Source organism: Aquarana catesbeiana, linkage group LG01, assembly GCF_042186555.1.
Source record: "Aquarana catesbeiana isolate 2022-GZ linkage group LG01, ASM4218655v1, whole genome shotgun sequence".
NCBI lineage: Eukaryota > Metazoa > Chordata > Amphibia > Anura > Ranidae > Aquarana > Aquarana catesbeiana.
In genome coordinates, this window is record NC_133324.1 from 651,890,959 (window position 1) to 652,035,137 (window position 144,179).

Consider the following 144,179-nt stretch of genomic DNA (forward strand, 5'->3'; position numbering starts at 1 on the left):
TATGTGTGTAACTGCCACCTGTTCTTTGTGGTCTGAGGTATGGTGGACTACAGATTTGGATGGTTACCTAACCTCCTCAGCCCAGGTTCCCCAACAAGAGAGGAGTCTAGCCCATTGTTTAAGATTGTATAAACTATCACCACAAGGGAAGGGCTATAACCAACTTTTATTAGCTTTGAGAGATGCAAAGAGGGAGGATTTGGGAACCTATGGGCTAGGAATACATATACCCCTAGGAAAAGATGCAGTTTGGACCATATGGATTCAAGTACTCAGGAAAGGACAAGTTGTGCCCTCAGTCACCACTCACCACCATGCCACTAATAAAGCCACGTCCAGACCTGTTCAAAGCTAACTTCACCTATAAAGAGCAGTTAAGTATAGAAACAGGGTTTGGAGATAAAAATGAGTGGCTAGAATGGGTAAGATGGACAACCAAGACCAACAGGCTGGGGAATTATATCTCATAAGCCAACTCACGACCCCAGCTAGCGACTGTTCCTTTCCTAACTGACGAAACAAACCTGACATGTATAATAAAAATGTTCAATGATAATGTCACAAATACTGAATGTGCAAAAGAGCAGAAATTATATTCAACCACCAAGATATGGAGTATACCCCCATCTGTTAGAGTGGTCCCAGGGAATTTCACCTACTTTGTCAGCACCTAGGATAATGGACAGCAGGTAGGAAACTTACCCACGACTTACTGCATACAAAATATATCAACTAGTGAGCCACCATACTAGCAGGATTGGTTTCAAAACCAAAAGAAACAATTAGCTGATGTGTGGTGGATGTACGGGGATATGAAACTTAGGACCAAACTCCCTCCTAATTGGAAAGGGAGCTGTGCTTTAACCCATTTGGTCCTTCCCTTTTATATGATACCTGTAGGTGATGAGATAAAGTTGACACAGTTGAAGAAACAACACTTCTGAATGAAAAGGAACACACTGCAAGGATCGCTTGACAATTGAGTCTACATTGATTCCATTGGAGTACCACGAGGAGTCCCTAATGAATTCAAAGCACAAGATCAGATATCCGCCGGATTCACCTCCATCTTTTGTGGATTCAACCTAACAAGAATGTCGATTGGATATACTACATCTACTATAACCAGCAAAGGTTTGTGAATTATACCAGAGATGCCCTTAAAGGAGTAGCCAGCCAACTGAATGCAACCTCATTGACAGCCTGGTAGAATCGTTTTGCTCTTGATATGCTATTGGCAGGAAAGGGAGGGGTGTGCAAGATGTTCAGAACCTTTTGTTGCACCTTCATTCATAACAATACAGCCCCCCGATGGTAGCATAACGAAGGCCCTGCAAGGATTGCAGATGCTGTCTGAAGAAAACTCTGGCATGGAAGATCCTCTGGCTGGACTCTTTGAGACATGGTTCGGTAAATGGGGTGAACTGGTGAGAAATATGTTAATCTCAATAGTGATGGCAGCCACAGTACTGACCCTGTGTGGTTGCTGTTGCATTCCCTGTGTCCGAGGACTCCTTTAACGGTTTATTAACACATCCTTGACAAAGACTACGTTTCTCCAAAAAGATCTAAATGAACTCTATTCTGGACTTCATTCTGAAACAGATGAGGACGAGTATAAGAACTTTACTCCTGACTCTCATGTGTGAACTATATGATGGACCTTGGTGAAATCCTGAAACCCGAAGTGCTGAAAGAACTGTCATAAATGAGTATAAACAGGGTAGAGAAATTAGATGTTTATTTTATAATCATTTATGCATTTTTGCAAAAGATTGCTTAGAAGTAGAATAGTTACACAGAGTTGCTTCGAGTCCTTGAAATGCATATAAATCACAGAGATAAGATAGTTCATTTTTAGTTCACTAATGAGAAAAGAAACTTTTGACAGCAGTTGAACTACAGCCTGATAAGATAAGAACATCTTATATAGGTGGTTTAGAAATAATAATGTGGAATATGGGAAAGTTATGTACAGTACATGAATTAAGTTTGACAGGGTCAAACAAAGGTCTGCTTGTGCCCTCATTAAAACTGTTCAAATACATTGAATAAAAAAACACTGATGTGTATGTATGTATATATTAATAATTAGACAATATTGAATAAAGTAGTTTGCTTTGTGTGTATATATATATATATATATATATATATATATATATATATTGTAATGATACAATACCTTTTTGTAGAACCAATATATGAATACATACATATAGGATTATATAGTGAGACATATAAAACATAAGGTGGGGTTATTGAAAGTTCATTCTCCCAAAGCCGTAAATCTGTTATCCTTGAAGTTGGTGAAGTCTTATCAGGACAAGGAGGGTTTGATTTAACATGACTGGGTGCCATATTGTCTCTATACAAGTATTTTAATGAGTAAAGCCATAGACAAAAACAGTTATAAATCATTTTAATAAACATGTAGAAATTCTGGGAAAGAATAAGTTTGTCTGGTTGTATGAAAAGTGTACAATGTCAGATTTATGGTTAGTTACATTAACATAGATCTTAGCAACCAATCATATCAGGAGAGATGGCTAAGATAAGGCTTGTAAAGGTATATAAATGCAAGTTTTACAATTGTTAGACTGACAAGTCAGATAGGAGCCCATAAGGCTGAACTCTATGTATGCTGCCCTATTGCACGGGTCATAGAGATCAGAACCAATGGGCAAATATCTGTCCTTTTGTTGTAACTAGGGATGAGCCGAACACCCCCCAGTTCGGTTCACAGCAGAACATGCAAACAGGCAAAAAATTTGTTCGAACACGCGTGTATTGTCTTTTTTTTTACAATTTTCACACATTTTTTGTGAAATGGTATTTCACACGGGGGGCGGGATCTGGGGGTCCCCTTGTTAGAGGGGGCTTCCAGATTACGATAAGCCCCCCACCTGCAGACTCCCACAATCACCGGGCAAGGATTGTGGGGATGAGCCCCTTCTCCCCATCAACATGGGGACAAGGTGCTTTGGGGGGCTACCCCAAAGCACCCTCCCAATGTTGAGGGCATGTGGCCTTGTACGGTTCAGGAGGGGGGGCACTCTCTCATCCCCCCTCTTTTCCTGCGGCCTGCCAGGTTGCGTGCTCGGATAAGGGTCTGGTATGGAATTTTGGGGGACCCACCCCATTTTTTTTTTTAAATTGTGGTGCGGGGTTCCCCTTAAAATCTTGAGGGTGACCCCCCACGCCATTTTTTTTTAAATTTTGGCACGGGTTCCCTTTAATATCCATACCAGACCTGAAGGGCCTGGTATGGAGTTTGGAATTTGGAATTTGGGGGAATCCCCCCTTTTTATTTTTAAAATTTTGGTTCGGGGTGGGGGGCGTGGCTAGCCAGGGGAGCGGATGGTTGCACACTGAGACAGCTCCGTCGATTCCTGGGCTTACAAGGGGTAAAACAGCGACTACAAGCCTCATTTAAAACCACCGAAGGTAACCAGCAGTGTGGGACATCTCCCCGATTACATCCCGCAAGCGAAAAGGACCCACAAAACCAGGAAAGATGACAGATTTCCTCATTCAGCCACGTCATCTCCAAGTCCCAGATGGCGCCAGCAGACACAGCGGTGATACACAAGGCCCGAACAAGCAGCAGGGCCGTAACCTGAAGCAGTGCAGCGGCCACGACAAAATTGACCTGCGGTGGGAGAAATCCATATACCCTCCACCTCCCTCGGCTTCCTCCAGTCCAGCTAAAAGCAGGCAAAGGACACCATCAACTCCAGCTAATAACAAGGAGGTGAGGTCATAATTCACCTATGGATGACAGTAGGAAGCTACACCCTGCATGCAGACATACTTGCCATAACCCAGCAATTTACATCAGAGGTAACGGCAGTGTCTAACAGGGTCTCCCATATCGGGAATAAAATGGGCGAGTCTGCGAACACTTTTAACGATATGGTAGATGCCTACTATGACAGGAACGATGAGATTCTGAACATTAAAACAAAATTGGCCGATTTGGAAAACAGATCTAGTCGTAACAATGTCAAGATAAGGGGAATTCCAGAATCGGTCAAAACATCAGAATCAAAAGGATATTTTGTTAACCTAATGAAAGCCACACTTCCAGAAGTGCCATTAGAAGAGCTGGTTGTGGACAGGATTCACCGTCTCCCGAGACCCAAAAATATCCCGAATCACCTTCCCAGGGACACCATAGTACGGGTTCATTTCTACCACATAAAAGACACTAGAAGACGTGATGAACTACCTCACGACATGCAGGAGTTATCCTTCTTGCTGATCTCTATGCTTTTACAATGCAGCAACGCAGGCAACTGGCTACAATTACTAAACCACTAAACAACCATCATATCCCATATAGATGGCTGTATCCAGCCAAATTACTGGTCACCAATGATGGCAAATCTCATATGATTGCAACTGTCAAAGAGGGCATTCGACTTATGAAAGCCTGGCAGATTTTGGATCCATACAACAAAGATGGCGACCCATGGCTCTCACCTCCGCTTACCAGGGTCAGCTCAGACACGGAAACAGGTTGAAATCCTACTGTTCTGCTACAACACCGTTAATACCCCAGAGGGCCCAGGAGACAGCCACAAAGAACCTTAATCTTTAACCCCCCAAGATATAGCAGAAGCCTCCACACAGATTCTTGAATGAATCGCTCCTTTTTATATCTTTACTCCCCCCTCCCTTTTTCTCTCTTTTCTTTTCTTTGTTTTATATTGCAGGACCAGAATCTCGGGACATCTAGACTGTGCAGTTCACTTAACCAAGTTCCCCATTTATGTCTCCTAGCTTCATCGTACATCACCCATACCCATGTCAACACCACAGCTTGAGGTCATTGAACTTCACCAATCCGAAAAATAACAACAAAACGGTACGTGCTTTACTCCTCATCATAATGGCATTCATCATATCCTCACTGAATGTGAAAGGCTTGAGCAGCCCACAAAAACGTCAAATAGCCTGGAAAGAAGCTGTTAAGCTTAAGAGTGACATTATTTGCTTCCAGGAAACTCACTTTTCAGCAAGCAATCCGCCTACCTTTAAACATGGCAAGTCCCCTCATGTTTTTAAGGATGTGTAGCAATAGCCGTATGAGATTCCATCCCTTTCAAACATATTGAGACCCATCTAGACAAGAAGATTTGTCATTTTGATATGCGAGATCTCTAAAGTTAAGTACACGCTGGTTAATGTGTACTTTCCTAATACAGGTCAAATAAGGTTCCTAAAGAAAATTTGGAAGAAATTAGAAGCCCTAAAACAGGGTGATGCAGTACTGTGTGGGGACTTCAACGCGGTTCCAAACGAGGATCTAGATGTCTCCAAACCCACACGCCAGGGATCCCATAGGGCAACTCTGGCATGATTTCTTTAATCCTCTAACCTTTTTGATGTGTGGCAGTGCCAGCATGCATCTGAAAAGGACTTCACTTTTTACTCCAGTGTACAACACACATATTCTCGTATTGATTTGTTTCTGGGGGATACATTTTTGCTCCAAAAAATTGTAAAATCTGAAATACATGTAATATCTTGGTCTGACCATGCTCCTATTTCTATGAGTGTGGGGGGTGGTGCTGCCGAGACAAGAGCAAACAGGTGGAGAAATGACATTTTCACCCTCGCTCAACCTGAAAACTTAAAATCAATCAAGAAAGCTCTAAAAGAATTTTTCGAAATTAATGTTCCCTCGGTGGACGACCCCTTCACACTCTGGAACACCCACAAAGTTTTTATCAGAGGATTGCTTATGCAAATGAGTAGTAGACTTAGAAGGCAGAGGACAGAGCAACTCAACGGCCTGTTAACAAAAATACAAAATTTAGAAACTTCCAACAAACAAAACTCCACACAAGAAAACTAGAGATTCACTATTCTACACCAGACAAGAACTACGAGCACTCCTGATCTCCCAGCAGGAGAACCGCTATCGCAAAATGAAAGCAAACAACTACCGATGTGGCAACAAAGCGGGCAAACTGCTGGCGGATCAACTAAAAGAAAAAGTAATGAAACATAAAATCCAACATATGATAAACCCCAAATCGAGAAAAATAGTGTCCAATCCTAAAGAAATAGCCAACGCTTTTAGCGACTATTATGAAGCACTATACAATCTTAAAGATGACCCAGAGACCGTGCAGCCCACTGACAAAATGATATCAGATTTCTTAGACTCAATACAACTACCTAAGGTATCCCAAGACGATTTATCTAAACTCAATATGCCATTTACCATCCCAGAAATTGAGAAGACTATCAGAGGCATGCCCCACAACAAGTCACCAGGACCAAATGGTTACTCCTCTGAGTACTATCAGATGCTTCAGAACAAACTCTCCCCATACTTAAAACAGGTCTTTGACGCTGCAATGTCTAATGCATCATTTCCTAAAGAAATGTTGACAGCTACCATTATAACTCTGCCAAAACCAGGTAAAGAACCAACAGCCCCACAGAACTTTAGACCCATATCCCTATTAAATGTGGATGTAAAGTTGTATGCTAAAGCACTGGCTAGCAGAATGTCCTCCTTATTGCCGAAACTCATGAACCATGATCAGGTGGGATTTGTGAGAGGACGTCAGGCTAACGATGCGACCAGAAGAATGATAGACATTCTCCAGCTAACGGAAAAACATGGAAGGCCTTCTCTGCTTCTCACCTTGGACACAGAGAAGGCCTTCGATAGAGTGCATTGGGGTTATCTGACTAAGGTTCTAGAAAAATTCGGACTGATAGGCCTGATCCGAAGGGCCATACTAGCACCTTACTCAAGCCCTTTGGCCTTTGTGTTTTCAGAGGGTATGTTTTGGTGATGTGTAAATGGAAAACCAGTGACACACCAAGCATAGGAGAACTTATTTCAAAAGTTAACATTATATCAGAATATGAAAAGATATTGGTGTACACAGATGGCTCACAAACCAAGTAAATATCGAATTGGACCAGCTGGAACTCCCTAAACCAAATAAGAAAAATGTATAGTTTTATGTAACGTTACTCGGAAATAGTTCTTTTCCCTCTTTTACCCTTTTTCCCCTCTTCCCTCCCCCTTCCTGCACCCCAACTCAACCCCCTTGGATAAACAAGTTATTGACATAGCATATACATGTGTCATTAGTTGATGTTAAAATTTTACTCATATTAACTACGGTTTGATTTTTGTTGGAAAGGTATAACCAAAAATATCATATAAGTGTCTTAATGTACATTCAAATGTAAATTAACAGTGGTAATAACATGTACTTTACTTTGTGTGTACTCATTAAAAATTACTTATTAAAAAAATTTTGGTTCCGGGTTCCCCTGTGGGGGAATCCCATGCTGTTTTTATCAATTAACTTTTATGTGTATTGCCGGGACCGACAATTCATTATAGCCGCAAGTACTTTTAAATTACTTTTTTTTCCTTTAGAAATGTCATTTTGCTCTTGGACTGTTCTAAACATGGCAAACATGCGCCACTTTACAGGCATACTATAGACACCCTCCAGGTACGAAATTTAAAGGACTATTTCACTTTTATTGTTTCACTTTAAGCATTATTTAAATCACTGCTCCCGAAAAAATTGCCATTTTTTAAACTTTTTTTTGCATTGATACATGTCCCCTGGGACAGGACCCGGGTCCCCAAACACTTTTTATGACAATACCATGCATATAAGCCTTTAAAATTAGCACTTTTGATTTCTCCCATAGACTTTTAAAGGCTGTTCTGCGGCTTTCAAATTTGCTGCGAACACCCCAAATTGTTCGCTATTCGGAGAACAGATGAACACCCGATGTTCAAGTCGAACTTACGTTCGACTTGAACATCGGGCTCATCCCTAGTAACTTATCTCCTCGTAAGAGTCAAATAAAGAAAGCTTCTTAACTTGATCCAGAGTGTGGTCTAAGGTGAATTTCCCTCACACTTTCCCCCTCTGCTCTATCTGGCACCCAAGTCGCGTCAGTGACCTCATCATCCTCTCCATCCTCATCATCACTGGAGCCAACTTGGCAATACGCTGTGGCAAGGGGAACATGACTGCCAATTTGTTGTTTAATGGGGGTTCTCCCCTCTGTAAGCTCATGTTACTCCCTTCCTCAACCTCAGAACCAATATTAGAATCAAGTAATGCCTGTGCATCCTCAAGAAGCACGCGGCTGACGCTGTGTTCAAATAATTCAGTTGACTCCTCCATGCATGATGCTGGGGCTATGACAGGAGTAGCTGTGGTGAACTGCGCACTAGTGTCAGCTTGGGTCATAGAGGAGGAGTAATAAAATAATCTGGCTTCATGTTGTGGAGTGGCATCATCCCTAAATGCAAACTGCACAGATCATCCCCCTAGAGTTGGGACTATATCGGCACTAACCAAGAATAGTAACTATTAGTTAAAAAGTTCTATAATTTATTAAGATAAAAATGACATCTGAAAGTACAGATTTGCTGCATACAGCTTAACCATATTGTAACAAAATCATAACAGTATAAATGTTCGAAACATGATACTTAACATGTTTTGATGACTTCTTCAGGGATGTCTGAGGATGGCAATAATTACTATCAAATCAAATAAGAAGAAAAAATGTGGATGCCAAATATGCCACTACATATAAAACCAGGAATAAATATGCAGATGCTGCCGCCATGCCAATTCCCACCACCAGACCTCAAGGGACACGGGACTGGAAATTAGTCAAAATGTTGTATCGGCGACATTTAAGACGAATGGTCAGTTCAAAATTTCCTTAAAGGTCTGCTAGTGAAAATCGCCCCAGATGAAAAAGGTTGCAGATAGAAAATTGAGAGCAGCTGGGGGTTCGTAGAGCTTAATAGAGGTGGATCACACATGTGTCGCATCTGGAGAGCACCATGCATGTGTGATCCACCCAGGGCTAGACTGGGACAAAAATTTGGCCCTGGACTTCATCCAGACCGGCCCACTTTAATTTTCCAAACACGCACAAAAAGAGTATATGAACTATACGCAATTGCGCAAAAAGAACACAAATAAAAAGTAGAAACATTCCACTGTAAGTATAAACGGCTTTTTGGAGGCGATGCAGGAATCAAGACTTCGTACGTTACTCGGCCGCACTGGGTAAGCAGGAGATGGAGATCCCTGCTCTGTGTAAACCAGCGGTGCTCATCCACCTTCCCTTCAGAGGCAGCCTGGCGTGCACCCGCCCAGGTTCGGCCCAAAAGTGGCCCCAGGGCAGGCGGCCAATAGCCTTGAGTTCCCGACCAACCCCAGACCTTGGGACTCTGGGCTTATAATGGTCATTGGTAATGCGGAGACCCAAAGCTTTTTGGGGGCCCACTCTGGGCCATAGCCGGGGTCAGCCCCCCCTCCTGAATCCATTGCCTACAGGTCATGGCCAGCAGGGCTTACAGGCCATGGCCAGCACAGGACCTGACAGAAAGAGAGTGTTGAGGGCTATTTCCTATTTTGAGGTTACTGGGTGGTGGGCAGGACACTGGGGCAGGGTAAATGGAGTGTATGTGGGGGAGGGGGGAATGGGATGTGGGGGACAGCTGGGGGTGTCAGGGTCTGGGTCTCTCTCTCACCTCTGCAGGTCCTTGCACAGCCTCTTGGGGGGGTGATGACAACTTCCAAGCTGCCTGCCTCCTGTCCAAAGATTCCGGCAGTGTAGTGGAGGGGTAAGCTGCTCGTCTCACTGACTCAAAGTAAGCTGGTGTCCTCGAAACTAGTTGCAGCCACTCAAGCCAGCGCCCAGCCCACAGCCTGAGCCAGTCACACGGCGTTCGTGATGCGTCCCCTGGCGTGCCGCACTCCCTGCCTCTGCCTGCCTCCGAGATTCCTGGGAGCTGTATTTTGCTGCACTGCTCAGTTCCACCCACCACCACCAGGAAATTGAGCGCGGTCCGGACTACAACTCTCAGAATGTAGCGCAGCAGACAGCTAGCTAGTCGGCAGCCGCCGCGGCCTACTTCTACTTTGCAAAAATGAATAAATAGCAGACAGGCAGTGGCAGTTTTGAAGATAAGGTAGGCGGCCTGGGGGGGAAGTTTCCACACTGCCCCTTGACCCAGCCCGCCCCTGGGCAGTACAGCGGTGCTCAAATTAATGGCTGTGTCACTGGGACTGGCCCACTGAGCAATCGGCCCACCGGGAAACTCCCAGAAGTCCCGATGGCCAGTACATGCCTGGATCCACCTCTATTAAGCTCTACAGACCACCAACTGCACTTGATTTTCTATTTGCACAATGCAACCTTTTCTATCTGGGACGATTTTCACTAGCAGACCTTCAAGGAAATTTTAACCGGTTCAATACCGGGCATTTTCACCCCCTTCCTTCCCAGACCAATTTTTAGTTTTCAGCGCTGTCACACTTTAAACGACAATTGCGCGGTCGTGCAATGTTGTACCCAAACAAAATTGACGTCCCTTTTTACCCCACAAATAGAGCTTTCTTTTGGTGGTATTTGATCACCTCTGCGGTTTTTATTTTTTGCGCTATAAACAAAAGGAGAGCGACAATTTTGAAAAAAAAACACAATATTTTTTACTTTTTGCTATAATAAATATCCCAATTTAAAAAAAAAAAAGAAAAAAAAAATTTCCTCAGTTTAGGCCGATACGTATTCTTCTACATATTTTTGGTAAAAAAAATCGCAATAAGCGTATATTGATTGGTTTGCGCAAAAGTTATAGCGTCTATAAAATATGGGATAGATTTATGGCATTTTTAAAAAAAAATTATTTATTTATTTATTTTACTAGTAATAGTGGCGATCAGCGATTTTTTTTCGTGACTGCGAAATTATGGCGGACACATCGGACACTTTTGACACATTTTTGGGACCATTCACATTTATACAGCGATCAATGCTATAAAAGTGCATTGATTACTGTGTAAATGTGACAGGCAGTGAAGGGGTTAACCACTAGGGGGCGGGGAGGGGTTAAATGTGTTTCCTAGGGAATGCTTCTAACTGTAGGGGGAGGGGACGCACAAGGGGAGGAGACCGATCAGTGTTCCGCTGTTCTGGGAACACAGATCGCTCTCCTCTGAACTGACAGGACGTGCATCTGTGTGTTTACACACACAGATCCACGGTCCGGCCTGGTTAACGGGCAATCGCGGGTGCCCGGCGGACATAGCGGCCGCCGGGCACACGCACCGGGTCCCGAGGAACGCGGCGGGCGCGCCCCCTAGGCGGCCAGGAACCAGAGGCCGTCATATGACGTCCACCCAGGATGGGAGATCCCATCTGAGGACATCATATGACTATAGGCGGGTAGGGAAGTGGTTAAACTGACCATTTTCTTAAATACCCCCATACATTTTGACTAATTTACAATTATACTGTTATGCTTTCTGTTAGAATACGTTTATACTGTTTGCCGCAAATCTGTACTTTCAGATGTCATTTTTATCTTTTTGTATTGATAAATGATATAACCTTTTAACTGATAGTTACTATTCTTGGTTGGTGCTGATATAGTCCCAACTCTAGAAGGTTGTTCTGTGCAGGCTGCATAGAGGATGGGTAGAATGAGGATGGTTTAGTAAGCCAGTCCACCTCCTCCTCTGCATGCTGTGTCTGGATAGCACAGGCAACATCACTAAGCAGAGACAAACCTGCCCTGTCTGAGGATGGACCATTTACACCTTTGCCTGTGGACATAGATGCTGCTGGCCCCCTCATAATGGCATGGGAACGTCTGCCTCTCCTTGTTGGCCTCCCAGACATGATGGGGGGCTTATTACCCAATTTTAATAGACACTGGGAAATGTGTGATTAAATGCACTTTATTGAATGAAAAGTGCTGTTTAGTGCACTTTAAACTGAGGACTGCCACTGACAGAAATATAAAAACTATTAAAAAAAGGAAAAAATAAAAAAGGAGAACACCAGCGTCGCAGTCAGAAAAACTGTGGCTGACAAATTAAAAAAGGGGACAACTAAAAAAACAAAACAAAAAATGTAGCAACCAAAAAAAAAAAAAAAAGGGTATACATCACTTTATACAGCACTACATATTATTAATGCTGTGCTAAACACTGCACTACACTAACACATTACACTATACTCACACTCACACTATACTGACACACTATACTCACATTATGCTCACACTACAGTAACACTCTACACTCTGAGTCACAATAACACACTAACTCACTAGTAGCAATACAGAGCCCCGCTCTATCTATCTCCATTCCAACAACATACTACAAAAGGTTGCTGTGGGAAGGAACCTTTTATAGTGTGGGGAGCACTGAGCTGTGATTGGACAAAGTAATTATCACTTCATCCAATCAGGGCTCTGACAGTGCTCTGTGCCCTAGTTGACAAAGCCTTGCATTTGACCATTCAATTGGGTCCCTAGAATGCGCTGTGCAGCATGCAGTGTATTGTGGGGTGCTCGGTGGGGGAACATCCTGCTGAGCGCCCCCCCCAAATTCGGTTGTTCGCCACTCAGCCCAAACTGCTTACCCAACACTACCGATGACCCTACTGTGCTCCAAAGCAGAATGGCTATTTTCAAAGCCAGGAGGACTCTGGTCATTTTCAGGGACAGACATCAGAAATCCAAGTGATAGACATAGCTATAAAATGGTCATGTTACCGTAAGGAAACATCCACAGTGGAGACTTGTGTGCTGGGGGGGGGGGGGGGGGTCGGCATCTCTCGAGATTGCTTGGCATCAAGTTAGTGTCAGGGCTGGGCTCAGTCCTTCCTTCTCTGAGCTGGTCGCTCAGCTGTCGGTTAATTGCCAGCTCCTATCTCTCCACAGTTACTCAGCTGTTGATGATATCCTGCTTGTCCGTCCTGTCTACTTAAGCAGTCCTGTCCAGAGGAGCTCTGCCTTCGGCTTGGTCACATCACAGAAAATATCTCCTGCGATCCTGTTCAAGACTTGCTTTGCTGACATCCTTTCTGGCTCCAGATCCTGCTTGCTGTTCCACTACATTGATCCCTGACTTCAGGCTTGGCTGACTATCCATTCCGGTTACTGAAGTTTGGCTATGTTTTGACTACGTTTGTTCTTTTTACTTTTATTATTAAACAAGTGTGATTTAACTGTACTTCTGTATCGGTCTGATTTCATGATTTCTGACAGTTAGACTGTCAGAAATGACTCAGATACAGTATCTCACAAAAATGAGAACACCCCTCACATTTTTGTAACTATTTTATTATATCTTTTCATGTGACAACACTGAAGAAATGACACTTTGCTACAATGTAAAGGGGTGAGTGTACAGCTTGTATAACAGTGTAAATTTGCTTTCCCCTCAAAATAACTCAACACACAGCCATTATTGTCTAAACCGCTGGCAACACAAGTGAGTACACACCAAGTGAAAATGTCCAAATTGTGCCCAAAGTGTCAATATTTTGTGTGGCCACCATTATTTTCCAGCACTGCCTTAACCCTCTTGGGCATGGAGTTCACCAGAGCTTCACAGGTTGCCACTGGAGTCCTCTTCCACTCCTCCATGACAACATCACAGAGCTGGTGGATTTTAGAGACCTTGTGCTCCTCCACCTTCCGTTTGAGGATGCCCCACAGATGCTCAATAGGGTTTAGGTCTGGAGACATGCTTGGCCAGTCCATCACCTTTATCCTAACCTTCTTTACCAAGGCAGTGGTCGTCTTGGAGGTGTGTTTGGGGTCATTATCATGTTGGAATACAGTCCAATCTCATGTTGGTTGGTGCGGTCCAATCTCCGAAATGAGGGGATCATGCTCTGCTTCAGTATGTCACAGTACACTTTGGCATGCATTATTCCCTCAATGAACCATAGCTCCCCAGTGTCGGCAGCACTCATGCAGCCCCAGACCATGACACCCCAAACACAAAGCTTGACTGTAGGCAAGACACACTTGTCTTTATACTCCTCACATGGTTGCTGCCACACACGCTTGACACCATCTAACCCAAATACGTTTATCCTGGTCTCATCAGACCACAGGACATGGTTCCAGTAATCCATGTCCTTAGTCTGCTTTTCTTCAGCAAACTGTTTGTGGGCTTTCTTGTGCATCATCTTTAGAAGAGGCTTCCTTCTGGGATGACAGCCATGCAGACCAATTTGATGCAGTGTGCGGCATATGGTCTGAGCACTGATAGGCTGACCCCCCACCCCTTCAACCTCTGCAACAATGCTGGCAGCACTCATACGTCTATTTCCCAAAGACAACCTCTGGATATGACGCTGAGCAAGTGTACTCAACTTCTTTGGTCGACCATGGCGAGGCCTGTTCTGAGTGGACACCGTGCTGCAGCTCAGTTTCAGGGTCTTGGCAATCTTTTTATAGCCCAGTCCATCTTTATGTAGAGCAATAATTCTTTTTTTCAGCTCCTCAGAGAGTTCTTTGTCATGAGGTGCCATGTTGAATATCCAGTGACCAGTATGAGAGAGTGAGAGTGATAACATCAAATTTAACACACCTGCTCCCCATTCACAGCCGAGACCTTGCAACACTAACGAGTCACATGACACCGGGGATGGGAAAGGCTAACAGAGGTGTACTCACATTTGTTGCCAGCAGTTTAGACATTAATGGCTGTGTGTTGAGTTATTTTGAGGGGACAGCACATTTACACTGTTATATAAGCTGTACGCTCACTACTTTACATTGTAGCAAAGTGTAATTTCTTCAGTGTTGTCACATGAAAAGATATAATAAAATATTTACAAAAAATGTGAGATACTGTAGCAGAGAGAAGAGAGATCAAATAAGAACCACCCTATGTGCTTTGGATTGAGGCTAGTACACAATATAGAAGGATATTCTTTGTTCATTTTTTTCTCCAGAGGTTTACAACCACTTTAAGTTTTAAACCCCAACTCCAGTGTCCCCCCCCCCTTTTTTTTTTTATTAAAACACACCCTTTCCACGTCTACCACTGACCCTGGGTCACTGCTCCACTTATAGATTGAATAACTCCCAGCATTATGGGGGGGGGGGTACAAAATTTCATTGGGTTTCTGCACTAAAATGTCTGTGCTTGTGCCAGATTCACATATCTGTTAGAAACAGGTACATGAGTCTGTTGAAAGCTGGCACTTGGGTTGGAGAGTCCATACTGGACACTTCTTCAGTGTGCTCCCTCTCTGGCCACTGTGCCCATGACACACACAGACGCATTGGTCGATACATTTTGTAGTGGGTTGGGGAGAGCCTGATTGGGAACTGATAGACTAATTCCCCATCAGGTCCGCCTTACTTTAGTTTATTAGTGCACAGCAGTGGTTGGATTTCATAGCTGGTCCAGAGGTAGTAAGAATTACCTGAAATTGTCACATATATCAGTATTAGTACCAAAATTGGTGCAAATACTTGCCTGAATTAGGTGCAGATAGTTTTAAAGGGAAGTACTGTCAGAAAATTGTTGTAAATGCTTTTTTGTAATTCCTTAGAATGTGTTACAGAGTGGTGTTGCTGGAGGATGCTCAGTCAACTGTAAGTGAGACAATGCAACTGTAAGTGAAACAATGAAAGAAGCTTCTACCTATTTTTTTTTATCCTTGTAGCTGTCTGGCTTCATTCATTTGTTCTTAGCATGATCAAATCCAAGAGTCTTAAACGTTTATTAGTAAAATTTTATTAATTGTGAATAACACAATAATTAGATTATTGAATTGACAAAGGCAGTTTTACAGTTTTACATTGATAAAGAACGTTTAGAAATAACATACTTTATAGCCCAAGATATTTTTTGTGTTTCAAATTTATAGTTTTATTTACTGTATCATTAAAGACAGCTGCTGATAGGGTTTAACCTTAAACAAGTTGTTCTTAAAAAGGTATAGTCATAGTCCATAGGAGTTATCTAACAGCTTCTTGAAGTCCCAGCCCTGCCTAACTTCCATGGCAATTAAAGGGTTCCTTTATGCTTTTTAATAATTGTTTTTTACATTTTCAAAGTGTAGTAAAAGGTGAAAAATTCACCCAGGCTAAAACAAATAAGTTTATCTTATAAAATGTTTGGTAGATACTAGAACCACCCATAAAATTCTCAGCATTACATAGACTTGAAGACTACCGCCCAACTGAACCAAGTCTTTATGTTAACTTTATAGCATTCAGTAAAAATTAATGCTTATATACAGTTGTATAAATTCTACAATATTGCAAATGAAAATGGGTAAGCCTAGCAAAGCAGAAATGTTTTTTTTTTAACTATTAAAAATAGGGAAAGTTAACATAATATTGCTTAGCTATGGTTTTATTTGGTTTTATTTGACATGTGCTTTAACACTGCTGTATGGTGCTGACAAATGACAATAGAGATTATGTGACTGCCCCGAAGAAGATAAAAAAAAAAAAGGTATTTACTGTACACAGAGCTGTTTTACAAACTGTAGGCAGTGTGGGTATGAGGGGGAAAAACATTTTATTTAGACCGTAAGCATATTAGCCGTTACTTCCACTTTAAATGTTCTTGATGTTTTTATAACCATCTAAAAGCATATATTTTTTATGGACACACTGACAATGAAAAAAATACAGATTAAAACCCCTTGGGTAGATCACTTTACCTTTACTCCTCTTATCACACCAGAATTGCCAATGGACAACTATGATGAAAATACAAATAGAAAAATATTTCTATCTTAAAGTGGAACTTCAGTCATTTTTTCATCTTTTCATCTATTAAATCTTCAGCCCTTGTTGTTTTAACTTTGGATGGTAAACATTTTTTTTTCTGGCAGTAAATACCTTACACAGCCCACTTCCTGTTTCTTGTCTGAAAAAAAAGCCTAGGCTTATGAAATCATGCACAGCTCTCTCTCCCTCTCTCACTCTCCTGAGAGTTTGCCAGGAAGGGAGGGAGGATGAGTCATAAGAGGGCCAATGAGAGCTGCAGAGCTGGAGGTGTGACTCTGTGTGTCTGTGTAAATCCAGGAAGTGAACAGGCAGCAGCTTCAGCTGCCCACAGTTAAAATGATTGCAGCCAGACTCAGTGGAGGGAGATTTCTGCAGCATATTTGGTAAGTACAGAATCACAGTATATATAAAATAATATGCAAAGTGGTTGAAGGGAAGCTTCAGAATGGCAAAGATGTTTTTATTAAAAATTATGTGTGCAGACTGCAGTTCCTTTTTAAGTTGTTATGCTATGCAATGCAGACAAAAGCACTTTGTGATCTGCTGTTGAGGTGGTTGGTACTCGCAGCAGATCACACATCCAGTGCAGAAAACACGTACAGAATGCGGGTTTCCCGAACCATGTTCTGGTGTGGCACTTGAACTTTCCAAATACCATCACTCCATATAACACCACCCTGTGCAAGGTGAACAGTTTAGAAATTGAAATATCAATTAACATGGACAAGAACCATGATGAAAGTACCAAAACTACAAAAAATATTGTTACATGTAAATGTTGTTATATAGGTGATATAAAAATACTGAAGACAAAGTACAGACCATTTTTATATGTTAAATCACAATCACGTATAAAATATAGAGGTGGTTAAGCATAATGATTATTACTGAATCTTTTTCATAGTTGAAATCATTCGGAGTTTGTTACCAGACGATCTTTGGATCATACAGCTTCAAAAGGTTAGAATTGTGCGAATACTAGAAAAAGAAAGATAGGATAGGTTAAACATGAATTGTAACTATCATACATTTTATTAGACACTGCCAAGAATCTTAGATAGGGATGAGCCGAACACCCCTTGGTTCGGTTCGCACCAAAACATGCGAACAGGCAAAAAGTTTGAGCGAACATGTGAACCCTATTAAAATCTATGGGACACAAACATAAAAAAAATCAAAAGTGCTCATTTTAAAGGCTTATATGTAAGTTATTGCCATAAAAAAGTGTATGGGATCCCGGGTACTTCCTCAGGGAACATGTATCAGTGCAAAAAAAAGTTTTTAAAAGGACAGTTTTTTCAGGATCAGTGATTTTAATGATGCTTAAATTGAAACAATAAAAATGAAATATTCCTTTAAATATCGTGCCTGGGAGGTCTCCTTAGTATGCCTGTAAAGTGGCACATTTGTGTGATGTGTAGAACAGTGCCACAGCAAAATTACATTTCTAAAGGAAAAAAATGTAATTTAAACTTGTTTACGGCTGTAATGTATTGCCAACTCCTGGCAATATAGATGAAAAATCAAGGAAAAAATTGGCGTGGGGTTCCCCACCCCCCCAGTCTATACCAGGCCCTTCGGGTCTGGTATGGATTTTAAGGGGAACTCGACAAAATTTAAAAAAAAATTGATGTGGGTTCCCTCCCCAAAATCTTTCTCAGACCCTTACCTGAGCATGTAGACTTAGAGACAGGATGGGGGGGGGGGGGCGAGTGAGCGCCCAGATCCCGGAACCCTCCTATGTGAATGGGTATTGGGTACAAAGAAAATTGTCAAAAAGTAAAAACCACAATAGACAGTTTTTGACAATTCCTTTATTAAAAAAGAAGAAAAGTGTCCCACGATGTACATTCCTCTTCAATCACACCACCTGACAGACCTGAAAAATAGAAAAAAAAATGAAAAAACTCCACCTCCATGGGAGGCCTCTCGGCCACTGCTGTCTTTTCGCTTTGCCAGCTGTTATATAGGCAAGGGCAGGGCCGTTGACGTAACCAAGTGACCCCGCCCTCTCTGACATCACATGAAGTCAGGAGGGGGCGGGGTCACTCAGTTACGTCTCCGCGTGGCCCCGCCCTTGCCTATATAACAGCTGTCACAGTCAACAAACAGCAGTCGCTGGGAGGCCTCCCATCGAGGCGGAGCTTTTTTTTTCTATATTTCGATTCCATCAGGCAGCGTGATTGAAAATGGATGGACATCGCGGGACACTTTTATTTTTTAATAAAGGAATTGTCAAGAACTGTCTATTGTGGTTTTTACATTTTGACACTTTTTTTGGTGAATGGGTAGGGGTACAATGTACCCGATACCCATTCACATAGGGGGGAGGACTGGGATCTGGAGGCCCCCTTCCAGATTCCGATAAGCCCCCCACTCGCAGATCCCGACAACCAATGGCCAGTGTTGTTGGAAAGAGGTCCTTGTCCCCATCAACATGGGGACAAGATGCTTTGGGGGGGACCCCAAAGCACCCTCCCCATGTTGAGGGCAAGCGGCCTGGTATGGTTTAGGAGGGGGCAGCGATGCCCGCTCTCCCCCCCCTTTCCTGGCCTGCCAGGCTGCTTGCTTGGATAAGGGTCTGGTATGGATTTTGGTGGGGACCCCAAGCTATTTTTTTTTTTTAATTCGGCGTTGAGTTCCCCTTAAAATCTGTGCCAGACCCAAAGGGCCTGGTATGGATTTTGGTGGGGACCCCAAGCTATTTTTTTTTTTTTTTTCGGCGTTGAGTTCCCCTTAAAAATCTATACCAGACCCAAAAGGGCCTAGTATGGATTTTGGGGGGACCCTATGCCGTTTTTTTCTTAAGTCTGTCATAGGGTTCCCCTTAACCACTTCAATGCACTGTATTATATACTCCGTACTGACTGCACTGTATATATATTTATATACTAGACTGCCTGCACTGTATATATAGTCTACACGTGTGTATATGTATATATATATATATATATATATATATATATATATATATATATATATATATATATATACACATTGCCTGCACTGTATATATATTCTACACTGACTGCACTGTGTGTATATATATATATATATATATATATATATATATATATATATACTAAACTGCCTGCAAGCCACTAACTAACCTGCCTAATCTAGCTCAAGTTCTCTCAATCTCCCCTGAGCCATGATTGGCCAAAGGCACCCTGCCTTTGGCCAATCATGGCTCTCCCAGCAGATCGCGCTGTGATTGGCCAAAACATGCAGGTCAGGTGCATGCTTTGGCCAATCAGCAACCCTCAATGCACTGCGATCTCGCAGTGCATTATGGGGCGCTCCGCGGCACTCAAATTTGCCGTGAACGTCCCAAGTGTTCGTTTCGGTTCAAACACCCGATTTTCGAGTCAAACTTACGTTCGATTCAAACATTGGGACCATCCCTTATCCTAAAGTATTCATTTCGGCTCTTACATCTGTTTACCCCCTATTGAAGTTTAAATAGGAGTGGACCGCGGGAGGAATCACATTTTTAAAGGAACCATAAGGGGTGTTTCCGTCTACTGGTTTCCATCGGCGGTTGTTTCGGCTGTCTCCCGGCCCCCTCTCCATTCCACGGCTATCTTGCCATCTTGCCACCCACTACTGGGGATTTGGTTGAGGCTTCACACCTTTCATTTGGTCCTACATGAGGTTCCCCCCTTCTCAGTGGATTTCCCAGGGACGCATGAGGGTTTTTACCATCGCAGCATTTCTTCACTAAGCCAGCCTACCTCTGACTGCCTCCACAAGGCATTATCGCAAAGGGGAGCAAATTTTACAGTATTTCATTTATGCAAGGAGATTTTAATTGTTTACTCATTTACAACATGGTATCAATAAATTGACACATGATTTTATCCTATTGAATTTACAAAAGAAATAAAGTTTTTTTTGGCATATATTTCATTTTTCTCATAATGTATCAGTAATTTAAAGTTCTTACTGATTTAAAATAAAACAGAGACACCCTAAACCACATATTTTTTTTAACTTTAAACCCTTAAAGATAACAAGATAAAGATACTGTATACAGTATCTCACAAAAGTGAGTACACCACTCACATTTTTGTAAATATTTTATTAGGTTTTTTCATGTGACAACACTGAAGAAATGACACTTTGCTACAATGTAAAGTAGTGAGTGTACAGCTTGTATAACAGTGTAAATTTGCTGTCCCCTCAAAATAAATCAGCACACAGCCATTAATGTCTAAACTGCTGGCAACAAAATTGAGTAAACGCCTAAGTGAAAATGTCCAAATTGGGCCCAAAGTGTCAATATCACTATACCATTATTTTCCTGCACTGCCTTAACCCTCTTGAACATGGAGTTCACCAGAGCTTCACAGGTTGCCACTGGAGTTCTCTTTCACTCCTCCATGATGACATCATGGAGCTGGTGGATGTTAGAGACCTTGCGCTCCTCCACGTTCCGTTTGAGGATGCTCCACAGATGCTCAATAGGGTTTAGGTCTGGGGACATGCTTGGTCAGTCCATCACCTTTACCCTCAGCTTCTTTAGCAAGGCAGTGGTCATCTTGGAGGTGTGATTGGGGTCGTTATTATGTTGGAATACTGCCCTGCGGCGCAGTCTCCGAGGGTAGGGGATCATGCTCTGCTTCAGTATCTCACAGTACATGTTGGCATTCATGGTTCCCTCAACGAACTGCAGCTCCCCAGTGCCAGCAGTACTCATGCAGCCCTAGACCATGACACTCCCACCATCATGCTTGACTGTAGGCAGTTGTCTTTGCACTCCTCACCTGGTTGCAGCCACACATGCTTGACACCATCTGAAACAAATACTTGGTCTCATCAGACCACAGGACATGGTTCCAGTAATCCATGTCCTTACTCTGCTTGTCTTCGGCAAACAGTTTGTGGGTTTTCTTGTGCATCATCTTTAGAAAAGGTTTTCTTCTGGGATGACAGGCATGCAGACCAATTTGATGCAGTGTGCGGCATATGGTCTGAGCACTGACAGGCTGACCCCCACCCCTTCAACCTCTGCAGCAATGCTGGCAGCACTCATACGTCTATTTCCCAAAGACAACTTCTGGATATGGCTCTGAGCACATGCACTCAACTCCTTTGGTCAACTATGATGAGGCCTGTTCTGAGTGGAACCTGTCCTGTTAAACCGCTGTATGGTCTTGGCCACCACGCTGCAGTTCAGTTTCAGGGTCTTGGCAATCTTCTTATAGCCTAGGCCAACTTTATGTAGAGCAACAGTTCTTTTTTTTCAGATCCTCAGAGAGTTCTTTGCCATGTGGTGCCACGCTGAACTTCCAGTGAGCAGTTTGAAAGAGTGAGAGTGATAACACCAAATTTAATACACCTGCTCCCCATTCACACCTGAGACCTTGTAACACTAACGAGTCACATGACACCAGTGTGGGGGAATAGCTAAATGGGTCCAATTTGGACATTTTCACTTTAGGGATGTACTCACTTTTTTGAAAGCGGTTTAGACATTAATGGCTGTGTGTTGAATTATTTTGAGGGGACTGCAAATTTACACTGTTAGGCCCCTTTCACGCTTGTGCAACTTTTCCTGGGACTTTGGACATCAGAGCCGCATGACAAGTCTTACCCCATGATTCACAATGATAACCATTCATATCTTTGCGACTTCAAGTCACACCGACTTCAAAGTAGTCCCCGTTGTACTTTGGTCCGACTTTGATGCAAGTTGAGGTCCATAGACCTCAAGTTTACACAGGCATTCCCTGAAATTGTGGCAAAATCGCAGTAAAATTGTGCAGCAAGCTTTACACTCACTACCTTACATTGTAGCAAAGTGTCATTTCTTCAGTGTTATCACATGAAAAGATATATTAAAATATTTACAAAAATGTGAGGGGTCTACTCACTTTTGTGAGATACTGTATTTACACATGTACATGATATCTATCAATTATTCCACTGCTTTGACTTTTGGCGCATATCACATGGCTTATCGCCATGCTGTTGCTTTTGATGAATTTTATGAAAGGGTGAACTGGGTTATCAACATTATACACTAAAGGATTTGACCCTAATTGATCCACAATGTATAAAATGTGACCTCAAATTGGATGCTGACCAATTCTTTTTTTTTATTACGTGGCCTACCTCTGATCAGGTCTTGTATTTCCTCAATTGATTTTTTTTTCTATATTTTGTGCAAAAATGTAATAAAAAAAGAGTAATCCCCTTCACCACCGTACACCAGCCTGGCCATCATGCTGTTACACAAGAAAAGGGTGCTTAATTTCAATTTATCTGCCTCTTATTGCAGCTTTGCCCCCTTATAACCCTTACCCATTCAACCTGGCCACGCTCCAAATTACCAGACCAACACTAAAGAGTATTTTGTCTGATATCAGCACTGTGGTGCTTCGCATACTTGTAATCCTCAAGCCAGTGGTGTATTTTGGTTTTGTGCTGCCCTAGGCAAGACTAAAATCAGACGCCCCCCCCCCCCCATGTAAATTTACCCCACCCCTTCCTGTTTAATGCATGTGACTCCTTCCAAAATTGAAGGACTGCAAGTTCCAGTATGAACCCCTGAGCTATCACGGGTTCATGTTCAGACCTGTAGTCCTTCACTAATTTTTAGGGGGGGTGATATCCTCAACTCTGAGGGGTTCATGCTGGGACCTGCAGTCCTTCACTTTTGGGGGTCACATCCCTAGATCTTACAGGTTCATGCTGGAACCTGTAGTCCTTCACTAGTTTGGGGGGGAGTGTCGCATCCTCAGCTCTGAGGAGCACATGCTGGGGGGGTCACATCCCCCAAAAGTGGAGAACTACAAGTTCCAACATGAGCTCCTTAGATCTAAGGATGTGTCTCCCTCCAAAATTGAAGGACTACAAGTCCCGGCATGAACCTCTAAGATCTAGAGATGTAACCCTTTAGATCTCACGGGTTCATGCTGGAACCTGTAGTCCTTCATTAGGAGGATGGAATCAGTGGCAGTGCTTGGGGGGGGGGGGGTTGGGTTCCGTATCTTTGCTTGGGGGGTGGGTGAAATGTCAGTGCTTGGGGGGGGTGGATTCAGTAACTCTCACTTGCTGTTACCTGTCAGTCAGTGTCCAATTGATTCCCCCTGCCTGCATGCAAGAGAGGGGAGGAGAGAGAGGGTTAAGGAAGGTGAGAGAAAGAGAGGAGGGTGTGAGAGGGGGTGGGAGAGAGGGTGTGTAGGGGTGTGAGAGAGGGGGGTGGGGGTGGGAGAGAGAGGAGGAGGGTGTGATAGGGGGTGGGAGAGAGAGAGAGGGGGGGTGTGGGGTGGGAGAGAGTGGGGGAGAGAGAGGAGGGTGTGAGAGGGGGTGGGAGAGAAAGAGGGGGTGGGAGAGAGGGGGTGTAGGGGTGTGAGAGAGGGGGTGGGGGTGGGAGAGAGAGGAGGAGGGTGTGATGGGGGTGGGGGTGTGAGAGAGAGAGGGGGGTGTGAGAGAGGGGGGTGTGAGAGAGGGGGGTGGGGAAAAGAGGGGGCGGGTGGGTGGGGGAGAGAGAGGAGGAGGAGGGTGTGAGAGAGAGGGGGGGTGTGAGAAAGAGAGAGGGGGGTGTGAGAAAGTGAGAGGGGGGTGTGAGAAAGAGAGAGGGGGGTGTGAGAAAGAGAGAGGGGGTGTGATAGGGGGTGGGGGGGTGTGATAGGGGGTGGGGGTGGGAGAGAGAGGGGAGGAGGGTGTGAGAGGGGGTGGGAGAGAGGGGGGGCGGGTGTGTGGGAGAGAGAGGAGGAGGGTGTGAGAGGGGGCGGGTGTGAGGGGGTGGGAGAGAGAGGGGGCGGGTGTGAGGGGGCGGGAGAGAGGGGGCGGGAGAGAGGGGGGGGGGCGGGAGAGAGAGGGGGCGGGTGTGTGGGGGTGGGGGAGAGAGAGGAGGAGGGTGTGATAGGGGGTGAGTGTGTGGGGTGAGAGAGAGGGGGGGTGGGAGAGAGAGAGGGGGTGGGAGAGAGAGGAGGAGGGAGAGAGGAGAGGGGGGAGAGAGAGGGGGTGTGAGAGAGGGGGGTGGGGGCGGGTGAATGAATGAATGAGTGTGTGGGGGAGAGAGAGGAGGAGGGTGTGAGAGGGGGTGGGAGAGAGGGGGGGTGTGGGGGCAGGAGAGAGGGGGGGTGTGGGGGCAGGAGAGAGAGAGAGAGAGGGGTGTGAGAGAGGGGGTGTGAGAGAGGGGGGTGTGAGAGAGGGGGGTGGGGGTGGGAGAGAGAGAGGAGGAGGGTGTGAGAGGGGGTGGGAGAGAGAGGGGGTGGGAGAGAGGGGGGGTGGGAGAGAGGGGGGTGTGAGAGAGAGAGGGGGTTGTGAGAGAGAGAGGGGGGTGTGAGAGAGGGGGCGGGTGTATGGGGTGTGAGAAAGAGAGGGGGTGTGAGAGGGGGGTGGGAGAGAGAGGGGGGGTGGGAGAGAGAGGGGGCGGGTGTGTGGGGTGTGAGAGAGGGGGGTGGGGTGTGAGAGAGGGGGGTGGGGGTGGGAGAGAGAGGGGCAGGTGTGTGGGGGTGGGAGGGAGAGAGAGAGAGGGGTGGGTGTAAGAGAGGGGGGAGAAGGTGAGGGTGGTGGGAGAGAGAGACCCCCTAGCCATGCCTGCAGTCCCTACTACTGCCCCCTCCCTGTGACTATCCCAGGCAGCCTGTCTGTGTTGGTAGTCCAGTGTGATGCACCTACCTCATGGTCAGCCTGTCTTCCTGTTCCAGGACAGTCACAGCTGGGAGAGGAGTTGGAGAAGAAGTCGGGGATGCTGATCAAGTCAGGGTGGCGGTGAAGCGTAGTCTTCTCTCACTCCCTCCCGGGCTCTTGGTTGTGGCAAGCTGTCAGCCTCTTCCCAGCTGCCGGGCCCTCCCTCTTGCTTTTTGAAAATGCCGCTGCCCTGCACCCCACCGCCACCGGACCAACGGCGGACTCTCCAGGACCATGCAAAAGGGCGGGGCTCAGCTCAAGGGGCCAGGCAGCTGCTTTGAGCCCCTCCGCGCTGGAGAAGGAGAAAGTTAAGTCCTCCTCTGCTTTGATTGCTGGGCAGGGAGCCGAGGGAGTCGCTGCCGTGATGTTACCAGTGGCCAGGAGTCAGGTGGAGGCGGAGCCGAGCCAGCACTATCGCGGCTCAGTCCGCCCCTGTCCCATGCATTCAGGACTGCTCCCAGTGTCACTTTTATTCCATGCGGGAGTCGGGACTCTGGAGGACGGGTCAGGGAGGGGACTTTTTTGCAGGGGGGGCGGCTTTTTGCCGCCCCCCCGCAGTGTGCCGCCCTAGGCCTGAGCTTTGTTGGCCTAGGCCAAGAGACAGCTCTGCCTCAAGCTACAGAAGTCCAGTCTGTACATCTAGTTTGCCTGGTATCCGTAGAGAAATTAAATGAGCCTTTGTTCCTCTTAAAGCAAGGTTCACATTGAGGGAATTGGTGACATACCTTTTTCCATTTCGCAGGAGTTCAAATCCTTCATTAATCTTCTCGAATGGCATATAGTGTGTTATAAGGGGATCCAAATTAAATTTCTTGTTGAGATAGTCATGTACCAATTTTGGTACATCATCTTTACTCTTCCAGCCTTCAGAAAGAAAAAAAAAAAACAGATGAATACAGGTAAATACCCAGTTTTCCACCTGTTATGTAAACTGGGAACCCCTGAACAACAAATAAATGATTATGACTCAACGTAACAAAATTAATTGTGATGGATTAAACCCTGTTACAGAAAAAAAAATCCAGATTATACATTTTATGTTCAATATACACTAAGCAAAATTATAAACGCAACACTTTTGTGTTTGCCCCTATTTATCATGAGCTAAACTTAAAGCTCTACAACTTTTTCTATGTACAAAAAGGCCTATTTCTCTTTTATATATTTTATAAATACAGTTTGGAGAACCTTTTATATATATATATATATATATATATATATATATATATATACACACACACAGATGTAACACATAACAAATAGGAATTTAAATGCAGGTGTGTATTTTGTTATTATTTTTTATTTTAATTTTTTCAATTTGTTTTCCCATAAAAAATGCAAATGAAATAGCTATATGTCCTTAATAAAAATAAATATATGATGCTTATTGCTGTTATGCCCCTAACTTGCTCTGGGTATTTAGTCTTCAAAGCTCACTTTTGTGGATCTGCTACTAAAAATAGGGAGAGAAGCCTAGTGACAACCATGGTTTCCTCTATAGATACAGTAGAGGATTAACAGTAGCCACCCCAGTGATAGTGTGTATTGAACAAAATTACCAGGTAAAAATAAGAGGGGAGTCTGAAAAAGAAAACTATTGAAGATTGAAGTCACCCATAGCGAGGGACTGATATACGCAACAATATATATATAGTTTTTTTCTTAGGGTGGGGGGGCAGGGGGTAGGGGAGATTTGATAAGCTTTAACTTTTCAAGTACCCTTCATTTTAAATGCTTTGAAAATATTCAGTCCTTCAGAAACCAAGATGCAACCAGGTGTGGCCAGATTTGCTCATTTACAAAAGATTTTTGATGCTGCCATATACATGGCAATTTAGCAACTTCAATTTATTTGAACTAGCTTTTTGGCTGATCGGATCAAAGCATCCAATCAACTTTCCTGAAAAGTGACTATATAAACAGTTTTTGCAGTTGATTAAAACTGGTAGAAAAATTGTCTTCAATGATGCACTTAAGGGTCACTCTAATTGTCACTGCATTGGTTGTCATTGTATGCCAGCAATTGTTTATTGAAAAATATACACTACACTCTACAGTAAATATAGTACAGTGGTTGCAAATTAATCAAATATCATGTAATTCTTGATTGTACATTACCTCCAAAAACAGCTCCAGTCAAGGTGCGCCCAGTTAGAATAAGCAAGGGATCAAATGACATCACAGCAGATGAAGGAGCCAGGCCAACAACGACAGTTTTTCCACAGCCAAAGTGGGAGGATGTAAGGGCAGAGGTCTAATAATTTAGCAAACAATCAGTATTCACTAAGCATAATTGTAAAACAGAAACACCATTCATAAGTACATTAGCCAACACGTATCAAATGTTGACAAACCCACAAAGTAATTTGCTAAAACAAGTTCACCTCCATGGTGTCTGAGTAAGTTGTAAAAAAGTGCATCAGCCCTTGTTGCCCCTTGTGAGGAGCAGCTTTTTATCATTCTTAGGGGTTTTTTTTTAACCTGCCAAATATATGCTAAATATGCTTGTAATTAGGTTGAATGTTTATTAAATGTAGAGTAAATCTGTGAAAAATATTCTATTAAAATTTTTATAAATATGACACAATATGCAATACCTTGGGATTAAACATAATTTACCCACGCCACTTTGTTTAAGCCCTTTATTATACTTTTTTATGCAAAATTGTTTTTTTTTTTATTTTTTAAGTATTAATGTATTTATTACACTTTACTACCAATAGAAAAATTATCAATGTCTTTTGTTGAATTAAATTACATTTAAGCACTATAACATATTTAATATACTGCTTCAAGGATTAATCCATTTAACGTTTAGGGGTTGTGCATAACTATTCAGTTAGGTCGAATTGTCTGTGGAAAAAAAAGTGTAAATAATTAAGTTTTCTTTAATTGGTTTACCCAGCCAGCACTGTCTGAAGTTCTAACACAAAGCTGGCCATACATGTTTCTGTTTTTTTCGTTCAACCAGCAGGCTAAATAAAAAAAGCTGACCACATTTGATGTTGCAATCAAAATCATCCAAGCTCTACGCCTACTCTTCACTGACAAACTCTGCCAAAACATTTTTTTCATATTGTATTTGTAATTAAGGATCAGCATTTTATTAATGTGAGTCTCCATGTGAGATGAAATCCCCCCCCCCCCCCCGCACCAATGGGGACACTGGTAGCAATAAGAAAAAAAGTAAAAAAAAACAAAAACACTTTTTTTTTAAAGAGTAAGGAAGGTTTAGAATATCATTAAAGCTAAACCGTGGGCAAAATCAATTTAATTTACCATCACTCCCCCCCCCCCCCCCCACCCCCTCTAAGCACTCCTTCTAGATGATAAGTTTTCTCTTCCTTGTGAAGTCCATTTGTAAACTTGGACTTAATAAGGTATTACTGTGCTGCCTGTGTTAATTATTTTTGGGGGTAAGTGTATTTTCTGCTGTGTTAGTTGCACAATTTTATTGATGCTGCCCAGCAGAAGTAGTGCTGGCGGATAGATAGGAGTTAAAGGATATCTAAAGGTTCGTCTTTTTTAAACAAACATGTCATACTTACCTTCTCTGTGCAGTTAGTTTTGCACAGAGGGGCCCCGATCCTCCTCTTCTGGGGTCCCTTAGCGGCGCTCCTGGCTCCTCCTCTTCTCGAGTGCCCCATTGGAGAGCCGCTCTTCCTTTGGGGCACTCGTGCAGGCGCGCTCCCATGTCCTGCTGCTGCATCTATTGACACTCACAGCAGGGCTCAGCCCTGCTCCCCAGCTCCCGCATCACTGGATTTGATTGACAGCAGCGGGAGCCAATGGCTGCGTTGCTTTCAATCTATCCAATCGGGACCCGAGATACCGGCTGGTGTGCTCGTCCTCATCGCTGTAAAGACCAGGTTCAGGTAAGTAAAAGGGGGGCTCTGGGGGGCAGCTGCATCACAGGAGGTTTTTCACCTTAATGCATTCTATGCCTAAGGCTCTGTTCACATCTAGACGTTTCCGGGCGTTTTTCTGCTCTAAAACTCAGCTCTAAAAACGCCCAACAAGACAAATCCCATTCTTATTAATGGCCCCTGTTCACATCTGAGCATTCTGTCGCCTAAAGCAAAATGCTGTAGCCCCATAAAAGTACATGGGCTTCTTTTTGGCAGATTACAGGCGTTTTACTGCTTTTACATTGGTGACCTTTAAACCTTGAAAACGCCTGGGGGACTGATATCAAGGCACGGGGTCTCCCATGTACCTAGCCGGAGGTGTCACGGAAGAAGAGAAAAGTCTCATAATGTCATTGGGGGTGAGGTGACATGTGAGGCTGTGCTAGTGGAGTGGGAAGAGGCTCCACGGTACCCACCTGAAAGTACCATATTCATTGGGAGATGTTACAGAGCTTCCAAATGTGAGGTGTGCGCAAACAGGAAGTGCCGCATACACATAGGGTTGACTGCACAAGTAAAGTATGCTTGTTTCTAAGTCAGAGTGCCGCCTTAATGATGATTTCACGGGATAGCGGCCTCTGCCCTTGAGTACAGGCATTAGCGAGTGCTACAAGTAAGCCCCCAATTGAGTGCATTAAGCCCCACCCACAAGTTATTCTCTCACCCAAGACCCAGGATCCTCGCTGACATTGTTTTAACCTGCGTAGACTAGGAAAACTAAACAGGGATTTAGTATTTTTTTAAGCCAGTCATCAGAGAGATAGAGGGGAGATTGGAGGGAAAAGTGGTAGGGGGATTACTTTTATCCTAGAGTATTGGTGAATCAGGGCAAATAAGTTTAAAACTAAAGTTGCTTAATTTTACTTTTACATATTAGGTGCCCAGCACAGAAGACCTACTGCTCTAAATTTTGGTGAGTCAGAAAAAGAAGGTGGGCTGCAAATTATCAAAATCAAACACCATTTTTTTTGTATACAATTAAGTTTGCTTAGCACTAATTTAACCTTAAGGGTGCCTCTACGGTTTTTCTCTATATGTGTCTGTATCTCTTCAACAGCAAGTCTTTAATAGTGTATGCATGTAATAATAGAAAACAACAATTTAACTTATAGCAATCATGTTACTACTCATTATATTTTTATATGTCACTAACCATTACTGAAGTGTTTCCAATGACCTCAAATGCATAATCCACACCATCATCAGTCATCTTTGCCAAGACCTCATGGATGGGAGTGTTGTAGTCCTTTGGATTGATGCATTCAGTGGCTCCACACTCCTTGGCTTTTGCAAATTTATCACTATTTATATCAACTCCAATAATCCTGGAGGCGCCAGCAACTTTACATCCGATTATCACAGAGAGCCCAACACCTCCTAAACCAAACACAGCACACGTGGAGCCAGGCTTAACCTGAAGAACATGAAACATTGCAAATTTATTGTGGAGTAATGGAGGCCCTGCATGGGTGTACAGACATTTTTGCAAATTACCTAGAAAATTGCAGGGATAAGGCTTTTTTTATTCCTAAACACTTTACCCAAACATTTTCATTTACAGTTCAGAGACAGAATTTGAGATCCTTGACCTCTTTAGAATAAATTTCCTTTCCTTGGTTTTTACCGAAGAAAAATGTCCAGACAGCCACAGACATTGTACTTCAAAGGACCACAGTTATAACCTCTATGGCCCTGGTGTTGAGGATACATTTCTACACAGATAGAAACAAAACCAGAAAGCACACAACATCTAACATAAAGAATAACCTCTCAAGCCTACCATAAAGAACTCTGCTTCACCGTTCCTTCACCGCTCCAAAGAAGCTGCTGGCAGGACTTTTTGTGATGCCCTGCCAGCGCACCGCTCCAGTGTGAAAGCCCTGGGGCTTTCACACTGGAGTGAATGGAGCCGCTTTTTTCAGGCGGTATACAGGCGCTATTTTTAGCTCTGTAGCGCCTGAAAAATGCTGGCAGTGTGAAAGGGGTCTTAGTGACAAAGATGCCAGCAGGGTGAATCACAGCACACAGCTTGAAAGCAAGTATTCTCTAAACCAGGGGTCTCAAACTGGCGGCCCTCCAGCTGTTGCGAAACTACAAATCCCATGAGGCATTGCTAGGCTGACAGTTACAAGCATGACTCCCTCAGGCAGAGGCATGATGGGACTTGTAGTTTTGCAATTGCTGGAGGACCGCCAGTTTGAGACCCCTGCTCTAAACATCCAGAAGTGTTTTATACATAATAACTGCCAGAGATCTGCTATGTGGCTAGGGTTGCCACTTTATCTTCAAGCCAAACCCGAACACTTTAGAGGCGCGCAGTACATTTTTTTTGCTTTAGTATACACTATAGGATTGTAACAGACCAGGGACACCTTTGGGCACACCTAAGAGAATAGTAATGTGACGTACATAGTGCCCCCTCATCCTCCTGTCAAGCTCTGTTCCGAGCCACATTCCTGTATGAATAATGTGTCCGGGTTTCAGGTGGACTGAAACCCAGACACACGATTCAAAACCCAGACTGTCCGGGTGAATCCCGGACAGGTGGCAACCCTATATGTGGCAGAGTTTTAAGGTATGGGCCATCACAAAAGCAAGTTTAAATCTGTGTATTTTTCTGGCTTATGGTTAAGTGGGACAGCATAAAGTGCACCTGTGCCCAGTTTTGGAGCATTAATTTTTTTACATATTCCTAGTGATCAGTAAAAGAGCTTTAAAACAAGCCATCCCTGACCTCTCTACCTGCCTATTTATAGGAAGTAATCCTCGGAGATCACAACATAGACTCCAAAGTTTTATTTCAGTCCGTTTCTAACAGCTTAGAAAGAATGACTGTTCACATTAAAAGGCTGAAAGGCTGGCACAATTTTGGTGCAATAGGAAGTATTACAAAAAAATTATTGCCTGTGTTTGCAATTAGGAGCTTGTGGGACGGGTTCCCGATCATATGACTGCTAGGACAACCAATCACAGCAATCACATGATTTGGCAGCTGCCTCCACCTCCCTGAATTAACATTCCCTTAAAGGGTCTCCAGGAGGTAGTGGGCAGGGATCATTGATGGGGCCAAGTAGTGAAAGCCATCACCATCATCTGGCTTTGAACCACACTGGGCTATTCATTATAACATCTACAACATTTTTTCTGATAACTATGGCATCTGTGGAGTTTTACTTTTCTAGATCGAGACAGATAAATAATGCTCAATTGCAGCTTCTATATGTGAATTAGTGGAGGTGTTGTTTTCTAATTCTGTATTTCTTAACCACTTAACCCCCTGAAGATTTTACCCCCTTCCTGACCAGAGTGTTTTTTGCGATTCGGCACTGCGTCGTTTTAACTGACAATTGCGCGGTCGTGCGACGTGGCTCCCAAACAAAATTGACGTTCTTTTTTTCCCACAAATAGAGCTTTCTTTTGGTGGTATTTGATCACCTCTGCGATTTTTATTTTTTGGGCTTTAAACAAAATAAGAGCGACAATTTTGAAACAAACGCATTATTTTTTACATTTTTCTATAATAAATATCCCCCAAAAATATATAAAAAAAACATTTTTTTCCCTCAGTTTAGGCCGATCGTATTCTTCTACATATTTTTGGTAAAAAAAAAATCGCAATAAGCGTTTAATAATTGGTTTGCGCAAACGTTATAGCGTTTACTAAATAGGGGATAGTTTTATGGCATTTTTATTAATAATTTTTTTTACTAGTAATGGCGGCGATCAGCGATTTTTATTGTGACTGCGACGTTATGGCGGACATGTCGGACATTTTTGACACATTTTTGGAACCATTGTCATTTATACAGCGATCAGTGCAATTAAAAATGCACTGATTACTGTGTAAATGGCACTGGCAGTGAAGGGGTTAACCACTAGGGGGCGGGGAGGGGTTAAGTGTGTCCTAGGGAGTGATTACTAACTGTAGGGGGATGGGCTGTATGTGTGACGTCACTGATCTCTGCTCCGATGACAGGGAGCAGAGATCGAGTGACACTTGTCACTAGGCAGAACGGGGAGATGCTGTTTACAACGGCATCTCCCCGTTCGTCCTCTCCGTGAGGCGATCGCGGGTATCCCCGCGGCGATCGAGTCCGCGGGTCCCGCGACCCGACTCACGGAGCTCCCGGACGGCACGCGCGCGCCGCCGGCGGCGCGCACGCAATGGCACGGCGGGCAATTCAAATGGACGTACAGGTACGCCCATTTGCCCAGCTGTGCCATTCTGCCGACGTACATCGGCGTGCGCCGGTCGGGAATCGGTTAAACTATAAATCAGCGTTGTAGTAATGCAAGATTAAATACCCACATTTAAATGACATTCCAACACCTTCCCCAGTGCATCACAATTAACTTTTATTTTAGTGAGTCACAAAGCACAATTGTAAAGTCTATTGCAGTGCATTGGCAGCCCAGTCAAACAAATGAGCTGTCTTATAGCAACAGTGTGTGACCGAATGCACTGTAATCTGTTTATCAGTAATGCAAAGGTATAAATCTGGCCTTAATGCAGTTTTATGCTTCTTTTTTTTTTGTAGAGTGTATGCCGCACAACATGAATCTCTCCCCCGCTCTGGCTACCTAAAACTAAAATTGTTTTCCAAGAACAAGTGCCATAGGGTGTCTGATATTACCTCTCTTCTCCAGAAAGGTTCCCTGTTTGTGATTAGTTTCACTCTACTGTAGAAGCTTTTTTTTTTCTTAACCGCTTGCCGACTAGCCACTGCAGTTGTACTGCGGAAACATGGCTCGGCCGCGCGAATCGGCATTATGTTACATTACTCTGTTACTCTGGTGGCCACTAGGGGCGGCGTGCCGTCCGGGAGCTCCGTGAGTCGGGTCGCGGGACCCTGGAGCCGATGCGAGTACCCGGCGGGCTCCCGCGATCGCTCGGAACACAGAGATCCCGGTTCTCTGAGGGGAGAAGTGACAGCTCGTCTGTTCATACAAAGTATGAACAGTGATCTGTCATCTCCCCTAGTCAGTCCCCTCCCCCCTTCAGTTAGAACACACACTAAGGAACACAATTAACCCCTTGATCGCCCCCTAGTCTTAACCCCTACACTGCCAGTGACATTTTTACAGTAATCAATGCATTTTTATAGCATTGATCACTGTATTAATGCCAATGGTCCCAAAAATATGTCAGAATTGTCCAATGTGTCCATCATAATGTCGCAGTCATGATAAAAATCAAAGATCGCCGCCATTACTAGTAAAAAAAAATAATAATAATAATAAAAATGCTATAAATCTATCCCCTGTTTTGTAGACACTATAACTTTTGTGCAAACCAATCAATATACGCTTGTTGCAAATTTTTTTTTACCAAAAATATGTAAAAGAGTACATATCGGCCTAAACTGAGGGAAAAAATGTTTTTTTTTTATATATTTTTGGGGGATATTTATTATAGCAAAAAGTAAAAAATACTCTATTTGTGGGAAAAAAAGGACTTCAATTTTATTTGAGTGCAACGTTGCAATTGTCAGTTAAAGAGACGCAGTGCCGAATCGCAAAAAGTGCTCTGGTCAGGAACGGGGTAAAATCTTCCGGGGCTGAAGCAGTTAAAATAACAAAATGTTATAGTTAACTGGTCCTTGCAATTGAGTGGCCCAAACCCTCTCTGCTGGGGTCCTTTTGGCTCCTCCTCTTTTGTGTTTGCTCCCATAGCAAGCGCTCAATCTGTGAGCAGACGTGTGGGTCAATAGAAACACAAAGCATGGCTCGGCCCCACTCCTTCCTCACCACATGGATTTGACTGACAGCAGCTGGAGCCAAAGGCACCCACTGCTACCTCTGTGCCTGCGAGGAAAGAGAGATAGCAGCAACACTGCTCTCAGACATAGTGCTGGATTGAAAGAGGAGCTAGGTAAGTATCTGGTGGAGAAGGGATAAGGGACTAAACCTCCCTGCCTTTTAAAGCCAAGGAGACTGCCATCTTAGCCACATTTTGATCTGCAGTTGCCATGGTGCTGCACATGTGACCAGTTATGACACCAGCCATTTGATGGTTTGGTACTTCAGTTGCAAGCACAAGCAACTGTGACAGTTATTATTCACAGCATGCCATGAATATAATGGGTTTGGGAAACTGTTAAATTGATGGGTTTAGTTCCATTTTAATCTTCTTAAAGTTAAACTGAAGGCTTATTTAGAGCAGACTCTGAGCAATCACTGCACCTGTGGAGAAGATGCCACTGCCGGTGACGTACCAGTAGAGCAGTGATTGCGGGGGATCAGTAGGCAAGTAGTAAGTTTAGTTCCACTTTAACTTAAAGTGTAAGCTCCACCCAGCTGCTGGCCTCCTGTCCATTGAGTGTGCCTTTCTCATTAAAAAAGACACAGTGAAGCCTAGTACATATGGGCCGAACGTCAGGCGGCATCAGCAGGTTCAATTGAAACCGGGCGATATTCCGACATTTGGTCCGTGTGTATGGCAGCCAGTCCAACAGAAGCCAGCTGTTCACCCAATTGCTGAAAGCACTGACTGGAGTGTTCTAGCGGGCTGGGCTGAACAAAAAAAAAAAAATAGTAGTGTGTATGAGGATTGAGCCAATAAAAGGGCAGTGCCTAGTGCTGCATGTGGATGAGTCTTATGCCTCAACTCTAGATGTCAAGGCCTCCATAGCAAAGCAAATTTACCCTAGACAAGACGCAGAGGAATATTTTCTGGGTAAGAGAAAAATAAAAGTTACGGGTTTTTGTGTTGTGTCGAACTCAATGGCAGGCTGAAAGCTGCTGTGGCTAGACAGGGGTGTTGTACTCATGTTTAGGGCCCTATCTGTTCAGGGATGAATGTGTGGAGTGCAAGCAATCTATTTTCTAGACATTCATCCCTGAACACATAGGGCCCTAAACATGAGTAACAGCATGCAGCCCCCTCCAGCCGCAATGTATTTAAGCTTGCCATAAACTTGGACAGGCTGCAGGCAGTGGGGTTGGACTCTGCACCTTTGCCTCCAGGACACACTAAATTGTCAGGATTGGATGCCATGGGCTAAATGCCTTGTGTGCAAGTAGCCTTAAAAATCAGACCTTGAAAACATCTTGTGGTATCATTATGCAGTAAAGAATCAAGAATATTTTGACTATTTGATTAGCATAATGGTTTAGTACTTACTTTACCAGTGTTCAAAGCAGAGCCATATCCAGTCGAGAACCCACAGCCAATCAAGCAGACTTTTTCCAGTGGTGCATCCTCATGGATCTTAGCAACAGCTATTTCATCCAGCACAGTGTATTCAGTGAATGTGCTGGTGCTGATAAAGTTGTGAATGGATTTTCCCCTGCAGGTAAATCTACTGGTTTTATCCAACAGCACGCCATCATATTTGCCAATGCTGTTTAGGAAATAAAAGACTTCTATGTAAAGGGAATGTATAGTGTTTTGCCAATTATCTTTATTTTACTCCTAAATAAATAGTTAAAAAAATATTTTTTTTCTTCTTAGGTAACTATGAACCATTGCAAATAAATATTTAAAATGTACCACATGCAGTCATTATACTTTTAGACTGTAAACAGAGTGGGATTTGATTCAGAAAACACACAGCTGAATGATCAGAGGAAAGTCCCCCCTCCCATCCCCTTTCTCTGTATGTAGTTTATCTGTCTCTATATGGATTATTATCTACAGAAAGTCAGTCTTAAGTGGGCCTCTAGTAGTGAGTTTGTCTGAAATGTCATAAAGGAACAAGAAGGAAGCGCCACCTGACTTGATGTGACATGATATTGATAGCGAGTACATCTCTCTCCAGAGAATGGACACAGTATTTTTAGCATTGATGATCACACCAGAAGATTCTCAGTATCATTTAGCATATGATTGCTTTGCCTTTTTTCTGTATGGATATATGTATATATTTAGCGTACCGCCATGCAGTGTGATTACAAGACCATATCTGTGTACACACCACACACGTGTGTGTTTATGTGTATTTTAGAATACCATCACTTGTACGTAACATTTCATTCCGTATGGGCCCCAATAGCTCTTACGCTCTTTGACCCCTGTTCACGTACATACCTTTAATCATGCCTCAAACACCCCCCCCCTTTTTGTTACTATTGGTAGACATCGCATACCTCTCTTCCACACACAGATTTATATGTATAACGATTTTAACTTAAACTATTTTACTTACTGGTTGTTTATACATGTGTGTGTAGATATATTTCTCTTACATATATTTTATACGAATGATGGAGTTTCTAGGTGTTTTACGTATGCATATATTATATTGGATTTTATTATTGTCCACCTTGTGTATATATATATATATATATATATATATATATATATATATATATATATACATATATATATATATATATATATATATATATATATATATATATGTTTTGATGCATTTTACATCTAATACAAGTCCATGCGTTTTATATACAGATGCAGGTACACAGGTGCACCCTTTGGTGAAGATGCATGCGTGTATGCATCTTTCCAATACAATCCCCATTTTTGTTTTAAACATAAGTTTCTATCTTGACATATTGTGTTTTTAGTCTTAACCTCCTTTTTTTTAATATATCCCTTGGTCCTGTTTCTGGCCCCGTCCCCAGTTCCCCCGGTGGTTAGATCATGACATAAACATAAAAATTTAAATTAACACTTCTTTAATATTAATGCCATTTCTCTGATATATTACATCCTTTAGTCATAAATCAACCATAATCCAATTCCTTTGTTTTTAAATATGTTGCTGTTAGTGGGATTATGGTGTGCTGGCGCCTGTTGTCCCACAGGCAGCTTGGCACATAAATAGCTCCTCACTAGTAGTACCCCCATAGGCCTGTAGAAGGAGTAGTAGACTCCGAGCGCGTGTGTTCTCTCCAGATTTTTCTCCCTTGTTGCTTCCCCTGGTTCCGCTTCCGGTGACGTCATCGTCTGCGTTCCACCTTCGTTCCACGTTGGACCTGGCTGTCTTCCTGGTGGCCGCAGGAAAAGACTGTATATCTCGTCTCCCACAATTGCCTCCCTGTAGAATAGGATGGACCAGCGACCGGACTGAACCTTGTGCCCATAGCACAGATGAGCCTGATTTTATTCACCTTACTGTAAGTGCATTAATTGTTGTGTCATTAAAATCCTACTTAACTTATTGCACTTAGGTGGCACTTCCTTCTTGTTCCCTTGTCTTCCTATTGCAGAGCTGGCTTCTCTCTAAGGACAGCTACCACCCACCACCATTTCTTTTAGGATTTGCTATTGTTCAGTTTATCATATGGACTAATGAACTGTGACTGTGTTCTTTTTCAGACATTGTCTGTTGCATGTATAGAGGTACACATATCTCTGCGCTCACAGTTTTCTTTTTTCATTGTCTGAAATGCCATAAGTTATGATTTTTTTGTTTTTTTACCAAAGTTATGCATTTTTTAGTAACCTTGCCAAAAGAAACAAATCTATGCTAACCATGACAACTTCTGTTCTTTTATAGCCCATGACTAGCTTAGTATGAATGTGGCATGTCTCAATAAAATATAGCAAAACGTTGGAAAATAGTTTGCAAAATGGCAAACTAGAAAAAGTCAAGCAAAACTGTAAAACATGCTTTTAGGACAAACAAAAATAAAAAGTAAAGTGACAAAGGTTCAGCAAAAAGTAGTGTTCACATCTGACCCATTAAAAAGAACCATGTCCTTCTGTGATGGCCATTTTGCCACAACAAAGATTCTTTTTCTATTGTTTGGATTTGTATGGTGTTGGGCCAGTTTGGCCTAGTTTGTTATCTTATGTAAATTGCTATATCCTCTGAACATTTAATTATTCACTTACTCATTTTTGTAGCACAGATTACTCTCTGGATTTTTACAACATCTGCATTCTCCACACTGTGGCACAAAGAGCGGGATGACTTTATCTCCTGCGGGAATTAAAAACCATTGTTCAAAATCTGTTCACAAAGTGGAAAGGGATTTAAATATGCTTGTCACATAAATGGTTAAATGAAAGAGTATGACCACCTAAAATTGGCAGGTCAATTCACGTTGAATTAGGGGCATATTTTTAAAGTAGTCAAGTAGGCAAAGTAGTAAATTTGCAAGGTTTTTTAATTTCATGGTCACTTTGCCAATGCATATTTATCAACTGTTCATTACTAAAATATTTCAAACATGCATTTGTAGATTGTTCTACCCAGAGAATTCACACTGTAAATCAGAGCAAGAACAACTAAAAAAGGAAAGGCCCTATGCAGGTTAACGAGAATTGTACTACATAATTGCAGCACCCTGACTATATACTCTTACATTTAAAGTATACTCCCTTATACTCAAATAGATTGTAGGTGTTTACACCCACTGTATCTCTTGCATATACCCTAATAAATTTTAAGCCTTTTATGCCCTAACATATTGTAGTGTCTTCTACCCTCTGTATTATTTTCTTATACCCCAATACAGGAACTCCCCCTTTCGGAGTCACCCCTTTTCTCTGCCACTACCCACCTCCAAGCACCGTTTCTTGGTTGGACCCCTGCCAACCTCCAAGCACTGTTCCTTGGTTCCACCCCTACCCACCTCCAAGCACCGTTTCATAGTTCCACACCTACCCACCTCCGAGCACCGTTCCTTGGTTCCACCCCTACCGTCCTCTGAGCACCGTTCATTGGTTCCACCCCTACCCACCTCCGAGCACCATTACTTGGTTCCACCCCTACCCACCTCCAAGCACCATTCCTTGGTGCCACCCCTACCCACTTCCAAGCACCATTCCTTGGTTCCACACCTAATCACCTCCAAGCACCGTTCCTTGGTTCCACGCCTACCCACCTCTGAGCACCGTTCCTTGGTTCCACCTCCAAGAACCATTCCTTGGTTCCACGCCTACCCACCTCCGAGTTCTGTTCCTTGGTCCCACCCCACCCACCTCCCACTACTGCTCTTTTAGAGAATATAGAACCAAGTATCATTTTGTGGTGCTAATTTGTATGGAATATGGTAATGATAAGAAGAAAAGCAGTAAAATAGATCCCCTGCAGCCAGTAACAATATAGCCCCCCCACCGGCAACAGTAGATCCCTCTAACAACAATGGATGACTCTCAACAAAATTTCCCCCCCAGCAACAGGTGGTCCCCCACCAGCAACAACAGACCACCTCAGCAACAATAGATCCGCTCCTGCTGAAATAAATCCCCCAGCAGTCAGCATCAATAGACCCTGCAGAACACCCAGCACCCCCTGCCATTGCATACAGTCAGTGCTGGAGGTGCCAGAACTGCATTCCCCCACGTTCCCGCTGAAAAAAGCCCTGCCCCAATAGACTCTGGCGCAGCTGTGCATGGTAGCCAATTAGCCAATAATATATATTCTACCCTCTGTATTACTTTCTTAAACCCTAAAAGACTCTGGCGCAGCTGTGCATGGTAGCCAATTAGCTTCTAACTTCAACTTGTTCAATTAGCTTTTAGGCTTGGTTCACACTGGTGCGATGCGGGAAACCCTACGAATCCAGTGCGGGTCCCCAAATGGCTTCTGAATCCCAGGCGGTTCACAAAGCCCTCTGCGAACCACTGTGGGTGTCAATATAAAGTTATTGACACCCCTAGATTGGTTAGCAGATCGCAGTATAAACTGTGAATTCGGACGGGAATCGAATCGCATGGGTGTGAACAAAATAAAAATCATCACATTGATCCGCACAGCAATGCGGTGCGAATCACATGCAATGTCTGGCATCGCACCAGTGTGCATACCTTTATAGACTGCAAACCCTTCCACCTTCTGTATCCTTTCCTTATACCCTAAGGACGCATTCACACCTGAGCGTTTCAAAGTCGCGTGTTTTTAAAGTGGTTTTACAGTGATTTTGTCACGTTTTTGACCGCGTTTTCTGCAATTTTGCTGTGTTTTTGCCGCGATTTTGTTCAGGTCACCAATGTAAAAGGCAGAAAAACGCCTGTAATCTGCCCCAAAGAAGCTCAAGTTCTTTTTTGAGCTTAGGGCATTTTTCAAGCATTTTGCTTCAGGTGACAAAATGCTCAGATGTGAACAAGTGCCATTGAAATGAATAGTAAAGTGACAGTGTAGCGCTACTGAGGGATGTGAAATTAGACACAAAATGAAAGCTCCAAACAAATCTAATAAGTCAAAATATAAATCAGCGAAACTGGATGTGACCCAGTAAATGTGTGTGATATAAAGTCCACAGAGGTGTAGAGTGGTGTATTCTTCCAGTGAGGGTAATCTCAGTCATAGGAAAATAATGTGAGGCTTGTCTGTAGTCATTTTCAGTGACACTCCAGAGGCAAATGAATACTCTTACCAGCTATGATGGACCCCAAATGTTGTACAGCAAAGGGGTCAAAAAGGCTTGGGATCCTATGCAGTATGGCTTAGATGCTGCTCAGGTACTGGACACAGATGAGTGGAACCAATTCGAAGTGATGTCCTCAACTCTCGGTCAGTGGAATCTCCAGGTACTCTCCAGCCAGATAGCCATCTCCCAAACTGTTCCTGAATAGGCTCCAAGAAATGGTCATGTGAAAACAAGGGAAGGAGGAGGACTCCAATGGTGCAGGTCAAACCAGAATGTTTTTTAATGATAAAAGTCAGTGACAGACACTGGTACAATAAAAGTGATCACAAAAAAGGGCTGATAAAAAAATTAAGGCAATGTGGGATACAAGAGATGCTATCCCAACGCGTTTCGACACTAAGAGGTCTTCAAAACCGTTTGCCCCAGTTGAAGACCTCTTAGTGTTGAAACGCATTGGGATAGCATCTCTTGTATCTCACACTGCCTTCATTTTTTTATCAGCCCTTTTTTGTGATCACTTTTATTGTACCAGTGTCTGTTACTGACTTTTTATCATTAAAAACCATTCTGGTTTGACCTGCACTATTGGAGTCCTCCTCCTTCCCTTGTTTTCACATGACCATTTCTTGGAGCCTATGCGGGAACAGTCTGGGAGACGGCTATCTGGCTGGAGAGTACCTGGAGATTCCACCGACCGAGAGTTGAGGACATCACTTCGAATTGGTTCCACTCGTCTGTGTCCAGTACCTGAGCAGCATCTGATCCATACTGCATAGGATCCCAAGCCTTTTTGACCCCTTTGCCGTACGACATTTGGGGTCCATCATAGCTGGTAAGAATATTCATTTACCTCTGGAGTGTCACTGAAAATGACTACAGACAAGCCTCACATTATTTTCCTATGATTGAGATTGCCCTCACTGGAAGAATACACCACTCTACACCTCTGTGGACTTTATATCACACACATTTACTGGGTCACATCCAGTTTCGTTGATTTATATTTTGTCTTATTAGATTTGTTTGGAGCTTTCATTTTGTGTCTAATTTCACATTCCTCAGTAGCGCTACACTGTCACTTTACTATTTATTTGGAACTTTGCATGTTTGAGTGTTGGCAGCTTTCTTTCACTTATTTTACTCATTTATCATTTTAGCGCAGTCTTTTCCCACATAGTCACCATTGAAATGAATGGGATTTTGCTTGTTGGGCTTTTTTCAGGTGTGAATGCAGCCTTAGATCCTCTCTTATATATCAGTAGATTGTAAACTCTTTCACCTTCCCTTATATCTTAATAAATTGTAATTTCTTCAACCTTCTGTATCCTCCCTTATACCTTAATAGATAATAATATAATCTATCTTCTGTATCACTTAAAGCGGAACTTCAGTAATTTTTTTCATCTTTCCATCTTCTGCCCTTGTTGTTTTAACTTTGGATAGTAAAACATTTTTTTCTGCCAGTTAATACCTTATACAGCCCACTTCCTGTTTCTTGTCTGGTAATTAGCCTAGTCCAGTGATGGCACACCTTGGCACCCCAGATGTTTGGGAACTACATTTCCCATGATGCTCATGCACTCAGCAGTGTAGTTGAGCATTATGGTAAATGTAGTTCCAAAACATCTGGGGTGCCAAGGTTGACCATCACTGGCCTAGGCTTATGACATCATGCACAGTTCTCTCTCTCACTCTCGTGAGAGTTTGCCAGGAAGGGAGGGGGAATGAGTCATAAGAGGGTCAATGAGAGCTGCAGAGCTGGAGGTGTGTCTGTGTAAATCCAGGAAGTGAACAGGCAGCAGCTTCAGCTGCCCACAGTTAAAATGGCTTTAGCCAGACTCAGTGGAGGGAGATATCTACAGCATATTTGGCAAGTGCAGAATCACAGTGTATATAAAATAATATGCAAAGTGGTTGGAGAAAAGCTTCAGAATGGCAAAGATGTTTTTATTACAAATTATGTGAGCAGACTGCAGTTCCTCTTTAAACTCTTCTACCTGCTGTGTCATTCTTTATACCTTTTTCTACCTTCTGTATCCTCCTTTATACCCCAAATACATTGTAAGCTTTTCTAATTCTGTATCCTTGCTTATACTATAAAGTGCATTGAATTATCTAGGCTTCGATCCAGTACATACCTCTCTAATAAAACCCTAAATGAGTAATGCAAAAGATGTGAATGTAGTCTTGTATGTTGTATGCTGTTCTGCCTTTTATACTATATTTGTTCCTTGCACTTATTAATATTATGCCACGTGCACACGGGTGGACTTTTCAAGCGGACTGGTCCGACGGACCGAGTCCGGCGGACAATCCGATCGTGTGTGGGCTTCATCGGACCTTCAGCGGACTTTTCCAGTCGAAAATCTGACAGACTTTAGATTTGAAACATGCTTCAAATCTTTACGTCGTAACTCCGCCGGACCCAGTTCCTATCGAGAAATCCGCTCGTCTGTATGCTAGTCCGACGGACAAAAACTGATGCTAGGGCAGCTATTGGCTACTGGCTATCAACTTCCTTTTTTTAGTGCAGTCGCACGTCATCACGTACAAATCCGTCAGACTTTGGTGTGATCGTGTGTAGGCAAGTCTGTTCGTTCGAAAGTCCATCGGAAGTCCGTCGAAAGTCCATCGGAAAGACTGTCGGACCTTTGTTGCCGAAAAGTCCGCCCGTGTATACACGGCATTAGAGTTTTCATCATTAAAAAAAATGTTGGACTTGTAGCCCATGGTATAAACCAAGCCCCAGAATGAGCATATCTGCACTTATATCATACCAAAACCTAAAAGCAAAATTATAATATATTGTAGCTCACCAGTCCTTAGATATGGTAACTGCATTCGTTCCTTGGGTTTTTTCCCCCTTTATTTTTGCCTAATGAACCTGCAAATTACACTATTCCAGTTCCTTCATGGCTGTGTGTTTTCCTCTGTATCTATGGCAGGAACCATGGTTTTTACATAGGCTGAACTTCAAACATGTCTGTTTAGGTGCCTCCAAATAAGGAAGTAACAAGGGCACTTATGCTTTTCTGCTTTTGCAGTATATCTATTCCTATCTAGTAAAGATTTCCTCATAAAAAAATATTGAACTTATATCCCACAGTTTAAGTCAAGTCACAGAATGAGAATATCTGTACTTAAAGCAAATCTAAACCCAAAAGCAAAATCTTAATATACTGTAGCCTAACAATCCTTAGATGCATTAATTTTTTGCGTTTTCTAGGAAGTTGGAGCAGCAAAAAAAGAGATAGTAGATCTTGGAAGAGGTTGAGAATAATAGTAGGGACTTTTCTGAGAATACATACATGAACAGAATTTTTCAAAAACCAGAGTTTAGTGTCACTTTAAATGGGCTAGACTTTTCTGCATGCACAATGTACCCTTAATACAGAGCCAGTACTAATAATTTACAATGTACCTGGTTTGAATTTAGTCACTCCTTCTCCCACACTTTCCACAACCCCTGCAGCTTCATGTCCTAATATCACTGGAAATGTCATGTCACTTAAAGCCCCACTTATTACATGATCATCTGAGCGACATATTCCAGTAGCCACAATCTGCAGAAAAATACAAAATGATCTAACATGAGAACAAATCCAACACAATGGAAAATAGAAAACATTTTTACCATGCCAGCATTCCAAGTCAGGGTTGTTTTTTACCCCTCCTATTGTTGTAGCATCTTAATCCTTATGCTGCTAGCATTAGTAAATAGATAGAAAGGTACATTATTTATTTTTTTTAACCTTTTTTTTACATTTCTTCAGTTGCTTCCTGGTTTCTGGCATATGATGTCATACATATCAGGCAACTTCATGGGCATTTTTTTTTTCATCTGGAGGAGGGACTTTCGCAGCTAGGCACACCCTCCTGTCTGCATGCCTGAGCTAATGGCAGATGGATTCCAGGATGTCAATGCTACCTGAATTATCTGCCCTTACTCAAGATGGCCGGGTTGAAAGTAATTTATCAACAAAATAAAGAATGGAGACATGAATGGATGGATGAGTTTGCTTTGAATATAAAAAATGAATTAAATATGTTTAGTTAGTGGTGCTTAGATACAGTTAAATTTCAATTTAAAAAAATATACGCATTACTTTGTTATCCTAGACAATAACAATTATATTTCTGAATAAGCAGGTCCATACCAGAGATGTAAAATTGCTTAGGGCCATAGAGATATACAATAGTGTACCTGGTTTGGGCCGAACATGAGTTTGGGCCAAACATTGGCTGTTTGCCCCGTTCAGGGGACACTCGAATTTGCAGGGTGTTCGATGGGTATTTGCCTTGCCAAATGCCCTGCAATGCATTGTGCGCTGCCCAATCAGGGTGCAGTAAAGCTGGTTGTTAATTAGTGGGGCCGGGAAACCAGCCGCGGCATTCCTTAACAACTGATGAGTCGTCCGCTGTCAATGGGCTTCTCCGCTGACAGCTGAATAAAAAAAAAACATCTGCCGGTAAAAAAAAAAAAAAAAAAGAAGACGTGTGCCCCCCCCCAGTCCATACTGATTATAAGGGAAATTCCATGCCAAAATGTAAATAAAAACAGCATGGCCCCCCCCCCAAAATTCATACTAGACTGTTATCAGCACATGCATCCTGGCAGGTCAGGAAAGGGGGAGCTAGCGAGCGCGCCCCCCCGACCCATACCAGGCCACATGCCCTCAACATGGGGGGGTGCTTTGGGGCTGCGGGGTCTCTTCCTGGACTGTGATTGTGGGGGTCTGTGGGTCGGGGGCTTATAGGAATGTAGAAGCCCCCTTTAACAAGAGGGCCCCCAGATTCCAGCACCCCCATGTGAATGAGTATGGGGTGCATAGTATCCCTACCCATTCACCAAAAAAGTGTCAGAGTAATAAAAACACAGAGACAGTTATTGACCAGTCATTTATTAAAAAATAAATGAAGGCAAACTGCCAAATGGCTGGCTTGTGGCACCGCTCCCCTTGTGATGCCATGGACTGGTGCATGCTGGGTCAGTAATGTCACAAGGGGGTGGTGCAACAGTTTATGTCACCAGATGGCCCCGCCCTTACCTATATAAGAGCTGTTAAACGGCAAGCCAGCCATTCGGCAGTTTGCCTTCATTTTTTACTGTGATGGAGGAGGCATTCGGGGGTAAGCTGTCAATGAGTGGGGAGCAATTTTTTTCTCTTTTTCGGGTTCTGGTGGTGTGGCAGCGTCGTAATTGATGATGAATTTACATTGGGGGACACTTTTTTTATTTTTTAATAAAGGAATTGTGTTTTTATTACTTTTTTGGTGAATGGGTAGGGGTACTACATACCTCATACTCATCCACATGGGGGAGAATCTGGGTGCCCCCTTCTTTAAGGGGGCTTCCAGGTTCCCATAATCCCCCTGCCTGCAGACCCCCACAGCCACAGCCCAGGGTTGTGGGGAAGAGACCCTTGTAACCATCAACATGGGGACAAGGTGCTTTGGGGTAGGGGAGAAGCAGAGCCACCCCTGCCCCAAAGCACCCCCCCATGTTGAGGGCATGTGGCCTGGTGTGGCTCAGGAAGGGGGGCGGTCACTTGTCCTCCCCTTCCTGACCTGACAGGCTGCATGCTCAGATAAGGGTCTGGTATGGATTTTGGGGGGAGCCCACACAGTTTTTTTTTACTTTGGCATGGGGTTTCCCTTAAAATCCACTGTGGGGGGGACCCCATGCCATTTTCTTTTTTTTCTTTTTTTAAATAGCTGGGTGCCAGCAATTGCAACTGCGAGTCAATTTAAATGTGATTTGACTCATTTTTTTTAATTTAGAAATGTAATTTTTGCTGCAGCATGTTCCATACATGCTTCAGATGCACCACTTTACAGGCAAACTAAGGGGACCCCCATGCACTATATTTAAAGTTATTTTTCATTGCTATTTTTTCACTTTAAGCATCATTAAAATCACTGCTCCTTTAAAAACAATATATATATATTTTTTTAATTTGAATTGATACATGTCCCCCAGGGCATTACCCAAACCCCCATACCCCTTTTATGGCCAATTAATTGTATATAGGCCTTCAAAATGGGTACTTTTGATTTTTCCTGTTCGGATCTAATAGACTTCAATGGGGAGTTCTGCTGCAAATTGAACAGGGGGGGATGTTTGGCCCATCTCTAGTATACAGGTGTATAAGTATAGTATATAGGTATATAGAGAGCGTGAACACCCAGGCAATCCGATTCTGGTGCGGACAAAAAAAAAGGGTCCTGCACGATTTTGGTCTGAATGTGATGCAAATTCAGCCATACAAGCTGTATGGTTGAGTTCGCATCGTACAGACATCGTATGTGATCTGTACAGCGGTGCGAATCACATGCAATGTCTGATATCACTACAGTGTGAATGGCACTTAATATTTTGACACGTGCAGTAATGCAAATATACAGACTTGTTCAAACAATTATTACAACCTAAATATTTAGTATGTATTTAATAAATATCAGGAAAAGGTATCTGAAGTTTGTTCTGCATCATTTTCCATTGGCTTGTTGTTTTGACAACCAGAATGAATACTACTTTACAAAAAACAATATTCTTCTAAGCTAAAACAATAACAGTTAAATGCTATTCATGGAACGCCTTTCATTTTTGTCAATGAATGCATCCCATTCTCTGATTGTACAAGATGAAGAGTCAGAACTATGTAAAAGCGTACTGCATTTGGCTTCTAATGCTGAAGCCTGTTTACATGAACCCTTACTGCATGTTTATTTCACAATTCTTTACACCAGATAAATCATTTAATATACTCAACTGTTTAAATATCTTACATATTTAATTTTTTCAAAATTTGTAGACTTTTACAACAAAACTCAATTCACCTTGACGCGAACTTCATGACGTTTTGGTGGGGCAACTTCAATCTCTTCAATGCTGAGTGGTTGCTTAGGTCCCCAGCACACAGCAGCCTTGCATTTAATTACCTGTAAAGGTATAAAATGTGACAATATTTTTGATCAGGATAATAATGTTACCTACTTGTACTCTGAGGTGTAGTAAAACATATACAGTTTAAAAAGTAAAACAAGCATGTCTGTGCCTCTTCATAATATACAGATTTGTGTAATGGCAGAGGGGACAAACCGAGGCATTGGTAATTTGTATTTTGGGTCCAACCTGTAAAACGTTATCTGTGTACAAAACATGTCAAATAAAAAAATGACCACATTTATTATTCTGTTAGATAAATTAAATGTTCTAATACTACCGAAGGCCCAGGGGCATACCTAGAACATTTGGCACCCCCCACGTTAAAATGTAAAAACACCCCATTGTGCCCCCCTGCATACCTCTGCAGCCTTCAATATCTCTTTGTCACTACTGTGTACCCCCTCTCCACAACTGCACCTCTGGACTCCTTTACATTACACAGCACCCTGCACCTCTGGACCACTTTACATTACACAGCACCCTGCATCTCTGGACCCCTTTACATTACACAGCACCCTGCACCTCTGGACCCCTTTACATTACACAGCACTCTGCACCTCTGGACCCCTTTACATTGCACTGCACCTCTGGACCCCTTTACATTACACAGCACCCTGCACCTCTGGAGTCAGGAGTAGGATAATTTATTTTGCAGGTTTTTTTGGTAGTGGGTTATGGTAATGGCATCAAAATAGAAAGCTAAAATGATTTTTTTTTTTTTTTTAATATTTTGGGCCAGGAAATATCCATTAACATTTACCACCAAATGAAAGTTCAATATTTCCTGAAAAACAAAAACAAACAAGGTATATTGCACCTGGATACACTAAGTAGTTGTGATGATATGTACAGTTTTACTAACACATATCAAAGTTATAATATTGGGCCTAGGCATTAAAGAGGGAGTCCACCTGAAAAAAAATTATTAAAAGCCAGCAGCTACAAATACTGCAGCTGCTGACTTTTAATAAATGGACACTTACCTGTCCAGGAGTCCAGCGATGTCGGCAACCGAAGCCAAGCAATAGCTCGGCTCTTGGCTGCTGCCGCCGCCATTCTCGGTGAGGGGGTAAGGAAGTGAAGCTTTGCGTCTTCACTTCCCGGTTCCCTACTGCGCATGCACGAGTCGCGCTGCGCGTCCTAAGTGGTCCCCACTATCTCCTGGGACCTGTGTGTTTCCCAGGAGACAGCGGGGGGGTGCAGGAGGGGGTGTGACTCCCGCGGGAGTCTATTCCCGGAAGTGGGTGCAGATACCTGTCTAATACAGGTATCTGCACCCCCCTCCCCCCTGAAAAGTGCCAATTGTGGCACCGGAGGGGGGGGAGGAATCAGATGAGCGGAAGTTCCACTTTTGGGTGGAACTCCGCTTTAAGGTTTGTTTTGACCCTAGTCATGAAGGAGGTTAAGATTTTTTTCTTTTCTTCAATTAAAACAGAGGGGATTATTTACTAAAGGCAAATCCACTTTGCACTACAAGTGCACTCACTTGGAAGTGCATTTGGAAGTGCAGTCGCTGTAGATCTGAGGGGGACATGCAAAGAAAATAAAAAACAGAATTTTTGCTTGCACATGATTGGAACATAAAATCAGCAGAGCTTCCCCTCATTTCAGAACTTTCCTTCAGATCTACAGCGATCGACAGTGACTGTACTTCAAAGTGCACATTCAGTGCACTTGTAGTGCACAGTGGATTTGCCTAGTAAATCAACCCCATTTTCTACACGCTGCTGTAGCTGGTCTCTGCATAGCAGCTATCTGGGTTGTTGCATTCACAGCAAATTGATATTTTAATTGCTGACACTGCCTGCAGAGGACATAAGCACACGTCAATGTCCACAATTTCCCTACAGAATCATTAACAGATTTGCCTCCAGCCTTAAGCAGCCTCTGAGCCTTCAGTTGTGGAGGCTCCATCTGCTAAAAAGTTTTGAAAATCCTTGCGGGGGAGGTTGTCCCGGAGGAGTTGCAGGCAGCCACCATAACTGCCAGACTTAGAAAGACCATTTTGGCTCTTATTGATGTGGTGAATACCAACTTAAAAATAGAGGTGAAGCCTGTAGCTTCTACTAGTGCTGCTAGCAGTCTAGAGTCCTTTGGAGGCCCTAAGATTACTAAAACTTTTCCCATGCACAGGCTATTTGCAGGCTTTCTGGATGCTGCCTGGAAAACAGCAGATGACTTGTTTCCATTCACTACCCATTTGAGAAGGCCTTTATTAAGAAGTGAACTTTTCCCATAGTTGATCCTGCAGTGCCCTTTCTTAATAAAGCTCTAAAAATTCCTGTGGAGGGTAAACCAGTATTTAAGGATCCTAAAGCTAAAAAGCTGGAAAACCTCTCCAAGACCATGTTTTCTCTGGCAGCCTGGTATTTGAACCTGCCATGTTAATCTGTCAAACATTAGGAGACTAAATGCATGGCAAGGGATCCAGCTTTACTGCACACAAATCCTCTATTTGTGGAATCGCTTAAAGCGGGGGTCCACCTATCTATCGTTTTTTTTTTTTTGGAGGTCATTCACAAACTTTTCTTCTCATGATTATCTACTCACATGTTCTGTGTAATAAGTCCGCCTGTGTCCGATTTCGTTGTAAAGAATAACTTATAAAATTCACTAAAGGCGGTTTCCATCTTCATTGTGGGCATTTGAAGCCCACAAGCATGTATTTCCTGGATGCGGTGAATGCTGTGCTCCCAGCATTCACCGAGATGTTGTGATGATGCTGTTGCACAATGCATGCTGGGAAGCCTGAGACTAGCTCCCAGGGGACTGTGGGAGGTATGGGAGAGGCTAGAAACACGCCTACTCCCATGGGAGGAAAACCAGGAAGTGTTTAGAAGATTAGAAAAAAAAAGGTAATTACGGCGATTTAAATTTTTTTACACAACATGTCAGCATCTAGGCAAGGAAGAGAATGCATAGAGATAATGTTCACAATTTGGGTGGAACCCCGCATTAACATTCACGCCAACAGCCCTTTACTACTTTGTAGATGAATTGATGGATGTCTCCCATCTTATTTACCTATGAGTCTTCTATCAGCAAACTTGCAGAGAATTCTTTGGTTGAAATGCTGGGCTGCAGAGCAGACATGTGAGAAATGTTTGCTGTGCATGCCCTTCGAGGGTGAACATCTCTTCTGAGGATGTTACTGGGATTAAGAGCATTCATCTAACCCAACAAAAGAAGCCTAGGCCTCAAGCTGAGAATCACATTTCTGCTAAGGCAAAGAAGATTTTATTCCCAGGATTCAACCTCTAAAGCCAAACCCTAGCAAGGAGCTCAGTTTCACTAGGCCCCTAAGGACAATTTCTCTTTAGCATAAAAGGGTGCCCTCACTTTCCAAAGTGGTGGGACGTCTGTTCGACTTTACAAACATTTTGACAGACAGCATCTCAGATGCCTGGGTTTGGTAGTTGGTTTCAATGGGCCACAAACTGCCACCCCCCACCTTCATATCTTGCAAGTTCCAGTTTCACTGCACAGATTAGCAGACACTGGCCTATAAAAGAACGGCTTACTGTTAAATCAACATCAACTAATGTAACCAGTAACTGACAGAGTCAGAATTAGCTAACACAATAATAGGGATCTTATAATAGTGAGCTTGCAGCCCCTTAATGGGTGGGTTCACAATGCTTAATAAGGGGAAGTTGACTGAAGTACTAGGTACCTGATTAGTCAACAGCAGCCGACTTTCAGCAGGGCCCTTCTGTCAGTGGTACACAGTCCCTTTATGAATGTGGGTGATGAGTGACAGATGAGCTGCTAGGTAAGTGCAGTCTATAGAGATACCTGTGTGTGGCAAGAATTTAGGATGCATGGTTCAGCTCACCACTCCTGGCAGGTAGTAGGCCTTGTCCATGCACTTGGCTGTCAGCTGTTCCAGAGTCCCAGTCCTCACAAATGTCCCTCTCTGGCTTTCCCTGACTAAAGGCTCCCATGGCAAGGGTCTCTCCAGCTTTGGATTCCAGTACAGCAGGAGAAGTCTCAGTGTCTCAGCCCTTTGACACTTGGCTTACGCACAGACATCCAGCGATGGGTCTGCACTGCTCCAGGTGCCCAAACACAAGAGGCTTGCAGTGGCTCAGTTTCTTGGCTCTGTTGCTCACAGGGTGTAGCAGCCCTATCTTTCTCTCACTCTCTGTAGGACTCCTCTGGTGTAGAGCACAGACCCCAACAGTTGGCCAGCACCTCTTGCTCTCCCCTCTGCAAAGACCCCTAAGTATCCCCTTTTGCCTGGGAAAAATCTTGTCTATCCTCCTATGTGCCCAGGGAAAAATGGGTGCTGTAGTTCTGCAGCTGTTCAATTGGTTCCAGCTTCCCTGCTTCCTGAATGGCTCAAGTCCACTGTCAGGGGGGATGGAGGGGGGAAGCAGGAGCCGGAGATTTGTCACAGATCCATTCCTTAGCTGCAGTGAGAGAAGAGAGAGATGCTGCACACACAAACACAGCCCAGCGCTCTGACACAATGTACAGTGTGTGTGTGTGTGTGTGTGTGGGTTGGGGGTTCCACACAGCCGGCAGCAGCACCTAGCTACATGATTATGGGTTTTGTTCGTACATTACAACCTTTTAGTATTAAAGTACTGCACATAATGCAATATGTAAGGTGTTCTTTGGCTGAAAGCAAAACCATGTGAGAGATTGATCTATGCTTATTTTCATTACCATACAATCAAAATCCAGTTAAACATATGCTATTATAAGATTAATTGAAAAAAGATCTGATAAAGAAACTATTTGATGTAAATGTGTTTTGAATAGTTCTATTGCCAATATGTGTGTACTGTATAACACTCAAAAACAATATTTGTTTTTTAGTTATGCAATTAAATCAATTGCAGAAATGTAACTCTCTGAAATTACAAATTCAATTGAAAATGTACGAAACAAAAAGAAAGCAGATGTTTTTTGGCCTTTCTTATCAGCGCAGAATTGCAATACATTGCCAGCAAATGCACAGATGTACAAGACAGTGTAATGTTCTGTTTTACTATCTTGGATTCCCAGAACAGAAAATGTATTACTTACTCCAAGCCCCTAAATGATTGTGCTGGAAAAAAATATTCACACAAAGCCCAGTTAACCCTTCAGCTCCCAGAGATACTATGCTACACCCATGCAGACCTCAATTCAAAACAGGTTTTCACTGGTTAGGCTTTAAATCATGATACAAGTGTTATATTTGCATTCATGGAACATAATAGGATAAGTGTACTTTCAAAAAAATTAGGCTTATCCTGCCTGCCTAGTTCCCATCATCAAAAATGAAGAAAATGGCACTAAAGAAGAAGTAATAATCCATTCTTAAAATTTACATTTGTCCAGGTCCATTTCCTGTAATTATCGATATGTCACATCCAGAGGACTGCAAGGGAGCCTCAAAATCATTGTAGTAGGCTGTGTCAAACATACTAAGCACTTTCCAGTTATGGCAGTGCTGGAGAGACTTCGCCTCTGGTAAGCTAAACACAGGCAGGGAGTGACTTGCTCGGCACCTCCAGCATTCAGAAAATGTGTTGTAATCATTATGTCATCGACTATTATTTTGCACCTTGTCCAATCAGAGAACACCATGAATACCAAGCGACTCCCTATCATTCGGGAGGTTTTGGTTTATCCAGAGCTGACCTATTTTATTGCACTTAGGAATTCTATCCTGTAGTGTGACCATAATTATTTTCATGTTTGAGTGACCCTGTTTTTAGTTTCAGTAGGGTAGAATCTAAGTCTTTTGCAAATCTTGGCTATAATGTGTTTGGTTGCAGGAATAATTTGTAGTAGAATCTTGAAATGTGCATTAGTGATATCAGGTGGGTGTTTACTGGTGCTATGTTTGGGACCAGAGAGATAGTAAAACCATTGAGGTCTGAAATAATTAAAAAATGGCCAAAATGTATTAACAGCCGGGCAGGTCCGCCATATGTGAAGGTGGGTGCCTAGATCTGTGCCGACCCTGAAGCGTGTGGGTGTTAAGTTGGGAACAATTTGGCTACCCTGGTCAGGGCCAGGTACTATTGGAATAATACTTTGAAATCCGTTTCTAGAGCATCCATGTTCTGAGAACAGGACTTTGCGTAGCCCAGATTTGATCAGATCAGATACAAAAGGTGACACCAAGATCATCGGTCCATTTGTTAGTATAAGAAGGAGATAGGATGCTAGTCTGGAGATCATTGCAGAGAGGAGCACTGAAATCAGGCTTATTAAATGGGAAATGGGGGGGGGGGGGGTATGGGAGCATTTGTGTTAAAAAAATACTAGTCTGTAGAGCTGAGTTCAGGTGCACTTATAAAATAATTTGATAAATATTTGTAAATATCTCGAGATTTCCAGTCCTGGTTGTTTGAATTTCTCTTGCTGGACCTAAAAAGGTCTGATGCCATTCAGCAGTTTGGTGTAATCTAGGCAGATTCAGCTTAGCCCAGGTTTCAAATGAAGCAGGGGATCATAGCCTGGGTAGAAGGAAGGGTTGCATACAAATCTGAGTAGAGGGAAGTGCATGGAAAGCCAGCCATTTACATGATTGATTAAATCCCAGAGTTTTATTGAGTGCAATGTGACAGAATTTGAGATATGTTTATGGTCTGATGGTTTTACCAAGAGGATGTTATGTATAGATAAGGGATCATAGTCATCTGCTTCAATGCCTACCCAAAGTAGGGATTCCCAAGTGACTTGGTTAGGCTTGGTAAGCTGTGTGATTTGTGGATTGTGATAGTATTTCATGAAATTTGGGAGTCCCCATTTAAATTAGATTGGAATAAGGTAGATTCAGGGAATCTCTGTTTAGTTGTTTCTCAGATATAGTGAAGGACTGACTACTCATTGGTAGTACATGGAACCTGAGACCGGGAGAAACCGAAAGAGGTTGTAGAGTCTTCTTGACAACTGTGATTCTGAATATCCATGTAATATTAAGTGAGACCTGGAGGATTAGAAGGAAAGCTAATTTAGTTAGCATGGGGAGGTGTGTGTGTGTGTGTGTGTGTGTGTGTGGGGGGGTTATTTGGCACCATGGAGCGTGTTGTAGTATTTATTTAGGCTAATGCCAAGGTAAGGAAGAAATCGAGGTGCCCAGGTGAAAGGAAAGAAATTATGTAGGGTAAGAAGATCATTCATCTTGCATGACTTTTGATTTTGTTCCCTTTATTTCAAGGACAGAGAATTGGGCAAAAAGGTCAAGACCGCAAAGAAGATTTGGGGTAGAGATGTGCGAGAATATATAATTATATAAATGACAATTTTAAATAAAATCTTAATGTCAAGATTGCCTAAAGAAATTGGTCTGTTATTTAACTGAAGTTGTTGGCTTGGATGGGATGTACCTGAAAGTTGAAGTGATGGGTCTGAAATTTGGTTTCCAGATTTTGCAAACAGTAATTTTTTATTAATCTGGTTGTTGTATTCACATACCTCATATAACAGGTTTGTGTACCGCCCAAAGCATAATAGCTAATATTTTGGGAGAAGTGTTGAGTGTTATGTACTCTCTAAGTGCTACCTGTATTTAAGGACAAAATGACACATTGGAGAGAAGAGAGTCATTTATGACCCATGTGTATTCAAAATTCCTAGGGAGAAAGGAGGATAAAGTGGTCATGACCAATCCATGGTCTGATCACAGAACTGGTTTGATTTGGGATTCTAAAAGCAAGAGGGTAGAAGCACGTGGCATAAATATATAATGAATCCTGGAAAAAGTTTTGTGAGGGTATGAATAAAAATTATAGTTTTGACAAGCTTAGTAACACTTCCTCTAAATGACAAAAAGGCAATGGCTCCAAAATAAATTTGAATTAATTGTAAATGTTGGGGGATGAATAGTGATTTATCAAAATAAGGGTATATTACCTGATTATAGTCATTATATAGATTATACTGTTTCTTTATGTGTGCAAATAAACAAACTGAAAGGTGGGAGAGGAAGAGGGTTTGAGTGGTGTTAGGGGTGTATTATTAAACCAACGTGACCTCAGTATCATGTAAAAGGCTACTAATATAATGGGGGCGTGGCTGACCACGGAGCAAGATGGCCGTTTGACCCATAAGGTCCGCTCAGCCCTGGGACAATAAGCAACTCTCAGCCTGCCACAGCAGCCTTTCTCCCCTCTCTCCTGCACTGGAGGGGAGCTGGAACACCGAGGAACACAGCGATATGTCAAAGAAGAATTACCACTGCACATACTAGTCGCGCCGCCTCACGGACTTCTATACACAGAGAGGCACAGACACAGGCACAGGCATGCAGCGCAGCCAAAATGGCACCGGAGCGGCATCTCCCCCTCCTCCCACGCCAGCAACAGTGGCACCACAAGGCCCAGCACACAATCTGGAAGACATGGACAGCACTGAGCCCGACCTTCCACCTCATCAAAGCTCACCTGCTGACAGAGCTAAGCAGGCAGCACAGTCCCCGGCACCCTCTCCCTCCAAAGTCCTGCTGTACAAAAAACAGCACTGGGATGAACCTGAGGAAAGTAAAAGTACACAGGAATCCCTGGCTGCTCTCCATGCCACCAACCAGCCTGCCTCAGAACACACCCTGAAATTGATGCTAATGTCTCTGCAAAAGGACTTACGCAATAAGCTCCGCTTGTCCTTATCCTCCCTCCACTCCAGAGTGGATCAGATAGAGGAGAGTACAGAGAGAGGATTGAAAGGCTCTGAACAGAGCTCAGCACATCAGCGTACAGGGCACATCAGGGCAGAACACATCAGGGTACAGGGCACCCTGTACCCAGGGCAATAAGCTCCGCTTGTCCTTATCCTCCCTCCACTCCAGAGGGGATCAGATAGAGGAGAGTACAGAAGAGGCTTGAGAGGCAAATTATAGAACATACCACTGCCCACCATGAAGTATCTGTGTCATACTACCAGCACTTGCAAGAAATACGATTTTTACAAGCTAAAGTGTCCGACCTCGAGCACAGCTCCAGGAGGAATATATAAAGTTCAGAGGCATCCCTGAGACCATCAAACCTCCAGACCTCATCCACTACATTCAGCAACTGTTTCCCAAGCTTATTTCCCAACTATCACATAGACTGCGCTCACATGATCGTGAAACCAAATTACCTACCAGAAACGGTCCCGCAAGACGTGCTGGCACGTATTCATTTCTTCCAAGTTAAAGAAAAAGTCATGTCTGCAGCCCGCACTAGCGCTTCTCTGCCAGATCCTTACTCCTCAATCTCGCTCTACACAGATATCTCAGCTGCCACTGCACAGAAGCGAAGATAATTTTCACCAGTCATTGCAGTCCTCCGGGACCGCAACATCACCTACAAGTGGGGTTTCCCCACCAAATTGATGGTGACATTCCAAAGTCAAGCAACCACCATCTTCACTCCTAAAGAAGGCATTAAAAGATTGGTAAATTGGGGCCTCATCTCCTCACCCCCACCAGCGTTGGATTCACGGTGACAACAATCATCCGGCCATGGCTGTGACAACACCAACCACGCCTCGCCCCGCCCCGCCCTGCGACCAACTCCTTCGTTGACATTCCAGTCTCATTTGGGGCCCCCTATGTTCCTAAACAAGCGATTTGGACATCACTTCTCTTTTTAACAACATAATGTCCCAGATGAGTATTCTATGTTCTGCTTTTTTTTCTTTTTTTTCTTTATTTCAGTGCTTTTTTCTCTCACACTTCCCTGTGAATAACAGAGTGCTAAGCACTCTACCACAAGTTCTAAACTGTACTAAAAGTTCAAAAAGCTATCCTTATTGCTATTTACGTGTTCCTGTATCTACTATTCTACTAGTGATCAATAAGTGCTATTGTTATATGTAATAAACAGCACTCAGAAGTTTGGTTTGTGAATCAACAGGTGTTCTCCCCCCTCCCCCCTTCCGCATTTTAAAGCCTCATTTAACATAAACCCACTATGGCTCTTAACATTACCTCCCTACATGTCAAAGGCCTAAACTCCCTCATTAAGCATCATTTACTATGGAAAGAAGCACTGAGACTTAACGCAGATCTCCTGTGCGTGCAAGAAGCCCACCTCTCATCTCTCAAACCTCCATCTTGTTCTCATAAACACTGCTTCCACTGTTTCCACACTGCTTTTTTGCCAACTCCCTTAAAAAAAAAGCTGGAGTCCTCATAGCTATACCCTCTACAGTAGGGTTTCAGCTGATTCACCCAGAAATAGACATATTTGGCAGGTATATCATACTACATGCCTCTATCAACAACCATACTATGTCGATTGTCAATCCATATGCCCCCAATACCCGCCAAGGCCAGTTCTATAAAGCCATTATGGGGAAACGAACACCCTTCCGACAGCACGTCCTAATCATATGTGGAGATTTTGATCAAAATTGATCAAAACCCAATCCTTGACTCCTGCAACCCAATATGGAGACAATCCACCGCTCTCTCATCTCTACTTCTATCTGAAGATCTATATGACCCATGGAGATGTCTACATGACACTGAGAAGGACTACACCTTTTATTCGCACACGCAAAAGTCCTATTCCAGGATAGACATGTTTCTGGTGGACAAACATACCCTCCAAACACTACAAGATGCAAAAATTGACACCATCACGTGGTGTGACCACGCCCCAATTCCGCTTAAGCTCTTTCCTCTTTACCCTAAACAACTGAGGAAAACATGGAGGCTTAACACCTCCCTCATCTCTCGCCCCCATCTCCAGTTACATGTTGCATCCGAAATTGAAAACTATTTCTTGCTAAATGCCGATTCTGTGTTGAACCCCACTGTCTGCTGGAATGGGCATAAAGCATGTCTCAGAAGTCTCCTCTTTAAATTAGGGACGCATGAAAAAGGAACACAATGCTACCACCACAAAATTACTAGAACAAATATGCTCTCTTGAAATTTCACACAAAGCCAAGCCCTCCCCACTCCTAGAAAACAAACTACACAATACGAGAAGAGCTCTAAGTGAACACTTACACTCAAAATTTGACCTCTCCCTGAAAAGGTAAAACTACATTTCCATGCACACCATAACAAACCAGGAGCTTGCCTAGCAAAGTAGTTCAAACGCCGACTTTTACACACCAAAATCTCATACCTCATATCCACTAACCACAGTAGCCTCACTAATCCGAAAGACATAGCCAACCGATTGAGTCAGTTCTATGCCAACTTATACAACTTAGCCATCACCGGTAAAGCCCCCTCTCCCACACCATCTGATATAGCACAATTCCTAGATCACATGCACCTGCCATCTCTATCTCCCGAACAAATACATACCATCTCTAAACCCTTCTCATTTTCTGAACTTGAAAGCGCTATCGCCTCCCTTCCACTATATAAAGCCCCTGGACCTGATGGCTTTAGCAATGAATATTATAAACAATTCTCTACATTGCTAGCCCCTTATCTATGTAACTCATTCAATCATACACTCTCCACAGGCTCAATCCCTCCTGAAACCCTTGAAGCAACCATTACCACAATTCCCAAACCAGGCAAACCAGCTGATGACCCAGCCAGCTATAGACCCATCTCATTACTGAATACCAATACAAAACTCTACGCTAAGCTCCTGGCTTCACGTATTTCCGCTATCATCCCACACTGCCCATCCAGACCAAGTGGGATTTGTGAACGGCATGCAGGCATCCGACGGCACCCGCCAGTATATTGACCTGATGCAATCGGTCGAACACCATGAACGCCTTCTCTGTTCATCTCTCTAGATGCAGAGAAGGCGTTCGATAGAGTAGATTGGAATTACCTAAAAGCGGTCAGATTGAAATTTGGCTTCTCTGGCCCTATACTAAAAGCAATATTGGCTCTATATTCTTCCCTCAGCGCCAGAGTCATAAATTCAGGTATTCTTTCAGATCCCTTCTATATTACTAATGGAACTCATCAAGGCTGCCCCCTATCCCCATGAATTTTTACTCTTATCATGAACCCACTGGCATATTCCATTCGTACAAACCCTGCCATTTCCGGCATTGAGATTGGGGAACTCAATCATAAAATTGGACTTTATGCAGATGATGTGATCATCTCTATTACCAACCCCACACAATCTCTCCTCCATCTTCATCTTACCTTTTTAGCAAAGCATCTTTATACAAAATCAGTTACTCCAAATCCTGTATGATTGGAGCCAATATCGATCCTAACACCAGGCACAGACTCTACTCTCTCCTATTTAGGTATATACTTGACTACTCCTATTTCATTTTTCACATCTAGGAACCAAACTGCAAAAAACTGCACAAGATTTAAAAAGTGTTCAATCATCATGGGCCAGGCGCATTGCACTAGACATGTGCAGTGATGTTTTCGTTTTCATCTTTGTTTCATTCTTTTTTTGCTTTTTTCAGAAATTTGAAAATTTGGAAATTCGAAAACTCGAAAATCTGGAAATTCGGAATTTAAAAAATTCGGAAATACGAAAATTTGGATTTTCAAATTTTTGAATTTCGAATTTCTGAATTTTCGAATTTTCGAATTTCTGAATTTTCAAATTTTCGAATTTACAAATTTTCTAATTTCTGAATTTTGGAAATTCAAATTCAAAAATTCAGAATTTTCAATTTTCCAAATTTCAAATTTCCGAATTTTCGAATTTTTGAACTTCTGAATTTTCAAATTTCCGAATTTTCAAATTATCGAATTCAGAATTTCTTAATTTCAGAATTTTCGGAATTCGAAAATTCAGAAATGTTTAAATTTGAAAATCTAAAAAAAGAAAGAAAATCAGTAAAAATTTGAAATAATAATAAACTATTGAATTTCCGAATTTCCAATTTCCGAATTTCTGAAATTTCCAATTTCCGAATTTCCAATTTGCAAATTTCCAATTTGCAAATTTCCAATTTCCTAATTTCGAATTTCTAAAATTTCTAATTTCCGAAATTCCGAATTTCCGAAATTTCGAATTTCTGAAATTTCGAATTTCTGAAATTTCGAATTTCTGAAATTTCAAATTTTCCAATTTCTGAATTTCCGAATTTTTCAATTACCAAAATTTTCAATTTCCGAAATGTAGAATTTCCGAAATTCCGGATTTCTGAAATTCCAAATTTCCGAAATTCCGAAAATTTGGAAAATTCGGAAATTCGGAAATTTGAAATTCGGAGATTTCGGAATGAACTAATTTGTTAAAATTCGTTAAAAAACGAATTCTGAACTAAACTAATTGCACATGTCTACATTGCACTCACTAAGATGTGCCTTTTGCCTTATGTACTGTACATATTCTGTACTTCTGTTCCCTTCTTACAATGACATCTTAACAAACTACAAGCTATTCTGGCCGCCTTCATATGGAAAGGGAAACACCCCAGAAGATCTACCCCCTGTTCACCAATGTCTACTGGTGGGATGGAAGCTCCTAATATTTCAGCCTACTTTAAAGCAACCATTCTGGATCAAACCAAATACTGGTGGAAAGCAGATATGCAAAACCCCTGGATACAAATAGGAACAACAGTCATGGCAATTCACCCTAAACTGACTCTCAGTGCAATACTCCTACACCACAACAAAAAGCAAAGTTATCTTACCATAGTCAATGCAACTCTCAAAATATGGCAAGCAATCTTTCAACAATCAGGAGGCATACCCCACCAACTACTACAAGACATACCTTTCAAGGCTCTACAAACAATTCTACCTGATATCCCAATCTCAAACTGGCTTCATAAGGGCATCAATACAATTGGAGATCTCTACCATGACTCCCTGTTCCTACCCTTCCAGCACCTACAAAAGACCTACCACATCCCATCCAGAGACTTTTTCAAATACCTCAGAATCCGCTCAGTGCTCTCATGGATAATGTGGTCCAAGAATCCCTTCTTCTGGTTCCTTCTAAAATTCTACAATACAGACCATCCCTGTCTGAAAGGCATCTCCTATATCTATAGGCTTCTCACTAACCTGGCACCGGACACCAAAACTACTGCTATGCTGCAATGGGAGAACCTCCTTGAGTGTACCTACACACCACAGCAATGGCACAGCACCCTCAGAAGGCCACTGAAATTTTCCATATGTATCGCGCACTGGGAAACGGTACAAAAAATCCTAAATAACTGGTACCTTACACCTTCCAGGGATGGACTGGCCATCGGGACTACCGGGAGTTTCAGTGGGCCGGTTTCAGCGGCCGCCTATTGCATCGGAGGTCCGCGTCGATCTACCCATCAATCACCGACAGCTGGTGCCTGACGGGTAGATCGAGATTTAGCCAGCATGCAGAGTAGCGCAGGAAGCGTCTGTGATAGGTTCTCTCTCATGTCACACAGTGCTGCTCCCTGGCGGCCCTCCTCTCTTCTCATCCATCCCTATTTGCTTGTGACATCATCTGGGATGGACGAGAACAGAGGGGGGCCACCGGGGAGCAGCGTGACATGAAAGAGAACTTATTACAGACGCTTCCTGTGCTACTCTGCATGCTGGCTAGTAAACAATGTGCCCCATAATGTGCCATGTGCCCTGATGTGCCCCATAATGTGCCATGTGGCCCATCATGTGCCCTGATGTGCCATTATGTGCCCTGATGTGCCCCGATGTGCTATGTGCCCTGATGTGCCCTAATGTACCATGTGCCCCAATGTGCCATGTGCCCCGTGCCCTGATGTGCTATGTGCCCCATGCCCTAATGTGCCATGTGCCCCATGCCCTGATGTGCTATGTGCCCTGATGTGCCCCGTGCCCTGATGTGCTATGTGCCCTGATGTGCCCTGTGCCCTGATGTGAACCGTGCCCTGATGTGCTATGTGCCCTGATGTGCCCTAATGTGCCATGTGCCCCGTGCCCTGATGTGCTATGTGCCCTGATATGCCCTAATGTGCCATGTGCCCCATGCCCTGATGTGCTATGTGCCCTGATGTGCCCCGTGCCCTGATGTGCTATGTGCCCTGATGTGCTATGTGCCCTGATGTGCCCCGTGCCCTGATGTGCTATGTGCCCTGATGTGAACCGTGTCCTGATGTGCTATGTGCCCCGTGCCCTGATGTGCTATGTGCCCTGATGTGCCCCGTGCCCAGATGTGCTATACATAGTTACATAGTTAGTCAGGTTGAAAAAAGACACAAGTCCATCCAGTCCAACCATAAAAAAAAAAAAAAAACGTACAATCCAATATACCCAATACTATACCCACAGTTGATCCAGAGGAAGGCAAAAAACCCCAGCAGAGCATGCTCCAATTTGCTACAGCAGGGGAAAAAATTCCTTCCTGATCCCAGAGAGGCAATCGGATTTTCCCTGGATCAACTTTACCTATAAATGTCAGTACCCAGTTATATTATGTACATTTAGGAAAGTATCCAGGCCTTTCTTAAAGCAATCTACTGAGCTGGCCAGAACCACCTCTGGAGGGAGTCTATTCCACATTTTCACAGCTCTTACTGTGAAGAAACCTTTCCGTATTTGAAGATGAAATCTCTTTTCCTCCAGTCGTAAAGAGTGCCCCCTTGTCCTCTGTGTTGACCGTAAAGTGAATAACTCAACACCAAGTTCACTATATGGACCCCTTATATATTTAAACATGTTGATCATATCCCCCCTTATTCTCCTCTTCTCAAGAGTGAACAAATTCAGTTCCTCTAATCTTTCCTCATAGCTGAGCTCCCCCATGCCTCTTATCAGTTTGGTTGCCCTTCTCTGCACTTTCTCCAGTTCCCCGATATCCTTTTTGAGAACTGGTGTCCAAAACTGAACTGCATATTCCAGATGAGGTCTTACTAATGATTTGAACAGGGGCAAAATGATATCTCTCTCTCTGGAGTCCATACCTCTCTTAATACAAGAAAGAACTTTGCTCGCTTTGGAAACCGCAGCTTGGCATTGCATGCTATTATTGAGCTTATGATCTACCAAAACCCCCAGATCCTTCTCCACTACAGATTCCCCCAGTTGTACTCCCCCTAGCATGTATGATGCATGCATATTCTTAGCCCCCAAGTGCATAACTTTACATTTCTCAACATTAAACCTCATCTGCCACATAGTCGCCCAATTAGACAGAGCATTGAGGTCGCCTTGTAAATTGGAGACATCCTGTAAGGACGTTATTCCACTGCATAGCTTGGTGTCATCTGCAAAGACAGAAATGTTACTTTTGATCCTAGACCCAATATCATTTATAAAGATATTAAACAGTAAGGGTCCCAGCACTGAACCTTGGGGTACACCACTGATAACCTTAGACCAGTCAGAGTAAGAATCATTAACCACTACTCTCTGAATTCTGTCTTTTAGCCAGTTTTCTATCCATTTACAAACTGATATTTCCAAGCCTGTAGACTTTAACTTACTCATGAGCCGTGTGTGCGGAACTGTATCAAACGCTTTTGCAAAATCCAAATAAACCACGTCCACAGCCACCCCTCTGTCCAAGGTTTTACTTACCTCTTCATAAAAAGAAATCAGGTTTGTCTGACAACTTCTGTCTTTCATGAACCCATGCTGTCTGTTGCTTAAAATGTTTTTTTCCAGCAAGAACTCGTCTATGTGGTCTTTTATTAAACGCTCCAGTATCTTCCCGACTATAGAAGTTAAACTAACAGGTCTATAGTTACTTGGTAAAGACTTTGATCCCTTTTTAAATATAGGCACCACGTTCGCCCTGCGCCAATCCAGCGGTACTATTCCCGTCATTAATGAGTCCCTAAAAATTAGATACAATGGCTTTGAAATTACAGAGCTCAATTCTTTTAGGATCCGTGGGTGGATGCCATCAGGTCCAGGTGCTTTATCCACCTTTATTCTGTCTAAATATTTCTGGACCATATCCCTTTTGAGCCATTGTGGATCATTGGGGGCTGTGTCAATACCACCCCCATTATGCACATGAACTTCCCCATGCTCTTTTGTATACACAGAGCTGAAGAAAGTATTTAATAAATTAGCCTTCTCCTTGTCCCCAGTCACCCACTCTAGATTATTTTGTAAAGGGCCTACATGCTCAGACCTGACCTTTTTACTATTAATATATTTGAAGAATTTTTTGGGGTTTGTCCTACTATTTTTTGCGATCTGTCGTTCGTTTTGAATTTTTGCACCCTTGATTTCCTTTTTACATATTCTGTTAAATTCTTTGTAGCATTTAAATGACACTAGTGTTCCTTCATTTTTATATTTTTTAAAAGCTCTTTTCTTATTGTTTATAGCTTTTCTAACTTTGACCGTGAGCCACATAGGTTTTCTTTTTAGCCTTTTAAACTTATTGCCCATGGGAATATACTTTGCAGTGAGGTCCCAAACAGTCTTTTTGAAGAATTCCCATTTCTGTTCTGTGTTTATCGCTGCCAATATTCCCTCCCAGTCTAAGTCCTCGAGAGCAGCCCTCATCCTTGGAAAATTTGCTCTCTTGAAGTTAAGTGTTTTTATCTTTCCCTTATGTATTTCTTGTTTACAGCTAACATCAAATGAAATCATGTTATGGTCACTGCTACCCAGGTGTTCCTTTATCTGCACATTAGTAATAAGCTCTGCATGGTTTGAGATTACCAGGTCCAACAGAGCTTCATTCCTAGTTGGGGCCTCAATAAACTGGACCATAAAATTGTCCTGTACTAGGTTTATAAATTTTTGCCCTTTAACTGTCCCAGCAGTGCCATTACTCCAGTCAATTTCTGGGTAGTTAAAATCTCCCATTATTATCACTGTCCCAGCCCTTGCAGCCCTTTCCATCTGTGCAAGGAGCTGAGTCTCCACCTCCTCGTTAACATTGGGTGGTCTATAACAAACTCCAATGATTAACTTTGAACTACGCCCATCTATATGCAGTTCCACCCATAATGCTTCAGACTCATCACACTCTCCATCAATCAGGTCCTCTTTCACACTTGCTTTGAGATCACTTCTCACATAGAGACAGACCCCGCCACCTTTCCTTTTTACCCTGTCTCTCCGAAAGAGTGCATAGCCAGGAATATTAATAGCCCAGTCATGTGAGGATTGAAGCCAAGTTTCAGCAATACCGATTACATCATAGTTCACTTCATGCACTAGAGCTTCCAACTCACCTATTTTGCTTGGCAGACTTCTGGCATTGGTGAACAAACACTTTAATGCATTATTACATTTTGGTCTGGTGTTTTTCATATATTTTTTAGTAGTACAAATGGCACTACAGTTTCCAATGGCTGTTTGCAACATGGGAAATTTCTTGACACCTGCCATAACCCTCCCCCCATCTGTCCCCATTCCACCCTCCATTAATGTCTGACCCCTAACTGACCTGTCTTCTTGATGTAATTCTAGTTCACCCTCCCCCCTCAATCCTAGTTTAAATACTCCTCCAGCCTTCCTATAACCTCTCCCCCAGCACAGCAGACCCCCTTCCATTCAAGTGCAAACCGTCTTTAGCATATAGGTTGCACCCCAATGAAAAGTCAGCCCAGTGCTCTAGAAACCCAAATCCCTCCTCCCTACACCAGGTCTTGAGCCATGCATTCAGCTCTCTAATCACCCACTGCCTTTCCTGTGTTGCGCATGGCACAGGCAATATTTCAGAGAATATCACCTTGGAGGTCCTTCCCTTCAACTTGCAGCCTAGTTCTTTAAATTGATTCTTAAGGAGCCTCCACCTTCCATGTATACTGTCATTGGTTCCAACGTGGACCAAGACAGCTGGGTCATGCCCAGCCCCTCCCAGTAATTTATCCACCCGGTCCACCACATGCCGAACCCTAGCACCAGGGAGACAGCAAACCATTCGGTTGAGGCGATCCTGGCGACAAATTATTCTATCAGTCCTTCTGATTATAGAATCCCCTATAACCACCAACTGTCTAGGCCTACCTGCACTCCCCTCACCACCTTTACTAGATGGGCTGCTCTCCCGGCTGTTAGGGATAGCAGTGACATCTAGGGCTGCCACCTCTGTGTTTGCCACCTCCACATCTTCACCCAACTTGGCAAATTTGTTTTGATGCTATGTGCCCTGATGTTCCCCCTATGCCCTAATGTACTATGTGCCCTGATGTGCTATGTGCCCCAATGTGCCCCATGCCCAAATGTGCTATGTGCCCTGATATGCTATGTGCCCTGTGCCCTGATGTGCTATGTGCCCTGATGTGCCCCATGCCCTGATGTGCTCCATGCCCTGATGTGCCTTGTGCCCCAATGTGCCCTGTACCCCGAAGTGCCTTGTGCCCCAATGTGCTGTGCCCTGATGTCCTGTGCCCTGATGTCCTCTGCCCCCCGATGTCCTGTGCCCTGATGTGCTGTGCCCCAGTGTGCTGTGCCCCGGTGTGCTGTGCCTCAATGTCGTGTGCCCTGATGTCCTGTACCCTGATGTGCTTTGTCCTGATGTGCTGTGCCCTGTACCCTGATGTGCTGTGCCCTGTACCCTGATGTGTTGTGCCCTGGTGTGCCCTGTGCGCTGATGTGCTGAGCTCTGTACCCTGATGTGCTGTACCCTGATGTGCTATGCCCTGTACCCTGATGTGGCCTGGTGTGCTGTACCCTGATGTGCCCTGTAACCTGATGTGTTGTGCCCTGATGTACCTTGTGCCCTGATGTGCTGGGCTCTGTACACTGATGTGCCTTGTGCCCTGATGTGCTGTGACCTGTGCCCTGATGTCCTGTACCCTGATGTGCTGTGTACTGATGTGCTATACCCTGATGTGCTGTGACCTGTGCCCTGATGTCCTGTACCCTGATGTGCTGTGTACTGATGTGCTATACCCTGATGTGCTGTGCCCTGTACCCTGATGTGCTGTGCCCTGTGCCCTGTGCCCTGATGTACTGTGCCCTGTACCGTGATGTGATGTGCTGTGTCCTGTACACTGATGTGTTATGCCCTGATGTGCCCTGTACACTGATGTGCTGGGCTCTGTACCCTGACGTGCTGTACCATGATGTGCTGTGCCCTGATGTGCTGGGCTCTGTGCCCTGATGTGCTGTACCATGATGTGCTGTGCCCTGATGTGCTGTGCTCTGTACCCTGATGTGCTGTACCCTGATGTGCTGTGCTCTGTACCCTGATGTGCTGTGCCCTGATGTGCTGTGTCCTGTACACTGATGTGTTATGCCCTGATGTGCCCTGTACACTGATGTGCTGGGCTCTGTACCCTGACGTGCTGTACCATGATGTGCTGTGCCCTGATGTGCTAGGCTCTGTACCCTGATGTGCTGTACCATGATGTGCTGTGCCCTGATGTGCTGTGCTCTGTACCCTGATGTGCTGTACCCTGATGTGCTGTGCTCTGTACCCTGATGTGCTGTGCCCTGTACCCTGATGTGGCCTGGTGTGCTGTACCCTGATGTACTGTGCCCTGATGTGCCCTGTACCCTGATGTGTTGTGCCCTGATGTGCTGGGCTCTGTACCCTGGTGTGCCTTGTGCCCTGATGTGCTGGGCTCTGTACCCTGATGTGCTGTGCCCTGATGTGCTGTGCCCCGATGTGCTGGGCTCTGTACCGTGCCCTGATGTGCACTGTACCCTGATGGATAGCTCCCAACTGTCCCTGATTTCGAGGGACTGTCCCTGATGTGGAGCAATGTCCCTCTGTCCCTCATTCCTCCTCATTTGTCCCTCATTTTGGTCTGATCTATATAGATGTATATAAAATGCACTTTTTATCTATCAAAAAGTGTTTTCCAGCGCTAAACCTTTCATCTGATTTCTAAATTGCTGCATTTGTAAATTCCAAAAGCCAATATAAAGGAATGATAGTGGTAAAAAAAGCACTTGTGGGTTTAACCAATCTTGTTTTTATGTACAATTCTCCTTTAAGGGGGCGTGGCAAGGAGTGTGTCCTATGCCTGCATACTTTTGCTGATAGGTGTCCCTCATTCCCATCTCAAAAAGTTGGGAGGTATGCCCTGATGTGTTGTGCCCTGGGCCGGTCTGGATGAAGTCCAGGGCCACATTTTTGTCCCAGTCCAGCCCTGACACCTTCTAAACTGGCAAAGATTTACCCTACCCCATCCGACGCCTGCTGGAGAACCTGTGGCCACTCTGGCACAACTGTACACATCTGGTGGTCATGCGCCAAACTGAAACCCTTCTGGTCTGCCCTCACAAAACTTCCTTGCTCTATCCTATCAACTCCTTTTTCACTATCCTCACAAATGGTTCTTTTGGGTCTAGGCTTTCACTCCTGGCCATCAGCCACTCACCCCATTTTATCTCACACCCTTATCGCTACCAGGCTGACAATTGCTAAAAGATGGAAATCTTCTGATCCCCCCTCACTCACAGAAGTGATCCTATCACTAAACAACCAATGTCTAATGGAAGTCATGTACGCCAGGGCTCATTTGCTAGTCCCTGCATTCCTAAACAGATGGAACCCCTGGTTAGCACACCCTAAATGCTTGCCTCTACCTTAACTTCTTTGGCTCACAAACACAGCCCTAAAATATTGACACCTAAAAGAATCACCTGCTCTATCACTACTATTACTGGTGTGTGGACCTACACATGGAAGGCAGCACACTATTGTTAAATTGTTGTTAACTCTTCGGCTGTGAAACGTAAGTTGTTGCACCACAGCTAACTGTACCTATATGTACCTTGTATCTGTTATCAAACTGTATGCGCATCTCTGAAAGATGTACTGTTGTACTGATGAAATACCTGAATAAAAACTCAAGTTTAAAAAAAAAAAAAAAAAAGGCTGCTAATATAAAGTATCTTCCCTCTGGGTCTTTGATTTCAGATTGTAAGATGAAAGATGTATGCTGACAGCCAATTAATACTTCGCTTGCTTCATTTGGGTGCAGGGAAGAAAGACCTACAGCTAAAGGGGGGTGAAGAATTTTGGGGCTGCGGAAGTGGAGTAATGTATTTCCTGGAGACAGACCATGTAAGCCCGAAGTATGTAACTCGGGGACTGCCTGTAACTCGATCCTCTTGTTGGGAGAGTTAAAGGGGTTGTAAAGGTTCCTGCTTTTTCACCTTAATGCATCCTATGCATTAAAAAACATCTGATGCTTACTGCCCCCCCAGCCCCCCCGTCTACTTACCTAAGCCCTCGAAAGTCCTGCGTCGAGAACGCGCTGGATTTCGGCCCGGTCTTCTCGGCTCTTCATTGGATAGATTGATAGCAGTGCAGCAATTGGCTCGCTCTGCTGTCAATCAAATCCAATGACGCAGGCGCCGGGGGCGGGGCCTAATCCTGCACTCGGCGGCTATGGACGCCGAATGCAGGACTCGGGAGCGTGCCCGCAAGGTAACCCCCATGGAGAGTGCTTCTCCCAGGGGGTTATCTGAGATGGGAGGAGCTAGGAGAGCCACCGGGGGACCCCAGAAAACGCCATTTGGGGGCCACTCTGTGCAAAACAAGCTGCACAGTGGAGGTAAGTATGACGTGTTTGTTATTTTTAAAAGATAAAAATTGTTTTTGTTCACTTTAAGTCCCTTTACACTTGGGGATATAGGGATAGTATACTCAATGTAAGGGAGGGGATGACACCGCCGACGTGCACTTGTGACAAATGTTGGTGTGAAACAGGATATTTAAACTGGGCCAGTGCTCAAGCTCAGTGCTGCTTTGTCTTCAAGCTCAGTGCTGCTTTGTCTTCAGCCTTTTGTGTAACCTGTGATTCTGTATCCTGATTCCAGTTGCTGATCCAGCTTGTCTTGAATACTCGCTGAAATTTGCCTACACTGACCTCGGCTTGACCCCTAACCTCCGCCTTTTGTCTACTCCATTGGTGCCTTCACTGATCGGTTCCAGACCTGGCTTGTTTCCTGACCATGCTCCTACTTGTGCCCTGTACCTGATCCATCCTGTCTGTGACCTAGCCTGCCTGACTCTGCTACTCTGCCTATTAATGCCAATGGTCCCAAAAATGTGTCAAAATTGTCTGATGCCGCCGCCATTACTAGTAAAAAAAAATCATTAATAAAAATTCCATAAAACTACTGTATCCCCTATTTTGTAGACGCTATAACTTTTGCGCAAACCCATCAATATACGCTTATTGTGATTTTTTTTTACCAAAAATATGTAGAAGGATACATATCGGCCTAAACTGAGGAAAAAAAATGTTTTTTATATATTTTTTGAGGATATTTATTATAGCAAAAAGTAAAAAAAATTGCGTTTTTTTCAAAATTGTCGCTCTTCTGGCACATCAGGGTATGGGGCACATCAGGGCACATAGCACATCAGGGCACAGGGCACATAGCTCATCAGGGCACATAGCACATTTGGGCATGGGGCACATCGGGGCACATAGCACATCAGGGCACATAAAATAAAAACTGCAGAGGTGATCAAATACCACCAAAAAAAGCTCTATTTCTGGGAAAAAAAGGACGGCAATTTTGTTTGGGAGCCACGTCGCAATTGTCGGTTAAAGCGACGCAGTGCCAAATCGTAAAAAGTGCTCTGGTCTTTCGCCAGCCAAATGGTCCGGGGCTTAAGTGGTTAATAACAAATCGATCTTTAACCATAACAGTAAAAATATACATAGGAATGTTTTTAGTGGCTAGGTATCATAACCCAGAGAGATTGGTTCTCTTTCATGAGGGCCCTCTGAAGGATGAACTGGGTGGGTGCATTGACTCCCTCCATGGAGGGGGGGGGGCACTTGGTTACATTAGGTAGAGCTGAGCTAATTAGCTTTAGGGTATGCTTTGTACAGTTGCCCGTCAACATTATAAAAGAGATATAGCAGCTCAGATAACTGGCTAGATGGTCTTTGCATCTATGTGAAACACAGCAACTGACTGAATCATAATACTTGCTGTGCAATATAAAATTAAATAAACCATCTACACCCCTAAATGAAAATGTCCAAATTGGGCCCAATTAGCCATTTTCCCTCCCCGGTGTCATGTGACTCGCTAGTGTTACAAGGTCTCAGGTGTGAATGGGGAGCAGGTGTGTTAAATTTAGTGTTATTGCTCTCAATCTCTCATACTGGTCACTGGAACTTCAACATGGCACCTCATGGCAAAGAACTCTCTGGGGATCTGAAAAAAAGAATTGTTGCTCTGCATAAAAATGGCCTAGGCTGTAAGAAGATTGCCAAGACCCTGAAACTGAGCTGCAGCACGGTAGCCAACATCATACAGTGGTTTAACAGGACAGGTTCCACTCAGAACAGGTCTCACCATGGTCGACCAAAGAAGTTGAGTGCACATGCTCAGCATCACATCCAGAGTCTGTCTTTGGGAAATAGATGTTTAAGTGCCGCCAGCATTGCTGCAGAGATTGAAGGGGTGGGGGGTCAGCCTGTCAGTGCTCAGACCATACGCCTCACACTACATCAAATTGGTCTGCATGGCTGTCCCCCCAGAAGGAAGCCTCTTCCTTTTAAAGATGATGCTCAAGAAAGCACAGTTTGCTGAAGACAAGCAGACTAAGGACATGGATTACTGGAACCATGTCCTGTGGTCTGATGAGACAAACATAAACTTATTTAGTTCAGATGGTGTCAAGCGTGTGTGGCGGCAACCAGGTGAGGAGTACAAAGACAAGTGTGTCTTGCCTACAGTCAAGCATGGTGGTGGGAGTGTCATGGTCTGGGGCTGCATGAGTGCTGCGGTGCTACAGTTCATAGAGGGAACCATGAATGCCAACATGTACTGTGACATACTGAAGCAGAGCATGATCCCCTCCCCCCCAGAGACTGGGCCACAGGGCAGTATTCCAACATGACAACGACCCCAAACACACCTCCAAGACAACCACTGCCTTGCTAAAGAAGCTGAGGGTAAAGGTGATGAACTGGCCAAGCATGTCTCCAGACCTAAACCCTATTAAGCATCTGTGGGGCATCCTCAAATGGAAGGTGGAGGAGCGCAAGGTCTTTAACATCCACCAGCTCCGTGATATCATCATGGAGGAGTGGAAGAGGACTCCAGTGGCAACCTGTGAAGCTCTGGTGAACTCCATGCCCAAAGGGGGTTAAGGCAGTGCTGGAAAATAATGGTGGCCACACAAAATATTGACACTTTGGGCTCAATTTGGACATTTTCACTTCGGGGTGTACTCACTTTTGTTAGATACTGTATGTGTGTATATATATATCTATATATATATGTATCTATCTATCTATCTATCTATCTATCTATCTATCTATCTATCTATCTATCTATCTATCTATCTATCTATCTATCTATCCTGTATATATATATATATATATATATATATATATATATATATATAAAGAGGGATTGATCGATACAATCTGTGAAGTGTAGGAATACTGTCACACCTGTTGATCTTTTGTTCCGAGATTGTTTTATATTCTATATATCACTATATATTATATATTTCACTATATGTCTTTGTCCACTGTGATTCATTGATTATTTGATTCCAGACGGACTGTTTGATTGCTTAATAGATTACAGATGAGTTCTCACTATATATATATCCTACCTTGTATGTGGTCATTCATAGGCATGAAGTTTTGAAGAAGGTCTGTATTATCCCGAAACTGTTACTACTATGACTGCCTGTATATTTCGGATGTTTTAATTTTTTTCATTAAAACACTTTTTTGTGTAGCAATCCCTCTTGATTTTTTCTATGATATAAGCCCTTAGGAAGGCTTGATTGCTTTTGCACATGCTACTGCGTCCGACGTGCACCTCACCCTTTGAGCTTTCTTTATATATATATATATATATATATATATATATATATATATTTATATTTATATATATATATATATATATATATATATATATATATATATATATATATATATATATATATATATATATATATATATATATATATATATATATATACTGTATAGTTCAAGCACAGGGAAATGGAAAACAGACCTCAAGAAGAAGCACACCGATTCCCAAATTAAGTTCAAGGATTCCACACTTTCGTAACTGATTCAGGTCAATATTAATAATGAATAATGAAACCAATATTTTTAAAATAAAAATATGTAATAGTATAATTTTAAAATATTGTGATCACAGGGCGCATGCGCGGCTCTCGGACATGGCGGATGCATAGAGGCTGAGCTCTGGATCCCGTCTGCTCTCCAGACCCCCGCACCGCGTCTAATCTGCTCCAAAAGCTACGGTGGTAAGCCCTGATACTACCTGAATGCCTGCAGAACCCCATGGGCAAGATAGGCCAGCAAAAACACTGCTAAGAGCCGATACTGGATCCGCGCCACCAGACAGCAATGGTCAAGTTCCTTACTAGGCCGCAATCCCCGGCCTTGCCTAACTCCGCAAACCGGTTCGCTAATATGGACCCCTCGTTGGGGACGGATGACATGGACGGCGGCATCCTTCACACACAAGACATACAGCATACCCCTGCAATGTCCCCCCAAACAACACAGGCTGTTTTAACCCCTGAGTTGCTGGACGTGAAGCTCCAGGCCCTCCTTCACCAACTGACCCGTAACATCGCTGAGGAGGTGGGTAAGCTGTCCCAGGAACTGAGGGGGGAAATTGCGCAAATAGGGGAAAGAACGGATGTTATAGAGGCTAAAATGGATGATCTTGTCCACTATGTCCAGGAACTAGAAAAAGAAACCTCCTCAGTGAAACACACTGTATCCCAACTCCAATTACAGCAGGAGGACCTGAAAAATAGGGAGAGACGTCAGAATCTATGCTTTAGAGGTAATCTGGAGACTGTGGGAGATAATACTCTGCGATCATATCTGCTGGGTCTCTTCAACACTCTAGCCCCCAAAATTGCGGACATAGACTGGAGACTGGACCGTGCTCATAGGTCTTTGGGCCCTAAACCACCCTCTGGAGCCATGACCAAGGGATGTCATAGTCCGCTTTCATTTTTATGACAGCAAGGAGGCCCTGACCCTTGCTACACGCAAGTCATCTACTGAATACAAGGGGGCAAAAATCCAGATTTATAATGATCTGTCCCCGATCACTCTAGCTAAATGCAGAAATCTCAGTCCAATTACCTCCCACCTACAAAACCAATGCATCCCATATTTTTGGGGCTTTCCATTTCGCTTGACAGTTCCTCGAGATGGTATTCAACATTGTATTCCTGATATACATGAAGGGGAGGTATTCATTAAGAGTTTGGGTCTACCTCCTCTACCGGAAGATTTCATACTCCCACCTGCTTCTTTGTCAACCTGTGCTGCATCCGCTACACCTAGTAGGATGTGGCCCCCGCTTCAGAACAAGCAGAAGAAATCCTTTTCCACCCCTCAACGCTCATCCAGACGTCCTCCTTGAAAAGATGACAGGTATACTTGTCTTTAATTTACAGGCTGATGTGCCTGCGCCCTAGTGACAGAATACAATTTTTACACATTTTTTTTTTATATATGTTATTAGCTGTTTTTGTTCTGGACACTAGGTGGATCGTTTCTCCTGAAATTGGAGACATATTTTGTTCTTTTTCTATATTCAGTTTTTTTTGTCCTTCACCATGTTACGGGAAGAAAAGGGACATGTTTACATTCGTATACACAGTTTTATTTATTTTTTATTTTTTTCAAGTCGCTACTCTCCTGCTGGAGAGCAGATAGATCCCTCCTCCCTGCATCTCCATCTGATGGGACTCGCCAAGTGGCCTCGAACTGTCCAAGACTTTTGTCTAGGACTCCTGGGTAGTCTATATTGCTCAGGTGTATTGACTCTGTTTTTTCTTTTTTATTACTTCAGACCCCTCCTGGGTAGGGATGAGCTTCGAGTTTGAGTTGAACTCATGTTCGACTCGAACATCGGCTGTTCGCCAGTTCGCCGAACAGCGAACAATTTGGGGTGTTCGCTGCAAATTCGAAAGCCGCGGAACACCCTTTAAAAGTCTATGGGAGAAATCAAAAGTGCTAATTTTAAAGGCTTATATGCATGGTATTGTCATAAAAAGTGTTTGGAGACCTGGGTCCTGCCCCAGGGGACATGGATCAATGCAAAAAAAGTTTTTTCGGGAGCAGTGATTTTAATAAAGTGAAACAATAAAAGTGTAATGTTCCTTTAAATTTCGTACCTGGGGGGTGTCTATAGTATGCCTGTAAAGGGGCGCATGTTTCCCGTGTTTAGAACAGTCTGACAGCAAAATTACATTTCAAAGGAAAAAAGTAATTTAAAACTACTTGCGGCTATTAATGAATTGCTGGTCCGATAATACACATAAAAGTTCATTGATAAAAACGGCATGGGAATTCCACACAGGGGAACCCTGAACCAAAATTTTTTAAAAAATGACGTGGGGGGTCCCCCTAAATTCCATACCAGGCCCTTCGGGTCTGGTATGGATATTAAGGGGAACCCCCGGCCCAAATTTTTTTAAAAAAATGGCGCGGGGGTCCCCCTCAAAATCTATACCAGACCCTCCAGGTCTGGTATGGATTTTAAGGGGAACCCCACGCCAAAATTTAAAAAAAATGGCGTGGGGTCCCCCCAAAAATCCATACCAGACCCAATTTGCTGTCAGACTGTTCTAAACACAGGAAACATGCGCCCCTTTACAGGCATACTATAGACACCCCCAGGTACGAAATTTAAAGGAATATTACACTTTTATTGTTTCACTTTAAGCATTATTAAAATGACTGCTCCTGAAAAAACGTACGTTTTTAAAACTTTTTTTGCATTGATCCACGTCCCCTGGGGCAGGACTCAGGTCCCCAAACACTTTTTATGACAATAACTTGCATATAAGCCTTTAAAATTAGCACTTTGATTATTCGTGTTCGTGTCCCATAGACTTTAACGGTGTTCACGTGTTCGAACTAATTTTTTGTCTGTTCGCATGTTCTGGTGCAAACCGAACAGGGGGGTGTTCGGCTCATCCCTACTCCTGGGTCTCACCAAAATTGGTTTGTGTTTTTTTCTTCTTTTTTTCTATTGTCATTTTTTTTCCATGGTCTGTTACAAATTCATATATCTCTATACAGGTATAGGGCAATATTTCCACTAAGAGATCTACAGTTGCATTGGTATAAGGTCTATATATGCAACTACATTGTCAATATACTATGGCATTAAAAATATTATCACATAATGTTAAGGGCTTAAACTCCATCCAGAAGCGATGGATTGCCCTTAAAGACTTTAAGAGGTCGAATGCTGATGTTGTGCTGATTCAGGAGACTCATTTCCGAGCTGGGGGTTTGATGAAATTTGCATCTAAACATTTTCCTAATTCTTATATGGCATCTGACACTACCAGCAAGGCTGGAGTTGCTATACTCATTAAAAAATCCTGGCCTATTAAGATCAAAGACAGGTACATTGACCCCCATGGGAGGTTTGTCATCCTGGTGTGTGAATATTTCGTCTAAGTTCACGCTGGTAAATATTTATGCACCCAACTCTGGACAGACTGTTTTTCTAGAGAAGTTTTTTTAGTAAGCTGCAGCAATACTCACAACCCCTTATGATAATAGGGGGTGATTTTAATTGAATTATGTCCCATAGAAGAGATACACATACACTCTTTGGGGACACTCCATCTCAGCGGGTGATCTCCCAGGCCACCTCCTTTAGGAAATTGATTAGGTCTCATCGTCTGTTAGATGCCTGGAGAATTAAACACCCTACACAAAAGCAATATTCTTTCTATTCCATGGCTCACAAGATGTATTCTAGACTAGGCCATTTTTTGTCACGTCACCTCTACTCCCCCATAGAATTGACGCTGATATCTCACCTATCACGTGGTCAGACCACGCCCCTATTTCACTAGACCTCTTACTGCAAAACTCTAACACTAAGACCTGTCACTGGCGGCTTAACAAACACCTTCTTAACTTCACACCTATTAGGGAGAGACTGACCAAGGAACTGGACGAATTTTTCAAACTGAATGTGGGCTCGGTAAAAAAGGTCTCGACTCTATGGGAGGCTCACAAGGCCTGTTTTTGCGGCTTCTGCATTGCCGAGGGCTCTCGCCTGAAGAAGGATAGCGAGAGTTGTCGGATATCCCTATTAGCTGAACTGAGGAGCACGGAGCGTGGTCTTGTGGGCTCTCCAACGGTTGAGGGTCTCCGCAGGGTAGTGGCACTAAGAAATCAGATAAAATCACTAGCATATAGTAAAGCAGCAAAATCCCTAATATGGACTAAACAAAAATTTTATGAATTCTCAAATAAGCCAAATAGAATGTTAGTTAATAAGCTACACCCACAACAGTTTCATTCTTTCCCTGAATTATTAATTCAAAAAATGGCACGCCTACCCACTGTCCTCAAACTATGACCAAGACCTTTGGAGACTTCTATAGGGAGCTTAAGTTCACGCAGGATAAATTTGACCATTTTATTAAAGACCTATCCTTGCCTAAACTAACTTCTTCAGATCTAGAGAAACGTAATGTGCCTATTTCCCCCGAGGACTAGCTAGAATAGTCAAAGATCTTTCCCTACACAAGGCCCCGGGTCCTGACAGACTAACAAACCTGTATTACAAAACCTTTTTGCCCACTTTAATGCCACATATGTTGAATCTCTTTGTTACGTTATTACGAGGTGATATCCCACATACTGAGTTCACTCACTCCTACATATCAGTCATTCCAAAACCAGGAAAGGATCCCTCTATACCCGATAACTATAGACCCATAGCCCTATTGAATTCGGGCTATAGGATATTCACTGAAATTTTGTCATCTAGGTTATCCCAATTCATACCAAAATTGATCAATAGAGATCAGGTGGGTTTCATGCCCTCCAGACATGCTGGTGACAACAGAAGGCGTACCATAGACCTAATTGATCTGTTGAACAAATTCCCTCGCCCAGCCCTTGTTTTGAGTTTAGATGCCCAAAAGGCATTTGATCGCCTAAGCTGGCCCTATATGTTCTCTTTGCTTTTGAGATTTGGATTTCAGGGCCCTTTCCTTGAAGCTATATGGGCCTTATATACTCATACATCCCACCAGATACCCTAACGCAACTTAAAAGCACATATTCCTATAAATGGTGCTCTCAAGCTCTCACATACTTGGGTATTAAGCTTACCTCCTCTTATTCTAGCATGTACTCCACTAACTTCCCCCCTTTGTTTCAGGATATAAATCGATGCCTTCATCAGTGGGCTATATATCCTATTACCATGCTAGGTAGAATTAACGTCCTGAAAATGTCAGTGTTACCACGGTTACTATATTTTTTTGAAATTCTACCAGTAGCAGTACCTATTAGTCAACTTAAGGCCCTTCATAGGGCTTTTTTGAAATTTATTTGGAATAATAAGACATATCGGATAGCTAGCTCAGTGGTTTTCTCCCTAAAATCCCAAGGAGGCTTGGGGGCCCCTGACATCATCAAGTACTATTATGCCTCCCATCTTCGGGCGGTGATCTCTTGGTCCTGTCAGAAGGCCCCTAGTCGTTGGTCTGAAATTGAGAGGGGTGCTATATATCCGGTTCACCCTTGCTCTATGGTGTGGTCCCACTCCCTGTTAACTGATTCTGTATTGAAACGTATGTGCTTAGCACCAATGATATTTACCCTGTCCTTATGGGGTAAATGTGTGTCGAAATACCCACTCTCCTCAGCTTGCCCCCCCCATGCAATATATTGTCGAATCCGGTTCTACCAGATAGCCTAGCCTTTGGGCGATTATTGCCTTGGTTACAGACTCCCCTCTTTCAGTTACGCAATCTGGTACATCCGGTCTCATGCAAATTCCATACCTTTGCTACATTGCAAGAAAAATTTTCGATCCCTCAAAATCTATTCTATTTTTATCTCCAAATTAGACATTTCTTCCACTCACTATCCCCGACTCTAACCTTGGACGTACCCACTCCCTTTGAACACCTATGTGCTGAGGGCCCTCACCAACTTCATTTAATATCCTCTATATACCATATCTTACATGAATCCACACAGGTATTACCTGAAACTCACCTATATATGCGAAAGTGGAGTGTATTACTGGGACGTTCTATCCCCATGAAGCTATGGGCAAAAATATGGGTATCAACTTTCAAGTCTTCAAAATGTGTTGCCCAGAGAGAGACGGCGGTAAAGATTCTAATGTTCTGGTACAGGACCCCGGAGCGTATTTATCATATAGATCCTTCCCTCTCGTCTAGGTGTTGGAGGTGTGGTACGGAGACAGGCTCACACTTTCATATTTTTTGGACCTGTTCACTTATGCAGGCATTTTGGATAGAAATACAAAGAACACTTCAGTCCATAACAGGCCTACACCTCCCCTTTGACCCTATTCATTACCTACTGGGACTCCCCTTTCCAGGCATTTCCAAACCAACTAAACGTTTGATCTCCTATATTCTCCTGGCTGCTAAGAGGGTCATCCCAGTGTGTTGGTTGTCTACTACCCCTCCATCACACTTGCAGTTTCTTCAAACTGTAGCGGAGATTAGGAGAATGGAATTCCTCACGGCCATGGTACATGATTTGGTTTCTCAATTTAATAAAATTTGGGAGCCCTGGGACCAATCGCAATACAGAGACCATGTGAGCTGAATGATGTTAGAATAATTAAGATAGAAAGACAATGTGTTCCTCTACATGTGCATTTCTGTCTCCTTTTCTCTGGATAATGTCCTTGTACTGATCCTTTCACTGTGAGATGCTACTTATGTTTATATACCCGATGAAGTTGGCCTTTGCCATTTGTTAACTACTACTGTCCTCTACTCATGGTACCTTGGAAAGTCCTATTACAGACCCATGGAACCCGTTGTTTGTATATCCTAAACCTATTTGTACTTATATTTTGTATTTGTTCTTTTTAATTTTTATTATTATTTCCTTGCTTTCTCCTTTTTGTTTTTTTAATTTTTGGATGTACAATTTGTGACATACATGTTATATCTATAATGTGTTTTTTTTCTCAAACTAATAAAAATTACAATTATAAAAAAAAAATATTGTGATTCATCCATCTCATATTATTTGCTCCTTGATACCACATATCCATGTGTCTCTTCCCCCTGCCGCTCTCTCCTGTACATACATCGTCACCTCCCTTGCTATCCCTCCTCGTCTCCTTTACTCTTTACTCTTTATTCTGTCATCTACCAACAGTACTATGACTGATAGAGCCTCTCTAACACGCATCCAATCCCTCCCACGGCTCCCTGAAGCCTAATACGAGGTAGACGGGGCTATGACCTGATTGGCCCGCCCGCCCGCCCTTCTTAAACCACTTCCAAAATGAATGACCGCTATGCCTGATGAAGGAGCACGCATGCTCCGAACGTGTGCACGCCCATAGCGTCACCGGGACCCGGGAAACACAAACAGACGATCCACGCTGTGCCTCTCCTACCCCAGCCTGGGACACTGGATACCACGGCACAGCCAGACGGGAAAAGACGAGAACACTCCAGCACATAGGATCGCCCCCTGTGGAGCCCTGCTGCCTACCACATTACCTACCCAGACCGATTTTATCTGATGTGCCTGTATCTGTCATACTCTGAGTGAGTGCATTTGCACTATTAATAAAATGCATATGTTTTAATACTGCACTTAGGTTGGCACTGCTTTTCTTCTTTTTTGTCCTGCTATAAGTTGCTGATCTCCGCCATTACTAATAAAAAAAAATAATAATAAAAAAAAATCCCATAGTTTGTAGACACTAAAACTTTTGCGCAAACCAATCAATATACGCTTATTGGAATTTTTTTACCAAAAATATGTAGCGGAATACATATTAGCCTAAATTGATGAAGAAATTAGTTTTTTTAAATTTTTTTAATTGGGTATAATAAATAGCAGAATATAATTTATAAATTAAACTGTCGGCCTTTTTTTGTTTACAGTGCAAAAATCAAAAACTCCAGTTGTGATAAAATACCACCAAAAGAAAGCTCTCTTTGTGGAAAAAAGGACAAAAATGTTATTTGGGTACAGTGTCACACAACCATGCAATTGTCAGTTAAGGTAACGAAAAAAAAAAAAGGCCTGGTCAGGAAGGGAGGTAAATCTTCCAGAGGTCAAGTGGTTAAACTAAACATCAGCTTTAATTATTTTTTTTTAATTCAATTTTGTATTAGATTTTTCATTTATAACAAACCATACAATGCTATACAAGAGAAAATAAATGAGAGAGTGAGCTATTATATTTATACTTCCATCCTTACTCTTCTAAATTAGGTCACTTTTCCCAGTTATATAGGTTATATGCGATACAATATATAAAACCACACCTACCTAATCCAAACAAAACCAAAAAAACTACAACAAAAACCCCCAGAAAGAAAAAAAAGGGGGGGGGGAGAAGAGGAGGCAAGGAAAGGGCACGACCAGAGAGTACTACCATGCAAAAGCTATGTATGAAACCCCAATCGATGAGGGGAGGGAAAAAAAAACCTGGTGAAGGTGAGTGTACAAAAAGGTAATTCCTTCCTAACCTATGTGCTTTTGTGTGTATATTATTGGTGCATTACTTTATATGTGTATGTTTGTCCATGTGTATTTCATATAAGGGATAGTGAAGGAGAAAAGAAAGAAAGAAGAAAAAAGGAAAAAAAAGAAAACGCAAAAAAAGTGCCGAAATCTTCTTTGTTTATATGTGTCATATATCTCTGATTATGTACATTTTTATATACATTTCTGGGGGTGTTTTACAAAGCAAACACCACAAAAAAAAAGGGAGGGACCCTACTCCGCTCTCTTGGTCTTCCCCTCCCCTCCCCTCCTTCCCTAAAAGAGAAAAAAAAACAGAATTATATAACCTACATTTATTTTACATACATTTACTAAAGTATCTGATGCGCCTATACGAAGGCTGAGATTCTACGGCAATGTTACCTCCTATTATTGCAATACCTGCCTATATCCACCTTCTAATGTATTTTACTCTTTCCCAATCATCCGGGGAATACTGTTTCCATTCTGCCCATATATTCTCAAATTTGTCTTGTTGGTTTCTAATTTTATGCACCCATCTTTCCGCCTCCATTATTACTTCTACCTCTCTTTTCCATTCCAGGAGTGTAGGTTGTGTAATTTGTTTCCAGTGCCTTGGTATCAATGTTTTAGCTGCGTTCAGCAGATGTGGGATAACACTTTTTTTATGATTTAATAGACACCGGCATTCCATGGAATAGAAAATGTAGAGGCGGCACTTCTATAGGTTTAATAGATAACTTCTCTATCCATGGGGCTACCTCTTCCCAAAAGGGTCTAATTCTTGGACAAGCCCACCATATATAAAGATATGTACCCCTCTGTTTACAACCCCTCCAACAACTTTCGTTTCATGTCAGGTATATTTGTGCCAATCGTGTTTGTGTTCTGTACCATCTGGCCATAAACTTATATGACATTTCTTTTGTCAAGAAATTTATTGAGGTAAAGTGAGTTGCCTCCAATCGCTTCTTAACCTGTGACAAAGTAAACGCATAATTTATTTCTTTTTCCCATTCCTTGATAAAATAGGGGATTGGGCTATTTTCGCCACTGAGTACAATCTTGTACATTCTGGATAACAATTGATTAGTCTCTGAGATTTTCACACTCACATTCTCGAATATGGTAAGAGAACTCAGAGGCCTTAATTGGGTTTTTAATTTCCTAATAAAAATTGACATTTGGGAATATCTCCACCTTGCCATAGGTATGTTCCCTAGAGAGCAACCATCTCCTCAAAGGGAGATAGGGCTCCTCGCAGGGCATACCTGGCACAAGTTGTATTCCCCTCCGATCCCCACAAGCCTCATACCCCCACCTCCTCTCTTGGAAGGAACCAAGGGTACCCTCCTAATGGTGCCAAAGGTGATACCCAGGGGGCATATTTGCCGGTTTTGTTCATTCTGTCCCACTCCGATAAACAGCCCTGTGTTATTGGGATAGTCCACCTTGAGAGACCTCTTGATGCCGTCGGTATCCAGGGTGCCCCTGCTAAGTTTCTACCCGCCATTGTTTTTTCTAGTGAGACCCAAGCCTTGCTTGTGTTGTCATGGCACCAATTTAAAATACGTACTAAGGACATCGGTCTGTAATGCAAGGTCATATCTGGAAGCCCAATTCCTCCTTCTCCTTTACTTCTGCATAGCATATCATGTGCTATTCTGGGGCTTTTATCCTTCCATACAAAGGATACAAAAGTTTTACGTATCTGTTTGAAAAAAGTCTGAGGGAGTAGGATAGGAATAGTATACAAAACATTGATTATTCTGGGTATTCTGTTAATTTTTAGTGCATTGACTTTACCAAACTATGTTAAAGAGTGGCTTCTCCATCTCAGCATGTCCGTCCTTAATCCTTGCCAGTAAAGCACTATAGTTATGTTCGTATAATAATTTTCTATTTGATGTAATGTGTACTCCTAAATAATATAGGGAGTCTGTATTCCATATAAAAGGATATGTGTGTTGCAGAGATGTTGCCACTGCTAATGGTACATGGCTTGGTAGTTTCACTGACTTCTCATAATTTATTTTAAAGTTGAATAATTTACTATATTTCTGTACTTCATCCATCAGGGCAGGTATTGATTGGAGGGGTTTTGAGAGATAGAATAATAAGTTATCAGCATATGCTGAGACTTTGTGTTCCTCGGCGCCAACACCTACCCCGACTATTTCCTTATTTTCCCCTAACTTTGCAAAGGAATGGCTCCGGAATCAAAGCGAATAGTAATGGGGAGAGGGGGCACCCCTGCCTAGTACCGTTGTGTATTTTGAGATAATCTGAGAGGGTGCCATTCACTTTCACTCTGGCTCGCATACAAGGCCGATACCTATCCCCTCATCCTCTCCCCTAAACCTATTCCCTTCAATACCTCCATCATAAACCCCCAGTTTACTTTGTCAAATGCTTTTTCTGCATCCATTGACAGAGCTACCCTTGGGGTCCATTTTTTATCCAATGGAGCATATGGAGGGCCCGAATAGTGTTGTCTCTTGTTTTGCGACCCCTCATAAACCCTGTCTGATCAAAATGGACTAATTGGGCTATATGGTCCTGTAGTCGGGGGGCTAAGATCTTTGCCAGTAATTTAGTGTCTGAGTTAAGGAGTGAGATCAGTCTAAAATTAGCGCAGTATTGAGGGTTTTTCCCAGGTTTCGGAAGCACCATTATGTATACTAACAGTGCTTCTGAGGATAGAGAGTTTGAGGCCATGATTTTGTTGAAATAACTACATAGAGGGGGTGCTAGAATTGTATTGAATCTCTTATAATATGCATTTGTTAGGCCATCCGGTCCCAGACTTTTGCCCAATGGCAAATTTTCTATTGCTTTATTCACCTCCGCAATAGTTTTCAATGACCGTGGTAGGCAAAGTTGGCATGACAGAAGCCCTAAGATGTTCTTTAACCACTTGCCGACCGCCTCACGCATATATACGTGAGCAGAGCGGCACGGGCAGGCAAAATCACGTACCTGGTACGTGATTGCCTTCCCGCGGGCGGGGGGTCCGATCGGACCCCCCCCCGGTGCCATCGGCGGTCGGCGTTTGGCTGGGAGAGTTGAGAGACGAGGGGGAGCCCATCCGATCGTGGCCCCCCCCTCGCGATCGCTCCCAGCCAATGAGAAACATCCCCTGCCTCTGTATAGTACACAGAGGCAGAGGATGTGATGTCATCTCTCCTCGGCTGGCCAGTTTCCGTTCCAGCACCGAGGAGAGATGACATGTAAGTGCACCAACACACACACAACACAGTAGAACATGCCAGGCACACTAAACACCCCCGATCCCCCCCCGATCGCCCCCCGATCCCCCCCCAATCACCCCCCCCCCTGTCACAAACTGACAGCAAGCAGGTTTTTTTGTTTTGTTTTGTTTTTTTCCTGATTACTGCATGGTGTCAGTTTGTGACAGTTAGCAGTGGTAGGACAGTTAGTATTAGCCCCCTTTAGGTCTAGGGTACCCCCCTAACCCCCCCTAATAAAGTTTTAACCCCTTGATCACCCCCTGTCACCAGTGTCGCTAAGCGATCATTTTTCTGATCGCTGTATTAGTGTCGCTGGTGACGCTAGTTAGGAACGTAAATATTTAGGTTCGCTGTCAGCGTTTTATAGCGACAGGGACCCCCATATACTACCTAATAAATGTTTTAACCCCTTGATTGCCCCCTAGTTAACCCTTTCACCACTGATCACCGTATAACTGTTACGGGTGACGCTGGTTAGTTCGTTTATTTTTTTTAGTGTCAGGGCACCCGCCGTTTATTACCGAATAAAGGTTTAGCCCCCTGATCGCCCGGCGGTGATATGCGTCGCCCCAGGCAGCGTCAGATTAGCGCCAGTACCGCGAACACCTACGCACGCACCGTACACGCACCGTACACCTCCCTTAGTGGTATAGTATCTGAACACATCAATATCTGATCCGATCAGATCTATACTGGCGTCCCCAGCAGTTTAGGGTTCCCAAAAACGCAGTGTTAGCGGGATCAGCCCAGATACCTGCTAGCACCTGCGTTTTGCCCCTCCGCCCAGCCCACCCAAGTGCAGTATCGATCGATCACTGTCACTTACAAAACACTAAACGCATAACTGCAGCGTTCGCAGAGTCAGGCCTGATCCCTGCGATCGCTAACAGTTTTTTTGGTAGCATTTTGGTGAACTGGCAAGCACCAGCCCCAAGCAGCGTCAGATTAGCGCCAGTACCACTAACACCCACGCACGCACCGTACACCTCCCTTAGTGGTATAGTATCTGATCGGATCAATATCTGATCCGATCAGATCTATACTAGTGTCCCCAGCAGTTTAGGGTTCCCAAAAACGCAGTGTTAGTGGGATCAGCCCAGATACCTGCTAGCACCTGCGTTTTGCCCCTCCGCCCGGCCCAGCCCACCCAAGTGCAGTATCGATCGATCACTGTCACTTTTTTTTGTAGCGTTTTGGTGAACTGGCAAGCGCCAGCGGCCTAGTACACCCCAGTCGTAGTCATACCAGCACTGCAGTAACACTTGGTGACGTGGCGAGTCCCATAAGTGCAGTTCAAGCTGGTGAGGTGGCAAGCACAAGTAGTGTCCCACTGCCACCAAAAAGACAAACACAGGCCCGTCGTGCCCATAGTGCCCTTCCTGCTGCATTCGCCAATCCTAATTGGGAACCCACCACTTCTGCAGCGCCCGTATTTCCCCCATTCACATCCCCAACCAAATGCAGTCGGCTGCATGAGAGGCATTTTCTTTATGTCCTCCCGAGTACCCCTACCCAACGAACGCCCCCAAAAAAGATGTGTCTGCAGCAAGCGCGTATATAGACGTGACACCCGCTATTATTGTCCCTCCTGTCCTGACAATCCTGGTCTTTGCATTGGTGAATGTTTTGAACGCTACCATTCACTAGTTGAGTATTAGCGTAGGGTACAGCATTGCACAGACTAGGCACACTTTCACAGGGTCTCCCAAGATGCCATCGCATTTTGAGAGACCCGAACCTGGAACCGGTTACAGTTATAAAAGTTACAGTTACAAAAAAAAAGTGTAAAAAAAAAAAAAAAACACAAACAAAAATAAAAAAAAATAGTTGTCGTTTTATTGTTCTCTCTCTCTCTATTCTCTCTCTGGTGTTCTGCTCTTTTTTACTGTATTCTATTCTGCAATGTTTTATTGTTATTATGTTTTATCATGTTTGCTTTTCAGGTATGCAATTTTTTATACTTTACCGTTTACTGTGCTTTATTGTTAACCATTTTTTTGTCTTCAGGTACGCCATTCACGACTTTGAGTGGTTATACCAGAATGATGCCTGCAGGTTTAGGTATCATCTTGGTATCATTCTTTTCAGCCAGCGGTCGGCTTTCATGTAAAAGCAATCCTAGTGGCTAATTAGCCTCTAGACTGCTTTTACAAGCAGTGGGAGGGAATGCCCCCCCCCCCCACCGTCTTCCGTGTTTTTCTCTGGCTCTCCTGTCTCAACAGGGAACCTGAGAATGCAGCCGGTGATTCAGCCAGCTGACCATAGAGCTGATCAGAGACCAGAGTGGCTCCAAACATCTCTATGGCCTAAGAAACCGGAAGCTACGAGCATTTTAGGACTTAGATTTCGCCGGATGTAAACAGCGCCATTGGGAAATTGGGAAAGCATTTTATCACACCGATCTTGGTGTGGTCAGATGCTTTGAGGGCAGAGGAGAAATCTAGGGTCTAATAGACCCCAATTTTTTCAAAAAAGAGTACCTGTCACTACCTATTGCTATCATAGGGGATATTTACATTCCCTGAGATAACAATAAAAATGATTTAAAAAAAAATATGAAAGGAACAGTTTAAAAATAAGATAAAAAAGCAAAAAAATAATAAAGAAAAAAAAAAAAAAAAAAAAAAAAGCACCCCTGTCCCCCCTGCTCTCGCGCTAAGGCGAACGCAAGCGTCGGTCTGGCGTCAAATGTAAACAGCAATTGCACCATGCATGTGAGGTATCATCGCGAAGGTCAGATCGAGGGCAGTAATTTTAGCAGTAGACCTCCTCTGTAAATCTAAAGTGGTAACCTGTAAAGGCTTTTAAAGGCTTTTAAAAATGTATTAATTTTGTTGCCACTGCACGTTTGTGCGCAATTGTAAAGCATGTCATGTTTGGTATCCATGTACTCGGCCTAAGATCATCTTTTTTATTTCATCAAACATTTGGGCAATATAGTGTGTTTTAGTGCATTAAAATTTAAAAAAGTGTGTTTTTTCCACAAAAAATGCGTTTGAAAAATCGCTGCGCAATTACTGTGTGAAAAAAAAAAATGAAACACCCACCATTTTAATCTGTAGGGCATTTGCTTTAAAATAATATATAATGTTTGGGGGTTCAAAGTAATTTTCTTGCAAAAAAAAATAATTTTTTCATGTAATCAAAAAGTGTCAGAAAGGGCTTTGTCTTCAAGTGGTTAGAAGAGTGGGTGATGTGTGACGTAAGCTTCTAAATGTTGTGCATAAAATGCCAGGACAGTTCAAACCCCCCCAAATGACCCCATTTTGGAAAGTAGACACCCCAAGCTATTTGCTGAGAGGCATGTCGAGTCCATGGAATATTTTATATTGTGACACAAGTTGCGGGAAAGAGACAAATTTTTTTTTTTTTTTTTTTTTGCACAAAGTTGTCACTAAATGTTATATTGCTCAAACACGCCATGGGGATTTGTGAAATTACACCCCAAAATAAATTCTGTTGCTTCTCCTGAGTACGGGGATACCACATGTGTGGGACTTTTTGGGAGCCTAGCCGCGTACGGGACCCCGAAAACCAAGAACCGCCTTCAGGCTTTCTAAGGCCGTAAATTTTTGATTTCACTCTTCACTGCCTATCACAGTTTCGGAGGCCATGGAAAGCCCAGGTGGCACAAAACCCCCCCAAATGACCCCATTTTGGAAAGTAGACACCCCAAGCTATTTGCTGAGAGGTATAGTGAGTATTTTGCAGACCTCACTTTTTGTCACAAGGTTTTGAAAATTGAAAAAAGAAAAAAAAAATTTTTTTTTCTGGTCTTTCTTCATTTTCAAAAACAAATGAGAGCTGCAAAATACTCACCATGCCTCTCAGCAAATAGCTTGGGGTGTCTACTTTCCAAAATGGGGTCATTTGGGGGGGGGTTGTGCCATCTTGGCATTTTATGGCCTTCAAAACTGTGATAGGTAGTGAGGAGTGAAATCAAAAATGTATGCCCTTAGAAATCCTGAAGGTGGTGCTGGGTTTTCGGGGCCCCGTACGCGGCTAGGCTCCCAAAAAGTGCCACACATGTGGTATCCCCGTACTCAGGAGAAGCAGCTGAATGTATTTTGGGGTGCAATTCCACATATGCCCATGGCCTATGTGAGCAATATATCATTTAGTGACAACTTTTTGTAAATTTTTTTTTTTTTGTCATTATTCAATCACTTGGGACAAAAAAAATAAATATTCAATGGGTTCAACATGCCTCTCAGCAATTTCCTTGGGGTGTCTACTTTCCAAAATGGGGTCATTTGGGGGGGGTTTGTACTGCCCTGCCATTTTAGCACCTCAAGAAATGACATAGGCAGTCATAAACTAAAAGCTGTGTAAATTCCAGAAAATGTACCCTAGTTTGTAGACGCTATAACTTTTGCGCAAACCAATAAATATACGCTTATTGACATTTTTTTTACCAAAGACATGTGGCCGAATACATTTTGGCCTAAATGTATGACTAAAATTTAGTTTATTGGATTTTTTTTATAACAAAAAGTAGAAAATATCATTTTTTTTCAAAATTTTCAGTCTTTTTCCGTTTATAGCGCAAAAAATAAAAACGGCAGAGGTGATCAAATACCATCAAAAGAAAGCTCTATTTGTGGGAAGAAAAGGACGCAAATTTCGTTTGGGTAGAGCATTGCATGACCGCGCAATTAGCAGTTAAAGCGACGCAGTGCCGAATTGTAAAAAGTGCTCTGGTCAGGAAGGGGGTAAATCCTTCCGGGGCTGAAGTGGTTAAACTCCTCCACCTGCCTCCCCTCCTCCACTCTTGTGGCAGTTGGCTGTACATTATAGAGATCTGTATGAAATTGGTGGAATTCCCCAGGTATGGACTTTGTGTCCGCTATATGTTTATTATTACTTAATAAACTATGCACATAGCTTTAATTAAAGTGATTCTAAAGTCAAGATATTTTTTACCTTAAAGTGGTTGTGAAGGCACAAGGTTTTTTTATCTTCATGCATTCTATGCATGAAGGTAAAAATCTTCTGGTTGCAGCAGCCCCTCCCTAATACTTACCTGAGCCCCATCTCAATCCAGCGATGTCCACGAGAGCCTTGTCTCCCTAGGGACACACACTCCTGATTGACTTTTGTCAGCAGCGGGAGCCATTGGCTCCCACTCCTTTCAATCACAGCCAGTGAGCCAATCAGGAGACAGATGGGGCGGGGCAGAGCCGCAGCTTCGTATGTGAAGGCACACACAGAGCCAAGGCCTGGGACATGCCTGCTTGGGTGCCCTAGAGCAAGTTACTTCCTGTGGGGTCACTCGGCAGAAGGGAGGAGCCAGGAACTCTGGCGTAAGACCTGAGAAGAGGGGGGTCCAGGCTGCTCTGTGCAAAGCCATTGCACAGAGCAGGTAAGTATAACATGTTCTTTTGTTTGGTTGTTTTTTTAAACAAGGCTTTAATATTACAAAGATTTCGTATTCCTGATATGTGCCTGCTGTACCATGTACTTGTATGAGAAAGTATCCTGTTCTCTTTGTATTATTTACCTTGTGTGAAATCTCTGGTGCTCCTGCCAGTCCCTCAGATTTCCTATCGAAAACTGATCACACTAAGCAGCAGTACACACGGTGGTCAGTTCTCCAGCTATGCTGGGAACTCAGCCTGCTCTCCTCCAATGATCAGTCTTGTCCTGACACGCCCCCCCCCCCCCCACACACACACACACACACACAGCTTTTCACTGGGAAGCTCAGTATGCTGCTGCTTTCCTTTCCCTCCAGCTCTTATGCAGCTGAGAACAGAGGGAATGTGATCACTTACAAAAAAGGGGGGAAAGGTATATATTATTTTTTTTATCTATACACAAATGTTTTGGCTTTTATTTCTATTGTAAGCTGAATGAGTTGTTTTACAAGGTGATCATTTACAATCACTGTAATGCATTCCCTGCATTAAGGTAAAAAAATGTATCAGTAGTTGTATCAACCCCACACAGTGGGGCAAGGGGGGGCAATTGCCCCACCTAGGTTGTTCCTTGCCCCCTCGTGTGCCCCCCCTGAAAAATTAGGCTGCTGGGTAGTACTGCGAAGCCAGGGGAGGGGGAATGAGTGACATGCAGGAGGACAGAGAGACATTGAGGGAGGCCGACAGACATGGAGGGAGGACTGAGAGACATGGAGGGCGATTTAGAGACATAGAGGGAGACTGAGAGATATGAAGGGGGACTGAGAGACATGAAAGGAGACTGAGAGACATGCAGGAGGCCTGAGAGACATGGAGGGGGACTGAGAGACATGAAGGGGGATTGAGAGACATGGAGGGCAATTGAGAGACATTAAGGGAGACTGAGAGACATGGAGAGGGACTGAGAGACATGCAAGAGGACTGAGAGACATAGAGAGGGACTGAGAGACATGCAAGAGGACTGAGAGACATGGAGGGGGACTGAGAGACATGGAGGGGGGACTGAGAGACATGCAGGAGGACTGGGAGACATGCAGGAGGACTGGGAGACATGGAGGGGGACTGAGCGATATGCAGGATTGAGAGACATGGAGGGGGACTGAGAGACATGGAGGGGGACTAAGAGACATGGAGGGGGACTGAGAGACATAGAGGCGGGACTGAGAGACATGGAGGCGGGACTTAGAGACATGCAGGAGGACTGGGAGACATGGAGGGGGACTGAGCGACATGCAGGATTGAGAGACATGGAGGGGGACTGAGAGACATGGAGGGGGACTGAGAGAAATGCAGAAGGACTGAGAGACATGCAGGAGGACTGAGAGACATGGAGGGGGACTGAGAGACACACATGACTGAGAGACATGGAGGGGGACTAAGAGACATGCAGGAGAACTGAGAGACATAGAGGGGGACTAAGAGACATGCAGGAGGACTGAGAGACATGGAGGCTGCTGGGTTGTACTGCAAAGCCGGGGAGGGGGAATGAGAGACAGGCAGGAGAACTGAGAGACATAGAGGGGGACTGAGAGACATGGAGGCTGCTGGGTAGTACTGCAAAGCCGGGGAGGGTGAATGAGAGACATGCAGGAGGACTGAGAGACATGGAGGGGGGCTGAGATGTATAGAGGAGGACTGAGAGATATGCAGGAGGACTGAGAGACATGCATGAGGACTGAGAGACATGCAGGGGGACTGAAAGACATGCAGGGGGACTGAGAGATATGGAGGAGGACTGAGAGACATGCAGGAGGACTGAAAGACATGCAGGGGGACTGAGAGACATGGATGGGGACTGAGAGACATGCATGAGGACTGAGAGACATGCAGGGGGACTGAAAGACATGCAGGGGGACTTATGCCCCGTACACACAGTCGGACTTTGTTCGGACATTCCGACAACAAAATCCTAGGATTTTTTCCGATGGATGTTGGCTCAAACTTGTCTTGCATACACACGGTCACACAAAGTTGTCGGAAAATCCGATCGTTGTGAACGCGGTGACGTAAAACACGTACGCCGGGACTATAAACGGGGCAGTGGCCAATAGCTTTCATCTCTTTATTTATTCTGAGCATGCGTGGCACTTTGTCCGTTGGATTTGTGTACACACGATCGGAATTTCCGACAACGGATTTTGTTGTCGGAAAATTTTATCTCCTGCTCTCCAACTTTGTGTGTCGGAAAATCCGATGGAAAATGTTTGACGGAGCCCACACACGGTCGGAATATCCGACAACACGCTCCGATCGGACATTTTCCATCGGAAAATCCGACTGTGTGTACGGGGCATGAGAGATATGGAGGAGGACTGAGAGACATGCAGGAGGACTGAAAGACATGCAGGGGGACTGAGAGACATGGATGGGGACTGAGAGATATGCAGGGGGACTGAGAGACATGCAAGAGAACTGAGAGACATGCAGAAGGCCTAATAGACATGGAGGGGGACAGAGAGACATAGAGAGGGATTGAGAGACATGGAGGGTGATTGAGAGACATAGAGGGAGACTGAGAGACATGGAGAGGGACTGAGAGACATGTAAAAGGACTGAGAGGCATGCAAGAGGACTGAGAGACATGAAGAGGGACTGAGAGACATGTAAGAGGACTGAGAGACATGGAGGGGGACTGAGAGGCATGGAGGGGGACTGAGAGACATGCAGGAGGACTGAGAGACATGGAGGGGGACTGAAAGACATTGAGGGGAACTGAGAGACATTGAGGGGGACTGAGAGACATGGAGGGAGGCTGAGAGACATGGAGGGAGGACTGAGAGACATGGAGAATGATTGAGAGACATGGAGGGCGATTTAGAGACATAGAGGGAGACTGAAAGACATGGAGAGGGACTGAGACATGCAAGAGGACTGAGAGACATGCAAGATCACTGAGAGACATGGAGAGGGACTGAAAGACATGTAACAGGATGAGAGACATGTAAGAGGACTGAGAGGCATGGAGAGGGACTGAGAGATATGTAAGAGGATGAGAGACATGTAAGAGTACTGAGAGACATGGAGGAGGACTGAGAGACATGAAGGGGGACTGAGAGACATGCAGAAGGACTGAGAGACATGCAGGAGGACTGAGAGACATGGAGGAGGACTGAGAGACATGCAGGAGGACTGAGAGACATACAGGGGGACTGAGAGATATGGAGGGGGACTGAGAGATATGCAGGAGAACTGAAAGACATGCAGGGGGACTGAGAGACATGGATGGGGACTGAGAGATATGCAGGGGGACTGAGAGACATGCAAGAGAACTGAGAGACATGCAGGAGGACTGAGAGACATGGAGGGGGACTGAGAGACATGGAGGGAGGCTGAGAGACATGGAGGGAGGCTTAGAGCCATGGAGGGGGAGTGAGAGAAATGCAGGAGGACTGAGAGACACGCAGGAGGACTGAGAGATATGGAGGGGGACTGAGAGACACACAGGACTGAAAGACATGGAGGGGGACTAAGATACATGCGGGAGGACTGAGAGACATTGAGGGAGACTGAGAAACATGGAGGGTGACTGAGAGCCATGGATGGGGACTGAGAGGCATGCAGGGAGGACTGAGAGACATGGAGGGGGATTGAGACACATGGAGGGGGACTGAGACACAAACAGGGAGGACTGAGAGACATGCGGGGAGGTCTGAGAGACATGAAGGGAGGACTGGACTGAGAGACATAGAGGGGGAAGACAGAGACATACGGGGGGACACTGAGAGACATACAGGGGGCTGTGAGACATACAGGAGGGAAACTGCAAGACATACGGGGGGGTGGAATGGGACTGAGAGACATACGAGGGGAGGGTAGACTGAGAGACATACGGGTGGACCTAGAGACATGCAGGGGGGGATTGGGAGATATATAGGGGAGTAGGCTGAGAGACATACAGAGGGGGACTGAGAGACATACAGGGGAGGGACTGAGAGACATACGGGGGGGGGGAACTGGGAGACATACAGGGGAGAGAACTGAGAGACATGGAGGGGGGAACTGAAAGAGCAGGGCCCACAGGAGGTCCACTGGTTCTACAAGAGGAGTTGGAAGACCTAGAAGCCATTCATTAGCCATGATTCCCTTTGGGTGGAGCGCGCCTACAGGAGACTGGTGCAGAACGGTACCTGGAAATTGGAGGGGGTGGGGCCTGGGGCAGAACCGGGAACCATTGAACCAGTGTGTGTGTATGGAGCAGTCTGTACAAGGTGGACATCACCGAGAGGGAGTTCTACCTGGCCTGTGAGTTCCTACTGATCACCTACCCCTACATACCTAACAAACCACATATACCCCACCATACCATGCCCCATACCTGGTCTACTGGAACCAAAAGTACCCCAAAATACCCCACTGACCATCCCTTCCATACCTGGTGTACTGGAGCCATGAGTACCTACCGACTACCCCCCCCCCCCCCACATACCTGGTTTACTGGAGCTGTAAGTGATCTGTTAAAACCTCCACACTGCACCTGGTAGGAGAGAGGGCGCAGCAGGAAAGTTTTATGCTCCATTCGTGCCTGAGCGATGATTTAGTGGTGAAAATTATTACTGCCCCCCAGTTTTGACTGTGGTATCTCTTATTCCCCCCCCCCCATATGTTGTTCCTAGAGTCACCACTGACCCCCCACCTCCCTAAACACTTACTAAAGTCCTTTCTCAATCCAGCGCTGTGCCCATCTGCAGCGGCGCTCTCCCCTCTTCTTCTTCTCACAGACACAGAGACAGTAGCAGGAGCCATTGGCTCCTGCTGCTGTCAATCAAATCCAGTGAGGAGGGGGCAGGACCGAGACATGGTGTGTGTGTCTATTGATGCATATAACAGAGCTAAGGACAGCGCCTGCTCGAGTGTCCCCAGAGCAGCTGGCTTGCTATGGGGGCACTCACGGAAGAGTAGTACACCCCAGAAGAGGAGGTAAGGGGTCACTCAGTGCAATACTATTGCGCTATTATGCCCCGTACACATGATCGGACATTCCGACAACAAAATCCATGGATTTTTTCCGACGGACATTGGCTCAAACTTGTCTTGCATACACACGGTCACATAAATCTTGTCGGAAATTCTAAACGTCAAGAACGAGGTGACATATAACACGTACAACGAGCTGAGAACAATAAAGTTCAATAGCTAGTGCGGCTCCTCTGCTTTATTCCGAGCATGCGTGGAACTTTGTGCATCGGAATTGTGTACACACAATTGGAATTTACGACAACAGGTTTTGTTGTCGGAAAATTTAAGATCCAGATCTCAAATTTTGTTTGACGGAAATTCCGATGGAAAATATCCGATGGAGCCTACACACGGTTGGAATTTCTAAGCTCCCATCGAACATTTTCTGTCGGAAGATCCGACCGTGTGTACAGGGCATACCAGTATAACGTCTTTTTTTTATTTTTTGTTAAAAAATAGCCTTTATAACCACTTTAAAGCAACTTTTTGTGGATAGAATGTGAAGAGATAGAACTCCTGTTAGGTTTGTATTGCCGTGTGCATCTCCACTGGGGAGATTTACCCTTATGACCATTGTCTCCAAGTACAGAAATTGATGAAAAATGTATCATTTTTAAGTGGTCACAGGAATAGGAGATGGGGTGAAATCTTCCATTTGAGAAACCTATTCTGGTGTTTACTGTTATGCCCCGTACACACAGTCGGATGTTGCGATGGAAAATGATCGATGGGAGCTTGTTGTCGGAAATTCCGACCGTGTGTAGGCTCCATCGGACATTTTCCATCGGAATTTCCGTCACACAAAATTTGAGTTCTAGATCTCAAATATTCCAACAACAAAATCCATTATCATAAATTCCGATCGTGTGTACACAATTCCGACGCGCAAAGTTCCACGCATCCTCGGAATCAAGCAGAAGAGCCGCACTGGCTTTTGAACTTCATTTTTCTCGGCTCGTCGTACGTGTTGTACCTCACTGCGTTCTTGACATTCGGAATTTCTGACAAGATTTGTGTGACCGTGTGTATGCAAGACAAGTTTGAGCCAACATCTGTCGGAAAAATCCATGGATTTTGTTGTCTGAATGTGTGTACGGGGCATAAGTGGTGATATTCCTTTACTTACTGCTGTGTGTCTGGGACAGGATGTAAAGGTAAATCTCGCTGATGGCACAAAAAAACACACACACACACCCTCTTTACCTATTGATTAAAAAGTCTGTAAACCATACGAGGCGTTTTTTTTTAAAGGTTAAGTCCTTCCCAATCTATTACCATGCCTAATACTGATGTTTAGTGCATGTACTAAAAGCATACACATTTGTGACCATAAACCTCAAAAGTAAAAGCATGGGAACAAAAGCAGACATGATGAAGGCAATTCATCATAACAAAAAAACTTAGCAATCACTATAATGTTTTAGGTATCCTAATGTATACTGTAAGTTTGACAAATGTTTAAATATTCTGCACAAAATTAACTAGCTTTATAGAAGCCAACTTACCTTTCCAGCAGTAGCCATTCTACTTGTAGTTCTTTCCTCTGCCCTAATGTAAAGGAATAAACTTTAAGCAACAGTTGTCCTTTTATGAAGGTTGCACATTAAACCTCCCACTTTTCCTCCCTCTGAAATGGCTAAATGCCAAGCACTCCTGTTCCTTGAGCCAGAATTCTGTGGACCGTGCAAAACATAGCTATACACTTCTCATAAATGTATATAGCAGAAAGTTAAAAAGATACGCGGTATAGTAATATTGCATATGTATAAAATGACTGTTGTAAAAATGTCATAAAGTGCTTTTATGCATTTAAAGGACAATATATTCATGCATAACACTTTACTACTTTGCTGTGTCCTATCTGTGACCTTCAAATGATAGCCAGCTAGACTGGCTGCACACAATAATCAGTATTTTGGCAGGTAAAACAGCACAGACCAAAAGCATCAAATTTAACAGTTTTATCTTAGTGAGGTTTTGCTGTATACATTTTTCTAATGTGTGTATATATAAAGCCACAATGATGGATAAGGGTACTTTTGTAAATCTAAATGATCTAAATGTTTTTTCAATCTGAAAAACAATGAATAAATTGGAACCGGGCAAACTTTGGACATACAGATATACAAAAAGCCCAACTTGCTCAAGACAGCTGAAGACTCCAAAGTATACATTATGTCTGCCTCAAATCTAACAAAACAAGATTTTCCAGCCATAAGTGGCTGCATCCTATACCAGCCTTGAAGCTGAACTCCAGGCAGATATTAAAAATATACTTTTACTCCTCCTTTTTTGGTCAAAAGTACACTCAATGATTTCCCAGATGACGGCATATAATTTAGACTCCTCACCGGCTCAATTCCTTCTGCACCACACCTCTATCTGCCACAAATGCTACTTCAATTCTCTACGATCAATGCAGCCAAGTTGTGCATCCCACTGAAATGAGGTGCGACTCACCCCCTCTCCCTGTCAGAATGGCTTATCCACCTACTCAAAATTGCAGATCCCACTCCTGTTTCTGACAGGGAGAGGGGGTGAGCCAACATCTCCCTCACTGCTAGTGGCTGTTTCACCTATAACAGGTGCACGCTACTGCCAGGCTCCTTTTTAAATTTCTGTTAAGCTAGGTAACCACTTGTGTCTTTCCATTACTCCACTCCCCACTGATGTCTTCATTGTTAAAACTCACTCTGTGAACTATGTGTGTGCCATTAACTTGCGATACACCTCTTTAGTAACTTCAGACCAGGCAAGAACAATGTTTAAATATTTTACTTGAGAAAAGTGCAAAAAAACATTCCAAAGTCCAACATACAAGTGCAAGGTTTTTCCTAAGTCCCTACTCCTAGTCACAGGCTTGGGCTGCCCCGGCATACCTGCAAAGGTGAAGTCCAAGCAATTACAGTCCTTCAGAGGCACTCTCATGCAGATATAAGTCCTTCATAGGCATACTCCAGTGCTGATGTCTTTGGGGGGAACCCCAGGTTAAGATTACTTTACATCTCTATAGTGATGGATAACCTCCTTCTGCTCCTTGTGGGTATCATTCTCCGTCCCTCTCCCTTGGGCTCTCCATGGGGAAACGCCCTGAACTCTCTGTCCCCGGGATGAAAAACTCTCTGACCGGACCATTGTCCCATATTTTTATAACACAGGATAAAAGAAGTAGTTGTGCCCTAGGGCACAAACCAAAACCCCTCACTGATTTGACATGGGACAGACCAGGTAGGTAAAAAAGTACAAAATATTTTATTATGAAATATGTAACAAACATGAATATCACAATAAAAATTGTATAAAAGCACCCAGTAAGGTACCCAACATGCACGTCATGGATAAAAGACGGTGGTTGCCCAGGGGAACATGTTGATAGGGCTAACCACTGTACATTCCAGGCGTAAACGCCTTATACGTTTCAGACCTCAAAGGGTCCTTCTTCAGAGGTATATTTAAGTCAGTTGGGTATCACATTCTATAAAGTAAGAGTGTACAGTCTCTGCTGAGGTTCTCAGTCAGGCTGCTTCTGCCTGAAATGATGGGTCTCCCCAGAGTATCGACAGAATTTTGTGCACCTTGGGAAGCGCATAAAAGATAGCTTCCCGTGGGTATGGTGTTCTGATGAATTCCCATGTGTTTTTGTCAATGACTTTATTTTGATAGGCTTCATCTACAAGAGCATAAAAACTCTTGGTGTATTTCTCAATCATGAATTTTGGTACTGGACGATACCCTTCTGGATTTTCCAATATTTTTCTACACATACATATGTATTGTGAGTTGTCTTGAACCACAACATTGCCACCTTTGTCAGATGCCTTAATCATAATTAGGTCATTATTCATTAGGAATTGCAGGGCCTTAGATTAGTTTAAAGATAGATTGCTATTAGGGTTGTGAGGAATTTTGAGTTCCTTAATGTCCTTGGTTACTAGTTTTACGAACGCTGCTTGTTTTCAAGTTAGAACTGGATGCTGGCTATAGAGTGGATTTGTTCTTGAGACCAGCTGTGGCCGAGGCCTGCGGCAGGGGCGCGCTGCCTGCACCGCCAGCATTGGCCAGAGCAGCCTCAAGCTTCACTCTATCAATCAGGTCCAAAGGTTCATTCTCTTCTAACAGATTAATAGCTTCTAATTCTTATGTCGTATAGGTGGGATCTATCTCATCCTGTTTTTTAGAGAAAAGACTTTTCAATAACAGATTACGGACAAAGGGGTGCGTGTCCTTAATCACCTCAAATTTATTTGCCCGTACAGTTGGACAGAAAGTAAGTCACTTTCCTAAGACAGTGATCTCATCTTGTGTTAACATGTGCCAACAAATTAATGATATTTAGTGAGTTTTGATTGGGTGAGTTTTTGTGCTTCCTTGTTGTTTTAGCGCATGGGCCCGCATTTGGTCTAAAAAATCACCTCGTCGTGTCATATTGGAGTGTGGGGTGGATGCGACCGTGGTGGTGTGTTGTGATGCGTGATTATAATTACCAGATACTTGGGTTCCAGTATAGGTTCCAGCCCCATTGATGTGTGAGGAAGAGGACTCTTCTGTGTCCGAGAGATAGTCATTTGATGTATTCCCACAACGGCAGCGTTTTTGGCGTCTATGACCGTTGTGTTGTGTGGATCCTGACTAGGGAGAAATATGGGATATAAAAGAATATTTAGATGTATTAAAATTGTTAATGCTGTAATTAAGTCCACCAGGTCGAATATTTCTCCCTCTTTGGTTTCACCGCCCGTCAACCCATTTGTAGGCTTTATCTTCTTGGAAAGCCTTTTTATCCCGTAAATTACCACCTATGCTATACACACACTGATTTTGTTCTACTCCCTCCCTAAAGTGTCTCCTTTATTTATATACACAGATCCTACATCATAGTGTTTCCCTGAACACATCATGTGCTGCTGAGTTGCTGGAGTCAAACAGCAGGAACATTTGTTTCCTGACTGGGGGATCCTGGTGTCTCATAACAGCAGTGCTCCTCCCTAGGAGGAGCTAGTGAAGAGCACTGCTGTTACGAGACACCAGTACGGCAGCAGCGGCTTTTGAGGAGCTACGCTAGTAGCGGCTGATTGCTTCCTTTATGCCTAACACATATTGGGTTTATGTTAGTGTATCGCTTTGGCTATTCCTCTTTATTTCCTTTTTGATCATTGCGCAATGATATTATTGTTTTATTTACATGATTCATCTGTATGCTGAGATTGAAACAAAGTGAAACAAAGCGCAAGTTACTATCTATCTATGACCTGGGAAAAGAAACTTTGGAGGCATTGATTAATGCAGGCTGAAAATCACTACACAAATTAACCCCTACAATTCTAATGAAAATGATTAATGGACTTGTGGGTGAATAATATTGTTTGTGTTAGAGGAATATTGTATCTTATTAGCCCTTTTCACTTTTTCACTATGCATCTCTCATTAAGATGTTAGCTTATGAGTGCTGACAGTAACACATGCACAATTGTATTATATATATATATATTTTTTTATAGTGTGAGTGTGGTTCACCACATGCATTGTTGATGCTTTGATGTTTGTATTTACAGATTTTTTTAACAATATTTTAGGGGAGCTGTGCACTGATTGACAATTTAATTAGAGTGCATCAATAATTTTTATTATTATTTCACATTAGGGTGCCTGAACACTTATGATTGACTGCAGCTTAATTTTTTAATTTTTTAATTTTCAATCACTATCCAACTCAGTGCTTGAGTTTTTCACATTACATCACAGGTGATATCATTTGCTGCTCAGTGATTTCAGTATTCTAGCCTGCATCTCCCCAAGGTAATACATAAAACCTGGCCTGTTAGTGGGCCCTGAGGACAGGGTTGATGACCACTGATCTAGACAACTGGAAATACCTCATAGCAACAATCCATAACAAAATAGGTTGATATCCATCACCAGACGCGTTTCAGAGTTTGCTATTATATCCTTCATCAGGGGTTGGTAGGGTATCAATTGTCTACAAATGCAAATACAGATGATCAGTCACAGCTCATCTACATTACAATACATGGGTATAGTGAATAGAGGATCTCCAACTCACATTGATTCCAGTCATGTACACGTATAGATTCCATGTTGTGTTAAAAACAAAGACACAGTCTCATAGAGTCTCTGATAGCCTCACCCGCTTGGCAGCTGTTACAGATTATAAATGTGATTATAAACAGATGAGCAAAATGTAAAGGGGGGGCTAGACCACTATTGCCCCTGCTGGGGGAGACAAAAAAACCACTGAGGCCGGACAGACAGAGTCCTGGAATTGAAACACACAATTTAGAAGGAATACACTAGTATGAAAAAAAGATAACATATAAATATGTCACAAAAATGTATTAAAAGTTGAATATAAGGGAGTGTACCTGCATGTAGGGGCTCGCCATGCACACAGAACACAGTCCTGGATTGACTGGATTCCATAAATATACTGTGAAGTAATCAAAGTATATGTATATATCAACATTGCTCAAGGAAATCCCCATGGACACACCTACACAAAAGTGCACCCCCCAAGCATGGCAAGATATAGGAATATAAATATAAATATTGCCAAGAAGTTATATGGGCCCAAGTATGTATTGCTATTGCCCTGATAAGGTCAAACGTTATCATGTGCAGGTATAAGTTAATAGATAAATGAATATATATGATGTCAAACAATGACAAACAGATGACATATACAACAATAAAAATAAATATAAAATGTGGATATTCCCAATCCTTAACATGGGAGACAGAGCCAGACAGGGCTAGATTATAGATGGGTACCTGCCATTAAGGAATACAGGCCTGAGTGTGAAACACTTTGGATCATATTGGCAAACACACTACAAGCCACACATTACTTGGCCCCAACCCCATATAACACAGTGTAAATATCAAAAGTGTTGTTAGCCTGGTGGAATTATCCATAGGAATTGAATCATTAGTGCATTCTATCTCTCAGAAATCCAGCTTTTTGCTTACCTGATCACAGCCTAGTAGGGATGAGCCGAACACCCCCCGGTTCGGTTTGCACCAGAACCTGCGAACGGACCGAAAATTCGCACGAACGTTAGAACCCCATTGACGTCTATGGGACTCGAACGTTCGAAATCAAAAGTGCTAATTTTAAAGGCTAATTTGCATGGTATTGTCCTAAAAAGGGTTTGGGGACCAGGGTCCTACCCCAGGGGACTTGTATCGAACTTTTAAAAACGGCCATTTTTTCGGGAGCAGTGATTTTAATGATGCTTAAAGTTAAAAAAAAAAAAAGTGAAATATTCCTTTAAATATCATACCTGGGGTGTGTCTATAGTATGCCTGTAAAGAGGCGCGTGTTTCCCGTGTTTAGAACAGTCCCTGCACAAAATGTCATTTTTAAAGGAAAAAATCTAATTTAAAACTGCTTGCGGGTTTAATGTAATGTCGGGTCCTGGCAATATGAATGAAAATCAGTGAGACAAACGGCATGGGTACCCCCCAGACCATTACCAGGCCCTTTGGGTCTTGTATGGATATTAAGGGGAACTCCGCACCAAAATTAAAATAAGGAAAGGTGTGGGGCGACCAGGCCCTATATACTCTGAACAGCAGTATACAGGCGGTGCAAACAAGACAGGGACTGTAGGTTTGTTGTTAAGTAGAATCTGTTTGTAATTTTTAACGGGTACATTTTTAACGTGTTTAGCTCCAGCCAAAAAATCTTTTTTAAGCTTTTTTGGAAAACATAGGGAAGGGTTATCACCCCTGTGACATTTGTTTTGCTGTCTTTCCTCCTCTTCAGAAGATTTCACCTCACTTTTTGTCCCAATGACAAATGTTTTTTGAAAATTTGGGTTTTTTTGTGGAACAAGGATTGGAAAGCATCAGTGGAAAGGAGAGATGTTTTTCCCATATTAACTCTTACAGGAGAGCATTTCCCTTCCTAGGGGTAGATTTCATCTCACTTCCTGTTGTCTCCTTCCGTTTGCAAGTAGGAGTCGTATGTAAGTTAGATGTTTGAAAGTAGGGGCCTGCCCTATATACTCAGCAGAAATTTGGGCCTTAGGTGTTGTTGTGGCCACAACACTGTAAGCCCTCACAGGGCCCTGCTGTGAAATATTAGATCAAGAATTGTAATTACATGCCCCTGTTGAACAAGGGCAGAAAAATTGGGCCTTTGGTAGTGGTGGTGGTGGTGCTGGTGCCACAACACTGTAAGTCCTCACTCGCTCTGGGTGGGTGCAGAAATGGGCCCTGCTGTGAAATATTAGATCAAGAATTGTAATTACATGCCCATGTTGAACAAGGGCAGAAAAATTGGGCCTTTGGTGGTGGTGGTGCCACAACACTGTAAGTCCTCACTCGCTCTTGGTGGGTGCAGAAATGGGCCCTGCTGTGAAATATTAGATCAAGAATTGTAATTACATGCCCCTGTTGAACAGGGGCTAAAAAATTAGGCCTTAGGCACTGGTGCTGGTGCCACAACACTGCAACCCCTCACAGATACTCTAGTTGGAACGCAGAAATGAGCCCTGCTGCAAAGTATTGCATCAAAAATTGTAATAACACGCCCCTGTTAAACAGGGGCTGAAAAATTGGGCCTTAGGCACTGGTGCTGGTGCCACAACACTGCAACCCCTCACAGATACTCTAGTTGGAACGCAGAAATGAGCCCTGCTGCAAAGTATTGCATCAAAAATTGTAATTACAGGCCCCTGTTAAACAGGGGCTGAAAAATTGGGCCTTAGGCACTGGTGCTGGTGCCACAACACTGCAACCTCTCACAGATACTCTAGTTGGAACACAGAAATGAGCCCTGCTGCAAAGTATTGCATCAAAAATTGTAATTACATGCCCCTGTTAAACAGGGGCTGAAAAATTGGGCCTTAGGCACTGGTGCCACAACGCTGCAACCCCTCACAGATACTCTAGTAGTTACGCAGAAACGAGCCCTGCTGCAAAGTATTGCATCAAAAATTGTAATTACATGCCCCTGTTAAACAGGGGCTGAAAAATTGGGCCTTAGGCACTGGTGGTGGCGCCCAGAACCAAAAATGTTCTTACAAGCTATCAGCATGATGATTGAGGAGGAAGAGGATAATTACTCAGGATAGTCACTCAGCATCAGCGTAGGCAGTCTTTGAAGGGATCTGAGATTTCAAAAAAAAATATTCGGTTACATCAGCATCAGGTGCTTGGTAGCTGGTGGTGATCCAAGACTGATTCATTTTTATGAAGGTCAGTTGATCGACCGAGTCGGTGGACAGACGCACCCTGTGATCGGTTACAAAGCCTCCAGCAGCACTGAATGTGCGTTCCGAAAGAACGCTGGATGCAGGACAGGCCAGTAGCTCAATTGCATACTGTGCAAGCTCTGGCCAGTGATCCATCCTCAAGACCCAGTAACCCAGAAGATTTTCGGTGGGAAAGGTGTCCAAGTCAGATCTTGCCCCTAGGTATTCCTGCACCATGTAAAACAGACGCTGGCGATGGTTGCTGGAACCGATCATACCTTGGGGCTGCAGACCAAAAAATTGTCTGAACGCATCGGTCAGACGGCCACCTTCTCCACCGCTCCTTCTTTGACTGACCGAAGCCTCAGCAACACGTTGCCCAGAAACAGGAGTTTGTAACCTCCCAGTCTCTGGGAACGCGTTGCACAGACCTTTCTGCAAGGCCTCCCGAAGATGTTTCATTCTCTGCTCCCTCTGCGATGGCAAGATAAGGTCCGCAACCTTACCCTTGTAACGTGGATCAAGGAGGGTTGCCAGCCAGTATTGGTCCTTCTCCTTGATACCACGAATATGAGGATCCTTACGCAGGCTTTGCAGGATCAGGGAGGCCAAGCAGCATAGGTTTGCTGAGGCATTCGGTCCGGAGTCCTCTGGGTCACTAAGGACGACATGGTCCGCAGCCACCTCCTCCCAGCCACGTACAAGTCCATGTGTTTCTTGGGACTGATCCCTTAAAGACTGCTGCTGATGCCAGGCTCCACCTCCATACTGACACAATCTTCCTCCTCCTCCTCTTCCTGTGTGATCGGCGGGCACGCAGGAACACTGCCTGGATAAAGGGGGCCTTGAGAGCTAAGGAAGTCCTCCTCTTCCTGCCTCTGTTCTGCCTCAAGTGCCCTGTCCATTATTCCACGCAGCGTGTGCTCCAACAGGTGGACAAGGGGGACAGTGTCACTGATGCATGCACTGTCACTGCTCACCATCCTCGTGGCCTCCTCAAATGGTGACAGGACAGTGCATGCATCCCTGATCATGGCCCACTGGCGTGGGGAAAAAAAACAAGCTCCCATGACCCTGTCCTGGTGCCATAGTCGCACAGGTACTCATTGATGGCCCTCTGCTGCGTGTGCAGCCGCTGCAGCATGGCCAACGTTGAGTTCCACCTCGTGGGCATGTCACAGATTAGGCGGTTCTTGGGCAGGTTAAACTTTTGGAGGTCCGTCAGCCGAGCACTGGCATTATATGACCGCCGGAAATGCACACAGACTTTCCTGGCCTGCCTCAGGACATCCTGTAAGCCCGGGTACCTGCCCAAGAACCGCTGCACCACCAAGTTAAGGACGTGAGCCAAACAGGGCACATGGGTCATTTGTCCCTGTCGGAGGGCAGAGAGGAGGTTGGTGCCATTGTCACAAACCACCATTCCTGCCTTAAGTTGGCGTGGCGTCAACCACCTCTGAACCTGCCCCTGCAGAGCTGACAGAACCTCTGCCCCAGTGTGGCTCCTGTCCCCCAAGCACACCAGCTCAAGCACCGCATGGCATCTTTTGGCCTGCGTACTTGCGTAGCCCCTTGAACGGCTACGGAGCACCAGGAAGAGGCCATGAAGGAAGAAGAGGAGGGGGTGGAGGAGAGAGGTGTGTCACAATCATTAGCATTTTGGAGGCGTGGTGGCGGAACAACCTCCAACACTACTGCACCTTGTCCTGCATCCTTCCCAGCTGCCAACAGAGTCACCCAATGCGCCATGAAACTTAGGTAACGTCCCTGTCCATGCCTGCTGGACCATGAGTCAGCGGTAATATGCACCTTACCACTGACCGCCCTCTCCAGCGAGGCATGGACATTGCTTTCCACATGCCGGTAGAGAGCCGGAATCGCCTTCCGTGAGAAAAAGTGGCGTTTGGGTACCTGTCACTGAGGAACCACACATTCCACAAACTCACGGAAGGGGGCAGAGTCTACCAACTGAAAAGGCAGCAGTTGAAGTGCTAGCAATTTTGCCAAGCTAGCATTCAACCGCTGGGCATGTGGATGGCTGGGAGCAAACTTCTTTCGGCGGTGCAGCAGCTGGGGCAGGGAAATTTGCCTGGTACAATCTGACGTCGGTGTACCAAAGCAGATTGCCCACAAGTACTTGGCTGTGACACACCTAATTCTACACCTTCATTCCTCTCAGTGCAGGTCTCAGAGAAGACTGAAGGTATAGTGGGGTTGGAGATCTCAGCTGATGAGGAGCAAGGAGAGGTCCTCTTTGTTCTTTGGTGTGGGTCTTTTAGATACGCTTGCCAACGAACTGCATGGCAGGTCAACATATGTCTGGTCAAGCATGTGGTACCCAAGCGGGAGATGTTTTGGCCACGCGAGATACACTTGAGAGATATGTAGCAAATAGCAGCGGTGCGATCTGATGCACTCATCTCAAAAAAGGCCCACACCAAAGAACTTTTTGAATAACGCGCAGAGACTGCAGCGCCCTGCACATGTGGAGCTTTGAGGTGTGATGCAGTCAAGGTGCTGCCCTTAGGCTGGCCCCTGGAGGGCATCCTGCCTCGTTGGTGATGTGCCGCCTCCTCCTCCTCCTCTCTCCTATCAGGCACCTACGTTGAGTCAGTGACCTCATCATCCCCTCCCTCCTCATCACTGGAGCAAACCTGGCAGTATGCTGCAGCAGGGGGAGCATGACTGCCAGATTGCTGTCCTTCTTGGGCACCCCCTCTGTCCGTGCTCACGTTACTGCCTTCATCGAGCTCAGTATCATCATCAGAGCCTTCCAAACGCTGGGCATCCTCCTGGAGCATGTACCCAACACTGTGGTCAAACAGTTCGAGGGACTCCTCAGGAGGACATGGTGGGGCTAGGGAAGGAGTCACTGATGACATTGAGCCAAGGGAAGAGGCCGCTGCTTTGCCAGACAAAGTACCCTGGGCATGGGTGAGAGAGGATGAGGAGGATGAGGACGGCTTGGTCATCCACTCGACCAAATCTTCCGCATGTTGCGGCTCAACACGGCCAGCTGCCGAAAAAAAGGCCAAGCGTGTCCCACGGCCACGTGCTGATGAGGATGCACCGTCTCCATGACCAGCACTAGACACAGAGCCTGCTTGCCCTCTCTTATTGGCTTGTGACTGTCTGCCTCTCCTTCTTGGCCTTCCAGACATACTAATGGCCTGTAGCTGCACTAAGCTGGGATATATATATATATATATATATATATGTACTGATACTGCAGCTAGCAAAATCAACTGCCTGCCTGTAGTATGAGAACACCACCAACTTTCTACAGGTAGCTTTAGCTGAACACTGTGCAGAGCTCGTAAAAAACTAACTTGTAGCTTTTTTAGCTGCCTGCGGTAGTGATAGGATCAGGAAAACACCACCAACCTTCTACAGGTAGCTTTAGCTGAACACTATGCAGAGCTCGCAAAAAAATAACTTGTAGGTTTAGCTGAACACTGTGAGGAGGACGCACCACACTAACTTGTAGTTTTAGCTGAACACTGTGAGCAGGACGCACCGCACTAACTTGTAGGTTTAGCTGAGCACTGTGAGGTGGACGCACCGCACTAACTTGTAGTTTTAGCTGAACACTGTGAGGTGGACGCACCACACTAACTTGTAGTTTTAGCTGAACACTGTGAGCAGGACGCACAGCACTAACTTGTAGTTTTAGCTGTACACTGTGAGCAGGACGCACCGCACTAACTTGTAGGTTTAGCTAAACACTGTGAGGTGGACGCACCACACTAACTTGTAGGTTTAGCTGAACACTGTGAGCAGGACACACCACACTAACTTGTAGGTTTAGCTGAACACTGTGAGCAGGACGCACTGCACTAACTGTAAATAGTCTAGCTGCCTGACTGTGGTACTAATAGGATCAAAAGAACACCAGCAATTTTCTTCAGGTAGCTGTAAATACTGTAACAAGACAAGCCTGCCTGTCAGTAAGAAGATAACAGGAACGGATCTAGCTGAACACTGTGAGCAGGACGCACTGCACTAACTTGTAGCTTTAGATGTACACTGTGCAGAGGTCTCACTACACTAACTTGTAGGTTTAGCTGAACACTGTGAGCAGGACGCACCGCACTAACTTGTAGTTTTAGCTGAACACTGTGAGCAGGATGCACCGCACTAACTTCTAGGTTTAGCTGAACACTGTGAGGTGGACGTACCACACTAACTTGTAGTTTTAGCTGAACACTGTGAGCAGGACGCACAGCACTAACTGTAAATAGTCTAGTTGCCTGACTGTGGTACTACTAGGATCAAAAGAACACCAGCAATTTTCTTCAGTTAGCTGTAAATACTGTAACAAGACAAGCCTTCCTGTCAGTAAGAAGATAACAGGGACGGATCTAGCTGAACACTGTGAGCAGGACGCACTGCACTAACTTGTAGCTTTAGATGAACACTGTGCAGAGGTCTCACTACGCTAACTTGTAGGTTTAGCTGAACACTGTGAGGAGGACGCACAGCACTAACTTGTAGTTTTAGCTGAACACTGTGAGCAGGACGCACCGCACTAACTTCTAGGTTTAGCTGAACACTGTGAGGTGGACGCACCGCACTAACTTGTAGTTTTAGCTGAACACTGTGAGCAGGACGCACCGCACTAACTTGTAGGTTTAGCTGAACACTGTGAGGTGGACGCACAGCACTAACTTGTAGGTTTAGCTGAACACTGTGAGCAGGACGCACCCCACTAACTTGTAGGTTTAGCTGAACACTGTGAGCAGGACGCACCCCACTAACTTGTAGTTTTAGCTGAACACTGTGAGCAGGACGCACTGCACTAACTGTAAATAGTCTAGCTGCCTGACTGTGGTACTAATAGGATCAAAAGAACACCAGAAATTTTCTTCAGGTAGCTGTAAATACTGTAACAAGACAAGCCTGCCTGTCAGTAAGAAGATAACAGGAACGGATCTAGCTGAACTGAATACAGTGTATATATATATATGCAACACCTGGGATGCATATATATACACAATACACTGTAAGTGCAGCTAACTGACTGACTGTTCTGCCTAATCTATCTAACTCAAATCAAATAACACTGTCTGTCTCTCTCTCTCTCTATCTATGAACACTGGAACACACACTACACAGGGCCGCCGTGCAGGCAGCCTTATATAGTGTGGGGCGTGTGCTAAATCCCCTGAGCCATAATTGGCCAAAGCCTCCTTGGCTTTGGCCAATTACGGCTCTCTGTTCAGACGGCGCTGTGATTGGCCAAGCATGCGGGTCATAGTGCATGCTTGGCCAATCATCAGCCAGCAATGCACTGCGATGCCGCAGTGAATTATGGGTCGTGACGCGCCACACGAATTTGGCGCGAACGGCCCATATCGTTCGCAATCCGGCGAACGGGCGAACAGACGATGTTTGAGTCGAACGTGGGTTCGACTCGAACACGAAGCTCATCCCTACAGCCTAGTGTCCTGTGTTAGCAGCAATCACACACTCACAGCTGTGACCTTTCTAAGTGAGGATCTGATAACCCCTCACTATATGTGTGTCCCTCCCTGCTGCGCCGCCCTCCTCAATAGGTGGCAGCTGTGGTAGCAGGGAGGAGACCAGGAACTGTCATAAATTGGCCTCCTGGGTCAGACACGAGCCGTGCCTCTCCACCGCGCATGAGCGAATGGCATCGTCACGTGCACGCATGACGTAGTGACGACATTAAGTCCTGGGGGATGCGTGGCTTTAAGAATATATATCCATCAAAGCTCAAGTTGGAGGAGAGTCTTGTTCCAATCTCCACCTCTCGAGTCTGTCTTAAATTTTGAACATGTGAAAAGAAACTCCTCTTGCTTACGTTTCCCTGCAGACAGGCTGGGAAAGATCTGGGTCATGTGACAACTGTATCAATTTTTTTACATTAAAATCATTACAGTGCCATCATCCATATACAGAAATAGAAGGGGCAATGTCAACTAAACAGTGTGTGTTTAGTATCACTTTAACCTGAGTCTAACACTTACCCTCGTGCTAACCGTGGCCCTAATACCAACACCTGGTACTTCCAAGTGACTGACTCCAATTCTTCCCATGACAATGCTGGGTGGGGAAAGTGTCCTTAGCCCTGTGAAAGCTTCAAACCAGGATTTGGAGATTACACAATGCTTTCTCCACTTGCTCTAAAAAGGCTGACCAGATCAATGGGGGTACACATGAAAGTTGAGTTTATAAATCTGAACAGGGCAGAAGTTAAGGTGTATGTCCCCCTAAGTATATTTTGTGTTCACCAATGTGTACGTTATAAATCATAGCCTCTATCATTTCCATGTATTTCTTCCATCTAAAATACCTGTTGATCCTTCCAGTCACCTTTCTTCCTTGTTCTAAACTGACCACACAGAGCACAGGAGCTGATCTTTGTTAGCATGGTCAGTTTTCATCCTTTGGCTGACCATTCAGAGGTACAGGACATTGTGCAGGCACACAGTATTGCTGTGTTGGGTAGTTTGTTCAGCCACCATGCCCCCAACCGATCACCTCCTGCCTCTAACACACATCCCCTCCCAATCACAGTCTGCCTTTTGAACACACTCCCTGCATCTTCCCTGTGGCTGAACAGACTATGGAATGCAGACACACGGTGTGTCTGCACAGTGACTGGGACAAAGAGATGCATTGTCACATGACCATGGAAAAAAATTATTTCTTAAACCAATGGCCCGTATACACGATCCAAAAATCAGACGAAAAATACTGCTTTCGACGCGATCGTTCGATAATCGTATCATTAGTACAGAGCTTTCCAGAGCCGATCACGACAATTCATCCGATGTTATTCGACCGGACAAGCACGAAAAATTTCCTCGTACGATACCAGATCGTACGATTTTCATTTAGTCAGTACAGTTGTCATCCAAAAATACAATACTAATACATTACAACACATGACATCACTTCCGATTTTTTTTTTCTGTCGTACGAGAATTTTCATGACTTTAGTAACCTATTCAATTTCTACTTGCGACAATTAAGCGAAAAAAGTTGTACGATCTGTCATACGATATTCGGATCGTGTGTAGGGCCATTCGTTTAAGAAATATTTTTTTCCATGGTCATGTGACAATGCCGCCCATAGCGTCGGCGGTAAAACGCCGCTTTTTTTAGCTGCGTTTTACTGTCGGATTAGCGGCGTATTTCGGCCCCTAGCGGGACGCTTTTACCCCCCGCTAGCAGCCGAGAAAGGGTTAAAACCGCCCGCAATGCGCCGCAATAGTGGCGTTTTGCCGGTGGTATCCCAGCACTGCCCCATTGATTTCAATGGGGAGCAGCGGTGGAGGAGCGGTAAACACACCTTCACCGCTCCAAAGAAGCTGCTGGCAGGACTTTTCCTGACATCCTGCCAGTGCAGCGCTCCGGTGTGAAAGCCCTCGGGCTTTCACACTGGAGACAATGCTGCAGCTGTTTGAGGGCGGATTGCAGGCGCTATTTTTAATGCTATAGTGCCTACAAAACGCCCTCGGTGTGAAAGGGATCTTAAGGAGACAAGGTTCAGGTCACTGTGCAGACACATCGCGTGTCTGCATTCCATAGTCTGTTCAGCCTAAGTGAAGGTTGAAGGTTGCGCTCAGCCCGTAAACTATAAAGACTGCTGCACTAAAAAAATCCCTGGAGTACTGGGGTCTAAAATAATTGTGAAAAAATAAATAATGCGCTATCTGAAAAGTGGAAATCCAAAACATATGTGTCTTGTATAAGCATCACATACATATATCTAATAAAGTGAAGAAAAATCAAACTTGCAAAAATACAATTCAGTGACAATGTTGCACATGCAACACTGAAAATCGGTGCAATAATAATCAATTGTGCTGGAAAACAATCATCATTGGCAGGGGCGGCGCCAGGTGGGTGCTTGGGTGTGCAGAAGCCCCCCAAAAAATTTTTCAAGCACCCTCATAGCACCCCCAAAAATTCCACTGAGGTATTGGCATAAAATTCACACTATTTTTTTTAAATAATATTGTACTTGCTATGAATCTTGTCTGCTACTTGGCTGGGGACTCTTTTTGAAGAGGAGGGATACAGCCGCATAAGCCGCTGATGCTTAGTTAGTCCCAGCTGAGAGGGGGGCGGATTGATTCAGAATGCTGTGCAGAGGTGCTACCTTTTAAAAGCCTCTGTGTCACATGATGCCTCTGCATCTGGTGCGAGAAAGATGAAAGAAGAGGGGTGGAGCAGACAGAGAGCCCAGAAGCAATGAAGGTATGATGACTGCTGAGCTGCTGGCTGTTTTCTAGATAGACCGCTGGGGAGGGAGCAGAGCTGCTGTAGGTAGAGAGCTGAGTGAGTCTGCAGTGCTCCTTATCTGACAGGAGAAGGAGGAAGAAGGGGGGTTTCCTGTTATGCAGGCAGGCTGTGGTCTGAGGAGGAATTAGGATGGTTGATGGCTATTCTTTTTATAAGGGAGCTGCTGCTGATTGCTGAGCATGGGGAGCCTGTCCATCCCTCTGTCCATCCCTCTGTCCATCCCTCTGTCCATCCCCCTGTCTGTCCCTCTGTCCATCCCACGGTCCCCCTGTCCATCCCACGGTCCCCCTGTCCATCCCTCTGTCCATCCCACTGTCCTCCTGTCCATCCCACGGTCCCTCTGTCCATCCCACGGTCCCTCTGTCCATCCCAAGGTCCCCCTGTCCATCCCTCTGTCCATCCCACTGTCCATCCCACTGTCCCACTGTCTCCCTCCCTGTCCATCCCACTGTCTCCCTCCCTGTCCATCCCCCTGTCCATCCCACGGTCCCCCTGTCCATCCCACGGTCCCCCTGTCCATACCTCTGTCCATCCCTCTGGACATCCCTCTGTCCATCCCCCTGTCCATCCCTCTGTCCCACTGTCCATCCCACGGTCCCCCTGTCCATCCCACGGTCCCCCTGTCCATCCCACGGTCCCCCTGTCCATCCCACGGTCCCCCTGTCCATCCCACAGTCCCACTGTCCATCCCTCTGTCCATCCCTCTGTCCCCCTGTCCATACCTCTGTCCATCCCCCTGTCATCCCTCTGTCCCCCTGTCATCCCTCTGTCCCCCTGTCCATCCCTCTGTCCCCCTGTCCATCCCACTGTCCCCCTTTCCATTCCCCTTTCCATTCCCCTTTCCATCCCCCTGTCCATCCCCCTGTCCATCCCCCTGTCCATCCCACTGTCCCCCTGTCCATCCCACGGTCCCCCTGTCCCCCTGTCCACCTCCCTGTCCCCTTGTCCATCCCTCTGTCCCCTTGTCCATCCCTCTGTCCCCTTGTCCATCCCTCTGTCCCCTTGTCCATCCCTCTGTCCCCTTGTCCATCCCTCTGTCCCCTTGTCCATCCCTCTGTCCCCTTGTCCATCCCTCTGTCCCCTTGTCCATCCCTCTGTCCCCTTGTCCATCCCTCTGTCCCCTTGTCCATCCCTCTGTCCCCCTGTCCATCCCTCTGTCCATCCCACGGTCCCCCTGTCTGTCCCTCTGTCCATCCCTATGTCCATCCCTATGTCCATCCCACGGTCCCCCTGTCCATCCCACGGTCCCCCTGTCCATCCCACGGTCCCCCTGTCCATCCCACGGTCCCCCTGTCCATCCCACGGTCCCCCTGTCCATCCCACGGTCCCCCTGTCCATCCCACGGTCCCCCTGTCCATCCCACGGTCCCCCTGTCCATCCCACGGTCCCCCTGTCCATCCCACGGTCCCCCTGTCCATCCCACGGTCCCCCTGTCCATCCCACGGTCCCCCTGTCCATCCCACGGTCCCCCTGTCCATCCCACAGTCCCCCTGATACACTCACAGCACACTCCTGAATAGGAGGAGGCTACAGCGGCCATGGATAGATTCATGCAATGCATCCATAGTACACAGGGGGGGGGGGGGGGCGGCGCCTGAGCGCCCCTAATGGACGCACCGCCACTGGAGCCCAGGTTGGCAACCCGTGGACCACGATCTACCAGTCGATCGCATCCAGGTGACTGGTAGGTCCTGGGCTTGCCGACTTTCTGTCACTGATTGTGGATAAAGGCTGCAGCCGGCCACAGAACAAGAGAAGCAGGGCTGGAGGTTGCAGATGGCCGTGGGGACATCAAGCCTGCCTCATGAGCCAATTCCTTGTCCATAGTTCAGGTGGAGTGATACCAATAGCACTCCGCCTCTCATTTTTGGTAGCGGAATCCACAACAGCTGGAAGTGCTGCAAGAAGTTAAGGTCAGTGGGCATAATAGGGCACAGTAAAAGCTATGTGGGCACAATAGCAGCTATATACTGTAGGCACAATAGCATAAAGATGCTATTGAGCCCATATAGATGCACAATACCAGCTATATGGGCACAACATGGCATGTGTACACCTTTGGCTGCTGCCTCTGCAGCTAAAGGCGGTAGGGATTGGGGAAGGTAAAAGTGTGACTCGACCACCGGGTTTTACCAACCCCAATCTCATGTATAAAGAAGCCCTAAGGGTACCAAAGTCAAATGCAGCTAAGGGCTGTTTTACAAGTGGAACAGGCACCACTGTTCCTCTAAAAAGTGATCTAAGAATGTTTGACAGGTTGTGAAAAGGCTGATTTAAAGCTATAACTGCTATGCATGCAATTGCAGTTTGAAAGTACAACCATTGTAGGTGTAAACCAGGCGGTAAAGAAGTAATATATCGCCTCCTCACCACCTGCCAAACACCTCTGAAAAGCAAAATGCGCGTGAATCAGTTTTCAAAGGAGCTTGCTCCAAGTTTCTGTGCAATTCAGTGTGGTGCGATTTTGCAGCCTATTATTTGAATGGCTGCAAATCGCACCAGACTGCACAAAAAATAGTGCATGCACTACTTTTCAAAAATGCACTGTGCCAAATAAAATGATGCTGCACTACCTTACCTTAACCTCTGGTGAGTTTTCACCCAGTGGGTGATGGTGCACAGAAGTAGCTGCTAATAGCTTGCAGAGGATTCAATATGCTTGTAGACAATTCTAATGAACTTTGTTGATGTGAAATTCTAATAGGGGTCACTTGTGTTGCACATTGCACTTTATATGCATGCACAGATTACACTTTTATTGTTTTTAGCACATATTTAATTTATATATTTATTTATACTTTTAATGCTTTTACTACTTTCTTTGAATTATTGTGGCGTATATTGAGGTGATTACCTTTAGGACATTTTGTAGGTTTTTTTGGGTATGGGACAACGTGCCCGACTGCATGGCCTGTTATCAATGTGTAGCTGAGTTTTTAGATGGTTCTCTGGCTTCTTTGTGGCTGTTGAATTTTAATACCTAACTACTACCCACTGACTTGAGGTTATTGCTGGCCCTGACATATGCTGGGGGGTATAATTGTTGGCCTCAATTGAGCTTATTTTACTTCACAATTTCTTGAGTGTATCTCCAAGCTCTTTTTAGCCTATACAAAGAGGGAAAGGTGGCATGCTACAAGCTATAGATTGGGAAGAATCACTGACATTTGGCCACACTCAATTTAGCCACACCCACACACACACATTTTGCGGCGCGCTTCGCGCGCCAGGTCAGCACCCTCTGTTTTTGTTGCGGCACCTGCACAGCACCCCCAAAAATTTTGGTCTGGAGCCACCCCTGATCATTGGATACATAAACCAACACAATATAAAGTGACTAGTACACTTTCAAACAACTTAAAGTGAAAAGAAGCAAATATAGTATCAAAAAAATAATTAATTCAAAATAACATGTTTTAAGATAGGCAAGTGAATAGCCCACTCAAAGTGTCCATCCATATCATTAGTGTTGCAGTGTCTTCATTGAAAAACAGTTCAGAGTGCCAGTGCTTCACCGCTGTGTTTTAAGTGGAATAAATGGCCGCATACCAGAGGCTCTGATCCACAAGGGATCATATGCGCATATCAAATATCCCGATGGAATGGATGCCGCTTCTTATGAATGTCTCACCGGGATATTGGAATGAAAAGCAGGCTCTTAGCTCATGGATATATGGAGTTAAAATTAAAAGAAGAACTCATAGTACATTATCCTTTAAAATGCCAAAGTGTTTTATTAAATTTGCAGAGTATCAATGGATGCAGAGCAAACAATCGTGGTATTGATGCGGCCGCCTGCATTACGGTCCAGGCCCATCAACTTCACAGCTCTTGTCTGACGGGTTTCCCCTCAGAAGGAGTCAACTCCAATCCCAGTATCCTGATGGATATTTGATATGAGCATATGATCCCATGTGGATCAGAGCCTCTGGTAAGCGGCCATTTATTCCACTTAAAACACAGCGGTGAAGCACTGGCACTTTGAACTGTTTTTCAATGAAGACACTTCAACACCAATGATATGGATGGACACCATTGCCGCGTACACACGATCGCACATTGATCGGACATTCCGACAACAAAATCCATGTTTTTTTACCGACGGATGTTGGCTCAAACTTGTCTTGCATACACACGGTCACACAAAGCTTGTCGGAAAATGCGAACGTCAAGAACGTGGTGACGTACAACATGTACGACGAGCCGAGAAAAATTAAGTTCAATAGCCAGTGCGGCTCTTCTGCTTGATTCCGAGCATGCGTTGAACTTTGTGCGTCGGAATTGCGTACACACGATCTGAATTTCCGACAATGGATTTTGTTATCGGAAAATTTGAGATCCAGATCTCAAATTTTGTGTGACGGAAATTCCGATGAAAAATGTCCGATGGAGCCTAGACATGGTCGGAATTTCCGACAAAGAGCTCCCATCGAACATTCTCCGTCGGAAAATCCGACCATGTGTACGGGGCATTTGAGTGGGCTATTCACTCACCTATCTAAGAACATGTGTTAATTTTGAATTAATTAATTTTTTTTACACTATATTTGCTTCTTTTCACTTTAAGTTGTTTGAGAGTGTACTAGTCACTTTATATTGCATTGGTTTATGTATCCAATGATGACTGTTTTTCAGCACAATTGATTATTATTGCACTAATTTTCTGTGTTGCATGTGCAACATTGTTATTGAATTGTATTTTTTGCAAGATCGATTTTTCTTCACTTTATTAGATATATGAAAAAAAACAAGGTTTTGTCAGAGGAATTCACCCTAATAAAGTTGCCAAGGTGGAGAGAGCTGTGTATTTTATCGTACGATAATGGTTCAAACAGTAACACATCCATCATCCACCGACAGAAAAACCAATTTACCTAAAAAAATAAAACTATTTATTAATTTTAATTAATTTTTAAGGCATGTTCACGGGGAAGGGATAGCTGGAAAGAATACCCAAAGGGTTAAGAAAGGATTCTTCAATGAGGAACAGACTGGTTGTAAGAAAATTGATAAAGTTCTTTATTGAAAAATTATTCCACCGACCATATAATTATACATAAAAAAGTATACCTCCACCACAGATTTAAAAATTATTATGATAACGTAAGATACAAAAGTAATATACTAATAGATGGCTGCAGGGAATTTCTTCCCGCTATAAAAAAAGATCTTCAGCTGTGAAGCTTAAATTATATGGTCGCCATATAATTTAAGCTTCACAGCTGAAGATCTTTTTATAGTGGGAAGAAATTCCCTGTAGCCATCTATTAGTATCTTACTTTTGTTTATCAGATAGTTTTCTACTTTTAAGGAGGCTGTTTGAATGAGTGGGGTGTGCGTGGTGATTACCTGTTATGTGATAACGTTATCATAATAATTTTTAAATCTGTGGTGGAGGTATCCTTTTTTATGTATAATTATATGGTCGTTGGAATCGTTTTTCAATAAAGAACTTTTTTCAGTTTTCTTACAACCAGTCTGTTCCTCATTGAAGAATCCTTTCTTAACCCTTTGGGTATTCTTTCCAGCTATCCCTTCCCCTCCCCAAATTTTGTTCTACTTTATTAGATATATGTATGTGATGCATATACAAGATACATATGTTTTGGATTTCCAGTAAGCAAAAGCAGTTGTTGGACCTGTATTGGAAAGTGTCTATAACGTATGTTCACAACTAGTTTAAGCCTATTTTATTGCTTTATCCTACATGGCCAAAGTATGCAAACATATAATGCTGCAAAGGAGTCTAATTACATTATGATGTGAAGTGTTCCTTGAGATATACAAAAACAGTCTATAGTGTGCACTTATAAAGGAAAAAAAAAAGTCACACGGTTATCTTTATAGCCCAGAGCAGTACATTTTATATTAATTGAAGCATTGTAAGCAATGCTTACAAGTTGTTCAGCTTAAGAAAGTGCACCGGTGACTTTTGATAGACCCTTTTCTGCATGGTGGCAATATAGCAAGGTTTGTACAGTATGAAAACATGGAGTCATTTTAACCAGCCTACATTAGCATATGCATTAGGCCCCTTTCACACGGACATTCTGTCTGTCCTTTTTTTATTCGTCTGTTGACAGATGAAAAATGGACAGCAATGCATTCCTATGGGCAAACGGATCAAAAAGTACATCAGTTTTTCATCTGCTTCCATTCAGGTCTGTTTTTCAAATGGAACAAGTCTGCATTTTTGTTTTGTTTAAAAAACATAAATGGGCAAAAATCTGATGTAAACGTATGATCATGCGTTTTTCGTCCATTCCGTTTTGATCCATATGTTTTAATGTACTTTATGAACCAAAAGTTAACCTGTGACCCAAGTAGTGGTCAACCAAGGAAGTAACCTCCCCTTCCAAGCAAGCATGGCAAAAGACATGTCTCACGAGCACCTCATCGACCTGATACATGCCAGGCCTGGCCTGTGGGACACCTCATGCTGTGACTACAGGGACAGCTCTGGACAGGTGTTTCAGGCAGTGACACCAAATTGGTCATCTCTACATTACAAGCAGCAGGAGAAGCATGGTATGTATCTCATTTATGCCTAGTGTCACACTAGTGTGACTTGACAATAGTGTTTATTTATTTTCATCTACTTTTATCCAGCATGAAAAACTGACCAAAAATAATGGATGAAAAACGGATGTAAATGGAATACATTTTTCTTAGCAAAAATGTGACTGAAGGAATGATGCCCATGTGAAAGGTGTCTTAAAGTTATGTCCAGAGGAGACTTTTTGCTTTCTTTTTATGTGGTTGAGTAACTGTCCCAATCCTAGTCCAACTCAGGGGCAGTGTCCTACAATGTCCTGCAATGCCCTCTCATGCTTGGTGCAATCTTTGTAGACATTATCGTATGGGTCATGGACGAGAGGTCATGCCCTCACCAGCTGGATTAGCTGTGGCGTTCCCACTCTCCTGTCATGTTCAGTCTGTAGAGTAGATGTTGCTAGGAAGAAGTGTCTTTTTGTCATGCTACAAAATGCATAGAAAATGCCAATGCATTTTTGATTTGCTTCCAATGAAGTCTATGGACCTAAAATCGTAAATGTATCTACATAAGGCCAGTTGAGGGAGCCCTTATGTGGGGTTTTTTTTGTATCATTCACACTGGACTTGAAAACTTCCCTTGGCAGAAAAAAAATATTTTGTACAGGCGTTTTTTTTCTGCCAGAAAACTCCTCTCAAAAACAGATGGACACATAGAATAACATTGAGCTGCTTCTACAGGCAAAACACAAAACTCCTGTAGAAGCAGTGTTTTTTAAGCCAAGTGTGCATGGACCCTTAAAGCTGACCAATAACCTTGGAGGCACTGTGGGAGACTGTGGACTTTGCAGCAGTCAGTGGGCATTATAGGAGGCTGGGAGTAATGCACAGTAGGTGTATGGGGAATGCTGACGTGTAGTAGGCTGGTAAGGGAGCACCGGTAAGGGGCCACTTGCAGGTGGCTCTATGCAACAGAGATTCCTCCCTCCCCAACATACTCTTCAGACCCCCTGTCACTACCTTGACTTTCAGTTAGTACTTTCAGGTATGAAGTAACAAGTGACATTCCTCGCTGCTTCTATTGCTGACTTCCTTCTAAAAATACTAAATACATGTCTTTCATGCTGACTCATTTTGCGTACTTTCAGGTTTACTGAACCTAGAACAAGAATTCAGATTAGAAAATTGGAGAAGAGTAAGCAGATATTTTCTACATGCTTGTTATAGGTAAATGACACAATAAATTAAAGCAGAAAGATCAGCATGACAGCCAACCAACTTGTATTTTCAGACAAAGAAATCCGCAATGGCAGATTCCATTTTTAACGGCTTACCGACCAGCCGCCGTCCTTTTACGGCGGTGGGTCGGCACGATCCTGCGAACCATCGTAGCTATACGTCGACTCGCGGGATCCAGACAGCAGGCGCGCGCGAGCCGCCACACTGCGGGGTGCCGATGCTCGTGGCCGACAGTCGCGATGACAGCCGGCCATGAGTAATCGTAAGCACGAGGGACAGAAAAAGGAAGTGTGTGTGTAAACACACAAATCCGTGTTCTATTCCGAGAGGAGTGACAGATCGTGTGTTCCTATTAGCTAGGAACCCCGATCCGTCACTTCCTCTAGTCAGTAACCTCCTCCTTCAGTTAGAATCACCTCCCAGGGAACACAGTTGACCCCTTGATCGCCCCCTAGTGTTAACCCCTTCACTGCCAGTGACATTTTTACAGCAATCAATGCATTTTTCTAGCACTGATCTCTGTATAAATGCCAATGGTCCCAAAAATGTGTCAAAATTGTCCGATGTGTCCGCCATAATGTCGCAGTCATGATAAAAATCGCAGATCGCCGCCATTACTAGCAAAAAAAAATAAAAATAATAAAAATGCCATAAATCTATCCCCTATTTTGTAGACGCTATCACTTTTGCGCAAACCAATCAATATACACTTATTGCAATTTTTTTTACCAAAAATATGTAGAAGAATACATATCGGCCTAAACTGAGAAAAAATTAGCTTTTTTTAAAAAAAAATGGGGATATTTATTATAGCAAAAAGTACAAAATTGTGTTTCATTGTGTTTTTTCAAAATTGTCGCTCTTTTTTTGTTTATAGCGCAAAAAATGTAAAACGCAGAGGCAATCAAATACCACCAAAAGAAAGCTCTATTTGTGGGGAAAAAAAAGGACGTAAAAAAAATGGCCAGTCATTCAGCAGCCAAATCTTCCGGGGCTGAAGTGGTTAACTCAGGTGAGATTTTTTTAAACCTTTTTTATACTTACCTATTCTCAGGGTGCTCTGGTCCTGTAATAAAGTTTGGTTAAAAAAAAGTGAACAGTGCGATGCACTTGGGTATATTCATCTGCATCTATGTAGAATTCGATGTAGACTGCTGCTTGCCCATGGGTTGCTCTATTTCTTGCGCTCTGTTTGAACAGTCAGTTTATTCGTGGAGTGGGTGGTCCGAGATGTTGCGGGAATTAATTCTATCATACACTACCTAGATGATTTTCTGTGTGTGGGCCTGGCCTCGTCGGGTGTTTGTGCAGACCTGTTGGCTATGCTGGAACACATTGCCATTCATTTTGGCATCCCCTTGGCTCCGGAGAAGACAGAAGGGCCGACGACGGTGCTGAGTTTCTTGGGCATTGTGTTGGACTCGGACGCCATGGAGTGCAGACTGCCAGAGGATAAGCTGGTGGCGCTTCAAGATGAAATTCGGGGGATAATGGGATTACGCAACTTCGGACTCTGCAGTCACTGTTGGGTAAGTTAAACTTTGCGTATCGCATTCTCCCGATGGGGAGAGTGTTTTGCAGAAGGCTGTCAGCTAGCACAGCGGGCATTACGACCCCCACTGATTATGTCCACCTGAGACAGGAGCATAGGGAAGATCTAAGGATTTGGCACGTCTTTCTGGATGATTTTGGAATGGAAGGGCACTGTGGATGTCAGGGCCTGTTAGTAATTTTGATCTGGAACTGCACAAGGATGCGGCTGGATCGGCGGGTTATGGGACCTTCTTTCAAGGTAAGTGGAGAGCGGGGCCCTGACCGGATTCGTGGAAAGAGGCAGGTTTGTTGAAGAACATGTTGTTACTTGAGCTGTTTCCAATAGTATTAACGGTTCAGTTATGGGGGGAATCATTCAGGAATTTGAAAGTGCGTTTTCATGGGGATAACGGGGGGTGGTGCACGTCATCAACAAAGTTTCGGCTGAATCTCCACCGGTCATCCGGCTACTCAGACACCTAGTCTTGCGTTGCCTACAGCTGAATGTTTTTATTTATGCTGTTCACCTCCCGGGAGTGGAAAATGTCATAGCTGACACTTTGTCTCGCTTTCAGTGGGACAAGTTCCGGGAGTTGGCACCGGAGGCGGAGCAAAGCGGGGTTCCTTGTCCCGAATGGCTGTGGAAGGTTGCATTGAGTATCTGGATGGATAAGACAGTCGGTGAGCTAGGCGACATGGTCGGCTTATACTAGGGTATGGCGCGAATAGTTGGCACTGCTGCAGCAAGTCTCTAATGGTCGGGAAGAGCAGGAATTGAGATTAATGGTGAGGAAAAAGGTAAATACTTGCCTCACATTCAAAATGAGTATAGGCACCGCATCCCTACAATATACAACATGCAATAAAGGGAAAATTGGGATTTTAAAGGTGCAAACAGGGTGACACAATATTTTTTATATAAAATTTTCACATTTTATTTTGAAAAATTAATAAAAACATGGTTGTAAAAAGAGTTTACATGCAATGTACTGGAACAATCTTTAAATAGTGCAACCGAAGGATTGATTTCTCAACATGTTTCACCACACATCGTGGCTTCTTCAGGAGAGTAGTATCTATCAGGCACTAAAAGAACAATACAGTAAGTTACAAAATACGCAAAGAAGACAAAGACAAAACACTATCAATACAAGGCAAAAAAATATATAGTACCACACATCCAAGCTGTCAATATGACAATTAAGCCAAATATGGGATCTGTTTACCTGTATGCAGGTCTTGTAAAAAATTGGGATAGCGAATTGAATGAAAATTCAAGTAGTTAAGCTATTTAGATCACGAAGCAACTCCAGCCGGAGGATCACTTGATGACCACAGAGGGTAGATAAAGTCGTGTTTTTAACTGATGGAAGAGGTCCTGAAATGTGAGTGGAGAAAGGAATGCAGTAATCTTTAATTTGCATCTTTTAATTTATTATATATATATATTTAATATGAAAATATATGAAATCTGTACCTGTAATAAAGGACTGACTTGGAACCAAGGAGTCCAGGTTAAACAAGCTGCTTAAGTTCGTATTCTTTCCAAGGCAGAACCCCCCAAAAAAAGGGGGGGGACAAACGACAAAGCCTAGAAACAGCAGTGATTCAGTCAAGGAGCCCAAAATAAAAGCAGGGGTTTCCTCAGAAGTTAGTATATAATATCCTCAAATTAGTAAGAAATACCTGGATCAACTGGTAAATGAGAAAAATGACATCCTCCTCCTCTCAGGCTGGATCTCTATTGAACCACCACCAGAGTGTTTAAGTACCCTCCCCTCTCCAAATTTGGCACCAAAAAGATAATTCCCACAAAAGTTATGGAAAGATGCCATTGGCGCCCTCCAGTGGAAACAGATTTAAAACTGGAAATGGCGCCCTGGGCGTCCGTATGATCATCTAATCCTTGTGGGTGCTTCCTTAGTTAAAAAACTTTATTCTCAATTTAGGAACTCATAGGGAAAAGAAGAGAAGAAGGAGAGGGAAAGAAAAAAAAAATTTATATATATATATTTTCTTTCTTCTTTCCATTCTTCCCCTTCCCTCCTCCCTCCCCCCTGTTATTTCCTCTCCCTTTCTATTTCTGTTTGTGTGTTGAAAGGTAATTAATGAATACAATTATGCACAATTAATCCATAGACCAAAATGGGGAAAAAATGAAGTAGAGGCAATCTGGACAGGGTGTACATATGAAAACCTGGTACAATAACCTGACACATATCAAAATATCAATAGAGGTCAACAAGTGACCAATTTAGGAGCAACTAAGAACATGGCTCTATACATCCCTAGAGGAAAGGCATAAAGCTAATGGATTCGTTAAGCCCAGGGGGCGAGGTGGCAGCCAAAGAATGGATCCACCTCGTCTCCTTCTGCAGGAGAATTCTATCCACATCTCCCCCCCCCCTCTCATGAGTGGGCAGGAATTCCAGGGCAAAAAATTTCATTTTGGTCAGATTAAATGAGTGGTATAAACCCATGTGTCGACTGATGGCTGTATCCATCTTTTTCTTTTGGACAAGGGACACATGGTCCCTAATCCTTTGGAAAAAGGCCCTCTTAGTTTTCCCTATGTAAAAAGGCCTTACACGTGCACCTCATGTAATAGACCACGCCAATGGATTGACAATTAACAAAGAAATTGGGATGATATAAGGTCCCATCTGGAAGGGTTATCTCCTCTGCATCTAAAATATATCTACAAAAATCGCATCTACCACATGGGGCAGTGCCTTTTCGAGTGTTTCTTGCAGATCTCTGTGCTAAGTGGCTATGGACCAATTGATCCTTTAAGGATCTGGATCTTCTATAGGTAATGGACGGAGTTGGTTTCACATATTTGGAAATAACTTTGTCAGTGGACAATAGGGGCCAGTATTTCTGAATAATTGCACAAACTTTTTGATGCTGTTTAGAATATGTTATCAACCGTACATCCTGATCCGATTTTTGAGGTTTCGACGAATGGATTAAATCAGTTCGATTGTGTGATTTGGCCCTATGGTATGCATTATTAAGGGTGGAGTGACTATAGCCCCTATCCAGGAGGTGTAGCTGCAAGGCCCCTGCTTCCCTTTCAAAGTCCTGGTCGCGGCTGCAGTTTGTCCTTAGTCGAAGATATTGACTATAGGGAATGCTCACCACTAAAGACTTAGGGTGGGAGCTGGCTGCGTGTAAAATGGTGTTCCCAGCTGAGGACTTTCTGAAAAGGGAGGAGCCAAGTGTACCGTCTGAATTAAGGTAAATAGAAATATCCAAGAAATGAATCCTATTTTGATCATACGTCATCGTGAATTTGAGATTATAGGAATTGGTCTTGAGTTTGTCCAATAAAAGAAGAAGTTCCTCCTAAGAATCTGTCCACACCACAAAAATGTCGTCGATAAATCAACGCCAGATCAAAACATTGTCAAAGAATCGGCCATATTCATCTGAAGAAAAAATCTCCCGCTCCCACCCCCCCAGGTACAGATTGGCGTACGATGGGGCACATTTAGTCCCCATCGCAACACCCTGCACCTGGAGGTAGTGGGAGCGGTCGTAAAGAAAGATGTTGTTAGTTAGGATAAACCATAAAGGACCCAAGATGAAGCAATTGTAAGCGAAGGCCCCAGGGCCCCTTTCCGATAGGAAGCCCTCCACAACCCCAACCCCCCACTCGTGGGGGATGGAGTTATAGAGGGCCTCCACATCGATGGCGACCAATAGGGACCCCGGTGGTATGCAAATACCATCCAGGGATCTCAAGAGGTCAGCGGTGTCCCATATGGAGGAGCTGAGCGAGCCGACATGTGGATGCAAATAGTCGTCCACAAGCTTGCTCGCAGGCTCAATTAAACATCTGTTCCCCGACCGGGAGGTAATTTGAGATGCTTGTGGACTTTGGGTAAGGCATATAGGGTGGGGGTCCTAGGTGTTCCAACAGTCAAAAAATCTACATTCTTCTTGTCAATGAGGTCATTGTGAAATGCCCGACTGACAAGAATCTTTAATTTAGTTTCTGCATACTTGACCTGAAAAGAGGGAACTGGTAAATACCAACTACGGTTACGCAAGAGATCCAAAACCATTTTTTTTATAGAAATCCCTATTCATGACTACTATATTCGCCCCTTTATCCGAAGGTTTGATAACAATCTGATCATTGCGTTTTAGAGAGGATAAAGCTCTACGGAGGGCTGGTTCTAAGTTGGAACGACCAGTAGATCGTTTCCAAGTTGTGGCCTGGATCTCCTTGGTAACCTGTTGGGTAAAGGCTCCACCCTTAAAGGCATACCATAGGGCCAAATCACACAATCAAACTGATTTAATCCATTCGTCGAAACCTTGAAGATCGGATCAGGAGGTACGGTTGATAACAACATATTCTAAACAGCATCAAAAAGTTTGTGCAATTATTCAGAAATACTGGCCCCTATTGTCCAATGACAAAGTTATTTCCAAATATGTGAAACCAACTCCATCCATTACCTATAGAAGATCCAGATCCTTAAAAGATCAATTGGTCCATAGCCACTTAGCACAGAGATCTGCAAGAAACACTTGGAAAGGCACTGCCCCATGTGGTAGATGTGATTTTTGTAGATATATTTTAGATGCAATTTCTTTGTTAATTGTCAATCCATTGGCGTGGTCTATTACATGAGGTGCACGTGTAAGGCCTTTTACATAGGGAAAACTAAGAGGGCCTTTTTACAAAGGATTAGGGACCATGTGTCCTTTGTCCAAAAGAAATAGATGGAAACAGCCATCAGTCGACACATGGGTTTATACCACTCATTTGATCTAACCAAAATGAAATTTTTTGACCTGGAATTCCTGCCCACTCATGAGAGGGGGGGAGATGTGGATAGAATTCTCCTGCAGAAGGAGACAAGGTGGATCCATTCTTTGGCTGCAACCTCGCCCCCTGGGCTTAACGAATCCATTAGCTTTAGGCCTTTCCTCTAGGGATGTATAGAGCCATGTTCTTAGTTGCGCCTAAAATTGGTCACTTGTTGACCTCTATTGATATTTTGATGTGTCAGGTTATTGTACCAGGTTTCCAGGTTTTCATATGCACACCCTATCCAGATTGCCTCTACTTCATTTTTTCCCCATTTTGGTCTATTGATTAATTGTGCAGATTGTATTCATTAATTACCTTTCAACACACAAACAGAAATAGAAAGGGAGAGGAAATAACAGGGGGGAGGGAGGAGGGAAGGGGAAGAATGGAATGAAGAAAGAATTTTTTTTTTTTCCTTTCCCTCTCCTTCTTCTCCTCTTTTCCCTATGAGTTCCTAAATTGAGAATAAAGTTTTTTAACTAAGGAAGCACCCACAAGGATTAGATGATCATACGGACTCCCAGGGCGCTATTTCCAGTGGTAAATCTGTTTCCACTGGAGGGCGCCAATTGCATCTTTCCATAACCTTTGAGGGAATTATCTTCACACAAATGGTTGCAGCCACTTTTTCCATCTTTTCTGGTTGTATTTTCTTTTTTTCAAAGTTACACTTATTATTGTGCCTTTTGAGCATTTACATCATTGCTGACAGTCCTAGAGGTGTTGTCAGGTCACTTCCTGTGTGCCCTCTAGTGTCACTTCCTGTGTGCCTGGCACCTTTGATTAGATTGATTTAATTGAGGAACTTCTCTTCCTGACTTGACTGAGGGTGCTACTTCCGGTCTGGCTGCCTATTGGTAGATGCCCATGCAGCGTCCGCCCCTCCCCCAGGTTTTGGCGCCATTTTCTGGCGCCAAATTTGGAGAGGGGGAGGGTATTTAAACACTCTGGTGGTGGTTCAATAGAGATCCAGCCTGAGAGGAGGAGGATGTCATTTTTCTCATTTACCAGTTGATGCAGGTATTTCTTACTACTTTGAGGATATTATAGACTAACTTCTGAGGAAACCCCTGCTTTTATTTTGGGCTCCCTGACTGAATCACTGCTGTTGTTTCTAGGCTTTGTCATTTGTCCTTTTCCTCCCCCCCTTCCTTTTTTTTGGGGTTCTGCCTTGGAAAGAATACGAACTTAAGCAGCTTGTTTAACCTGGACTCCTTGGTTCCAAGTCAGTCCTTTATTACAGGTACAGATTTCATATATTTTCATAATATATATATATATATAATATATATATATATATATATATATATATATATATATATATATATATATATATATATATATATATATATATATATATATATATATATATATATATATATATATATATATATATATATATATATATATATATTTTTAAATAAGGAAAAAACAATTAAGAGATAAAAGATAAATATAGCAACAATAAAGAATTAAAAGATGCAAATTAAAGATCACTGCATTCCTTTCTCCACTCACATTTCAGGACTTCTTCCATCAGTTAAAAACACGATTTTATGTACCCTCTGTGGTCATCAGTTGATCCTCTGGCTGGGGTTGCTTCTTGATCTAAATGGCTTAACTACTTGAGTTTTCATTCAATTCGCTATCCCAATTTTTTACAAGACCTGCATACAGGTAAACAGATCCCATATTTGGCTTAATTGTCGTATTCCGCATTGGAGCTGCTACGGAGGCGGTTAGATGGGGGTTGGATGAGTCGGCTGTAAAACGCATTGGGATATGGGAGTCACGGCGTTTCAAGTCGTATGTGAGGCCCCACTTGTTGACAGTTTAGCTGGGGGAATGAGGTCATAGGTTGTGTGGTCTTTTTTACATACTTGCTCGGGTGAGCAATTGTTATGTGGGTTGTTTTTTCTTCTCTTTCAGGTGGAACTCAAAGACTGGTCTGGATCCTGGGCCATTCATTTGTATTTTGGGGGGCAAAGAGGGTGGATGTTCGGCCCAATAGTAGACAACTTCTAGAAGGGAGGCCTGTGTTAGGTGGTTGGGGGTACCCGGTATGTTATGAAACAGGACCATTCCAGAGGTGCACAGATTTGCACGTCTGGATAGGCCCCCAGACTACATGTGGGTGATAATGACTTGGGGCTCAGGTCCATGTTGGATATCGTGCGAGATTTCAACTTTGACTTCTTGCGGCTCTGGATGGCTTGTCCGGAGATGATCACAGTTTGGTCCGATAACGTGGCCCGGACTACTTGGCAGCTAGCCAGGTCAGTGGAAAGGATTAACAAGGCAAGGAAGAAGGTCAACAGGGATGTCAGTAGATTTGTGGTTTGGAATGTGGGGTTGGCCATCAGACATTTGGAGTTGGAAGTGGAGACATGTCGTTACCTTCGGGGTGATGGTGTACACCTCAATGCTGTGGGGATTGATATATGGGCTCTAAGTTTGCAGGATGGGATCCAGGGAGCGTTGAGGGTGTGGTGGCACACACAAGGGGAAGGTTTTACCCTTGTGTGCTGTGGCGGGTTGTTGGTCTTTGGGGATGAAGGAAGAAACCTCGGATACGGAAGTGTTCAGTACCCATCGGTGGTATTCCAGCTAACCTTGGCTTAGCTGTAATTTGGTTAACGGGTGCACTGCGGTCAGTGTTTTGGTTGTCTCCAAGCTAGCATGTCAGCTGGAGGCCTAATTTTAAGTTAAAGGTACCGCAGTGCCGATTTGGATCATGTGGCAAGCTTGGGGTTTTTTTCCTGCAAAGACCAACACATAATATGTCTGATGGGTGGTGGTTTTAAAAGAATGTGTTTTAGAAAGTTATGTAAATTTTACTGAGTTGTTAATAAAAAAATGGCTGCTACGGCTGGTATTTACTCCAGCTTAGTGTTTCAGAGAAAGGGTAATAATATAGCATATGTTATACTATGTCAAGAGAAGCCCGGAGTAAAATAAATACATTTAATAAAACGAAGGGCGGGCATGACAGGGTTAAGCAGAGCACATTAGGAGGTGTACTGTTTGGTAGAGATTAGTGGATTGGGGTTAAGCAGAGCACATGGAGAAGTGAGCTGCTTGTTAGAGATCAGTGGATTGGGTGTTATACAGTGGGGCACCCTCCTTCCCTAAAAGGTTTGTATTGTTCAATGTTTTAATGTTAAAAAATGAGAAGATTTTTCCACAGATTAAGGACGAAGGCTGTCATGGCAGTGGCGGGTTGTTGGTCTTTGCGGGTGAATGAAGGAACCTCGGGTACGGAAGTGTTCGTGACCCATCGGTGGTATGAGTCCCGTTTGTGGTATTCCAGCTAACGTTCGTTTAGCTGGAATTTGGTTAACAGGTGCACTGCAGTCAGTGTTTTGGTTGTCTCCGAGCTAGCATGTCAGCTGGAGGCCTAATTTTAAGTTAAAGGTACCGCAGTGCCGATTTGGATCATGCGGCAAGCTTGGGGGTTTTTTTCCTGCAAAGATGCATAATATGTCTGATGGGTGGTGGTTTTAAAAGAATGTGTTTTAGAAAGTTATGTAAATTTTACTGAGTTGTTAATACAAAATGGCCGCTACGACCGGTATTTACTCCAGCTTGGTGTGGTCTCCATTCATGGGTAAGGGTAAGGTAAAAGTAGAGCTGAGTATGGGTCTGGCAGAAAAAGGGTAATAATGTAGCATATGTTATATTATGTCATGGTTGCAGCATAGTGTGCTGTGTTTGTTAAACAGGCGGTACAAATCTCACAATGTGTTTTACATGAAATTTTGCCCAATGCCCTCTCCGGTATGTCTTAACAATTCACAAAGAGGTTTTCCCATCTCAGCAAAATTTTCATTGAATTCCAAAGAATAATTTACAAAATACAAACAATATTTTCAAAATAAGTTATAGGCAATTATATATTCCTTTTTTCTTTTAAATAACCATGAAACTTTCCTCCATGGTTGGCCTTTCATCGCTAGTTGCTATAACACTCAAAAAATTCACCTCAGGCTATTTGATCTGAACTATATTTAGATCCCAAGCTAGGCCACCCAGTTCTTGAATTTTTCCTACGCAACCCATCTAGACAAAGGGTGTTGCCATTGACAAACCACATGCTTTTTCATTAACTGTTTTGATTGCCTTACTTTAAAAAGATATTTAACCACTTCTCGCCCGTGCTATAGCCGAAAGATGGTTACAGTGTGGGCTTAGATTGCTAGAAGGATGTCCATGTACTTCCTCCCGTTATCACACTGACCCTCCTTGGGACACGGCTGATCACAGATCGGAGTAAAGGGCCAATCCTGGCCCTTAACCACGTGATCAGCTGTCAGACAATGACAGCTGATCACATGATGTAAACAGAAGCTGGTAATATACTTTTTTTCCTCACTCTGACAGCGTGAGGAGAAAAAAATAAAGCCGATTGCCGGCTTCTGTAAGAGGGAAATCGGTCCCACACAGTATATAAAAGTGCTGCTAACCAGTGCCCATCAGTGCTACCTACCAGTGCCCATCAGTACAGTGCCACCTATCAGTGCCGCCTATCAGTGCCACCTCTCATTGCCGCCTATCAGTGCCATTCAGTCCTGCCTATCATTACCCATCAGTGCCACCTATCAGTGCAGCCTCATCAGTGCCCACCACTGCCATCTCATCAGTGCCCATCAGTTCCGCCTTATCATTGCCCATCAGTTCCGCCTTATCATTGCCCATCAGTTCCGCCTTATCATTGCCCATCAGTGCCGCCTATCAGTGCCCATCAGTACAGCCTATCAGTGCCCATCAGTGCAGCCTCATAAACGCACATCAATGAAGGAGACAAAATAACCTGATCGCTAAATTTTATAACAAACTATAAAAACTGTTGTTTTTTTTTTCAAAATTGTCTGTATTTTTTTTTGTTAGTTTAGCAAAAAAATAAAACCCCAGCTGTGAATAAATACCACCAAAAGAAAGCTCTATTTGTGTGGAAAAAAATTATAAAAATGTAATATGGTTACAGTGTAGCATGACCGCGCAATTGTCATTCAAAGATTGACAGCACTGAAAGCTGAAAATTGGCTTGGGCAGGAAGGAAGGGGATATATGTGCCCAGTAAGCAAGTGGTTAATTTGAGTTCTAATTTATTTTGCTGATGAAACTGAGGTAATTTATCACATATGATTATATGAAATGTTCATTTTTATAAATGAATACTAGCTGTTTCCTAAATAACTTATCCTGTCTGAAAAAATAGAAATAAGGACTGTGACATAATTGGCATTATTGGGAAAAAAAAAAGATTAACACATATCATCTGTCCTATGCCACATACACACGACCGGACTTTCCGTCAGAATAGACTCTGACAGTCTTTCTGATGGAGTTCCGATGAAGTTCCGCTGAAACGGACTTGCCTACACACAATCACCAAAGTCCGTTTGTTTAGAACGCGATGACGCACGACGGTACTAGAAAAAGGAAGTTTAATAGCTAGTAGCCAATAGCTGCCCTTGTGTCATTTTTGGTCCGTCGGACTAGCATATAGACGAACGGTTTTCCCGATAGGAATTGAGTCCATCGGAAAGATTTCAAACATGTTCTATTTCTAGGTCCGTCAATTTTGGAAAGAAAAAGTGCGATGAAGCCCACACATGATCGGAATGTCTGACAAAATGATTCAGTCGGACCTTTTCTGCCGGAAAGTCCGGTCGTGCGTACACGGCACTACAGTTCTGAAAACACTTATAAGACAGCTCCCCAACTTGTTTTAGGAACAGTCATTCATATTTTGAGTTTGAGCCAAAACTAAACTTGGGCGCCGTTGCTGTAATATTAGGATGCAAAGAAATTCTATCAATCAAAAGCTTTGTGAATTATATTTTTAAACCAGAAGTAAAATTAGATTTTTTTACACTGTGATCTTAAAAAAAAACTTGTAAAAAGTTTTCTTTTTCATGTCCTAACAGTCAATTTTACTTTTAAAAGTCTAGTATTAGGTAAACTATCAAGAAAACCGTAATCATATAATTATTTGTTTCCCATAAACAATTTTAATGAAGACTATGAAACTTTTTGTCATTAAACTAGTGAAATACCGGTAGCTAAGGGAATATATTAAAACAAACTTTTCCCTGGGCTCATTTCCCAAGAGTAAACAATCACTGAAACACTATTCAGGGGCATCTACAAATGTATACAGTATATAACCAGCGCTGTCTCAACAAATAAAGAAAATTTGTAATCTTAGATTTAATTTATACTTAAGGTTCTGTGATGTGGTCACAATTCACAAGGTGTTTAAATCATATTATACATACAACTTTTGTGCAACTATTAAAAAACAATTATATATAAAACATTTTAAAGTGCAAATGCATTACGCAGGTGGATACTTCCGGTTACGTCAAGTCCGCTCTTTGGAACGCAGATCACGGTGTTGAGCTTCCAGAGTGGCGATTTTACATACTCACATGTTAGAGGAGTATATTTTAAGTGCGCATTTTGTTTTTATGCTTTTTTTACCAAATAAAAAATTGAATTACGCTATGGAATCCCTTTGGTTCTATTTCCCTATATCCATATGAGGAGCTCTAACCCACCTGCTGGAGAATCAGGAAAAAAGCTATACAGCTATTGCTTGGGGAACAACAGATCCCATTTCAACACAGGTGATTAACCTTTTATGAGCTGGTGAGTGAGGGCACATAAGAGGGGAGCAGGGTTTGGAACTTTATCGATCACATGGATATTTGATTGTCATCAACCATATTTGCAGGGAGTTATTGCTTACCAAGGATTGTTTCACACTAACCACTGATTGCACTTTAACCCTTTCACTGCCAGGTCAGTACGCCGTACTGATGTACAGAAATGCCCGCAGGTGCCCAGGTCAGTAAGGCGTACGGACCTCATTTCTCCCTCTCCCATAAGCTTATGGTCACTTCAATGACCATAACCTTATATCAGAATTGTTCAGCAGACTCTGCTGAACAATTCTATAACTCTGATTAGCAGATTACAATTAATCAGAGTTATTAACCCTAATGTGACTGTCCCCCCCACCCACACCGCCGCCTCCCTGTCCCCTGCCTCTCCACCCCCGCTGCACCCCTTCATCTAAAACTGCCCCCCATTCTCCTCTCCTATCCCCTTTACCCCCCTTCTCCCCCCAGCACTAATTACTCCCCCCTCCACCCGATCCAAATGTGTTCAGATGTGTCCCCCTGCTAGTCAGATCACTGCCCCCTCACCCCGATCCATGGCCACTCCGAGTGGCATCTCTCCTTCCCTTCCCTCCGCCTGCAGCTTCTCCCTGCACATATCTCCGTGATCATTCAGGCTGCGGATTGGGGCGGGGGGTGGGAGCGATGTGAGTGGGGGTAAAGTTGGGGCTTGGGGGGCTTTAGTAAACATGTGTTTACTAAGATCCCACCAGTTGAAGAGAGGGCACATGCAGCTACCACTGAACGCTGCTATGTTCCCACTGACACTGACAGCTGATATATTGTAACCGCGAGTGTTACAATGTATCAAACTGTCATTTTCTGAATGAATGGAATCTCTATACAGATTCTCATTCATTCAAGTAAAGTGATACAGAGAAACGGAACTTTCTTCAGTCCCTTTCTCTGTCTCAAAAAAAGAGATATGGGGGTCTGTTTAGACCTCTGATATCTCACCAAAGACCCCCCCCCTCCAAGAAAAAAAAAATGTAAATGACTGTTAAAAAAAAAAATTGTAAAAAGTAAAAATGTTTAAATAAAAAACACAAAGAGCCCTTTCATACTTGCAGCACCTGGCCGCCAGGGGTAAAGCATCCACTAGTTTTGGCGGCGCTTTACCGTTGTTTTTGCGGTCCTTTTCGGGTGCTAGCGGGGCACTTTTAACTCCCGCTAGCGGCCGAATAAAGGGTTAAAAGTGCCCGTAAAGTGCCGCTGCCGAGGTGCTTTGCAGGTGCTTTGCAGGCACTTCAGTGGCGCTGCCCATTGATTTCAATGGGCAGGGGTGCTTTACACTGCTCCGAAAGCACCTCCAAGAAGCTGCTTGCAGGACTTTTTTTGACGTCCTGCCAGCGCAGTGTCCCAGTGTGAAAGCACTTGGGCTTTCACACTGGGATTGCAGATGAGGCTTTTTTCAGGCGCTTTAGTAAGAACCCCCAGGTCCACCCGCACTCACCCCTCCACAGCGACGCCCCCCCCCCCAAAAAAAAAATGTAATGACTGTAAAAAAAAAAAATGTAAAAAGTAAATTAAAAAATGTAATAAAAAAAACACAAACATAGTAAGACCCCCCAGGTTTGCCTGCTCTCGCCCCTCCATGGATACCTCAGCTTATCCTCCCAACCAACCCGATCCATCCTTATTGGCCAGGAGGAGAAACTGGAAGATGATAGCGAATATTCATTCACCATTGTCACAACACACAAGTGGGGGGGTTTGGGGTGCAATGCTATGCGCCTGAGCACAACCTTTTTCAAGCCAATTAGAGCCTCAGGCTCCTAATGGACCAGCCGCTCCTGGTAAGACCCTTGTCACATGGAGCGGACTCTGAAAAAGCAGATCTACTTGCTCAGTGGGGGATCTGTCTGCTCATCCCTGCTGAGCAGGCGGATGACAGGTCCGTGTCTGCTCCGCTGATGCAGAGCGGACATGGACACAGCTCGCTATTCTCTATGGGACAGTCGGATGGAAACGGACCGCCTGTCCATTTCCATCGGATGCCATCCAATCCGATCTGCTAGATAGACGGGGAATGGAATCCCCATCCGTCTGTTTTTAGCGGACTGGATCAGATGCAGGCGGGTGTAAACGGACACATGTCCATTTACATCAGTCTCTCCATAGAGAACAATGGGTGGTCTGATTGGGCCCGCCTAAAAAACGGACAGGCAAACCCGATCTGTGTGCTTGTGTGAGAGGGACCTAAGGCCTTGTTCACACAGGGCATACACAGCTTACCTTTACAGGGATGCACAGGTGTTCCATGTATCTCTGTGTTTATATTTAGTAGGAATTTAGCAGCAATTTTGGAAAATTAGCTGTGTTTTTATCTGCTAATAATGGTTTCAGTGTATTTTTTGCCAATATGTTGTTTCGATACACATTTGCGCAAATACTGCGGGGTCTAAAAAGTCGGTAGCACCTTCTTTTTATTCCAGAGGTCTTATGCTTCCTGAAAATATATGGTTTTGGGGGTCTTTCACAAATTATGAAAGCTGCAAGGGAAAATTAAAACCTTCAGATTTTTTGAGAAATTTGGATATTTACATTTTTGTGTACGTTCGATTTTCACCATTTTGCAAAAAGGTGCAATGTAAAAATTAAAACTTTTTGTTATTTATTAACTCCATACAGGTTAAGCTTTTATATTTAGTAGGGAATGGATTTAGCAAGAATTTTGTAAAATTAGCTGTGTTTTTATCTGCTAATAATGGTTTTGGTGTATTTTTTGCCAATATATTGGTTCAATAAACATTTGCGCAAATACCGCATGTTCTAAAAAATCAGTAGCACCTTCTTTTTATTCTAGAGGTCAAATGCTTTCAGAAAATATATGGTTTTGTGGGTCTTTCACAAATTCTGAAAGCTGTAAGGGAAAAATGGCGCTGCCTGTCACTTGAAGAGTGATCCTCTCCAGTGAATCACTCCTCCCAGATGAGTATGCAATAGGTGGATATTAGTTGCCGTCACCTGAAGAATGATTCCCTACAGTGAATCACTCCTTCCAGGTGAATATGCAATAGATGGCTGGTAATTATTCACGTCATCCATCAAGGGTAATTCCCCAATGGGTAACGCTACAAAAAAAATATTTTTTAAATGTGCTTAACCTTTGACCTATATTAGATGGTGTACTATTGTAGCTCCATTAATTTTGCTGTTTATAACCATATATCCAACATCCAGTCCTGTGATTGTGCAAATGTTGATAGTGATACATCCCAAACATTATATAACACTTGTGCAAATTCATATATGATAAATTGATGAGAAATTGGTTATGATTTGAATAAAAATGAATAAAATAAAAGTCCAGTGAAAAAAGTGTCAAAAAAGAAATATAAACATGGATAAAAATCAACAATAAAGTTCAATCCTAAATAGTGCAAAAATTACAAATTATAAAGTGACTTGTGCTTGTACAAAGTGACTCGTGCCTGGATTTATCCACGGTGTACAGAAAATCAAGTGACTTCCGTGCTTCCCTTCAGTTCCCCACTCACCAGATTCATGCACCCCTGCAGGGGTAAGACACATGTAATGAGTGTACTGGCTTTGTCCAGAGCAGGCACCTCCACCTTGGCTCATAAAAAACTGGGGTATCCTGGTCCCTCAGCCCCTCCTGGGGTGGATCACTTTCGCTGTAATAATCACTTCTACCGTATCAAAAACCGCAGGGTATCCTCATAAATGGGCAGAGACGGGCACTCATAGTGTAAATCCGAATGGTTTGTTTATTAAAAATAGTATAAAGTTAAAAGCAAAACTAACTTAGTCACAGTAAAGTATAAAGCTAGAGTGCCCTGGTTGCAAACCATGAGCTCTGGACCGGAGTGCGTTCCACGGACCGGAACTCTGCAACCGGAAGTGAAGTAAGTGCGTACCAAGCTCTGCCTTCCGTTTTTTTTTGTCATAGGACGTTGTCTGAGGCGGTGCCATCTTGGTGCACCTCACATCTATTATAGTGAAAGGTCTTCAGGGTCCACCCCCCATAGGCAGGATTTTGGATAGAATTCTGTCTTCTTTCAGGATGGGCCAGTATTTTCTGATGATGCGCTCTATTGATTGGTATTGTGTGTTAAACCCAGTAATAAACGCCACATCGGTGCGGTTACCTACTTTTTTACATTTTTTTTAACCAGTAATGTGTTCCTATCCATTCTCTTTATTTCAGTTTTCAGTTTGACTAAGTTCTTCTCCTATTAGCCTTTCTCTTTAAATCTTTTAATCAGGGTATCAGCTTGCATTTCGAAATCTTCCATTGTGCAACAGTTTTTTCACAGCCTCAACAGTTTTGGGGATATTCCCCTTCCATTTAGGGTGATGGCAACTTGAAACTGATATATAATTGTTGCGATCTGTTGTTTTAAAGAATGTTTTCAGATATAGTTCATTTCCTTCCTTACAAAATCTGTAAATCCAGGTAGTCAATCTGCTGATAGTCCCACTTCCCAGTAAAAGAGATCCCATACTTGTTATGGTTAATTCCCCTGAGGAATTCTTCAAAGGTTTCCACTGTTCCTTCTCACAGGTTAATTAAGTCGTCTATGTATCTTTGATACAGCTTAATTTGGGGTATTTTCTTGCCATAAATGTATTTCTCCTCCCACATATTCATAAAAAGTTTAGCGGCGCTAAAGATGTAGCGTGTCCCCATTGCCACGCCTTTAGTTTGAACATAGTAGTTCTTCCTGTACCAAAAGTAGTTGCTTTCCATGGCTAGTTGGAGGCCTTCAAGAATAAAACATATTTGTTCTAGTTTCAGTTTAGCGCTTTCATGTAGTGCCTTCTCTACTCCTTTTAGACCGTCTTTCTGTACAATGCTAGTATATAATGAATTGATGTCTATGGTGGCAAGTAAGCAATTCTCAGCTCCAGTGATGTTTTGTAGTTCTGTTATTAGTTGTGTGCTGTCTCTCAGATACGATTTCCCTTTTTGTACCAAGGGGTACATGAAAGGGGAATATCCCCAAAGGCCAACTGTTGAGGCTGCGAAGAATCTCACAATGGAAGACTTTGAAATGCAAACCGATACCCTGATTAAGAGATTTAAAGAAAAACAATTTTGAGTTTATAAGAATAATTTTTATTTTTGACCTTTTCTAGATAATATCTGAATTGTAATGGAGAGCGAGTTTGTAGGGGTTAATTCCACGCTTGGCCACCGGGGGTGCATGGTTTGGAAATAACTAGGCTCCAATGTGGGGAATAGCCAACCTAAATCAAACGGCTGGAAAACTCCCTTCCGGGATATGTGGGGGGTGCATATAGTAGATGTAGAGAATTAGACCCAGGGGCATTACCTGTTAAACAATCCAAACCTGCGATTATGTGATCTCCCGTATTTTAAACATGCCTATGGGGGGTGGAACCTGCAGACCATTCACTATAATAGACGTGAAGTGCACCAAGATGGCAACGCCTCAGATGACGTCCTATGACGAAACGCGTAAGACGGAGCTTGGTACGCACTCACATCACTTCCGGTTGCAGAGTTCCGGTCCGTGGAACGTAAGTCGGTCAGGAGCTCTTGGTTTGCAACAAGGGCACGCTAGCTTTATACTTGAGTCAAGTTATATTTTGCTTTTAACTTTATACTATTTTTAATAAACAAAGCATTCGGATTTACACTATGAGTGCCCGTCTCTTTGGTTTATGAGGATACCCTGCGTTTTTTGATATGGAAGAAGCGATTATTACAGCGGAAATGATTCACCTCAGGAGGGGCTGAGGGACCAGGATACCCCAGTGTTTGCCGAGCCAAGGTGGAGGTGCCTCCTCTGGATACAGCCAGTACACTCATTACATGCATCTTACCCCTGCAGGGGTGCAAGAATCTAGTGAGTGGGAGCTGAAGGGGAGCACGGAAGTCACTTGATTTTCTCCACACCGGTGGATAAATCCAGACAAGAGACTTTATAATTTGCGATTTTTTGCAAACCTCGGAAAGACTTCCTACCCAAGATTTGCCGAGGTCAGCCGTGCTGTACTCGGGCCTTTCCGTGCATTTCCAAACGGGACGTTCGGCTCTGCTCGGCTTCGGTGCCCCCCCCACCTCAGGCCAAAAGCGGTACTGCACACTGCTTTGGCCTGAATCGTGCTCGTTTTGTGAGACAACACTCGCAAACCGAGTTACGATTTTTAAAAATACAGTGCTTGTATTGCGAAATGCTCGTTAACTGCGTTATTCGCAATCTGAGGTTCCACTGTATTTCATGCTAGCTTCCTGTTTTTTTCTTCTTGCTGAACTGAAAGGAGAACAGTGCTTTCTCTCAAGGTTTAAAGTGTTTTTTGTGTGTAAAGTAAACCATCTATCAAGAATCTTCAAGATACAAACCCCGCTCTCTTAGCTCACAAGCAGGCAAAAGTTTTCTACTATGCCACCCTTAGTCACAATGAGAAGGTTGAGGTTCTTGTATCACTGATGTTTAATGTACATATCAAGTTCCTACACTGACACTTACATCAACACCATAGAACTGAATAAAGAGAGCACATATGAAGGACAAATCATCAGACATACAGTGAATTACATTTAAAACAAACATGACTTGAAACTAATAGCTAAACAGAAATAAATCTACATACCACTTTTGCATGCTTGTGAGCTAAGAGAGGGGATTTGTAACTTGAAGATTCTATATATACAGTGTATATAAAGCACAAAACACATTGTAGCACCGGGATCACTTTATTTCAAATCTACAAATGTTAGTTGTGCCAAAGCAATTATACCTGTCTTGAATTCACTTAAAAACAGCAATGCACTTCCTGTTCTGTAGCCTCAAAGCAGATTGGCTGCAGTGTGAGCCCATCTAAGGCACTGTGAATCTGTGTACAAGATCATAGATTTAGAGTGAGATATGCTGAAGTCACCAGTGTGCTGCTCACTGTTCTCCCTGCTGAAGGTAAAACTGTACCTGAGGACCTGCAGTGTAAGGATATCCTGCTTCTGCTTCATTGATCCTGTAGATCTGTGGTGTCTGAACTGCAACTCGTTGTGCTTCATTATTCCTCAATCAGATCATTAGCCATTAAGGCGGGGGGGATTAGACTTGAGGAATCTAAGCCTTGCCTCTACCAAGATGACCTTCTCCCCACGGAGACAGTGGGGTTGATTTACTAAAGGCAGAAAGACTGTGCACTTTGGAAAGTTGCACACAGCAAGAGCAGTTGCTCCAGAGCTTAGTAAATGAGCAGAAGCTCTGCTGACTTTCAACCAATCACGTGCAAGCAAAAATGCTGTTTTTTTTATTTTTCTTGCATGTGATTGGGTATTCTTTACAAAGTGAAGCTTTACCTTATTTAATAAGCTCTGGAGCAACTGCACTTGCAGAGTGCAATTGCACTTTCCAAGGTGCACAGTCTATTGGCCTTTAGTAAATCAACCCCACAGTGTGCACCAAGGCATGTCTCCCCACGGAGACACAGTGTGCACCAAGGCATGTCTCCCCACGGAGACACAGTGTGCACCAAGGCATGTCTCCCCACGGAGACACAGTGTGCACCAAGGCATGTCTCCCCACGGAGACACAGTGTGCACCAAGGCATGTCTCCCCACGGAGACAGTGTGCACCAAGGCATGTCTCCCCATGGAGACAGTGTGCACCAAGGCATGTTTGTTAAGTCACCAATGGGGGAAATAGTGCTACAAGACACCTTCAGGCAATACTGATAACTAGTCCTTTGGCCCCTGCTTGCTTTTTTTTTAGGGCATGGCTTCTACAGTAAATATTTTCTTTAACCGCTTAAGGACCACCCCACGTACATATACTCAGGCAGGGTGGCCCTTAATCGCAAAATCACGTACCTTTACGGAATTCCTTTCTTCGGCTCTGGGGCAACCCGGCGATCGTTCTGAGAAGGGCAGATTGCCATTCTGCTAGTGAGAAAGACAGAGATCTTGTGTTTCTGCTAATCAAGAACATGGATCATTGTCTTTCTTCAGTTAAAGCGGAGTTCCACCCAAAAGTGCAACTTCCACTTTAAGGCCTTCTCCTTGACTCCTGTTTGTGAAATTGAACTTTTGGGGAGGAGGGGGGAAGCAGGTACCCAAATTTGACAGGTACCTGCTCCCACTTCCGTTCCTGTTGCCTAGGTGACCAGAAGAAGTAGCTCTTCCTCCCAAAGTCTTCTGGGACATATGACAGGTCCTAGAAGACTTTGGGGCCTGTCACAGACCGCAGCGCCACTCGTGCATGTGCAGTGGGCACCCGACTGTGAAACTGCATGCTGTTGCAGCCGGGTGCCTATAGTAGATATGCCAGCTCCGCCGAGGGAGGACACAGGAAGAATATGGTTGCGGTGAGTACACTGCTGGACCCTGTAGCTGCTGACTTTTAATAAACAAACAAATGACTGGAACTCCGCATTAATCCATCCTCCACACAGTTAGAGAATACGCCCAGTGAACACAGTTAACCCTTTGATAACCCCTGATGTTAACCCCTTCCCTGCCAGTGTCATTTATACTGTGACAGTGCATTTTTTTAGCACTGATCACTGTATTGGTGTCACTGGTCCCCAAAAAGTGTCACTTAGTGTCAGATTTGTCCGCCGCAATGTCTCAGTCCCGCTAAAAATGGCTGATTGATGTCATTACTAGTAAAAACTATAAAAAAATAAAAAGTCCATAAATCCTATACCATAGTTTGTAGACACTATAACTTTTGTGCAAACCAATCAATATATGCTTATTGGGATTTTTTACCAAAAACATGTAGCAGAATACATATTGGCCTAAATTGATGAAGAAATTAGATGTTTTACATTCTTTTATTGGATGTGTTTTATAGCAGAATGATCAAATACCACCTCCATTTGCGGATAAAAAGGACATCAGTTTTATTTGGGTACAGCATTGCGCGACCATACAATTGTCAGTTAAAGCAACGCAGTGCAGTATCGCAAAAAATGACCTGTTCAGAAAGGGGGTAAAACCTTCTTGAGCTGAAATGGTTAATGCAATTTCATGTTAATGAATTCGGATCACTTTTTTCTTTAGCAGTTTTTCTTTTACTTCTGCAACAATGGGACTGATTTGACTAAAGCAGAAACATCATCTCATTTAGCACTCAAGAAACAGGAATCCATGTACCAAGCTCAATAGAACAGCAAAAAGTAATATTCTGAAAAAATGTTTGTTAAAATTTTTGCAACATATAAATTTAACTGAACAGCTGTTTTTTTTTTCTTAGCCAAAGTACAGCTGTACCCTTTAATGGTGCTCTATACAAAAAACATCTTGGGGGGGATTTACTAAAACTGGAGCACTCAGAATCATGTGCAGCTGTGCATGGTAGCTAATCGGCTTCAAACTTCAGCTTGTTCAATTAAGCTTTGACAATAAAACCTGGAAGCTGATTGGTTTCTTATGGAAAGCAGCACCAGATTTTGCACACTCCAGTTTTAGTAACCCCTCCACCTTGTATAAATGTGACCCTTGGTTAAAAACCATTAGGAAACATTGAAGGACAGTTTAGTTCAATATTGGCTAATTCTGTGTTGCAGTGACCTTGCACTGTATTTGTCAGTGAGATTGAGAAATTCAGACTCTGCTACTGATAAGCATATGCATTTGAGTGCAAAAAAAGAGGATAGAAGAGAGAAATGTGGTGAAAATTAGGAGAAAACAGTCATGAAAGTGTCGCCATCCTGTATGTGTGTGTGTTTGGGGGGGGGGTATGAGAAA

General features: G+C 43.6%; 1 protein-coding gene across 1 annotated transcript; it reads right to left on the reverse strand.

Annotated features, from left to right (window-relative positions):
- Positions 1 to 15,559: 15,559 nt before the first annotated feature.
- Positions 15,560 to 97,881, reverse strand: LOC141110091 (alcohol dehydrogenase 1). Its single transcript, XM_073601313.1, has 9 exons — positions 97,730 to 97,881; positions 48,259 to 48,360; positions 44,840 to 44,981; positions 38,936 to 39,023; positions 36,260 to 36,479; positions 30,290 to 30,550; positions 27,347 to 27,482; positions 25,954 to 26,092; positions 15,560 to 17,560 (listed from the first exon to the last, which is right to left on the reverse strand). The coding sequence occupies exons 1-9, from the start codon at positions 97,745 to 97,747 to the stop codon at positions 17,536 to 17,538; spliced, it is 1,131 nt and encodes a 376-aa protein (XP_073457414.1). The 5' UTR covers positions 97,748 to 97,881; the 3' UTR covers positions 15,560 to 17,535.
- Positions 97,882 to 144,179: the final 46,298 nt, after the last annotated feature.

What these genes read in the sequence shown, in the direction of transcription:
- LOC141110091 (XM_073601313.1), bottom strand. An exon ending in AGTGACTAAATTCAAACCAG is followed by an intron (nt 39,024 to 44,839) that starts GTACATTGTAAA and finishes TAATTCCCGCAG; the next exon opens with GAGATAAAGTCATCCCGCTC. An exon ending in CTGCTTTGAACACTGGTAAA is followed by an intron (nt 30,551 to 36,259) that starts GTAAGTACTAAA and finishes CATGTTCTTCAG; the next exon opens with GTTAAGCCTGGCTCCACGTG.